The following is a 143,711-nucleotide window of genomic DNA, read 5'->3' as shown; positions in this document are numbered from 1 at the left end:
CGAGGGGACCTTCATGGCAGGCCCTTAGGTCTTTGGAGTTGTGGGACCTCAGTCTCTTCCTTTTCCTCACGACCATATGAAACATTTTCTGTGCCTTGTGCTGTTGCCATTTTGTGTAGGGCTGAAGGAGGTGGCCAGCCAGGTAATGGGCTAGAAACAGAAAACCATGAAGCACAGCCTCTAAGTCGAGTGCCTCAGGTGTATTGTTATAGTGGTGGAAAGCTAACACAGTTCCCTATCTGGTCTTTCAAAACCTCATTTGCCAGAGTGTCTATGAGCTAGCAGACCATGGAGGAGAGGCCCTGGTAGATTCCTTCACAGATGGGTTAGGAGGACATGTGAACCATCCAGCCCAGCCACCATCCCATGGCTGCTCAGAGGGTATGGCCTCCAGACCACAGTTAGAGAATATAAAAACAGGTTTCTAACTGACATCCTTCAGACAGCTCTTCTTGGAAGGAGAGGGAAACTAGCCATGGCTACCTCTGCTTGATGTTTTAACCTGAAGCTTGGGAACAGATGTGTTCTCTGACCGTTGGCTGAAAAGCTAAGCACTTTTCATGGAGCTGTCATTGTGTTTGGGGACTGGAGCCTAAGGCTTCCCTCCCTATGTCCACCATGGGTCAGTAACTGGCCCCACTGGTCATGGTTTGGGGAGGTGGGGATTGTTTGAATTGATGGAGCTCTCCCTTGACAGTTCTAGTGCTTTCTCTGCTTCCGTTGTACAAAGGCTCTGAGGCAGTCTGAGGAGCAAGGGGAAGGAGGAAGTTGGTCATCTGCTCATTGGGAACAGCAAGGAATGCAAAAAAGAGAAACCCAGCCTCTCCCTGGCTGGGGAAGAAAGCTTGGTATGGAAGTAATTCTGCCACGCCGGCCTCCTCCGAGCACTGCCCAAATGCTTTTCCGATTTCCAAACTTAATTAGGAGCCATTGCTGTAGCGTGAGTCAGCACTTAATAATGAGGGTGTTTATTAAGAAATGGGTAGAAAGAGCACAAGACAGTCGGACAATTCAAATCCCGGTTGTCTGAGTTGCTGGCTGTGTGGTCTTGGGTGAACTACTTGCCCTCTCTGAACCATTTTCTCGTCTATGAGTTAGAATGTACTTGGTAAGACCTGGGGGAGTGCTAATGGATCAAGGATATAAAATCTATCAGAAGGGCTGGGAAGGTGGATTGGTTGGATCCGGTGCTTGCTGTGCAAGCTTAAGGACCCGAGTTTGGTTTCCTCAAACCCACATCAAAAGCCAGGTCTGCAGCATACCTCTGTAAGCCTAATTTAGGAGAGGCAGAGACAAATTTGTAAGCTCTAGATGCTGTGAGAGATTCTGCCTCAAAATCTAATGTAGAGTGTGAGTGAGGAAGACAGCTGGAGTCAAGCAGGCCTCCATGGCAGGAGTTTAATAAATAGCACCTCACCCCCTCAACTATTCTCTTTCAAACGAGTAGGAGTGTTTTCACTTCCTCTGTCATAAATGCTCACCTCTCAGAAGGTCCCAGGCTTTCTAGCACTGGTGATTCAGGTCTAACCCCACGTACCTTCTACCCTCGCAGGGTCCTGAGTCTCCCAGTAGAGGCAAGCACTGTAGTAAAACATCTTGAGGTGAAGTGGGGGAGTCCAGAAGAGTGGGGTATCCTGGGTTGGGGTCTCAGAGGAAGGACCCTGAGGGAAAATGCTAGCTAGCATCTGGTGAGGTGAAGGCTAGGGAAAGAGCTAGCAAAAGCAGAGCAGGTGGATGAGTACCAGGGCCACTGAAAGTGCAGAAGGGAAGAGGGAAGAGGGAAGAGAGAAGAGGGAAGAGGGAAGAGGGAAGAGGGAAGAGGGAAGAGGGAGAGGGAAGAGGGAAGAGGGAGAGGGAAGAGGGAAGAGGGAAGAGGGAAGAGAGAAGGAAGAGGGAAGAAGAGGGAAGAGGGAAGAGGGAAGAGAGAAGGAAGAGGGAAGAAGAGGGAAGAGAGAAGGAAGAGGGAAGAAGAGGGAAGAGGGAAGAGAAGAGGGAAGAGGGAAGAGAGAAGGAAGAGGGAGAGGGAAGAGGGAAGAGAGAAGGAAGAGGGAAGAAGAGGGAAGAGGGAAGAAGAGGGAAGAGGGAAGAGGGAAGAGGGAAGGGAAGAGGGAAGAGGGAAGAGGGAAGAGGGAAGAGGGAAGAGGGAAGAGGGAAGAGGGAAGACGGGCATTTCTATTAGAGGAGGGTCAAAGCCACTGTTCTGAGCTGCATCTGGGACAAGCTTCCGAGTCCTCTGCTTCCTGGGGCAACAAACCTCTGTCACTCAGCACACTGGCCCATTACATGGCCCTTTTCTAGTTTTTAAGGAGCCCCGCCCTGACTCCCATTACTCTTCCCTACAAGGGGAGGGGCTTTCCATGTGGAGCCATTGAGGAAAGTCTCCCTCTTCAAACTGTCAGGAGTTTGCTGCTATTCATGCCTCCGCTGAAGGAAGCTGCTGTAGCAGGAGAGGAAGACACCCATGGTCAACCTCTGGTTTACACACGCGCACGCGCGCGCACACACACACACACACACACACACACATGAATACACACACGAATACACACAAGCACATGCAAATTTGATTTAAGAATATGTGTTTAAAATAGGCACAGATGAGTGAGCAAACCAAAAAGCCTTGCAGAATGTCAACACCCCATACGGAGAGGAGCACTTAGATGAAAAAGAAATATTGGTCATGTCTGGGTCCCCAGGTCCCCATCCCACTTGCCACCCTCTATGGCAGCAGTTCTCAACCTGTAGGCTGCAGCCCTTTTGGAGTTAAATGACCCTTTTATGAGGATTTCATATCATATATCATGCATATCAGATATTACCTTATAATTCATAGCAGTGGTGAAATTACAGTTATGAACCTAGCAACAAAATAGTTTTGTGGTTGGGGGTCACCACAACACGAGGAACTGCATTAAAGAAACCCAGCACTGGGAAGTTGACAATCACTGCTCTAGGGGGAGGTCATCTCTACCCTCTGATGCCCGCTGGCCTCTTAGACTAACTTCACCTGTCTTTAAGCTTGAGGAGCAGGCAAAGCAGCGGTCAGTGTGTATCTTCCTTCTTCTGCACCTTGTTTTGCCATGGCTTCTACAAAGGTGTGGGCAACTTTGTGCTAATAATTTTATACAGCACAAAGTGCATGCTCTCAACTTTTATTTGGGTGGCAGGTCTTGGACACCACTCTCATTACGTTGAGAGATTTACTCGTTCTCTTCAACAGCCCCGTGGATGCCACAGCTCAGCTGCTCCACTCCTGGATCAACTGAATTAATGGGGCCCCCTTTGATGGGCAGTTAGGTTGCTCCCTGCCTTGACCTATCTTCACGCAGAATCCATTTTCATAGATACTGTGAAAGTGTGCAGAACTGACTTTAGAGAGACGGAATCATGGGGCAGAGGGGGCATCTGCTCTGCTCTCACCAGGCAGATATGTCCAAGTGGCCTCATCCTCCAACCGTGGGACAGATGGTTGCCCTACACCTGGATTCTCAGTGCTCTGTTCTCATCTGCACCTGCATCCCGGTGCACCTGCGTCCCGGTGCACCTGCATCCCACCTGCATCCCGGTGCACCTGCATCCCAGTGCTATTCACTTCCCAAGTCATGTCCTTTGGGGAATTTCTTTTTCTTTTGCAGGGTGCCATCCAGGACCATATATCACCTTCAGTCGCTGTGTTTCTTTTGGTCTTTCTCTGCCCTTATGTCACTGAAACTTTGGTTCATGGAGTGTGTGTGTGTCCCTGAATTTGGAGTTTGTGTGTATTACCTCGAGTTTAGATTTAAGGGCTAGTGAGATGGTTCAGTGGGTAAGAGCACCACTGCATGAACATGGAGACCTGAGTTTAGATCCTCAGAAAGGGCTCGGCATGTTACCCACAAACCTGCAAACCCAGTCAGTGGGAGGAGTGGGCAAAGAAGGAAGGTTGGCTGGGGCTTGCCAGCCTCGCTTTAGATTCAGTGAGAGACTGTCGCAAAAGAGTCAGAGTGATAAGGCAGGACACTTGATGTCTTCCTGCGGTGTCTGGGCATTCATGGTGCCTTGGCATGCATGAGCATGCACAGACGCAGGTGTGCATGGTACACACACACGCGCGCGCGCGCGCACACACACACACACACACACACACGCATATGCACCACACACATTGCATACACACATACACAAAGAGAAAGACTACACTCAAGATATGCACATGTGGGACTGGAGTAGCTTGGAGAGAAGGCTGAGTAACACGAGGAGCTGTGAGGTCCCTTTGTCCCTCCTTGGAGATAACTTTGAGGATCTGGCTGAACAATGTTCACTTTTTCTCTGCTACATTGCTTCTTTCCCCCTTTGTAATTAATGAGTGACTTTCAAGGAAATGTCTTCAATTATTTCTCTATTCCTTGTTAAGGTGCTGGGACTTTTAGGAAGGTCACTTGTCATGAGCACTATCATGAGCTGCCCCAACGAAGGTCAGAGCCATGGGCTAACTGACCACTGACCGGACTGTCCACATCTAGGGGACCAGAGCAGACCCTTTCTCTTTGTAAGATGATTGGTTTTCTTGACTGATGCCATCTGGCAAGGTTACAGTTCACTCCAGTAACCCCAAGAGACCCAGGGCATCCTCTCCTGGACCCTTGAGGAGAAAGGCAGTATAGGAAATGAAGATGGCTTTAGGGAAACTTGGTAGCCAAATGACCTTGGCCACTGATGCCTCCTCCTTGGACCCAGTTCTTTCTACACGATCTGGATAACCATGTAAGTTATCATGTGAGCACCCATCGGAGGCATGAGGAATGAGTGTCAGGGAGTTCTCTATGGGGATAGAGGCCAGTCCCATGAAGGGAATGGGAATCCCACTAAGAGAAGAGTAAAATTCCCATGAGCATGTGTAGTAGCGTGAAAAGACTAGAGGGCACAGTGCCCATGACTGACATACCCTGACAGGTCACATTTTGTCTGGACTGGGGCCTCTTCTATCACTAAACTCAGTCATGCTCCCAGAGTCTCTGTAGACAGGATCTGTGTCTGCTCCTCCCAGAATCTTCAGCACTCTTCACAGAGCCTGGTGCTCTGTGGAAAGGGGAGGCTCTTGGAAACATCTTGGAGAGCTATAGCCACAGCAGCAGGCTGTAAAGGGAAAGGGGGAAGCAGGCAGACTCCCCTCTTCCCTGGGTCCTTTTCAGAATACTCTTCATCCAGGCAGATGACAGGATCTGGCCCACCCTTGACTTCAAGCAGATTATTGGCTGCCTTGGCCTACCTGAAAATGGACCACTTACAGATTCTAAAGTCCATCTTTCAGGTAGGCAGAGACAACAGCAGCAATAGCACAGACACCTATCTCCATGGCAGCCATTGTAATTCCTCACCTATCAGACAACACCCAAGGTGTAATGATCAGATCAGAGTCATTAGCCTGTCTCCTTGCTTAAACTCATAGCAATGCTGTTGATACAGAACAGCTGTACTTGGTAATGAACTATGGTGTGCTACTTCCATTCACATACACAGCGTGCATAAACAAAGCCAGGGTAATCAACATTCCCATCTTCTGATTCCCTGCTACTTCATGAAGGCCACGGTGGGCTTTTGAGAGCTATGGAAACTGCACCCTGAGTAGGGTCCTACAATCGGATTCTGCAACGTCTTTTCAGCTTTCATCATGAAAGTGGGAAGGTATTTTAACCACCTTGGTTATCATGAGATATCTGACCCAAAACACAAAATCACAGCCATGAAAGAGAAGACTGATGAATATTGTCTTTATCCATGGTCTGCAATCTACAATGGCAGTTAGGGCAGAGGGGTTGGGGGCAGCAGGAAGGAGGGCATGAAAGAGCCAAACAGCATGCACAGAAAGTTCTAGATCTTGATCTAGTCAAGAAGTACATTTGCAAACCATTCCTTGAGATGTACGCCTGAAGACCTGTGCGCTCTATGCACACAATACCAAGCTATCAACTCAGCTAAGTTCCTCTTTAGTTGTTTGTTTTCGACAGGCTGGCCTTGAACTCTCTAAGTTGTTGAGGATGTCATCAACCTTCTGAATGGTGAGATTCCAGAAGTGAGTCATCATACCTAGGTCTGCAAGGTGTTGTGGATCAAACCCAGGGCTTTATGAATACTAAGTAAGGACATGACCAACTGAACCATACCCCAGCCCTCTGTTTAGCTTTTACTTTAAATTTATTTTATTTACTAGTAGGGTGTGTGTGTGTGTGTGTGTGTGTGTGTGTGTGTGTGTGTGTGTGTGTGTGTGTGTATGTTATGAGCAGAAGGAGGTGTGCACGTCACTGCATGGATCATGCATGTAGAGGTCAGAGGACAACTTTGTGGAATTGGTTCTCTCCTCCAACTTTATTTGGGCTCCAGATACTGAACGTAGGTTGCTACTTTCACGTCATTAGTTGGCAAGTGCCTTTATCCTCATAGCCACCTCAACAGCCCCTCTATTTAGTTTTTACTAGCTACTAGTCACAAGTTTTCTGAAGAGATCCTGCATACTTCTTACATCCTCTATGGTAACACACAAAGTTAGCAATAATAGTAACTGCCTCCTCACCAGGTACTCCTTCCTTCAGCCAAGAAGAGTCTAGTGAAACATTGCTTAGCTCGCCTCGGAGGCATGGTAGGCTAACTGATTCAAAACTGATGGGAAATGACAGCAGTGGTCAAACCATTCATTGTCATGGGAACAGAGCACTTTCTACAGCGAGCAGAGCATGGCCATCTTGTCCCTTCACCTCAGCTCTCCCAGGAAACAGTTTGCTAGTTTCATGAAACAGATGAAAAAACAAGGACTTGAGCATCACACTGAGCTATCCCGAGTCTTGCAGAGAAAGAAATGAGGAAATTGATCTGCATAGTTGATTTACTCTCCTTAAAATGTCCATTTTGTGTAGGATGGAAACCTGTAAATGTTTTTACTCTGTAAATCCACAAATCCACACACACTGAAAGGCATATTCGCTGACAGTGGTGTGGCTAGGTTATGCAGTACCTTTGGTTTGGTTCTTGAGGAACCACCATATTGATTTTCATTAGTGGCTGCACTAGCCTACAACCACACCATCAGAGAAAAAGGGGGTCCACCTGACACCCTCAACAACTTTTGTTATCATTTGTCCTTTTCCATAAACACATAAACAGTATGTATGTGCGTGCATGTGAGTGTATGTGTGCATGTATGTATGTATGTATGTAATGTGTTGAGTGTGTGTACTGATTGTATGTACATGTCTGTGCACATTCTACACCTCACATGTGGAGGTCAGAGGGCAACTAGTGGGGTCTGTTCTCTCCCTCCATCATATGGGTTCTGGGAACTGAAATCAGAGCCATCAGGCTGGGAAAGAGCCTTTGCCCATGGAGACATCTCTCTGGCCTTTATTTGTTTTCTTAACGACAGAAACCTGACTGAGGTGACATGGAATCTCAACGTAGTTTTAATTTCTATCTTCCTGATAGCTAAAAATGTTGGCCATCTTTCACTTTCCTCATGGCTAAGGATGTCAGACATCCTTCACGGTCATTGGCCATTTGTACTTCTTCGAGAACCTTCCATTCGATTAACTCCCCATATATGGATTTGATTTGGTTTTCTGACTTTTAAGTTTTTGAGTCCTTTATGATATGATATGATATGTGTGTGTGTGTGTGTGTGTGTGTGTGTGTGTAGCTACAATGAGCTCCTGCTATACATTAGCTGTCTCTTCACTACGATGTTTCCTTTGCTGAATGGAAGTTTTTAAAATTTACATAAACGCCAATTAATCATTGTTGCTATTTCCTGGGTCCTTTTCCAAAAGTCCTCACCCAAGCCATGATCTTAAGGAGATTCCTAGCAACTCCAGAGTCTTGGGACTTACACTGAGGCACTTGACACAGTTTGAATTGACTTTTTTTTTTTAACAGAGTGAGATATATGGGTCTAGTCTCATCCTTCTACATGTGGGAAACCCAGCATTCTGCACAGCACTTGTTAAAGGGGTAGTCCCCTCTGCTGAAAAGCAGGTGTTGAAGCTGTGTGGGTTTCCATGTTGTTCCATGGGTCTAACGTCTGATCTTTCTCTCTTTGGGGTAGTATGTTCTTTGTTACCCAGATGCTTTTCCTTTATAAAGTCACATAGGGCAGCTTCTGTTCCTCCCCTTGCTCCAGTGTATGCCTGGAGACATTCTCATTTCAGATGCCATATGCAGGCTTCCTCTGTAATTAGGACGGGATTTTAGCTTAGTTATAGCCTCTTTCCATCTCTGGCTTCCTCAGGTGATGGACAGTGATTGTTTTCCCTGGTGCTGAGTTTTGTTAGTTTTGTCTTCAGTGTTTTGCTGTCGTGATGCTGATTCCTGCCGTGTCTACTCGATCTTAGCAATGACCCCTCTCAAACTCTCGACCTTCCCCTCCCCCCATTACAATGGCCACTTAAACATAGTTGTTTTCTTTGAGCACTTGGCACAGTCTCTATTCACCCTGAAAAGAGTCCTGTGATGTGCCTCCCTCAGTGATCTCTTCAAAGGCCAACATGTCTGATAGTTAATGAGGTTGCTATTTTCCACCAGGCTCTGGGCAGAGTGTCAAGAAATCCCTGTTTCCTATTGTGTTACACACACAGTCACCTGCATTTCAGGTTGCCCTAGAAAAGCCACGAAACAAAGATCAGGAGATTCTTGACTTCTACTCAAGCCCTAGTCTTCTACCCCAGTCATAATAGACTTTGACCAATGAGATAAGAGCAAACACGTCACAGGGGGAAGCTGGGGAACGACTTCTATCTTTGGGTCTTTGTTTCCTTCAGCTCAGGGAAGCCCAAGGCTGGCAATGAACCCAGACTGGCTTCCTGGAGGACAATGGGTGTGTGACGAGATCATTTCTATTACCTCAGCTGACGTCAGCTGAGTGGACTGTAGAGCACCAGGCATCTGAAGGAGACATTTAAGGGAGGCCAGACAGAGCCACATGAAGCTAAGCTAAACTGTGAAGCAATCCACTGTGGCTGTTTGGGTCACTAAGTTTTAAGACAATCCCCTTCCCTAGAAATGCTAAATTTTTGGAAGGGACTCTTTCCCCTCTCCCCCTTTGTCTACCTCCTTTCTTTGCTTCCTGTCCATATTATAACAGTGTAGCCATTTATAAACAGTCCCACAGTTACTTAGACAACCATCGTACTAAGAAGTGGAACTCATGACCATGAGTGAAATCTACCTTTCCTCCCTTAGATTGGTTCTGTCAGGTATTGTGGTTATGGAAACTAGGGACTTGATATGATTCTTAGTGAGTTCTTCACACAGGATAGGACAAGGTAGTCCTAACATTCTCGGCAAAGGGGCTGAGGTCCTCCTCTGTCTGGCCTGGAGCACCTCCCTTGGGGGCCTCTTTGGTCCCTCTTTCCAGTGAGTTTCCCTTGCTGGTTGGCTTTGAGCAGAGCCCTGGATGGACTGGACAAGGGCTTGGAAATCTAGGGCTCCCAAGTCCAGCCTTCCTCCTCCACAGCCTCGCTAGCACCTCTGCTGGTGTCTGGCTCCTCTAGTCCTTGCGTCTTTCTGAGAAACCATTCAGTTGTCTGCAGCCCCAGAGCATCTGCTCAGTACGTCTCCGGTCCATTGATGGATCTGCTGTAGTTCAGAGCTTCAAACATCTCGGCTCCTGAGTTTGTATTCCTGTTGTTCTTATTTGAGGGAACTAAAATTCATTTCGTTTTTATTTTGAGGCAGGGCCTCACTGTGGAGCTCTGGCTGTCCTGGAACTCATTATGTAAATCAGGCTGTCCTCAAACTCACAGAAATCACCTGCTTCTGCCTCCTAAGTGCTGGGATTGAAGATGTGCATCAGGGGCGGTTGTTTTATTTTATTTTATTTTATTTTATTTTAACAAGAAGAACAGCGATGTCTTTAGTTGGCTACTATCCCAGTCCCTTCCATCAGAGATCCAAGTGGAAAAACACTCTGGTACTGGGCAGAGCCTCAGCAAACCAGTTCATTAGTATTTTAAATGGAAAAACACTGCTTCGAGGGGCAGACGTTTACCAATAACGAGGGTTCTGAGCTCGTCACTGGACAGTCCGTGTCTCCCATGGAAGGGCTTGGCAGTCTGGTTTTACAGATGTGCTGGGCACAGCTCAAAAAGCGACAAGTGATGTGTTGAAGGAAGCGCAGATAAGCCACTGCAGGCTGGGCAGGCAGCAGGAGGGACAGCACTGGACCCTGGCCAGGAAACCTAGAAGTAGGGAAGCGGGTGGGGGTTGGGAGCTCAGTCTGATTCTTTTAAGGCTGTTAAGGTAGAAGTCACACTACCAAATACTTGCCACCTTCCCCCCTCCACCATAGGTCTCTGTTCAGAGTTATTTTTTTTTTTTTTTTTTTTTTTTTTTTTTTTTTTGGAGCTGGGGACGAACAGGGCCTTGCACTTGCTGGGCAAGTGCTCTACCACTGAGCTAAATCCCCAACCCCTCAGAGTCACTTTCTTGTAGGGTCCTCTGCCCTCCTGTGACTGACTAGCTATAATCTGCCTTACCTGTCCTTGCCTGTTGTCAGCCTGGCAAGGAATGACAGACACTCTGGTTGACACATCTAGTTGGAGTACCTGCTGACCCCTGTATCCTACTGGCTCCTGGATGGGGTGAGGATACCTGTCTTCTCACTCTCTTGCCTAGAACAGTACCTGGCACACAGCAAAACATGGTAATGTAAACAAACATGTACATGGGTTACTGTGTGTGTCCAAAGTTTTCCATGACAAACGCAGATGAGAGCTGGGGCGCTGATGGGGTCCCACTGCTCACAGAGTAAATACCCTACAGACACCTTCCATGGTGGCCCTTTCTCTTCAGGAACTATTTCAGTATCCACAATAGTAACTCCCTCCTGGGATGCCAGGGGGCTATAGCAGTGGGAGAGATACACAGTCCTCTTCAGGGGAGTGAATTGTTACCTTCAAGGCCTGCCCACGATATCCCTATGGTCTGCCCACAGGCCTAGCCTGTCCAGAAAGTGCCCTGGAAGCTAGTCTCCCCTTTAATTAATAAGGAGCAGGCTAGGGAGTGGGGTGGGGTCAGGCTCATAAAGTCCCTGAAGGATCTCAGCCTCCTGTTTATTTTCCCCAACAATGTTCCCCTTTCCCCAGAACAGGGTGGGGGCCCAGCCGGCCGCAGGCAGGGAAAAAAGCCTTAACCTCCACTGCCTGCTTCGCTCAGGACGTCGCAAATGACTTGCACTTTTCAATAATTACAAACTTAATGAAAAAATAATCTAACCCCCAAATAGGCCAGGAGCTCATGGCTGGCCCTGGCGGGAGCCCCAGACAGCTTCCAGGGTGAGATGCAAGGAACAGAGGCGCTCCTGGGAGGTGATGGGCAAGTTTTGCCTGGAGACTCCTTCCCAGAACTAGCCTTCACTCCCCACTGCCTTTTGGACTGGGCTCAAATACCCCAGTCTGTCTCTTAGAGCTGGTTTTGTTCTGCCCTCTATGAAACATCTCCTCCCAACCCCCAAAATAGAGGGAAAAGGGAATAGGTCTGTTGTATGCCGCAGCAAACCAGGAGGTGAGACTCAGGCACAGCTGGGGAAGACAGCATGGGTCCTTAGCCTCTTTCGAGTCTGTCTGAGTACAGTCAACATACCCTGCAGCCCACCCAGGAAAGCAGGAACATGTGCACCCATCCTCCTACCAGAGCTGGATCCCAGCCCCGCCTGTCTCCAACTCCCCATGGAGGACTCTAAAGGGATCTGGTGGTAGGAAAGATGGACCTCTACCTCCCTGACAGAACCGATGTGCACTGCACACATGTTGCATGCAGGCTGTATAAGGGCTCCCCATTTCCACGTCTTTTCCTCTCCACCCCAGCCCTGAGTGATAGGTGGTGGTACTGGTCCGCTTGCAAACGAGAGAAGAGTCCAACATTATGGAGGCTGTAAACTTAAGGCCTAGGACGAAGGCTGGGCAATGAGAGAGGCTTGAAATGAGCTTTGTGAGTGCCCAAGGGACACAGTCTTCCATATTTACTTTTGTGTCCTCAGAGCCCAGACGGAACTTGACAGCTGGTTAATAAAATAGTTTGGGTGTAGGTAAGAGTGCACAAAGGTGTATAGTCCTAGAAGAGTTTCCTAGGCATCATCTTGACTTCCCTTCCCTGTTCATAAGCTCTCAGCTTTAAAGTGGATGAGAGCTAACGGGTTTCAGTAGCCGGGCTGAGAGATAGGACTTGTTTGGAAAACAAGTAGGGAGCCACAGTAGGTCCTTGGTAAAAGGAGTTCCAAGCTAGGAGAGGGATGGCCTTCGTTTGTCTTCATTGATTATAAGAGTTAGCAACCGAAGGTCAGTGAAGAAGGTCAAGCCATCTCTGGATGTTTCTTAGGCTTATTGTGTTTATTTGGCTGGTGGCTGAGAGTACCAGGCTTGGGCTAGCCAGACAGGCTCCCAGCTTGCATGAGGCAAATCCACAAAGTTATGGATCAAGGATCCCAGAACACGGCGTCTCCACTAGCCGCTTACAGATTTGGAATGTCACGGAATCCCTGAACAATAGATTCTTTGAAACTTGCAACTCCAGAGTCTCGGAGAAAGTAGGAACTTTATCTTCGACTAGAGGTGAGCATGAAGCATTTATTGAGTGGTTGCTACTCTCCAGGCACTATATACAAACATCAACTCATTTACTTCCCACCCCGCCAGGACACTGAGTTAGCAGCCACTAGAATCCCCATGGATGGGAAACTGAGGCATCACAAGGGCATGCAACTACCAAGGTCTCCCCAGCCAGTGGGGTAGGGCTCACAGTGGGCAAGGAGTGCTTTCTGTTTCCTTTTTCATCATTGTCTTTGAGACAATAGCTTATGTAGTCCAAGCAGGCTTCCAGCTAGCTATGTAACCAGTGATGACTTTGAACTTCTGATCCTTCTGCCTCCACCTCCCCATTTCCAGGATTATAAGCATGATAATACCATACCACGTTTTCTGTTGTGTTGTGGATCAAACCCTGGGCCAATCGTAACACTAGGTGCTCTAGTTTGCTTCCTGTTGCTATGATTAAAAAAAAAAAGACTGAAAGTAAGTTGGAGAGGAATGGGTTTATTTGGCTTATACTTCCACAGTACAGTCTATCATTGACGGAGGGCAAGGCAAGAACTCAAGGCAGGAAGCTGGAAACAGGACCCATGGATGATTGCTGCTCACTGGCTTGTTCTTTTGGCTTGCTTACTCGCTCAGCTAGCCTTCTTATATAGCTCAGACCCACCTGCCTAGGAAGGGTGACACCCACAGTGGGCTGGACCCTCCTACATCAACCATTAATCAAGAAAATACATCTCTCTTAGACACAGCCACTGGCCAGTCTGAGAAGCAATACTTCCATCAAAATTCCCTCCTGCTAGGCAGGCATCGTGCCAATGAAGCTAACCTCCAGCTCGCCAGGGACTTGAAGCCCACGGTGTCTAGATCCTTGGACTCACCCCATAGGCAACAATCCCAAGCCCAGTCTTCTACATGGTGGATGTTGGAACTGGGGTCTGTGGAGGTGAAAGGAGATTTCCCCAAAAGACAGACCGTCAGTGTTTGGAGAGAGAAATTAGAGTAGACAAAGAAAGGGTCAGGTTGGCAGGGGTCTGTTTGTGATCTGTGGCAGAGAACATGTCCGTGGTCAGCGGTTCCACCACCTCCATCACTGTTGCTTCTTCCTTCCCCGTCTTGAACCCTCCTCTCAAGCTGTCCTCACCAGGCCGGAGGTCCTATCTATGCTGAACACAGATTTTTTAGAAGTTGGCACAGAGAGCTTGCTTTGTGTAAGCAGGCTTTCCTCAGAGATGCATATTCCATGGGGGCTCAGAGTAGCTCCTCTGCTCATCTTAGGCCAAGGAAGATGTCAGATTGGAACTGTGAAGAGATATGTTCACAGAGTTCCATGCCTGGAGATGGATGACTGATATGGGATTCTCAGTCCCTCAGCTCCATCCATCACATGGCCTATGCATGATCTCTACAGTTTTTCTTCGTGTGTGTGTATAATGATATTTTATGTATTTACATTTCAAATGTTATCCCATTACCCCCCTTTCCATTTCTCTTCCCCCTCCCCCTCCCCCTCCCCTTGCTTCTATGAGGATGTTCCCACTCCCATCTGCCCACTCCCACCTCAACACCCTAGCATTCTCCTACACTGAAGAAACGAGCCTTCACAGGACCAAGGGCTTCTCCTCCTTTTGATGCCAGACAATGCCATCCTCTGCTGCACATGCAGCTGAAACCATGAGTCCCTCCGCGTGTACTCTTTGGTTGGTGGTTTAGTCCCCTGGAGCTCTGGGGTGTCTGGTTGGTTGATATTGTTGTTCTTCCTATGAGGTTGCCATCCCCTTCAGCTCCTTCAGTCCTTTCTCTAACTTCTCCATTGGGGTCCCCATGCTCAGTCCGAGGGTTAGCTGCAAGCATCCTCATCTGTATCAGTAAGGCTCTAGCACAGCCTCTCAGGAGACATCCATATCAGGCTCCTGCCAGCAAGCACTTCCTGGCATCAGCAATAGTGACTGGGTTTGGTGGCTGCATATGGGATGGGTCCTCAGGTGGGGCAGTCTCAGGATGACCTTTCCTTCAGTCCCTGCTCCACTCTTTGTCCCTGTATTTCCTCTTGTATTTTGTTCCCCCTTCTAAGAAGGACTGAAGAATCCACATTTTAGTCTTCCTTCTTGAGCTTCATATGGTCTGTGAATTGTTCCTTTGGTATTCTAAGCTTTTGGGCTAATATCCACTTATCAGTGAAGTGAGTGCATACCATGTATGTTCTCTTGTAACTGGGTTACTTCACTCAGGATGATATTTTCTAGTTCCATTCATTTGCCTAAGAATTTCATGTAGTCATTGTTTTTAATAGCTGAGTAGTACTCCATTGTGTAGATGTACCACATTTTCTGTATCCATTCCTCTGTTGAAGGACATCTGGGTTCTTTCCAGCTTCTGGCTATTCTAAATAAGGCTGCCATGTGTCTTTGTTTTATGTTGGAGCATCTTTTGGGTATATGCCCAGGAGTGGTATAGTTAATCCCTGAGCACAACAGCCAGTGGTAGATGGAGCCCTAAGGGGCTAGCTCCAGACTGAAAGCAGAAACATGTGGAAAAGACAGCAATCTGTACAAAGTGATGGTTCTCAACAGAGCTGTGCTTTCTAGATCATTCTAGAGTGTTCCCAAGGTCTAACTCTTATGAATGCTGGAATATCATCTGTCCTGCTCACTCCAAGGGTTTCCCCAATTCCACACAGAAGGTAATGAACTGTTGCACTGAGAGGAGTACAAAATATTAATGCCAAAAACTCATTCACAAATAAAAATACCCAAATTTCAGTTAATTATGAATTCAACCCACATTATGCACTTTCCCTTTTGTCTTGGGTTTTAATGTGGATTATATTTTAAGTATTGAAATATTTATCTTAATGACTGAAAACCTTTAAAGATTTATTTTTGATTATGTCTCCACCTGTCCTGTGTGTGTGTGTGTGTGTGTGTGTGTGTGTGTGTGTTGAGTGTGAGTGTATGTGAGAGTGTGTATAAGTATGTACATGTATCTGTGTGTGTGTGTGTGTGTGTGTGTGGTGAGTGTGAGTGTATGTGAGAGTGTGTATAAGTATGTACACGTATCTGTGTGTATGTATATGTGTGTGTGTGGTGAGTGTGAGTATATGTGAGAGTGTGTATAAGTATGTACATGTATCTTTGTGTGTGTGTGTGTGTGTGTGTGTGTGTGTGTGTGTGCTGTGTCCAAGAAGGCTGGATGTGTCGGATGTCCTGGGGTTTGGGTTACAGGTGGTTATAAGCTACTTGACACTGGTGCTGGAAATTGAACTGCAGTTCTCTGCAAGATCAGTACATGCTTTTAACTGCTCAGCCATCCCTCCAGCTCATGATGGAGATTTCTGATGCACTTAAATTTTACACTCAAACAAATGCCTCGTTGTCATTAGCACTGCCTTACTCCTGTATCAGGCTATACTGCAGATAAGTAGAAGTCCCCAGGGATCCTACATGACTGAAGGGAATAAAGGGGGTTCCCAGATCAAAATGACAAGATGACTGAGGCTAACAAAGGCAGTGGAAGGGCCTAGATTCCAAGGTTACCACCCTATCTCAAGGCATGTGGATAGGTTAGAGACTGTCTTGGGGGTAGGGCTAGGCACCCAGACCTTCTGTCCCCAGCATCTAAGGCATTGTCTTATTATCCAATGGGAAATTTTCCATCATTTTTCTGCACACTCCAAGTAAAAGCCAAGCCTTCTCCATGGCTCATGCCCTGGGAGGCCTGATCTGCCTGCCATACCCTTGACCAGCTGGCATCACTCTTGCTACAATGGCCTCTTCCCATTTCCTCAAAGTGCCCATCTCTTTCCACCCCAGGGCTCTTGCACATGCTGATCCCTGCGCCTGGAACTTCTTCCATTTTGTTTTAAATCTCTCTCTCTCTCTCTCTCTCTCTCTCTCTCTCTCTCTCTCTCTCTCTCTCTCTTGGGATGGGTCTCTCTCCCCTTCCCTGGTCCTCCCTCAAAGAGTTCATGCTCCTATCCCTCCTCCCCTTTTCCTTTGAGAGGGCACTACCCCCCTCCCCGGTATCCCTCCTCCCTGGTGCATCAAGTTTCTGCAGGATTAGGCACATCCTCTCACATTCAGGCTAAACATGGCAGCCCTCTGCTACATATGAGCTGGGGTCCTCAGACAAGCCAGTGTATACCTTTGGTTGGTGACTCAGTCTCTGGGAGCTCCCAGGGGTCCAGGTTAGTTGACATTGTTGGTCTCCCTGTGGGGTTGCCATCTCCTTGAGGGCCTTCGATCCTTTCCCTAACTTCCACAGGGGTCTGGCTCAGCTGTCAAAGGCTAAGCTCACAACCTGCTCTGCACTCCATCATGCTGCCCTCCACACACAAGAGATCAACTTTTTCGTGACCTTTGAGAGGGAGGAAGGGAACCCTCTCCAGGCAGCCAGGTCAGCTTCGTTAGCCTTAGGCACCTGCAGGGTGACAGGTGTCACAGTCAGATTGCCCTCACAGTGAGAAGACCCGTACATACCCCAGTCACCAGCCACGGATCACCCTTGGGGGGTAACGCATCCTTCAACAGCCCTAGGGCAATTCCCAGGCAGGAACCACCTACAACCATAGTTCCATAGTTGGCGTGGGTTTCAGGGGAGGGGGTCCTGAAGATCCCCAGCACCCCCTTCAACTTTACCATCATTCATGCAGCAGCATCTCCTGGTGGGCACTGCCCTCTTCTTAGACATCTAACTGCATATAGTATCCAGGTTCCCTCTTGTCATTCCAATACCGAGGCTCGGTGCATTGGGGAGTATGCTGAAGAATTCTATAGCTGGGTGCTAACCTCAACATGGGATCTCAGGTTCCTACTTTGGACTCTTCTAAGAGCACTTTCCTTTAGCCCACCTTAGCTCAGAGTCCCAGAAGCCACAGTTTCTGCTGTTATGGAACCTATAGACCAGTGAGATCTAGATACCTAGAAAGATGTACAGAGAATGTGGTTCTGAGAAGTGACTTGAAGCAGGGGAAGGCCACCTGGGAAGACACAGACATTGAGTTCAGCCTCAGTGGATGACAGATAATGAGGATGTTCCAGAAGGTAGAGCAGGGGTGATTCTAAATGGTGAAAACACAGATTTAAAGACAGCCTGAAAGAGCGAGACACATTAGGAATGGGCGTGGTCTGCTAGGACAGGATGAGGTGGGGAGGATAGAAGTGCCCAGCTCCATTTCTCTCTCCCCTTAGCATTTTCTGAATGAATGAATAAATGAATGAATTTCTACAAATGAGGGCAGGTAGGGAAACCAGAGGAAGGCCAGGGTGACTGTCCAGGTGAGAAAGGATGAGCCTAACCACAGAGGAGCCATGGAGTTGGAGGAAGAGGAAGAGGAAGAGGAAGAGGAGGAAGGAGTAGGGGGGAGGAGAAAAAGAATATACCCCTAGAGAGTTCAAGACCCAGAGCTTCCCTGGTACATCTCAAAATCTAAGTTGTACCATGCATGGTACCACATCCCTTGCCCTGCAGCTCTTTTCCCTTGTCATCCCTTGTCTTGCTTAAACTGTGTCACTGGGGACTTGTCTGACCACTGCTCCTTTCCCTTTCCCACTGACAGCGGCCTCTTCCCTCTTGTCTCCTTTGAACCGGTGATTTCCCTTCAGAGTCCGTGTTCAAACCCAGCACACTACAACTCTTGAGTGTGTGTCTGGGGAAGACCCCTCCCCCCGGGCACTGGAGCCGGCTATGACAGCTGAGCACAGGGCCACATCCTCGACACAGGTAGAGGCTCTGCCCAGCTGCCCACTCCCTCGCCCTCTCAAGGCAGCATGTGGTTGGAACTGGGGCTTAAAGTCTGGGTAATTGGAAACAGAGCAGCATCACTGAGGACAGCTCCTAAATGCTCACAGAGAAGACAGCACAGTTCTTCATCGCGGGGCTTGAAAGCCCTTCGTTAAAGTTGCCATCCGAACAAAGGCTCTGATGTAAGAGTTTGGACCCCACTGGAGCAGAGGATCCAGGGAACCAAGCTGCCCCAGTGTGCGACACAGAAGTCCTCAAGCCCTTGGGGAAGAAATCTTTCAGGCCCTCAGGAGGGAATGCCCTGCAGGCAGCATTCATTAGCCTTGTAGAGCTGACTCTACTGTTTGCAGAGAGAGAGCTGGCCTTCATACAGGAGACTCACTGGATGGGAAGGCTCCTACTAGAGCTCCAGGGACACCAGGGTCCATGAGGATCCCGTGTGTTGTTGGGGTGGACTTTGTCTCTATTTCTCTGCTCAGCACCCTTCAGAATAGGCTTCATCCTGAGTCTCTGAGGAAGACAGATTGGCTTCATGAGGATGCAGCCGCCACAATGAAGCAGTATTACACCCTGAGGAACTGCCCTCAGGTTATACTGTCCACGAGCCGGGAGGGATGCCACAGTCAGAATCCAGTCTCTGAGGCGGGGCTGGATTGGAGGGCAGGACGCCATCAAGCCTCCCATGAAGGCACATCTGCTTGTCAGCCCTTGTGTTAGCCGTTACAGACAAGGCTTGAGCCCCAGAAATACAAAGCCACTCTCACCATAAGGGAGAGGTGAAGGCAAGCACCCAGCCCAAGCCTGCCTGGCATTACAGCTCAGTCTATAAGGGCTCTGCCATCCTGCCTGCCAGGCCACATCTGTTTGAACTTGGGGCATGGCACTGGGTAATTAGAAGGATGACATTGCCAAGGGGCCTTCCCTGACACCCTCTCTGACAGCCTGACACTCAGTGGCATTGGCTTGAATTAAAGACGCACTCAGAGCAGACACATTTTGGGGCTATCTGAGGAGACAGTTAACTGGGGGTTGAGGGGAGCAGCCAACTTGGTTATGGAGGACTTCCAAGCAAACAGAGCCTGGAGAAGGAAAACACTCCATCCTCCCCGGGCTTTGTACGGCTACTCTGAAACCATAAGTAATTTTCTTCATTATGCACAATGGCAGGGGCCTTTCTATGTCTTCTGTATGCTTTAACCTTTGTCTTTTCAACAACCCCAGGAAGGTGGTGCCACTATTGATCCCCATGACTGGGTTCTAGAAACTGAGGCCCACGTAGCCTCTAGTCTGTTCAGAGTTCAGTAAACTCTGTGTCAGTCAACATTCCAATGCTGTAACAAAATGCCAGAGACAATCAACTTGAAATGCGGAAATGCTTATTCTGACTTATAGTTTCAGCCCTTGTTAGTTTGTGCTTATGGTTGACAGTGTCATGTATGGATGCATAAAGAGAAGGGCAAATATTGAAGTAGAAAGATGGATGTGTAAGCGCAAGGATGGATGCATAGGCGGAAGGTGGATGAATAGGTAGGATATTTGCTGGACATAGTTTGCCTACATGGTTAACTGGCTGGTTGGATGGTAACTTGGTAGATGGTTAGGAGGAAGGATGGATATGTGGATAGGTGGGAGATAGATTTGGGAGTCGGTAGGTGAACAGCCAAGTGGATGGAAAGGCAGGAGGGCGAGTTGGTAGCAAGCTTGAGGGTGGGTAGAATGGTACTCGGAGAAACACAGATGATTGCCTTTGGCCTCTTGGCCACCTCTTCCCAGCTGCCTTCTCCAGTGGAAAAATTGAAAATCATGGGCCCTGGGAAGACATTCCCCTGTGTGGTCTGTTAATAGAGGCCCAGAAAGGCCAGCCGAGGTTGTCAGCTCACCCCATACCAAGACCCTGTCATTAGCCACATTCCCCCTACCCTGCCCTAGAGTGGAAGTATGAGCTGGTGGCCAGTGAGGGGCTGGGCCCAGCCAGGCCCCTCATTAAGCCTTATTAAGACCACAGAGGGAGAGAAGATCAGGAGGGGAGCTTTCTCCAAAGGTCAGCAGTTGGAAAAAGAAGGTTCAACCATGCTCTGGGGAGGTCACATGCCCTTGGCACTCTTTCGGGGAATGTGGATGTTGCCTGGCCCATTCTGAGCCACCCTCGCCTTGCAAGCTGGGAAACCAAAGCTGGCAGGAGAGGGAAGAGGGGTCCACACAGAAGCCAGAACAGAGACAACCCTGTCTCTAGTCCCCTTGACTCGAACATTAGTCTTATCTTTCTGAGATTTACAGCAACGGGGAGAAGGGGAGGGAAAGGAATCTACATGGGTGGGCTTCACATTCTAAAGCATTTCTGATCATGAAGCCATTGGGTCTCCTGTGTGCTATCGTAGTCTGGGTTCAGGGGGTCAGCATCATACCAGAAGATGAACTGGAATGTATTTTTCTCCTCTTCTCGTTTCTGGGTGACATCATTTAAAGAAACACCCATTAAACAGCTGTCTCTGGCAGAATCCCAATCTGGGTGCCAGGAATATGGCACAGAGTGGCCAAAGTTCCCAGCCTCACAGGGTTTACCTTTCAGAAGAGTTACAACAGATGCAGACATAAATGAGAGATGGTGAAGAAAAGAAATAATGGCAGTGACAGAGGGTCATTTTTTAAAGAGATGGCCCAAGAAAGGCATCTCTGAGAAGGCGATCACTAAATGCTCACTAAATGCTCTCCCTATTACTAAAACTTGCTCATGGCCTCTCTCCATCCATGTCTGATCCCATGACCTGTTCTTGCCATCTAGACGGGAGCAGACCTGGGTTCTGAAGACCTGGACAAGCCTCCTCCCTGGTCTCTTGCCTTCCTCTTGACTGCTGAATGCAAAGATATGGCCCCGGGATGTAATAGCCACAGCGGAGGGGAGCCTGGGTCCCTGCGTTATCAACTGGAGGAGGACCACTCCTGACCAGCTCATCTATTACACACTGAGAAATGCACTCCATGACTGCTTGAGCCTGTAAACATCTCGGGGACTTTTGTCACTTACATTGTCTTGTGTTGCTTGAAAGACATGTGACAAACTGAGTCAGGACAGAGCTGAGCTCAGCATGTTGGAGGGATGTAGAGGGTGGGATCACGGTCAACAAAGCATAGAGCAAACGACAACAAAACGCAATGGTGTAAGAGGCAGAGAAGGTGAGACGGAGGAGGTCACAGTCAACCATCTTGATTTTGGAGAAAGGTCAGTGGAGGGGGAGGGGACACAGGCAGGGTAAAAAGGGAGGAATACTATTCGATTCATACTTTACAAAGATCCTTCTCTGCTGGGGATCTGAGCTGGAGGGATGCAAGTGTGTGAAGAAGCATGGCTGACACAGCATGCAGCACCACAGTGGGGAGTAACAGGGAGAGGGAAAGAATGCATTCTGGGTCAGCATCAGGAGCTGGGCTGGTGAGCAGCTTGCAGAGGGCAAGGGGAACTACATATCTCATAGGCCATCAGACACACTAGCACCTAAGCCAGTGTATGCTAACGGAAACTTCTGAGGTATCCTTCTAGCTCCTAGCCTCTCTTCCCAAAGGCACCACCACCAAACACACTGTGGTTGTCTGGCAATGTAAGCTTATCTGAGGACCTTGCCTCGATAGCTGACTGGACCAGACTTGGGCTCTTGACTGATCAAATCATTCTAGCTGTCAGAAGACAGAGCTTGCTTCATTCCCATGGGAAGAGAGCTAAGCCTCAGAGCTCTTTCTTATCAATGAAAACCCAAGAAGGATGGGAGGAATGTGTTCTTCAGTGGATCTATTCATTTACCCCATAGGGACACACAGATGGGGTCAACCTCCTTTATCCATAGCAAGAATTCATTAAATATAAGTCTACTGCCCCACTCCCCTATCCCACTTCTGTGTCCTACAAGCTCCAGAAACCCTTCCACACTTTACAAGATCTTCTGAGTGTCTCAGCCACCCCAGCCTAAATTTCTGCTTACTGTGTCACTTTTCCTGGGGACATGTAAACACAGCTCTTCTCCCCAGATAGGACACTGACAGTGAACTGAACAAGCAATTCCCCTCAATCCTAGCTTACCAAATCATTGAGTTTATTGGGCTACTTATAGAGTGAGGATGAAAGGTATTTACAGAAGTATGGTGACTTACAGACTGCTGTCACTGAAAAGTTCACCCATGACAACTGCATTCCTGGAACCCCAACAGGCCATTCACTGGTCAGACTCTCTCCTCTCCCCAGCAACTACTGCAGTCTTTATAAACTTAGGGAAGTCTTGTGGGAATCTTGTAAATTTCAGGAGCTTCCTGAGACTTATGAGTTCATGGACTTCCTGAGACTTGTAAGTTCGCTGACTGAGTCTTAGCATCCTTTCGTGGAGGAATATTTCAACTAGAATGAATGGTTAGGCAGCACCAGAAAATCACTATGTAAGAAACCACAGCCCCTTACCCACCTCCTTCTCACTGTCCTTTCTGTGAAGCAAGGCTCACTTTGCACTGAGTGTCCATCCTGAGAAGGGCCCTGCTTCAGCTTAGAAAGAAGAACCAGTCCAGAGAAGAACCCCTACCTCTGTGCCCACCATGCCAGATGCACATTTGTCTCTAGGCTACAGAAATTTCCCAGTTGCCAGGGTCCTACTGTAGATGCCAGGAGATGCTCCCCCAACCCCAAAGGGGCCAGAGCCCACCTTCCTTCGTGATTCCAACATCTGTAACGCTTTCCCTGCATCCCAGAGCCCTCCCCTCCAAATTCCTCCTGCTTCATTACTAGTGTACACACAACATGAAAAATTCAGCTGTCTTCATCATTTTCCATATTAGCTGACAGCCGGCTTCCACATGCCTGGGGGACACCATACCTCCTGTGTACCCCCCTTCCATTCCAAAGCAACTACCTCAAATGAAGTCCAGTTGTTGAAAACCTTTGGTACTGGGGCCTCCACAGCCCTGTCCCCTGGATGTCCTGCCTGAATGGTTGGAGGTTGACTCATGTCTCAGCAGACACAGGGCTCAGGGTAGGACCCTACTAAGCCTGGATCCAATCTTAGTACTATCACTAATGAGTGGGAGGCCTCTGTGTTTTCCCTGTGCCATCCAGAAAAGGCAAGGACATCCATCCCAGAGCAGATGGATTTGGATCCACATGCCAGCTCTGCTGCTGTGACTCCCTTAACCTTTCTGGGCCTCAGTTTCTCGTTTGCAAAGTGGCAGAAACGATAAAAGCAACAGCAGCGCTGTGACCAGGAGTCAAGAACACTGTGACAATGAGAACAGTTGACTCCCATCAAGTCCTGCCGTGTGCCAAGCACTGAGCCAGGTCCCTCCCTGCAGCCCTTTAAAGATAGGGAATGAAAAAGGCCAAGAGGTCAGGGGTCTCCCCCAAGGACAAGAAAGGGGCAGTGTGGGAGCAGAACCAAATGCAAATATCCCAAGTCCAGTGCTTAGAGTGCGTCTGCTTGCCCTGGTCATTTCACTTCCTCTCTTGGTCTTGAATGCAGGTATCAGGGACTTGCAGCCTTGCAGTGCCTCAGTCCCACTGTTCAGGTGATGGACATCAGGAGGGGAGGAGGGCATCACCAGTCACAGCTAAGATGAATCCTGAATAAGAAGTCCCAGGGTGGGAGGAGATGAGCTGTCTCCCTGAGCGCCAGTCTTGAAGGCTAGTTTGTTTGGTTTTTTTTCAGTTATCTGCACCAAATTGACTTTCTGCTAAAAGGGAGAATTTTCTAAGAGAAAATTCCAATGCATCTCCTACAAATTAAATTAGCCCACATGGAGCTTGATCCAACTAGCCATATCATCTGAGAATAGTTATGTTCGTAGTGATAAAGAGCTCTAATATTTGCATCGCCCTCGATCCATTGAAGTCCTATTTCTGGGTCTTGCACCCTGAGTGGTAAAACTTTGTTCCTTTGCATGGGCATTTGCGGGAGGTATGATTTATTCCCATCTTACAGCTGAGGAGGTTGACACAAGAGGTTAAATGTTCTGTAAGAATAGAAAGTGCGGTCTGGACCCAGACCCCTGATCGTTGGGTCTGTAGATGGGCCTTCACGTGACTCCCCGGGAAGCTGCTGACCTTCAGAGGAACAGCCACGAACCTCCAGAGTGTCTTTCGTCCTAGGCTGCTGCTTGGCACAGGTCGCAGCCGAGCCACTCAGTCACCGTGACAACTCTCGGAAGTCGTTTGCCTCCTCTACGTTAAGACAGAGTACACAGTACTCTCTGGGATTCTGCCTGGGGAAGGAAGCAGTGAGGAGCCTGCAAAAGTCACATCCGCTGAGTTAGTTTACTTCTCTGACCGCGACCCCAGCGCCGTGGGAAGTGAAGCATAATGGCGGGTGCTCAACAGATTTATCACTGGTGGCAAAGGGAAGCCTAAACAAAATGGAAGGGGATGGAAAATGACTCTTACAGCACATGATGATGGATTTCTATGGGAATGGGATACTGGGTAAAATCTGTGGTGTCAGTTTCCTGACTGCACAAAGCTCTGATCTGGGAGTAGAACTACCAAAGCTTATCTGGGGGAGAGACAAGCCTGCCCACCCTGTGTTTCAGAACACGTCTTGCTTTTAGAAAGTTGAGGCGTGTATGAGCAGAGAAAGGAGGGTGCTTACAATGGAGGAGCCAGGCCCCCAGTCGCACCGTCAAGATCATGGTCTGGAAAGCTGTGACGGTGCATGAGTGTTACCCCAGCACCCAGGGGACTTTGGAGACAGAGGCAGGAGTTCAAGATCACCCTCAGCTACCTATATTAGGGTCATGACTAGCCTGGGCTACATTGGTCTCAAATAAAACAAGAGAAATAGTGAATAGGAGAATGAGAAGAAGGGAGGAACAAGGAGAAAGGGAAGGAACATCAAAAGAGAAAATGCTGGGGGATGAACCAGCAGGCAGGGCTTTGTGCATCCTGGGTAAATGCTCCACCACTGAGCCACACCACCAGCTTCCAATGGCACTTGTCGAGAGGACGAGGATATGAACACCCTTCATTGTTCTCAGAATCCTGACATCATTTGTTTGTTTGTTTGTTTTGTTTTTTCGGAGCTGAGGACCGAACCCAGGGCCTTGCACTTGCTAGGCAAGCGCTCTACCACTGAGCTAACCTGACATCATCTGAACCCTGCCTGTTCACCTGTCCCATCTGGAGGACTTTCCGTTGCAGGTCCAGGACGGTGTGTGAAGTCTGTATCTCTGGTTTGGGACGCGGTAGTCTGCTGAAGGTGACATCCTGAGAACTGGGTCCGAGGTAGCCTTCCATTCTGATCCCTGCCCCTGTACACTTCCTGGCTCTCTGTTCCTATTTTACAGATGAGAAATGTGAGGGGCCAAACGGTGAGGTAACCAGGACCTTCCTGCTTCCTGTGAGAAGCCCATCTCCTTCTCCACTCTGCAGCCTCCTTCTCAGCCCCTGCCCGCATCACCCCAGCCCTCTCCTCTCTGCCGGGGAGATTCCTTCCTATGCTTTCCCCCTAAGTTCCAAGTGCCCTCCCTGTTCCTCATTAACAAGACTTTGGGTATTTTTGTCTCTCTGAGTACTGTATTCTAGTGCCAGCAAATAACTTTAAATAGGAAAAATATGCCCAAAATTAGACTGGAAAACAGGAAATAGAAAGGGGTTGAGCTGAACGTCAGTCAGCTCCCTGTGCAGAGAGGCGATTGCAATTAACCACCTCTGAGCACCTGGCTTTCAATCAGGAGCGATGGGGAGTGGACGCACCATCCAGGGACCGTGGGATAGGCCCATGTGGCTGACAGACTAGAGGAAAGGCAGAGGAAGATGGAGTTCGGAAGGCTTCTTGGAGCCTGTCCTGGAGGGCCTTTAGCCAAGGGCATTAAGGCTGGGGAGTTGAGAAGGTCACACTTCAGCTGTGGAGATCACTGTTGTGTCTACCTCCTGGAGTACCACGCGATGCTGTGGAAATGATGTGTGCCCTGCTTAGATCATCTAAGTGTCCACTGCTGTGTGGAGTTATGAGTTCACTCATTGCTCAGACTTGGAGACACTGCGGAGAGTTAAGGGATGCTCACTCCCGATTGACCGTTCCCAATCAAGACCTACTTCAAAGCATGCCCTTAGGTGTCATTCTCCTGTAAATACAACTATAAGAGAATCTCTTTACCTTTTCCCCACTCCCAGTTCGGCTGTTCACAGCAGCGGTGTGACTTTCTGAAGGCCTAACTCAGATCACAGGATTCCCAACTCCAAAACCTTCCCTCATTCCCCAGTCTCAGCACTAGGCTAAGCCCTCTCATACAGCCTTCATGGGGGCTTCCAAATTCCATCTTCCTGTGATGTTTCTTCTTGGTTCTCAGTTTGACCAGGTCTGGAATCAACTAAGAAACGTGCCTCTGGGTGACTCTGTAAGGGTGTTTCCCAGGATGGTTAATTAACTAAGGATGAAGACCCTTTCCTGAATGGGCATCACCTTCCACCTCTAGCTCTTATATTAAAAGGTCACATGGAGAAGCTGTTGCGTTTGCCTGCCTGCTTCTGCTTCCTGCTGGCGAGTGCGTATACACTGTCACTGCCTGTGACACTGCTGTCCTTTGTTGACATCGGAATACAGTTCTGTCTGCTTTTCAGCATGATGGAAGACCAGTGGCTCTCCAAGAATCCTTCCGGCCTTTAGCACCGGATGGGGACTGCTGAGGCTTGCAGCCTTGTAGACTGAGTAGCTGCCAGGCTTTCAGCTTTTCCCATGGGGAGAACCACTGTTGGCCTTCCCAAGCTGTGTGACTGACTTTTGGATACTTTATGGGTTCTTTATTCTATCTCCACCCCTATTCTAACCTCCACCGCCCAACACTAGGTAGGGGAGAAAGATTAAAGAGGAAAGGGGGCGTCAGTATCATTAGACTGCTTCCTGCTGGTTATGGGTTTGAGCCCCTTGGGCAAGTTTGATCTTCGCAGTCAGGATTTCTTCTTCTCATCTCTTTACACACAACCACTTGACAGACTGAAACAACGGCAACCAGCAAGAGCAGCAATAGCCACAGCCCCTCTGGGGCTGTAGCATTCATATGTCCTCTCAGGAGTCCCCAGCACTCCAAATGGCATACACTTGCAGGACCTATGTGCAGCTGGCAAAATCACGATCGTGCTGGAACATGAGGCAAATCACAGGCAGCTGCTGAGGACAATCTAAAGCAGCCCACGTCCATCCCACACCTGGGACCAGAACGAAAACATATCCCTCTAACATTTATGTGTTTAAAAAAAAAAACAACAAAGTTCTCACTACAACACCACACTGTAAAAATCAACCAAACACCCCCCCCCTTAATACAGATTGCATTTTTTCCTATATAGAGGACTCGTCAACTTCTCTTCAACCTTGTTTGCATTATGTACTCCTACGTCCGTGGTCATCATCCTCTTCCAGATTCCCCTTCACTGGCAGCCAGGTGAGGGGAGGTGGTTAGTCTTATTGTTCTATAATAATTTGCCCACTTTATGTCCCTATAATCATCCCTTTCATGCCCACGGCTACCTCCTTCCTGCCCAACCCCAGCACTCCCACAACACATGGGGGCTATGTCTTGAAACATGCACAGCTTCTTGGAGAACATGCACAGGTGTTTTCTGTGTGTGTAATTTGAATTTGCAGATATGCTTGGTGGTAAAGGACCTAGACTCCACCCAGCCCTGTTCAGCTGATAAAAGGGAGCAGGTGTTTGTTTTCTGACTGAAAAATCCAAAACAAGGTTCAAGGGATTCATTTCATCCACACCAGAGAAGGCAGACTGGTGAGACTTCTGTTGAATGTGAAACAGACAATGAAATCAAATTAGTCTTGGAAAAAGACAGAGAGGAACTATGGGGCACAGATAATGTTGAAGAATTCATGTCAAACAACATTGAAATGGATTAGGTGTTGAAGCATACAGTCCAAATAGTCATGGTCAACGATCCTTTGTATAGCTTAGAGGACTCTCCTATGGATATAACCAGGAAGAAATTGTTCAGGGTTGGAAATTGTGCCAAGCAGAATAACATTGCTGGCAGACTTCCAGCAGATGAACACAGAGGACTCTTCCTGATACTTGGTTCACTGAAAGGGCTCTAAAAACACAGGGAAAGAATATGGCATTGGTATATCGAAATATTTAAGAACAGTAGAGCTGAAGTTAGAACTCACCGTTGCCACCACAAAAACATATGGCCCTGCAGCAGCCAGGTCCCTATGACAGACCTGGGGATGGCAGAGATCTAGCAACAGAATTGGCAGAGCAGAGTTGCCGGCTTTAAGAGATGAGGTGTGGTGTTTGTGGTGAGGTTACAGAGGCTATGTACATTATAGCTACCATGATAGCTATGGATTTGGTTCAGACAGATTGCGTGATGGTTTGCATATGCTTGGCCCAGGGAGTGGCACTATTAGAAGGTGTGGCCTTGTTGGAGGAAGTGTGTCACTGTGGGGGTGGGCAACTCTTCCTAGCTGCCTGAGGATGCTCAGTCTGTTCCTGGCTTCGCTCAATGGAAGACGTAGAACTTGGCTCCTCCTGCACCATGCCTGCCTGGGTGCTGCCATGCTCCCGCCTTGATGATAATGGACTGCACCTCTGAACCTGTGAGCCAGCCCCAATTAAATGCTGTCCTTTATAAGACTTGCATTGGTCATGGTGTCTGTTCACAGCAGCAAGACCCTAACTGAGACAGAAGTGAAAGAGACATCATCAATTATTGTTTTTCAGGAATGCCTGACCACAAATACAAGGATGGAGGCTCGACTTTCCAGAGCACAGCACTGCACACTATGCACACATTACCTTACAGAGCTACTGAGAAGGACATATATTTTCACCACCCAACCCTGTGACAGTACGTACATCCTGAGTTTAGACCTGATGGCAGGGTCACTGGTGGAGCTCCCGTTGAGTCTGCAAACTGAAGATGCTGTGGTGGCTATGTTAAAAGGCAGAGCAAACACACAGCACAGGTATGTAGAACTCTCCTTGAATTCTACAGCAGGAGTAAGTGGTGGTCCTTAGAGTAGCCGAATGCTAGGTGGCATGGGTTTGTCAAAGGAGTCCCATTCTGGTGGTCCAGCCAGCCAGCAGCTGGATGGAGGTTATGGAGGTTGCTAAGGGGCAAGAGGGACATCGGTAAATATGACCAAGTTTTATAGGGAGGCTCCAGCGATTTTCATTTAAACATTGCATAAGTAGCCAAGGAGCAACGGATCGCAACTACTACAGTAGGAATGGAAGGGTGCCTAGCATGGCCGCGTGAGTGATGGGTGGGGAACACATTTGATTTTGATTGTTGACTCTTGGTTAATTTTTTTAAAGAAAGGAAACCCTTCACTTACTTTTAACAGTTTTTGCAATCCAGTCCTGTGACTCATGTCTACTCTCTTGTGTGAACGTCGGCGTTGCTCGAAGGAGCAAGGTTCAGTATTTTTGAACATAGCGGTCACCTAGGATGACATTATAATGAAGTTATTGGACTGTAACTGTTAAGCAATTCCCAGAATTCCTCTAGCTACTGTAGGTTATGTGCAGGCAGTACAGTGTGCTTAGATTAAAGCACTTGAATTATATTAAGTGTTGCTCTCGTACTGCCTCACACTGGACACGCTGATGCATGTTGAAAAGAAAAGCTTAAAGAACGCCATATAGAAGATGTATCTATAATTAAAAGTGAACGATTTGGGCATGTTTGTTAGTTTTGATATCATTTGATAACCTTAAGGCACATGATTTTGAAGCCCTTTATTCTAAGCTAATAGGGAAACTTTGAGGTACAACAGCGATACCTTAGAGTTTCTTTCCTAAGTTCTAGCACATGTCCTGAGATAAATCAGCATCAGGAGGCCTAGTTGGTCCAACAACCCACCCACAAATCAACCCAGTGACTCCAATACTTTATCCACTTACGATTATAACAGAGACTTTTTCTCAGTGTTTCTCAGTGTAACCCTCAGGAAGGTCCTGCCTGAGGGTTCATGAATGCTCATGAAGCATATAAGGAATATGCTTCAAGTTGGACTTTTGACTTTGACATTTCCATGAGACATTTACCCAGAGCACAGCAGAAGCAGGTTATTCATCCTGAGCCAAAGAAGTGGGGGATTGTGAGAGATCAGATCCTGGTCCCACTGGCCACTGGTACCCTTCCCTCATTCTGCCATGCCCACCAACAGTGGCACATGCTGTTCCTGACTGTTACATACCCATCCCTTAGCCACTGTGCTCATTAAGATGCTGCTGCTGCTTCCTGCAGGTCCTCTTGTGTCTTTTGGGAAGGACACAGGCCTAGAGGTCCCGGGAGTGAGGAGTGGAGAGAGTATGTGTAGCAGACCTGTATTGGCCTGATCAACTGAGCCCTGGCTTACTGAGTCTCAGGAGGGGCTGTGGGAGAATGGATGAAGCAGATGTGTCTTGGTGACATGAGGACAGCCATGTTGAGGACTTCAATGCCTCTGACTTATGAGAATGGCAAGGCCTTGCTGTGGTCTGATGGCTTCTTCCCAGCTTATTCCATTCTGCCATCTATCAATCAATTTGCCTTTTATCTGCAAGTGTGTGCTGCTTCATGGTTACAAGATGACTGCCACAGCTCCAAACATTACAATGCATCCTCAAAGATATAAAGAAGGAGGGAGCTAATGCCAGCTTGAGAAAACGTAGGCTGGCTGGGTCTTGTCCACATGGTGTCGAGCGAAACCTGTACTGTGGCATTTTTAATAAACTCCAGAGGCTGGTCATGCTCTAGACCTGGGGGACAAATAAGTCCTGAGACATCGGCTGGCCTGTCCTAAGCAGTGTTCAGAGTCAGACTACATGTTGGGCTCATAATCCATCCTCTGGAGCCCACTGTAAGTGTTCTATTTCAGGCACCCAGGAATAAAAACCTCCTTCGTGATCTTAATGTGTTACCACAGCAAGGACTCCTGGTTAGGAGTCAGCGTACACACTGCTGGGTTTTCATTTACTTCCCTTCCTCATAGTTGCCCTCTGAGTTTAACTCAGGCTACAGTCAGTCATCCAGCATCTTCACCTGACTGATCACAACCTGACTGATCACGATGCGTGCAGGGCGTAAGTCTGGCTTTTGTTTTCGTTTTCCTTTTCGTGTGGTGTACATAGTATTCCTGTGGATATGTGCAAAACGGTATGTGCTAGAATGCGCGCACGCGCGCGTGTGTGAGTGTGTGTGTGTGTGTGTGTGTGTGTGCAGGTGTGTACAAGCGTGTTTGTATGTTTCCATGTGCATGATACATATGTGGAGGTCAAAGGCAATATCGGGTGTCCTCCTCCTTTGCTTCCCACCTTATTTTTAATCATTATTTTATGTGTATGGATATGTTGCATGTGTGTCTGTGCACCACATGTGTGCGTGTTGCTCACAGAGGCCAGAGGAGGGCACTGCGTTTCCCGGAACTGGAGGTATGGAGACTTGTGAGCTCGTGCTGGGACTCAAACCTCTAGGAGAGTAGTTAATGTTCTTAACCCTGAGCCATCTCTAGCCCCTTCTACCTTATTTTTGAGAGAGGGTCTGTCAATAAATGTGGGGCTCACTGAATGATCTCTACAGATCTGCTTGTCCCTGGGTCACAGTCACCAACATCTGTCTGGCTCTTATATAAATGCTGGGGATTAAACTTGGGTTTCATTCCCAGGCACTGAGCATTTATAGACTGTGCCACCCCCTCAGCTCCACGTCTGACTCTTTATTTCCAAACACAGCCCTTCTCTGTCTTCCTCATCTCAGAAAACAGCAGCTTGGTCCCCCGGTCTCTGGGACTCCATCCTTGCATTTAGCCTTGGCTCCTCCTCCCCTCAAGTGCTTCAGAAAATCCTTAGGTGCATTCTGTCCACACTGCCTCCAGCGTATCCTCCCTCCCGTCCCCTCTTTTTCCCATGGTCACTGCTACACCTGGGTCACACGCTATCAGCTCCTACCTGGCACTCAAAGAGTTCTGGCTTGCTCCTTCCCTGACTCCCTGTCTCTTACGAGGCAGCCTTCACACAGCAGCCAGAACCAGACCTCAGGACACCTGTATAAAGTCTCGAGAACTCTTCTCCATATCCAGGATGCAGGGCCCAGCTGGGACCCACAACCGGACCCCTTCTCAGCCATCTCTAGTTCCCTCTTCCCCTGCCTCGGGTGCTCCATCATGCTGCCTTGCCCTCTCCCTACACAACGCTGGCTACTTCCCCTGCCAGCTGTCCCAACCACCTGGTTCTTGTTTTCCAGGCTCTGCTTGGCAAGTGCCACTTCCAGCAAACACGTCGACGGGCCACCTGTTCCTCCATGACGTGTGTTTGTGCCCTTTTAGTCCCCCCCAGGGCCTGCCATCTTCTGCCTTTCTCTCTAGACTGGGAGCTTCATGTGTCAAGGTAGATGCTCCTAAAATACTAAAGTAAGGAGTGGGGGAGAAGGAAGAGGTCAGAAGGGAGTGCAAGAGGGAAAGAACCAAATGAGGGAGGAGGGGAGGGAAGGAGGGAGGGAGGAAGAAGGAGGATAAGGGAAGAAGAAGAGAAAGAGGAAGAGAAGGAGAGAGGGAGGGAGGAGAGAAATCCAACAAGGCTCAGAGGCATCCTTGACACAGGACCCTGATTCTTCTCTATCCAAGTTATAAGTTGATTTTCAAGGGTCCAGACTGGGTGCTCTGAACTGCTGATTAGCGACAGAGCATTTGGGCAATAATGCTCCAACGGGAACGGCCTCTAAGTCCCCTGAGCTTAGCAGTCACAGTTCTTTGACTCTTTAGCCTGGGCATTTGCACAACTCCTGGCTTCAAGCGAGGGTTCAGCCTGCGTTTCATGAGTTATTTAAACAGCCCGAAATTCAAACGACAATTCCTTTTGCCTTAAGGACATCTAAGAAAACCTTGCTTCAGTTTCTGCGTAAAGGGGGTGAGAAGTTCTGGTCTCCCTTTCCACACATCTATCATCGTCCTGGGAGAAGGGCTGGCACCCAAGCACCCCTGCAGAGAGTCTCCTGGAAGCCCCGTCCTCAGCACATCAGAGCCCTGACCTCCCCAGGACCCCAGCGTCCCAGCCTACCCCTCTTTGCTCTGCAGGAGGATGTCTAGTCACCCTGGCCAGCTCACAGCTAGCGGCACAGGGGGCTTCCTCTAATCAAAAGCCAAACTGCAATTATAGCTGGGCTGAGGCTAGGCACACGGTGCCACTTAAAGGGGCAGATTTATAGGACATTAACAACTCAAGAGGCAGAGCACCAGGTGCTACAAATCATCAAAATTAGAACCAAACGGGTCCCTGAGGCTCCAGATACAATATCCAGCAGGGCCTGACTCTTACAAGGATCACCCGAAAGTCGCCAGCAGTGCTTCTGTCTCGGGGCCTTGGCGTACTGCAGGCACCGCTCGATGGTTCTACATGGGCTCCGATTCAGTGGAAAGTAGAATCGTCATGCAATCTTTGCTTTCTTTACATATGGCTTCCTGGACCAGCTGGTCAGCACCCTGGTTTATTTCTTATCATAGCATTTATTGTTTTTTATTGAGACAGGGTCTCCTGTATCCCACGGTACCCTCGGGCTCACTATGTAGCCGTTGATGTCATAGACATCCTGGCCCTCCTGCTTCTGTCCACTGAAGGCTGGGGTTACAGACACACATCACTGAGCCCAGTTTATGTGTTATTGGACATCAAACCCAAAACTTCCTGAATGGTCAGCAAACTCTCTATGAACTGAGCTACATCCACAGCCCCAAGCGTTTATCTCCATCTGATAGTGTGTGCTCGTATTGAGATTGACATCCCTACTTGCACAAAAGTAAAACACATATCCAAACTTAGAAGAATAATACTGTTCAGATACATTTCCCCATGCTGCGTGCTTTTTTTTCCAGCCCCGGGCCACCTGTGACGTTGTCTTGTTCTCAGGGTCAAGCTGCACTTCAACGCACTTGGCAACCAGCTCACCCCTGCTGTAGCTTCCTGGAAGCTCTCATCTCTTTCCTCTCAATGTTCCTCTGAGCAGACGAAAGTCAATGTGATAACAGATGTCCCACCCCCATTCTCCCATCGATACTTTGCCTCCCTCTCCCTCTCTCCCATCCTCATGTGCCCTGGGCCCTGCCATCTTGCACCCTTACAATCAACCCCAGGCATTGTTATAACTGTCTGGTTAATCGTTCCCCTTGGGAAGTAAATACACCACTAAATGCCATCTTAAAACAGAAAGCAAACTCTCTTCATTCAACGTTCTCCGTCTTCATGTCCTTTCCTTCAACACCAGTCAAGTCTTCTTCCTCTGGTCCACCAAAGCCACTCCCATCATGGTCCCCAACAGCTTCGCTGTTGCCACATCTGGGGTCACTTTGCAGTCCTTGTCCTGCTGGCTCCTGAGCATTGGATAAGATTCTCTTTGTAATTCCTTCCCTTCCTGACTTCCAGGTGTTGGTGGCCTAAGAGTTCAGCCCTAAGAGCCTTTCACTTCTTTCTCTCTACTTCCTCTTGATGACTTTGTCTAGACCAGTGGTCCTCAACCTTCCTAATGGTGCAACCCTTTAATAGTTCCTCACGTTGTGATGACCCACAACCATAAAATTATTTCTGTTGCTACTCCGTAACTGTGATTTTGCTTCTGTTTTGAATCTGTATTTTCCAATGGTCTGAGGCAGCCCCTGTGAAAGGGTCGCTCCACACCCTGTCACCCTGTGGTCATGCCCCACAGGTTGAGAACATCTGGCCTAACCCATGACTCTAAGTAACATGTCTATGTTGGTAACTCTAATCCGTCTAGCTAGAAGCTCTCGGGAACTCCGGCTTTCCTTGGAAACCCCATTGCTCTTGCTCTCTGCTTCCAGTCACCATACCACAGTCACCACACTGCAAATGAAAATGACCATGAACATGCATTTGATTAGCTTCACCCAGCAAAGGGAAATGATTCATTCTGGAGATACAGGCTCCAAAACCTCAGCCAAGATGGTGTGAGGAGTACGCAGTGGGCTCCAGAGAGAAGCCTGCCCTTCCTTTCAGCAAGGAAGGTGCCTTACTTCCAGGATGCTGGGATCTCCCAAATTCCTCTCCAACCTCTTAGAATTGCTTGAAAATTCTGTCGTTGCCGGGCCATGGCGGATGCACCCTTCATTTGCCTACGCTAAGCCAAACTGTTTCCATTTACGGCTCCTCCTCTCCGCACTCCTAGTCAGGGGCTCTTGCTGTCTTGTCTCCAGCATTACCAGCCACCTAATGTTTGTCAGATTAATAGACGGAAAGCAGTGACTCACTGGGGACTTATTTACTCAGGTGTTAATGAACTTGAGCATCTCCCATCCGTTCCCTTGCTTCTTCCTTCACAAATCATTAACTATTCGTCTTTGCCGTGTGTGTGTGTGTGTGTGTGTGTGTGTGTGTGTGCATACAAGCGTGCATATTTGAGTGTGCAGGTCCCACAGAGGCCAGAAGAGGGTGCAGGATTCTCTGGAGCTGGAATTCCAGGCAGTTGTGAGCTGTCCAATGTGGCTACTGGGACCCCTACTCTGGTCCTCTGGAAGAGCAGGTACACATTCAACTGCCCAGCCATCTCTCCAGCCCCATGATTATGCATCTCCAATGCCAATTAAAGAACTCTTTTGAAGGACTCGTCTTTTGTGATTTCAAAATTACAAACCCTTCCCCTAACCTGCTGACACCCAATTATCTTTGTTTGTATATCATTTAAGAAAAACCCTCAATTTGTAAGTTTTTAAATCTTTATCGGAAGGTGAAGCATGGAGGGAAATCACACATATTAGTAACAGGTCAGCATGTATAACTTTAAAAAAAATGAATGTTTTAGATTAGCATATATTTGTTCTCCCCCCGCAATTGCCTGCCCCCACACCCCCAATCAGTCCCGCCCTTCCCTCTGTCACCCCACTGCTTCCTTATCCTGTGTATTACATCACTCTCTCAATTTCCCAGCTTCCTCTGCTTTCATGATGTACACATAACTTTTAGTCTAGGTTCTTCATAAGGAAGAAGACCTGGAGAATTTGTATTTCAAATCTGGCCATTTTCCTCGATACAGTGATTTCCTGTTTTATCCAGTTTCCTGGAAATGTGATTCTGTTTTATTTAAGGCTACATAGAATCCCATTGCATATATGTTCCAATGGATTAATCCCTTCATCAGTCGACAGGCCTCCAGGTTGCCTCCATTTCCTATTTTCGAGTAATCTGCAATGTGCATGAATTTGTGAGCGCCTCCATGGTAAGACAAGTGTATGTATACAGGGCTGATATAGATGGGTCTTATGACAGCTCTACTCTTAATTTTTAAAGAAACCTCTGCGGTGATCTTCACAGCAATTGTATATGTTTGCATTCTCACCAACAGCAAATAAAGACTTTTCTTTTCCCACATCCAAAACATGGTGTTGGCTACCATTTCTCTTGGGCCATTTATTCTGACTTGAGGTGATTTGTCAATACCCTTTGTTTGCATTTCCCTGATGACTCGGGATGATATGACTAGAACAATTTTCTAAGAAACTGTATGCTTTCTTTTGGGAACTGTCTGCCCAGTTTGCTTGCCTAGTTAGTGACTGGAAGACTTCTTTTCCTTTTTTTGGTATTTAATTTTTGCAGTTCTTTATATATTCTCTGTCTTAGCCCCTGTCTGAGGTATGGCTGGCAAGGATTTTCTCCCATTCGGTAGCCTGACTGTTAACTCTGCAGATAGTTTCCCTCAGCAGGCAGAAGTGTTTTACTGTCATGTAATCCCAGTCGTTCACTCTTGGGGTGATTTCCCACGCCATTGGAGCCCTTTCAGAAAGCCTTTGCCTATGCCTACATCTCCAAGGGTCTTACCTATGTTTCCCTCTCCCCTTTCCAAAGCTTCAGGTCTTACATTAAGGTCTTTGATCCATTTAGAACTGTGCAGGGGGAGAGACATGGATCTTCCAGTCCTCCACACATGGAAATACAGTTTGCCCAGCACCATTTGCTTAACGTGTTAAGGGTGTTCTGAGAGAGCCTGTGTGGTCTGTTAAGTTAGCAATAATTTGACGTCTTCCTTTCCTAATCACAGCCCTTTAATTAATTTCCTTTGTTTTATTGTCTGGCAAAGATTTGCATACAATATTGGATAAGAATAAAGAAAGTGGGCACCCCTGTCTCATTTCAGAATTTATCAAAATGCTCTTGGCTTTCCCCCATTGAGGCGAATGTTGGCTATAGGTCTGTTATACGTAGGCCTGCCATACGTAGGTCTTCCATATGTAGCCTTTATTTTCCCGCCATATGGCCCTTCTATTACTCGTTTCTTTGGAGGATTTTATCATGGAGGAATGTTGAATTTTTTCAAAGGCCCTTTTCTGCATTGCTTAAGATGACCATGTGATTCTATTGTGCCTACTTATATGCTGTTTTGCGCTCATCGATTTTCATATCCTACACCAGCTGCACACTCCTAGAATAAAGTCAACTTGGTAATGGTTTGTCATCTTCTTCATGTGGTTTTGTTTTTTGCATCTGTCTGTATGACTTTTTTTTTCTTTTCTTTTTTTTCGGAGTTGGGGACTGAACCCAGGGCCTTGCGCTTGCTAGGCAAGCTCTCTACCACTGAGCTAAATCCCCAACCCCTGTCTGTATGACTTTTATTGAAAAATTTTACATTTATGCCCATCAGGGAAATTACTCCAGAGTTTTCTTATCTTCTTTTGGTATCAGGACAATGCTGGCTTCATAGAATGAGTTTGATAACGTTCCTTCTGTTCTATTTTATGGAGCAGTTTGAGAAGCATTGGTGGTAGCATTTCCTTAAAGGACTGACAGAATCCATGACTAAGTTCATCTAGTCCTGGGCTTTTCTGTGTTAGGAGACTTTTTATAACTGCCTCAGCCTTGTTGATTGTTCTAAATTTAAATTTTATAATTTTATATATGTATCTAGGAAGTTATTATTTTACAGACTTCTCCATTTTTAGAGTATAGAGTTTCAAAATACCTTAGATTTATTAGACTCTGGTAATCTCCTGTTTACCGCCCTGATAGGTAGCATGAACCTGAGAGAGTGGAGCCTAAAAATGAGGCTGACCAAAGTCTCATCCAATAGCTAACTTTAGTCAGAGCATCAGACAATTTATACTCTGAGGGTTAAGAAGAATCACATGAGTAAGATGTTCAATCACAAGGACCAGTCACACGTGGAAACAAACAGATATGTTTTTCCACAGAGGCACATGAATAACAGCAGCTGAAGCAAACTCAATCCACTCCAGTTGTGAGGAGCACAAGAACAGATTGCAAGAACCAGTCTGGGTTTTGAGGAAAACTGGGGTCACAAGCCTCTTGTGTTCTCATAAGCACTCAGAGTTCTCACATGACTCCATTCTTAGACTGTGTTTTGACAACCTCCCCCCTTTTGCTCTCTACCTTCATTAAGACCTTCTTTCTCATTCTTTCGGTTTACATAGCTAGGAGTTTGTCAATCATGTTTACTTTGTCAAAGAATCAACTCCTTGGCTGATGTAGGCGTTGTTCTTTTCAAACTCCAGTTTGTCAGTTTCTGCCCTGATCCTCATGATTCCTCCTGCCTTCCGCTTTGGAGTACTCCTGTCATTTTCTTGGAGTTGCAGGTGCATCATTGGGTTATTCCTCTGAGGTCCTTTTGTCTTTTTACCATTAGCACCCAGAGTAAATTGTATTTGCATTTGCATCCGATTCTAGGAACCTTACACTTGAACCCTGCTTTTTCAGTGTCCTACTAGGCATTCAAGAGTGTGTTGTTCGGTCTCTGTGTGTTTGTATACTGTTTGTGTCTCGTTCATTCTACTGTGTTCCGATAAGATGTGAGAGATCAATTTAATTCTTTTGTACTTGAAAGTCTTGATCTGTGACTTAGGAAATGGTCTATGTTAAAGGAAGTTCCACGGGCTGCTGAGAATATATATATATATTCCACAGGAGAGAGGTTTAGTGTGGGAGAAAAGGGCAAAGGGGGAAAGAAAAAGGGGTGAATGTCAGGATGTAACCACGCACAAGTAAGGATGGTCATCGCTGGATTCAGAGGTCACCTAAAGTCGGTTCCTGATGCCAACAACATGTATCTGCTGGGTGGAAGATTATATGTGTGTGTGTGTGTGTGTGTGTGTGTGTATACACATATAATATATAATATATATAGTGTATATATATTCATTCTACAGTGTGGCAAACACTGAAGCTTCTCTCTTTTTTTCAGAATCATTTTTCTTTTTAACTCTCCACGTATGTGCACGCAAGTGTAGTTGCTCACAGAGGCCAGGAGCATCTGATGCCCCTGAAGCCTGAGTTACCTGACATAGGTGCTGAGAACCAAATCCAGGTCCTTTTCAAGAGCAGTACATGTTCTCAAGCACTGAACCATCTTTCCAGCCCCAACGCTGATGTCTTTGTTGGAATTTCCAGCTTAGATGACATATTTAGAGATGAGAGTGAGGGCATCGGGACTATTTAACCTTTTGTGTCTATCACCTTTTTTTTTTTTTTAAATGAAGTTTGTAGTCACAGCATTTGGCGCCCCCCCCCCGCGCGCACACACACACACACACACACACACACACACACACACACACACTCATTACTTGTGCTCATAAGTTTCTCAGTGTTCTGCTTTGTTTTTGGTCAGCTTGTCACAAGCTAGGGTCATTTGGGAAGAGGGAACATCAACTGAGAAAATTCTTCTATCAGACCAGCCTGTAGACAAGTCTGTGAAGCTTCGACTTGAATGTTTAATGTGGGAGGACCCAGTGAACCAGGAGGAGCAAGCTAGTAAACAGTACTCTCCCATGGCCTCTGCTTCAGTTCCTGCCTGCATTACCGGAAGTCCTAACCTGTCTTCCCTCAGGGATAGACTACAATTTGGGACACGAAGCCAAACAAACCCTCCCCAACCCAAGTTGGCTTTTGGTCACACATTTTTCACAACAGTAAAGGGGCAATGAGGACACAATTATTAAATCTACTTGGATACTTTGTCAGATATTGAAACAGCTACACCAGCTTAATTTTTGTTACTCTTTACTTGATAGACTGTTTCCTATCAGTCTATATGTTTCTTGAAGATGGAAAATAGTTGTATCTAGTTTTTCAAGCCATTCAACTAGTCTGCATCTCTTTATTAGTGAATTTAAGTCATTTATAACGAAAACTATCACTTAAGATGTTTATTAGTAACTATAGTTTCATTGGTTGTTTTTCGGAATGGTTAGCTTATAGTTTGTTCTTGATTTTTTTCTCTGTATTAAACCTTTAGGAGATTTTTTTTTCCCTAGGAGAATAGAACCGATGGAACCTGATTGAATTTATCTACTTGTTAATATCCTCTTTCAGGCCTTTGATCATTTTTACCAGAAATGTTTTGAAATCTTCTCCTGGCATTTCATCTGTTTCAAAGCATAACATTGACAGCTGGGGAGTCAGCCTCCTTTGGGGGACTTGTGTTGCTCTGCCTTGTCTTGTCTGTTGCATTTCTGCCTGGTGATTTGCATAGTATCTCTTTAGATTGTTTTGTGGGGATTTTGTTACTGACCATCCTACCCTTAAATGCTCAGTAATGGAAAGAGATTCAGGAAGAAAAGGAAAAATGAAGATTTCTCAGTAATTAAAAACAAAATTAGGTAAATATAAGAAGGAATAAAAAGCAAAAACATGAGGATTTGAAAACCCTAAAATAAAATCAAAATACTACTAAATATGTGCTGGGAAGCAAAAACACAAAGGATAACAAAAAAAACACAAGAGAAACTAGGGAAGAAAAAATATCCTATAAAGATAACAATGCATAAATGATGTAAATATATAAAGGAGAAGAATAGCAAATCTAGTTTTTATGCATAGCTTTCATGGTCCACTGTGTTCTCAATTGCTATATATATACATATGTGTGTGTGTGTGTGTGTGTGTGTGTGTGTGTGTGTGTGTCTTTATCCCCTCGCGTCTTCCCTCCAATTCTCCCATATCCCCTTGAACAGTCCCCTCTTCCAATTTCATGTCTAAAAAAGGAAGCTATTGCTAGGTTATGTGGTGCGACCTCTACTCCCAGCACTTGAGAGGCAGAGACAGGTGGATCTCAAAGTTCAAGGCCAACCTGGTCTACAGAATGAGTTCAGAAGATCCAGAAACGCTGGATTGAAAAACTAAAATGATGGTGGTGGTGGTGGTGGTGGTGATGGTGATGGTGGTGGTGGTGGTGGTGGTGGTGGTGGTGGTGGTGATGGTAGTGATGGTGATGGTGATAGTGGTGGTGGGTGGTGGTGGTGATGGTGATAGGCCGTTAAGTCTAAGTGGTGCTGCCTATATGTGCATGAGTGTGGGGCCTTCCAGTAGAACATAAGAATCCTAGCAATGGCCGCATCCTCAATAAGGGATGAAACTATCAACTGCCAAGATCCCCTCAGTAAGGGGCAGGGCCAGAATGTTATCTGTCCCACCTTTGCAAGAACTGTTTCCAGCTTGATCGTGTGCCGATCCACCAGTGCTATGAGTTTATGGTGTCATGCTCAGATATTTGGTGGGGATTAAACCTCTGTTCTCACGCTTTCCTGGCAAGCATTTTACAGCATTCTTCTCCATCCTCAGGCCCTCGCATCCATGATAATGTCCCTCTTGGATCTCAGAGCAGGGAGTTGGTGTAGGTGTCCCATTTGATACAGTGAGGTAAAAATCCTGCTGAAGATGTGGCAAGAGAAGAGCAGGGCTCACAAGAAGATAAACATGATAAAAGGAACATGATAAAAGGGGGGACAAAACACTCACAGGAGGTAGAGGGTGGGAGGGGCTCGAGAGGAAGAGAGGAGGGGGAGGGGAAAAGGGGGCAGAATCAGGTATGGGAGGAGGGGCATGATATACAGAGGGCCAGGAAATTGAACTGAGGTGGGTAGCAATGGGGGATGGGGAACTGGGGATAGCCACCAGCAAGTCCCAGATGCCAGAAAAGCAATGGGGATGACATTAGTTGAAATATCCAACAAAGGGAGGGAGAACCTGTAGAGACCATATCCAGAGGTTAGGCAAGGCCCCCAGTTGAGGGATGGGGCCAAATTTTTAACCCAGAATTGCTCCTGTTTAAAGGAAATGAGGGCAAACTGTGAAGCAGAGACTGAAGGAAAGGCCATCCAGAGCCTGCCCTACCTGGGGATCCATCCCATATGCAGCCACCAAACCCTGTCACTATTGCTGATGCCAAGAAGTGCTTGCTGGCAGGAGCCTGATGTAGCTGTCTCCTGAGAGAATCTGCCAGAGTCTGACAAATACAGAAGCAGATGCTCGCAGTAACCATTGGACTGAGCACAGGGACCCCAATGGAGGAGTTAGGGAAAGGACTGAAGGAGCTGAAGGGGTTTGCAACAGCATAGGAAGAACAACAACAATATCAACCAACCAGACACCCCCCACCCCAAGCCCAGAGCTCCCAGGGACTAAACCACCAACCAAAGAGACCCATGGCTCCAGCTGCACATGTAGCAGAGGACGGCCTTATCTGGCATCAATGGGAGGGAAGTCCTGTGAAGGCCTGATCCCCTAGAAATGCCAGAGCAGTGTGGTGGGAATGAGTGGGTGAATGGGGGAGCACCCTCATAGAATCAGGAGGAGGGAGGATGAGATAGGGGGTTTGCAGAGGGGAAACCGGGAAAGGGGATAGCACTTGAAATATAAATAAATAAAATATCCAATAAAAAATGAAGTTGAAAAGTAGCTTTTTTCTGGGTCCTCAAAATTGGAGACTGCCAGTCATGCACAGAGAGTGGGTGGGACCAGCTGAGTTTGTGGGGTCTTGTGTTTCCCATGGTTTATGCTGCTGCTCCATAAGGATCCGGTGTGCACCGGAGCTCCCTTCACCATGGTTGCTTTCCTTTTTTTTTTTTTTTAACAAAGCTGGGGCCTCTGCTGGTCACACTGAGTTCTTCAGAAACTCCCTGAGGTGGCTAAGGTATTTTATCCTAGGGTGTCTCTGCAGTGTTGGGGTGGGAAGTAGCCACAGCACTAAGGTCAGTCCAGGAAGAGGACGCTCCTGTCTCTGCCTTCTCAGAGCTGAATTACTGGTGCATAGTGTTGCTGCATGGGCTGCTGTAGTGGAGATTAAACCGAGGTCCTCACACTTTCATGGGAAGTACTGAGGCCTGTCTTCAGCGTGAACACTCCACTCTTACGGCATAACATGTGCTCGGCCTTCTCTCTTTGAGAACCCACTAATGCTCAATACTCACAGGAACGAGTTCATCGGAAACTGGAAAATGAAGATGTTCGGTCTTTTCTTTTTCACTTCTTTACTAGAATAATCTGTGAAGAGATTTTTTCCCCCATTGTCTTTCGTTACTCCTACTGTTTGAATGTAAAATGTCCCTACAGGCTCATGTGTCAAACACTTGATCACAAATGACACTATCATCTGGAGAGGTGGTAGAAACTTAAGAAGGGGGAGGGCAGATGCATGAAGTGTTATGGGGACATGCCTTGCAGAATATCTCCTTGTCCTCTCCTTTCTTTTTGACTCCTTTCTTCCATGAGGTGGACCGCCTTCTCCTCCTCCTGAAACTGCCTCACCATGGACCCAGACCAACAGAACCAAGGACCGTGGACTGAATTCTCTGAAACCCTGAATTAAAATGAAGCCTTATTTTCCTAGGCTGCTTTTGTCGGGTACTTTGTTGAAGTAACTAAGGCTGTTACTGTTGCAATCTGAATTATGCCCCCTCTTTAACTCTACAGACTGTGAATGGTTGTTTTGGGCAACAGGGAGACAATTAAGATAAAATGAAGCCAAACGGGCTGATCCAATAGCAATGGATGCCTTATCAAGTGAAGATGCTCCAGGAAATTTCTTTCTGTCCACATCCACGCAGAGGCCAAGTTAGAAGGTAGAGAGGAGGTGGCCTAAAGCCCATGAGAGATTTCACAGACAACTAATTCTGGACACCATGGCCTGTATTTCCAGGATCCTAAGTTATAAGGAATATATTTCTGTCATTTAAGCCACCAGCCTGTGGTATTTTGTTATGGCAGCCGGAGCAAACTAAGTCACCAGCGGTAGACTTCGTGCACATAGGGATGAAGTTGCTGTTTGATCTTTTCTCTTTATTTACCAGATTCCGAGACAATTAATTTGTTTCTATCGTCCTCCAAGGGTCACCCCATGATGTAGATGCTTTTGTCATTACTGAATCACGGATTTAAGGATAGTTTATAAATTTCAATCCATCACATTCCTACTCTAACACTCAAACTGTTTCATCTTTAGCCAATAAGGAGCCATTTCATATTGGCACCAGAGTTCTTTGGCCAGATCTGTCTTTGAAGCTTCTGTATGGGATATGGCTGAACATTCCAGGTTTTCTGGTCCTCATGTCTTGCCTCAGACTGAAGATAATCTACATCTGCAAGAAGCGTGGGTTCCTGGTAATGAGGATGGGTATTTCAGGGAAACAAGCCAAAGTCTAGAAACATTGTTGCTTACTCCTGGGATGTCTGCTGTTTCTAGACCAGGGCCCAAGAACACTTGCCTAGCAAGTATAAGACCCTGGGTTCAATCCCTAGTCCTGGAAAAACAAAAACTCTAGATACTTCCATCTCTATTGATGTGTGTGTGTGTGTGTGTGTGTGTGTGTGTGTGTGTGTGTGTGTATGTTTATGTGTGTTACATTGACAATTTTGGATTCTGATGTCATAGAGATGAGAGAACTAAAATAGACCATAATTAGGCATCTGCTTTATCGTTATGGGACAAAGCAATCTCATAATATTATTAATATTCCCAGTTTTATCCATAATCACTAAGAATCATTCTTGCATGAGTATACTGTAGCTATCTTCAGACACACCAGAAGAGGGCATCAGATCCCATGACAGATGGTTGTGAGCCACCATGTGGTTGCTGGGATTTGAACTCAGGACCTCTGGGAGAGCAGTCAGTGCTCTTAACCACTGAGCCATCTCTCCAGCTACTAAGAATCATTCTTAAGGCTTATACATGGGCTCAGGAGATGATTCCGAGGATAAGAGTGCATGTTGTGAAAGCATGAGAATTTGAGTTTGAATCTCTAGAATGTTCATTAAAAGGACAGGTAATACACACACACACACACACACACACACACACACACACACACACACACAAACATCCATATACCTCCATACATCCATACCCACACATCTACCTACATACACCCATACATGCACAACCACACAAACATACACCTAAACACACACACATACACACACAGGTTTGCATGTGCAAGTCCATTCCTGGTCCCAGTCAATATTGTACTATTTCTTCCTCCCCTTGTTGTGTGGCATTTTTCCAAAGGAGATGGGACACAAATATTTCACCCCAAATAAAGAAGCAATGAGAGGCCAAAGAAATAATACCATCGAAGTCCAACTTGGAGAACCAGTGAGTTTTCAGGGCTTACTCACAAGAGTATAAGTGAAAGATTATCTACAGAGGAATCACTCAAAGACAGTTGGATCAATGAAAGCTCACCCAGTGTGGCGGTCAGCCCAGGAAAGCTGGAAGGCTAAAAGGTCACCAAACCCCTGGAGGCACCCAGTCAGAGGTCAGAGGGTCTTTTAGCTACCTGGCCTTTTTTTTCCTCAGGTCCTTACTGCTTATAGAACTTCAGGGAGAGAGGGGCCTTGTGCATCTAGTTCATTTTAGAACCTTCCTGAGACTTCTGAGTTGTTTACTTCCTGAGTCTTAAGTGACTTCCCTCCCTGATGGAATGTTTTTAACTCAGGGAAAGTTGCTGTACAAACCCCTCAGCCAGTCTTGCTCTATATTAGTGCTCACTTTCAATCCCATTCTAGATGGAGAGAAACTAAAGTATTTCTACTTAACTTCAGGACAGAACAAGGGTGTTCATTCCCTCCATTCCTGTTCCATACAGAACTTGACATCTTAGCTAGAGTACCAGGAAGGAGATGAAGAGATCCAGTCAGGAAAGGAAAAAGTCAATGGATCCTTATGTGCAGACAGCATGATTTTTATTTGAGTGAACATCTTTCTATGTAGCCTCGGCTACTTGAAACTCATTATGTAGACTGTGTTCGGCCTCAAACCTATAGTGATCTACCTGCTTCTGCCTCCGTAGCGCTGGAATTAAAGGTGCATGCCACCACCCCCAGGCATGTGATATGACTTTATACATATAAGACCCTAACGACTCCACCAGAGTACTTTCTACAGCTGATACATACTTTCAGCAAAGTAGCAGGATATAACATTAATAGACTTTATCTCTTAAATTGCATTCCTTTGTTTCTAAACAGGATTTGTATTCATACAGTGAAAGGCATTCTTCAGATTTTGGAATCTGTTTTAGGCCAGCAACATGCTCTCCCCCTCATGCTACCATTCCTGGTAGGATGTTCAGAGCCCTGAACTCAAATGATGGGACTTCAGAACTAGAGCTGAGATAGCTGCTGGTTCAGCCTGACACGGGGGTGGGGGTGGGGGGGAAATGATAGCCTTCAGCCTCGGTCACCTCTGGCCCAGCACTCTCAGCCCTGCATGCTTTCAGATTCGGGTGGTGACCTCGATCTGACAAAACCCACCAGCAACACCACTCATCAATGGCCAGCCATCCTGGCTGAAACCCAAGATGAGGATACCAGGCACGATGGGTGACTCCTCAGACCACATGCTTCCTCCCATGCTAGCATTAAGTAAGCCCCTGGGGAATCCAACACCACCTGGCAGAAAAGAAGCTTCTAAAAGGGACTGAGATTCCAACCCCAATCTTCCTCTCCCACTGCTCTCTCCTCCCTCCAGCCATGTGGGTCCTCCCACTGTTCTCCCAAGAGGCCAGGCTTGCTCCAACTCCTGGGAGTTGTACCTTTGCCTCTCACTCAGCTAAACCCTTTGTCCCTAGGGCTTTCTGAGCCTCATGCTCTTACACTGCAGGTATCTGTGTAAGTGCTACCCCGCTGGTCCATTTCCTCACCAACCTGTATCAGCCTCTACTAAGTGATAGGACTCATTTATCAGCATCCGTCCTAACCCTTGCTTTCTCTTTCCTTTTTATTCCTTCCATCGACAATTTCACACATGTACACAGCTTATCTTGGTCATCTTCACCCCCTTACACAACTCTGACATTCTCTGCCCACTTCTGCTGAACCTCCTCTTTCCCCCATCAAGGCCTCCTCTACCCCTCCTAGTTTCATGTCTTTGTCATGTGACCCACTGACTTTAAACAGAGTTAATCACACCACTGGGGGGTGGAAATGAGCCCTCCCCTTCCATGCTTGAATGGCGACTGTCTGGATCTTGTCAGGTGACTGTAGCTGCGGTGTGTACATTAGTGTGCCTGCTATGTGGAGTCCAGAAGACAGTTTTTTACTCTTCACCATCCTCATGAGCCTCTCATGCTTCCTGGCCTCTTTTCGACAATGTCCCCTGAGCCTTGGGGAGTGATGTAGACGCCCATTTAGGGCTGAACACCAAGCAGTCATTTATTCTCAGCTTTTGGCCGGTTATAAGTCTCTGCCCCTGCAAACAAAAATGTCTCTGACCAAGGTTGATGCAAACACTAACCTATGAAGGCATTTTAACACGTCCAATTTATACAACAGTGGTGGTAGTTCCCCAGTTCTCTGTTTCCGTGACCTCCCCAGCCAAGGGCTTTTGAGCAGGTTTTCAGAACCAAACCTCTCGCTTGGTGTTTCCTCAGAATATTCATCCTGTTTAAGCAGTCTATCATAATTCATCTGTTTGCTTCTCCTCTGCCTACTCCATTGAATTATAAGTCAAACTCCAGAGTGGTGGAGATGTCATCTAAGGTGTCTGTGATTATATTCTTATTCCCTCCCCAGCCAAAGAACTTGGGACATAGAAATCCTGGAGAAACATCTGTTGAATTAAGTCTCTGCTACCTGTATTAAAAAAAATAGAACCCCCTCCTCAGATAATGCTTTTGTGTATGAGGAATAGGGAAAACCATATCTATCAGAATGTGTACCTGACTCATCTATGCTTGGAGTCCGGATGGATTCGTTTGGATTTGTTTAGGTCTGCCCTGTACGGGGCTCGAATCCAGGGCCTTGCTCATGTTAGTCAGGCATTCCACCACCGAGCTACATCCCACCCCTCTTCTTACAGATTATTTTGAGGCTCACTCTACAGGGCAGCTCCAGCTTTGAGGGATAACAGAAAGGTGAGCCTGGAAATCGTTTGCAGGGCAAGCATGACGTAGACACAGCCGTCACTGTCTCCAGCTCCTGCCTGCTCTTATGTCTCCTGAACAATTATTTACACAGAGAAAGGTGGGCCCAGCCTTGTGTGATAGGTTTATGTATGACTATAGTGCAAAGGGAGCACCACAGAAGCAGGTACAGTGAGAAGAGTACATGGTCCTGAGAACATGGTGCCCGATGAGGAAATTAGACGGCTACGTCCAATGGTCACATAGCCATATACTCAAGACGACCAGGCAAGTGACTTAACAACTAGTTGGGGGCTGGGCAGACAGTTTTGTAAAACCCCAACCCCACCTCCGTCTTTAAGGAGATATCTCTGACCAAATCTTGCCAAAAAGGGATGCAGGCCCAGTATGGCCAGGTTTTCTGATTTCTCACTGAAAACCAGAAATCCAAATGTGTCTATGAAGCCTCCCAGTTTTAAATGTTGCCAGCAGAATGAAGACTTTTAGAAGCACTGTTTTCTAACTAACATTTCGTGTAACAAACCACCCTGGGCTTAGTGACGTGAAACAACTGTTCTGTCATGCCCACAAACTCTCTGTGACAGAAATTTGGACAGGATGAGTGGCGATGGTCTGACTCAGTTCCACGGCGTCTGGGGCTTCAGCTGGGAAGACTCAAGAACTGGCGCTCGAACCATCTGGAGGCTTCTCTACTCACATAGCTGGTGCCTGGGCTGGAATGACTCAGGCCGTGACTCGGCTGGGATAGTCCACTAAAGCCCCTACACATGGCTTTCCTTGTGGCCTGAGCCTGTCATGCATGGCTCTGGGTTCTGAGGCTGCGTGTCCCGGACGGGAGTGGGCTCTGCAGGAGAACCAAGCGGAAGTCGCCTGGCCTTTTACCATCTGGCCTCCAGTCTCACAAAATCGCTTCCACTGTATTCTACTAGCCAGGGCAGCCACCCCTAACACCCCCTGAATTCAAGAGAAGAGGAACCCAGCTGCCATCTCTGCAGGGAAGGACATCAACGGATTCGCAGGCTCCGCATTCTGGGTGGGCCATGCCTGTAGGGTGTGCAGGCCAGACTGGCAAGAACATCGCCAGCAGTATGCCTGCAAGGCATAAAGGGACAAGAACCCAACTGAGCCACTGAAGACCTGCAGCCAGCAGTTCTGAAGCACAGATTTGGAAGTGGGGCCACAGCAGAGGAGCTTCCCCCAGCGAGCTTCCTTGGACCGGTGGTTCAGATCCTGTGCCAGGCTCTAATACTGCCTGTCTATAGTCATACACTGGGACCACACACTCAGGTCAGTCCCCAGCCTCAGCGCTACCCCAGAACACACCTTCAAGTCTTATGGTTTGGACTGGAAATATCCCCCAAAGGCCATGTGACTAAAAGCGACTTCTTTACAAACCAGGGGTATTTGGGGAACTAGTGGGATTTGTAGAAGGTGGAGGCAGGTTCGGAAAGTGAGTCACTGGAGTCCCCTCCTTGAAGAGTAGATATGTTCCCAGCTCCTGCCCCTTTCCCAGTATGTCTCCCCTCCCTTGCTCTCCCCTGCTTCCTGGCTGTTATAGTGGGGACCACTTTGCTCTTGCGCATGCGTCTTTCCACGGTGCCTCACCACAGGCTCAGAAACAATGGCGCCAAATGACTAGAGTCTGAAGCTGAGTAAAATCAACGCTTTCCCCTGCAGGTTCATTTCCTCATGTATTTTGTCACAGTGATAGATGACTAACGCATTACCTACTACTAAGGCATCCTCTATATGGAAATATAGACCCAGAGCCGCGGCCATGTCCCTTCATCTTCTTTTCTAGGGAGATTTTTTTTTTTTCTGTTAATCCTCAGACCAAAAAGGCCAACCCATACGTACTCCAGATGTCACAGACTGAATGTGACCCCTGCAAATCAGTATGTTGAAATCTGCCTTGAGCGATGGCGTTTGCTGGCTTGGGAAGGGGACTGGTGTCCATACACAATGGGCCCGGCAGCTCTCCCTTGCTCTTTGCACCGCGTGGGGACATATTAGACGCCATTTTGACCAGGCAGAGGCCTCACCAGGACCAGCATGGGAACTTTTAGTACAGTGTGCAGTCTAGGCCACAGAGTTGCCTGAACATAAGCAGTCTCCCTTCTACCCACAAACCTGGCCTCACGCCTACCCCGCACCCATTAGGTTTACCCTTGAAGTGTTCCCTACCGGTTTAAGAGACCGGTTTTTTTTGGTCAGCACCTTGATCTCAGGCTCCCAGCCTCCGGAATGGTAAGAAAAGACTTCTTTATTTTGCAGCCACTTAGTTTATGGCTGTGTTCAAACAGGCCAAGACACAAGACCATCCGACACAAGTGGTTCTGGAGGGCCCGAATTGTTCTCTTGTGGCAGACACCTTTCCTTGCCAATTTTCAAGGAAGTGTGAAAGAAAAGGCATAGGGGGAGACAGCCATGGCCTTGGAAAGAGTCCGGAAGCTGGGCCGGGCCATGTGCCGTCTTGCTTATGTTTTTTCACGAACTACAGTGGCCCTGTGGAGCAATTTTTTTCCATTCAAGAGATGAACAAATTAAGTTTCTCGGTAAGCACAGCAAGTGTGTGAGCTCATGCTAGGTGGACTCATAAACTCACCTATAGGGGAAGAGTGGGCGGGGAGGAGCTGAGATTGACAGGTGAGGCCAACTGTGAAGAGGCTTGCAAGCTCATCAATTTGAGAAGTGAGGTAGGAGGGAGCCATCCAAGGTTCTGCAGCTGAGGGCAACTCTACTAATTAAGGCCGGTGAAGATAAAGCGATTCCTTCCAGTGTTTTGTTTTACAGATCCTTTTTTCCGTGGGCTTCTCATTTACAGTTGCCATGTAAGCGAAGAGTCTGGGAGTCACAGAGTCCAAAGTCCCAGCAGCAAAGCGAAGACAGTGTGTGAGCCTCTTGAGTCCTCTCCATGGTCAGCGAGGGGAAGTGGAGCCCTTCATGGCATACTGTACATCTGCCCTTCATTGAAGCCACCTAACATACTTTCTGTCACCTCATCTCTTGCTCCTGGTGATTCTAACAGGGCTGTCAATCATTGGCTCTGTGTGGGCAGCATGAGGTCCAGCCGATCAGTCTGAGTGACTGTCTAGGACAACATGGATGCTGGAGGAGAGCCAGCCTCAGGCTTTCTCAGGCCAATGGTCCCCAATCCCTGGCCACCACCTCTACTGTCATGTAGAGAATATCTTCCTGAGGGTGAGTCCCAGTGATGATACTTCAGGCTTCTCCAGAAGCCAATCAAGAGCTCCAGATTCCTTCTGGCCTGGACTGCGTTTGTAGGTTACTCTATTCTTGTCTCTTGTTCCAGACGCAGCCCTTACCTCTGTGCCTTGATTGGCATAAACAGGTTTACTCCACACCTCAATAGCTGCATTCGTGTAAGGCAATGAGTCAAAACAGCAACTGTAGGGAGTTTGTACAGAATTAAAGGCTTGTCAGACTGTGAGGTAGCAAGACCGAGAGGAAGGTATCAATGGAATGAATAAATATTGCATGCGATTATGTACAATTACTTATAATGTAAATTTATGACGTGTCTATATTTATATTTGTATGCACACAACACAATCATTTTCATAGAAATTTCAAATTTTGGGCTGTCCAAGTTTGTTTTCTATTGCTGTGATAGACAGCATGGCCAAAAGCAATGGGCGGGAAACAGGGTTTATTTCGTCCTACAGCTTAACACGAAGTGAAGTCAGGGCAGGAATCTGAAGGCAGGAACTGAAGGGAAGATCATGGGAGGATGCTGCTTGCTGGCTTGCACCCCTTGGCTTGCTCAGCTTGCTTTTTTATATAACCCAAGACCACTTGCCAGGGGATGGCACCACCCACAGTGGGCTAGGCCCTTCCATATCAATCATTGGTCATTTTAAATGCCTCATAGTCTTGCCTACAGGCCAACAATTCCTCCCCCACTAGTCCCTCTTCTCAGACTCTAGTTTAAGTCAGTACAGCTGACAAAAAACTAACCAGCACATAGACATACTGTTAGAACTCTCGAGAGTTCAGCAAAGTAACTGGACAGGTAATTGATAATTAAATATCAATAATATTTCTATAGACTAGCAATGATGAATCAAAAAAAATTCTTTGAAAAAACAAAACAAAACCAGAGCCTTGAGCTGGGGCTGTGGCGGCAGACTCACACCTTTAAGCCCAGAACTAGGGAGGCAGAGACAGGGGATCTCTGAGTTCAAGGCAGCCTAGTCTGCAGGATGAGTTCCAGGACAGTCAGGACTACACAGAAAACTCAGAAAAAAAAAACAACAACAACAACAGAGGAAGAGAAAGAGAGGAGAGGAGAGGGAGAGAGAGAGAGAGAGGGAGAGAGAGAGAGAGAGAGAGAGAGAGAGAGAGAGAGAGAGAGAAACTTCATTCACTATAGACACAAAAAATCTCTAGAGTACTAGAAACAACCTGTATGTGTATGCGTGGATATATGAGGGTGTGTGTGTGTGTGTGTGTGTGTGTGTGTGTGTGTGTGTGTAGGATGGATTATTTCAGGGCGTGAGGCTTACACAGAAAGCTTTTTTTTTTATTATTATTAACTTGAGTATTTCTTTACATGACCTTTCCCAGTTTCGGGCAAACATCCCCCCCTCCCCTTCCTTATGGGTGTTCCTCCCCCCTCCCCCATTGCCCCCTCCCCCAACAGTCTGGTTCACTGGGGGTTCAGTCTTCAAGGACCCAGGGCTTCCCCTTCCATGGTGCTACTAGGATATTCATTGTACCTATGAGGTTTCAGTCCATAGTCTTTAGGTAGTGGCTTAGTCCCTGGGACCTGGCATTGTTGTACATATGGGGTCCCCTCCAAGCTCTTCCAGTTCTTTTCTGATTCCCAACGGGGGTCCTATTCTCAGTTCAGTGGTTTGCTGCTGGCATTTACTCTGTATTTGCTGTATTCTGGGTCATCTACATCTGGCTCCTGTCGGGTCTGCACTTTTTGCTTCATCCATCTTGTCTAATTGGGCGGCTGTACACAGAAAGCTTTTTGACCTGCTGAGTACCTGTTAGAACTCAAACCCAAATGGCTGAGGTACCTATTTAGCATATCAAAGTGGACCTGACCTCCAGATTCTCCCAGCATCCCTCAGTCCTTACCTATTACAGGGTCATCCTAGCTGGCATAGGGCCTTCTACCCTAACCTCCAGCCCAGGAACTGAGCTAGGCTGCCCTTCCTACAGCAGCTCTTCTTCATATAACCCAGCCCTTTTTACTCCTCTTGCCCTCTTGCCTCTGCCCCTGGATCCCCACTCTACCTCTCCTCACATGGCCAGGCTCAGTTGACCAGCAGTGTCCACTCTTTCTCTCCCAGATACTTCTGCCTCTGCTTGTGCTCTCCCTCATGTCTACAAAAAATCCCTCAAACTGCAGAAGCAGTTTTCTTCTTTCTTTCTTTTTCTTCCTTCCTTCCTTCCTTCCTTTCTTATTCACCATCTTCTTTCTTTTTCACCATCTTTACCGCCCATTACTTTAATTTTATTATTATTCTTTTTGGTGGGTTTGTTACAGGGTTTCGAGATGTGGCCCTGGCTCTCCTGGAACTCTGTAGACCAGGCTGGCAATAAACTCAGAGGTCTGCCTGCCTCTGCCTCCCGAGCACTGAGATGGGCATGGGCCACCGCTTTTAGCTTAATAAGAGAATGGAAGGTAATTTATTGTGGTTTTCTTTAAAGACTTTTAAAATCATATTTAAGTATGTGTATGTATGTGTGTCTGTGTATGGGTATGTTTGTATGTCTGTGTATGTATATATGTATGTGTATGTATGTATATGCGTATAATGTATATTTATGTGTGTGCATGTATGTGTATGTATATGATGTATATGTATATATGTGATGTATATGTGTGTGTCTATGTATGGGTATGTATGTATGTCTGTGTATGTATATATGTATGTGTGTATGTATATGTACATGTGTATGATGTATATGTATGTCTGTGCATGTATGTGTATGTATATGATGTATATGTATATATATGTGTGTGTGTGTGTAATGTATATATGTATGTATATGTATGGCTCTGTGCACATGAGTGCAGGAGCTTGTGAAGGCCCTAGGCACTGGATCCCCTGGAGCTGCAGTTACAGGCAGTTGCTATTGGGTGGGGGCAGTGTAGGCACGGAGAACTGAACTCAGGTCCTCTGGAGGAGCAGTGTGTGCTCTTAACTATTGAGCCATCACTCCAGTCTAAAGGCAGTGTTTCCAAGCCCTCTCTCTTTGTACTTCCTGTGCCATGGACATCAAGCCTGGCTATGTGACTGACTTTGGTGAGTGATCGCATGGATGTGAGTGATGTTACAGTGCTTGGAGAAGAGCCTTCGGCAGCACCATGCTCCCACCTTCTTCCACCTCCCACCAGAGAATCACGTTCCAAATCAGGCTACCCCTCACCTGTGCCCAGGAGGTTAGGTCAGCACCCCAACCAATTGGGAGTGTAGGGTGAACAAGAGGATACATATGTGGCATAGCCAGGGAGACGTGCTGATTCAGATTGCCATGTTGTTATAACTCGGGGAGTCTGACTGATAGAAACACCACCCACTGAGCTGATTAAACGCTGCCATTTTAATTCATTGAGGCCACTGGTTCTCAACCTTAGAGGGTTGCAGAGCGGGTATCCTGCATATCAGATATTTACATTACAACTCATAACAGTAGCGAAATTAAAGTTATGAAGTAGCAATGAAATGATTTTATGGCTGGGGGTCACTATAACATGAGGAACTGTATGTATTAAAGGGTCACAGTAATAGAGAGACCAAGAACCACTGATTTGGGCAAACAACGGCACTTTATAAGCGGGACATTGATGTCTCCAGCCGGTTCCCCACTGTTCAGCTAAGCACGAGCATGCCCCAAAGTATTTACAGTGATTTTGTTTGTGTGTTTGTTGTGACAGCATGTCACTCTGTTTCCCATCCTGGGCTTGAACTTGCAGCAATCCTCCTGCCACAGTCTCCAAAGTGTTGGGATTGCAGGCATGCACCAATACACACAAGGTTTTTATTTATATAGAAAAAAACTTGCAAGAGATGACTTTGGGGGAATGCAGCAGGCTGCTTGCAGGCAATCCACCCTTCACATTAGCACTGTAGGGAGTGCCAAGTCCTACAGTGAAGGATTTTATTAGATCAGTATTTCCTGACACCACTTGAGGACAGGCCCCTTAGCCTGCTTAAGAACATCTAATGAAAGTTTGCTTCACGGGTTTCTCTCAAATAAATTTTTTTTCGAGAGTTGACAGACCATGGAGAATTAGCGGGTTGGTTTCAAAAGCAAAATCAAATTCTCTCATTAGCACATCAGTTGTTTCTGTATCCACAAGTGTTGTCCTCAGTCTGAAAGCAGAGCCTGGGAGAGCAGAACTCTTTCCAGTTTCCTTATCAGGAGATTAAGGCCACTGCAGGTAGGTAGGGAGGCCAGTGACTGACCTCCACTCCAGGACGGAGGTGGTCAGCACTCCTAGCTTCCTGACATTTGTGCTTTAATCAAGCCCCACTCATCCCTCCCAGTTTCAAAGCCCAGTGAGGAACCACAAACTCCCACAGCCTCTGGCGGGAAAGCTGAGGGGAACCCTTTGAAAGGTAATTAGCGGCCTTTGAATCCTAGGCCCTTTGATTTTGCTTCCTGGCCTTAAACAGTCACAGGAGATTTTGCAAAATGGGAGAAAAACAAGGCAGCAAGTGGGGGCCCTTCCACTGATGCTTTCCAAGTTGAACAGAGCCTGAGAGGACATTTGTCCCTGGAGGGGTAGAAGGGTGTTGTAGTGATGTCCCCCAATTCATCCATCCATCCATCCATCATCCATCCATCCATCCATCCATCCATTCACTCACTCACTCATTCAGTCATTTGTCATCCAGTTAGTTAATGGGTCAGGCACAATAACATGTATCGAGTACATACTTTTAGTTATACTTCATTCATCCATCCATTCATCCATCCATCTACTCATTCAGTCAACTGTCAGCCAGGTAGTTAATGGGTGCCATGTATTGGGCACATACTTTTAGTTATCATTCATTCATTCATTCATTAGTTCATCATGATGTGACATCTCTGTGTAGACTCAGAGCTGGGGTCCAGGTCTGTAAGTTTAAAGTTAGTGAGAAAGACAAACGGGTGAACTAATAAAAATTGTCACTGTTGAGAATAAAGTGCCAGGGGTTGGAGAACTTCTCAGCCAGTAAAGCACTTGTCACAAAAGCCTGAGGAACTGAGCTCAGATCCCCATAGACTTGTCAAAGACTTAGGGGTGGCCATCCGATCCGTAACCTGTGTAATCTGTGCTGGGGATCCCTGGAGCTCACTGGCTGGCCTATCTAATCAATCTATTAGCTCTAGGTTCAGTGAGGGACACTGAATCAAAAGATGAGGCAGGGCATGGCATGATGTCAAATGTCTTTATTCCCAGTACTCAGGAGGTAGAGACAGATGAGTTCTAGGCCAGCCTGGTCTACAAAGTAAGTCCCAGCCAAAGCTACGTACTGAAACCCTGTCTCAAATAAAATAAAATAGTGAAAAACTGTCATGGAAGACCCTGACATCAGCCCCGCCCCAACACACCCACACACACACACACACACACACACACACACACACACACACACACACACACACACACACGGTTCACAATATTCATCCAGAGAAGAGCAGGGAGTTGTCCTTAGGGGAGATATTATGGTTTGGATATCAAGTGTTCCCCAAAGGCTGCTGCTCTGGCTGCTCTTGCTGTAGAGGAGTGGTGGTGATGACTGGTGATGACTGTTTAATGAGCACGAGCTATCAGGAGGCAGGACCCAACTGGAAGAGGAAACAGGATCCATGGGGACAGTCACAGGAAGATTGTCCCAATCTTGTGTTGTTGTTGTTGTTGTTGTTGTTCTTCTTCTTCTCCTCCTTCCTTCTCCTTTTCTCCTTCTCCTCCTTCTTCCTTATTTTTCTTCCCCCTCCTGCCATCTGCTTATTGACTGCCATGAGGAAAGCAGCCTTGTCCCACCACGTTTCCACTGTAGTATTCTCCCACTTAGTAGAGAAACAACAGAGACACGTGACCACAGATGAGAGCTTCTCTCCTTTGACTCATGTTCCCGAGTATTTTACCATAGCAATGAAGATTGTTGGTGCTGTATCAGTGTGCTCCAATCAGTTCTGCAGCAGTACCCAAGTAACTCAGCGAATGAATTTGTAAAGTGGTCTCAATGATTTTGGACAAGGACACTGTTGCAGTTCTGAAGTACAGATTAGTTGGAAGGTAAGACTTGTTAAGCAATGGTTCCAAGCAGAGATACTAGGACAAGACTGAAGAATAGCGATACTGGAGTCCAGGTGATGATCAAGAGGTTTCTTATGCTTCCTGTCAGTTAACACAGGATGATACCCAGGCCATAATGGAGAGTATTTATTGAAACTTCCCCCTTGGACTATGTGTAGCTGCCCTCCAACAGTTCTAGTAATGAGCAGATGGGTGGGGAAACAGGAAAGAAGCCCTTTCCCGTGCCAGTGCTGCAAACTGCACAGAGAACTGACATTGGCCAGCTCCTAAGGTGCTGACAAGCCATTGGTGCCAACTAAGCCATGAGCTCAGATAGCACAATGGCCTTGTGGAGGATTCTGGGAGCACTGCCTACTACCTGGGCCCTCTGCTTCTTTGAACACACCCTTGACTTCCTGTTCTTCCTGCTCCTGTCAGGCCAGTGCACAGCCTGGGAAAGAGCTGAGTTAGCGACACAGTCCACCCATAGATGAGTACACATAGCTCATCGGCTGACAGGAGTTAGGAGTGTGAGGGAAAGGAAGGGAGAGGGGGAAGAGAGCAGCACAATGACATCCTTCTCACTCCTCAGTCTGGACCCAATTTCCAGCAACCTAGCCCTACTTCTTCTGAATCCCAAAGTCACAGCAATCAGGGAAAATCTTCCAGAAATCTCAGCATCAGTTTTGGAGATTCCCCAATCGGCTTTCGGTTCCTATGCCCAGAGAATGGTAGTCCAGAGAATCCGTAATTCTGATTGCCTTATGTCCTGTGTTCTCCCTTGTCCTAGAGTGAAAGATAGAGGGTGAGATCTGGACTCCCTGGTCCTAGAAGGTGAGGGCTGGACTGTGGCTCAATAGTTAAGGGCACTGGCTGATCTTCCAGCGGACCTGGGTTCAATTCCCAGCTCCCTCATGGCAGCTTACAACTGTGTGTCACTGTAGTCCCAGAAAATCCAATCCACTCTTCTGATTTTCTTGGGCACCAGTCACACACATGGCGCAAAGACTTACATATAAGCCATACTCATAAAATAAAAAACAAGTAAGTCTTTTTTAAAAAAGAAAGAAGGAAGGGACGTGAACACTCTTTTTAAACCCAGAGCTAGAGGGAAAGAAAACATATGCCCAACAAAGAGACATTACAAGCCATAAATAACCCTTTAAGAGTTTCCTTGCCTGGACAATCCCTGAATAGGTTGTCCAATTCCCAATGGTCAGTCCTAAACACATACACATAGGTGCAACATTGAATGTGCTCAGTGGTTTTGCCCGTGTGTGTGTGTGTGTGTGTGTGTGTGTGTGTGTGTGTGTGTGTGTGTGTGTAACAATAGTAATTATAGAAGAAAAGGTCATGGATTTGAGAAGAAGTGGTAGGGACATGGGAGGATCTGGGGGAGAGGGAGAGGTGGAAATGATGTAGATACAGTCATCATGTATGAAATTCTCAAAACGTAATTTTTTAAAAACCACCCTCTGGGGAACTGATTGGCAAGCATCTTCTGTGTTACTCAAGCACTAGAGGCTGCAAGTGATTACTTGACACCCACAGTGAGAGCTGAGAAGGCCTGTTGAAATGGTTGAAAATTCCCTCTCCTGTCCCTTCCTCCCAACCATCCAAGGAGGGCTAAACCCACACACATCTAACATTCTAAGCTTCTAAGCCTGATGCTCTCTGGCAATGTCTCCAGGGCAAGTCAATAGGAACCAGCCCCCAAAAGGGAGTCAACGAGGGGCTCTGAAATCCCAGGGAATATTTCTAGAGAGTACGGAAGGAGGAAGAGGAGCTGATCTTTGAGCAAGAGCCTGAGGGTGGCTGTATGTCTGTCTGGAGGAAGACAGACTTCCTCTGCACTGGCTATTTGTCAGTCAGCAAGAGAATGAGGCAGAGGGGCTGAGAGTGACCTGGAATTGCAGAGAAAAATAAGTCTAGTACACAGACTCAGCACTGTAGCACCCTGGAGACTGCCTGGTAGTAGTGATGTTTGAATGTGAACTTAAAGCACAAATACCACTAGAAATATGATGGAGACAAGGCATGTACAAGCTCCAGATAATCTGTTAGAACAGCACAACATCCCGCGCGAGTGGATGTGCCAATGGGGATGGGCGAATGCTATGTTGAATGTTCCCACCAAAACTCACATTAAAGTTCAATCTTTGGAGCTGGGAAGAAAGCTATTAGTAAAGTGCTTGCCTTGCAGACATGTGGACCAAGTTTGATCCTGTGAAACCATGTTAAAAAGAAAAAGAAAGAAAGAAAAACCCAAGCATGGTGGGACGTTCCTGTAACCCAACACTAGACAGGCGCCTGACTGGCCTACTTGGCTATTTCTAGGTCAATGGAAAAGTCTGTCTTTAAAAAAGAAAAAAAAAGTGGTTGTTCCTGAGGAATGACACCTAGGGTTATGTCCTGGCCTCTACACATGTGCTCACAAACATGCACTTACATGCACATACACAAAAGAAATTTTATATGATTTGTGATATATTAAGAGGTGGAGCCCTATAGGATCTTGAAGTGTAATCGTGTGATGAGGTCTCTGTCTTCTTTAATGGACTATTCTATATACGAGCTAAGGAATTGATGGTTTCTCTTAGAATTGGGTTTCTTTGAAAAGGCAGCTTGGTTCTGGCTTTGTCACACACCCTTTTCTGCACACTTCCTTTTCTAAGCATGGAAGCATGATAACTTGTGCCACTGGCAGAAGAGTCTTTATCAGATATAACTTTTCAGTTTTGGGTCTTCTGTACTCTGGAACAATGAGTTGAACCAACCTTTATTGCTTATAAGCTCTTCAGTCTCTGGTATTTGGTTACAGCAACAGAACCTGGATTAATACAACCATGAAGCTGTGGTTGTAAGTTTGCTTGTGACACTGTCCTATTTAGAGCTCTGAGTGACTCTGTTCTCCTAGCACTGAGGATTTCAGGATGGGTGATACCATGTGTAAATCTGCTGTGGCTCTGGTCTTGGCATAGCCGGAGAGGATGCTAGGTGTATGGATCAGCACTCCTGTTGGGAAGGGACAAAAGGTAACCAACTCTAGCCTTTCTTGGCCCAAAGCACAGTCTAGACAGGATCTTGGAGTAACACAAGTCATTGCTTCAAGTTGTGTGCAACATCTGGAAAGAGATGACCATGTGACTTGGTATTTTCTTTCTGGAAGGTAAATAGGCAGGATGAGTAAATGTGTAAATAACCTTCTACCTGGAAAGTTCTCTTCGAGGAATTTACCCAAAGGAAATCATTAAAGATGTGGAAAAAGAACTTTACCTCAGTGAATCTTCCCGCAGCCTACTTAGGAAATAACAGGAAACAGTGTGAACTCCCCCTACCCCCGGTCTCATAATGACTAGCAGCCTGCTGATGGGTTTCTCTAGCTACTTCGTCAGCTGCTAGAGTGAAAATGAAAAATTTCCACAGAATTTGGTGAGGTGGCTGTTTGGAAGTTTTCGCTGGCTCATGGCACACTCAGAGAAATGACAATAGAAGATGTTCACTACCTCTCTGCTCTCTTTTGGCTTCACGGTAATGATGGATGGTTATTATTTCTTCTAAAAAGGAAAGGACACGGTTTAATTGTGGCATAAACATAAAACAAAGTCTGGAGACAGCAAGTGCTAGTGGAATGCTGGCCTGTGGTGTTCTGTGAGTCTCTCATTATTTCATCTCTAAGGGGTGGCGCTGCTCATGACATAATTTCCTAATTTAAGGTAGGAAGACAGGCATGAGAAGACACCAGTGACATTTCCCTTCTACAAGAAAGCAATAGCCATCTCCCAAAATCTCCAGAGACTACTTACATTCCACAGCCTCCATGAATACACAGGGATATAGCAGCAAGAGAGTCAATCAAGAAATCAAGACTCTGCAGAGGGAATGGGATTAGCACATCAGGCTTTCTGATGACAACGGATTTCTCAGGACAAGGTATACCAGCCCTTCAAACAAAATCAAGAAAGGAATGGACAGAGAAATAGAAAATGACTATTGAGGAGCCAGCCAAGCCTGCCACACCTTAGGGAAAGAAAGGGGACAACCCTAGGTTGGTGCCCCCTGGTGTTTTGAAAAGTAGAATGTACTGGCCCATGAAGGACTGGAGACTAGAAGCTATTAGAATAGATAAGTGATTTCAAACCAGGTTTTTGTGTCACTGTGTTATTTAGGGGCTGCTGCTGGAGTGAGGAAGTGAAGGAAGAAAGGGTGCTGGTACTGGCTCTCAGTCTTCAACACAACTGCCTCCCTTTTCTGAATATTATATTGACTGTACATATAAAAGTCTACTGTATTGTGTGTGTATTTATCTGTATAAATGTGTACATACATGTGTATTTATTTACTTTCAAATATATGTACAAAAATATATGTATCTAGAAAGCTATTTTATAGGGATTTCAAAATGGAGGTGTTGTAGTAAAAATATAAAAAATAAAAAAAGTATGGTTGTCTTTTATCTCCCATTTAGGTCCAGCACCTCAGGGCCCCAAGATATCTGCTGGATATCTTAATTCTCAGTCAGCAAAGTGTCTCACCCGCTCTGCTCCATCCCATATCACTGCCAAAGGCCTCTCTCCAAGCCTGGCAGCAATCTCTCTTCCTACCTTGTTTTAAGACAGGTTTCCATGCCAGAAACACATATCCCAACTCGGTGGCAGCCCAGACCAGCCGCCCCACACTTTCTTACACTTAAATCTACACATGAAAGAACACACAACACAATAACCTTTGGCCCAATTGATAAGATATAATTGCCCACCTAAACATACAAAGCCCAATTCACATCCATCCCTTAAAAATATTTGTAACAACCTGTAAAGGTACAGCATGGAATCTTAACATCACCCGCCATATTGTCCTGCCACGGCTTCTCTCCCTGTCCCTCCTGTCTCTTCCCCATTTCCGTTCCAGTCTCCTCCTCTTCCTTCAAACTCTTCTCCCACCCATCCTTCCTTCTCGTCCAATGACAGGCCTCCTTCTATCTTGTACCTGCCTCACCTGTGATATCATCCCACATGGAGGTTTCCAAAACTTAAGTCTGTATTCAAAATATTTTTAAGGGGCTGGGCATGATAGCAAATGTCTTTAATCCCAGCACTCAGGAGGCAGATGCAGGTGAATCTCTTGAGAATTTCAAGGCAGCATGATCTACACAGAAAGTTCATGCCAGCCAGGGCTTATATGCATTAGATTTTTTTCTCAAAAGAAAAATCACACACCTTCAGTTCTAGCACTCAGGAAGCAGAGGCAAAGGCAGGAGATTCTCTCTGAATTTGAGGCCAAATTAGTCTATATAGCAAGTTCCAGGCTTGCCAGGGTTGCATAGTAAGACCCTATTTAACAAAATAACAACAAAACAACAAAACAACAACAACAACAACAACCACCACCACCACCACCTCTTGGACTTGTGACCGGCATTACAGTGCCTATATAATTTATACTGTATGCTATCCTAGTAACTGACAGTAGTTGAGAGTGGACTCACAGCACATTATTAGCATGACATTATATATCTGTCAACAGCCCTGGTCAGAACGAATACATGTGATGGTTCTAATATCACGATTCACTCATTTACAATAATTTTCACATCAACCAATTCACCTTATGTACGTATACATGTTAATATGTGTGAAAGCGTGTGTGGTACCTGCTCATCTGGGTGCACATATGCATGTCAGTATGTGTGCATGCATGGCTATGGAGCCTAAGAAGACAGCCTCATTTTTTTTCCCCTTTGGTACCATCTACTCTTTTGAGGCAGACTCTCTCACTGGCCCGGAGATCACCAATTGTGCTAGACTGACTGGCCAGTGAGCCCAGGGATTTACCTATCTGTGAGCCCCCAGTGCTGGGATTACAAGCCTGCTGCCACCATGTTGGTCTTTTTTTACACGGGTCCTAGGGCTTGAACTCAGTCCCTCGTGCTTGCCCGCTGCTGTCACTTTTAATACCCATTTCATAGCTAGGCTCAGTCTGGCCCCACAGGCAATCGGCCCCTGACTCCCGGATATACGTGGGTGCTACAACAGCTCTCTGTGGGTCATGGGTCATTCTTAATTTTTCTTTTTCCTGGTCTGTCTTTTCTAATTTTGATAAAATAAACAGACATGGCTTTTGTAATAAGGGGGAAAGACGCCATTTTAATTAAAAAGTAATAACCGTGTGGCCTGTGACCTTGTGGGCTGTTTGGACCATGCTTCCACAGCCCCTGCTGAGCCTGGCTTTCCTGGGCCTCTGCTTTCCCTGCCTCCCTGGCTTGCCTCAAATGTGCAGCCAAGTGAGAAGCAGGGTCCCTGCCCTGCCCCGTCCTGTCCTGTGAGTGGAGCCAGGGCTAGACACTTTCTGAGGAGCCGTCCTGGAAGGGTTCTGAAGCCCAGCTGGGGTCTGAGGGCTTTCAAATGCCAAGATCAAATGTGGGGAAGCTGTGCAGACCAATGCCAATGGCTGTGCTCTGTCCGAGCTGTTGATAGATATATGGCTTCATGCTAATGTGCTGTTATCACAGCGATTCCACCCTTGGCTACTGCAAGTCACCACCACATCTGGCTTGAATCTTTCCCTTATTATGACCTAAAAGAATGAAAAATAAAATAAAACCTGAAATCCCAACCACCCCTTTAATGCCCTGTCTTCCTTCCTCCTTTCTTCTCCTCCCTGCCGCAACCCTTTCTTTTCTCTGGTGCTCCAGAGACTTCAAGCAAGTTTGAAGGCGGACTTTAGAAAGTATCCCAGCTGGGGTTGGGGATTTAGCTCAGCAAAGTGGTAGAGCACTTGCCTAGCAAGAAGGCCCTGGGTTCGGGTCCCCAGTCCGAAAAAAAAAAAAAAAAAGAAAGAAAGAAAGAAAGAAAGAAGAAAGAAAGAAAGAAAGTATCCCAGCCAAGTGCTCTTGTTCCCATTTGACAGATGGTGACACTGAGGTCCAGGAAGAGCCCTCGCTTTCCATATCACCGTTCTTACTGAGCTGCCAGTTACTATGTGGCAAGCAGCCCAGACCCCTTAGGTTCCTGATCTATAGGAGAGAATGGTGCTGCCTTTCTGCACTAGTTACCTTTCTATCACTGTGATAAAATACCATGAACAAGCCAACTTACAGAAAGAAGGGTTTATTTGGGGCTTACAGCTGTAGATGGATAGGAATCTATCACCATTATGATGGGGCTGAGATAGACAGGTAGACAGCAGCAGGCAAACAGGCATGATGGAGTAACAGCTGAGGGTTCGATCTCAGTCCACAAACAGGGAGCAGAGATACACTGGGGATAATGACAGAATCTGAAGCCTCAAAGTCTCCCCAAGACACACCTCCTTCAACAGGCCACACTTGATCCTTCCCAAACAGTTCCACCATGGGTAGATTAAGTGTTCGTACACAGGAGCCTGGTGGGACATTCACACCACGTGTGCCTTGGATGGCTCCCCCCCTACAAGTTCCTGTGTTGAAGACTTGGTCCTCAAAACGGTGGGCCTAGTGAGGGGTCATTAGGTCACTGGGGCGTGCCCTGCTCTCTTGCTCTCTTCTGCCTCCTGGCTCAAGGCATATACAGTTTGCTTTGACATTGCTGCCCACATAATGTGCTGCCTTGGCCAGAGGCCCCAAGAAACAGGACCCTAAAACTAGACTGTAATCGCAGAAAACATGAGCAGAAGTATACCTTTCTTTTTAGAAGTTCATTAGGCCCAGGTACTTCATTTTAGCAAAAGAAGTTGACAAACACAGGTCCCTTACAACCAGGGAACCATGTTGTCTACGATGGCTAAGAAAAACAGAAGGCAGGAGAGGGACCAGGGAGGCAAACACTGGACTTAACATTATTGCTCAAGGGTTCCTAGTTTCCTGGGAGATCCGTTAGAGCTTCCCAGAATACAAGCCGTCTAATTTCTAACCGTAGTTTATTATGCACTTGGGAGGAAGATGGGAGAGACCATGGTAACTTCTGTCATCCTTTGTGTGCATTAAACGCTTCCTGAGTACGTTGTGAGGCTTTCCCCTAGGGGACGTCCCCCAGTTCTGCACTCTCCAACATCCTGGGGCCTCCACTGCCATTTAGGCTCCACCTTCACAGCTTCATACTATGGTCTCTTCTCAGGGACTCCTGGCACACACTGCCTAGCCACACGGTGACAATCTGAAGCCATGGAGGGAGACTCAATACGCTCTCCACCTTGTATCTTTCATGCCTGTGGAACCACGGGGACAGAGCTGCCAAGTTCTGTTGTCCGCTTGGGAAGAGCGTGACCCCAGTTGGACCACAGTGGCTGCAGCCTCTGTGCTGACTCAAGGGAAACACTCTCCCAAGCAGTTGCTTTCCAAGAGCAGGGAACCCTTTAGGCATTGTGAGCTTAGACTCCATCCTCTCCAATTAGTTTGGATTTTCACAAGTTGGAGCCTTTGATGGGCAGGGTCTTGCCCTGGGCTCCTTTCTTGCTGTCCCAGTGAAGAACACTTTAACAATTACATCCTCTTTATTGTGTGTCTTAGCCATAGTTAAACTTGTTTGAGTTCTTTTTATGGACAGACTGCATTTTAAAAAACATATTTCTGCCCTGCTTGTCTGCTCTTCTTCACTCTAGGCCTGGATAAATGCAGTCATAGCAGCCGTGTCTCGGCCTGAATCTTCTGTTATCCAGAAATTACCTCCACCATGTTGCCATTTAATTCAGGCTCACGCAAACCCTTACGACATGGGTAGAATGCAGCCAGGTTCTTTGTCAAATCTGACATAATTATAAATTGGATATATAAAATGGATTATAAATTGGATAGTCTCCAGTCCTGTCTGTGAGACAACCGTAGTTGTCCTCTGAAACCTCGTGAACTGAATCACTCACTTGTTTTCAACCACTCCCCGCCACCAGAATGGCCAATTAAACTCTGCTTACACGGTGGTAGGCAGTGGTTCTTTTTTTTTTTTTTTTTTTAATTCTTTTTTTTTTCGGAGCTGGGGACCGAACCCAGGGCCTTGTGCTTCCTAGGCAAGCACTCTACCACTGAGCCAAATCCCCAACCCCTAGGCAGTGGTTCTTAACCTGTGGTTCTCAACCCCTCCGGGGGTCACAGAGCAGATATCCTGCATATCAGATATTTATATTACAACTTAAAAAGGTAGCAAAGTTACAGGTATGAGGTAGCAACAAAACAATTCAGGGTCGGAGTCACCACAACACATGAGGAATGACATCAAAGGGTCACAGCATTGGGAAGGTTGAAAACCACCGGCTTATAATAATCAAAGAATCTTTCTTTCTAGTCGAGAATTCCAAACTCTTCCACATTCCTCTTGCAAAGCATATTTAAAGGCCAAGAACCACATGGTCAGTGTTACCATAGCAACAACGGCGCGTACCAATTTTCTTTATTAATTGCTCTTTTATATTGTAATAAAATACGCTGACAAAAGCAACTTCAGGGAGAAAGGGTTTATTCTGGCCAAGTCTGAAAGGATCATTCGGTCAGTGTGGGGAAGACATCTGTCTCTCTTCTTTCTCGCTTTCTACTATGCCCATCCTAGTATGTGTGAAGTGATACCTGATTGTGGCTTAGATTAATATTACCCTAGTTATTGATGATGAGCATTTTTTCATGTGTATATTAGATATTTCTGTATTTTCTTTGGGAAAATGTCTACTAAAACTCTGCTCCCATTTTGAATTGGTTTACTTAATGTTTTTATTGTGTTGCTGTAAAAGTCCTGTATACATCTTAGGCATTGTACCTTTATCAAAGATACGATGGTAAAATATTTTCTCTTGTGTATTATCTGTTCATTCTTTTGGTGGCATTCTTTGCATTTAAAAAAAATGTCACAGATTCTTCCTTTGGCTGTATGTGCTTGGTGTTTTATCTACTGCATGGTGACAAGATGAACTCTTTGGCATTCTGGGAGTTCTGTTGAGGACTGTCCTTCCTCCCTGAATTACTTTGATACCTTTATCGGAGCTTAATTGCTCACAGATGTCTGAACTCCAGTAATCTCTCTGTCTATCCTTAGCCTAGTTCCACAGTCTCCCGAAAGCTTTGTAATAGATTTTGAAATAAAGTCTTAAGAGTCTTATGAATTACCCCCTTGAAGATTATTTGACCATTCTAGATCTTTTGCGATTCCATAAGAATTTTAGAACTGGCTTATCAGCCTGTGAAATTTTTCAGCTGGGATTTTGACAGAAATTGTATTGAAGCTGTAGTTCAAGAATACAAATGTCCTGTGAGTACTCGGATGGTTTAGATATGTTCCTTTAGATGACGTTTTGTACTTTTCAGTGAACGTGTCCTCTTTAAATTTCTTCCTAAGCCTTTCACTCTAAGTGTGTTCCTTTTAAACTTTTGGATTGCTCACAGCTTACACACAGAAATAGAGCTGATTTAATACTTATCTTGTACCTTATACCTTGACGAACTCTTAATTATTTTTTAATTTTTTATGTGCATGAGTGTTTTGCCTGTATATCTGTATGTGCACCATGCACATATCTGGTGTCTGTGGAGGCCAGAAAAGGGCATCAGATCCCCTAAAACTAGAATTACAGGTCATTGTGAGCTACCATGTAGGTGCTGGGAACTGAACCGGGTCCTCTGCAACAGCAACAAAGTGCTCTTGACCACTGAGCTGTTAGTGCTCTCTCTTGCTCTCTCACTCTCTCGCTCTCTCTCTCTCTCTCTCTCTCTCTCCCTTCCCCTCCCCCTCCCCCTCCCTTTCCCCCTTCCCCCCTCTCCCTCTCCCTTTCTCCCTCCTTTTCTCTTTCTTTTTCTCCATATCTCTGTCTCTGTCTCTGTCTCTGTCTCTCTCTGTTGTGTGTGTGTAATCCTTGGAATTTTCTATAAGATTATGGTCATGTTATCTGCAAATTGAAGTATTTTTGTTTATCCCCTTTTCAATCTGGATGTCTTTTATTTCTTTATGATGTTACTGTTATACAGTATATAAATTATATCTCTATAGGTTGTAGGCTGCCAGGACAGACTTATAATCAGTTATTTAAATAGTAATCTAAGTTATATGTATGCATACTGTGTACCTTTAATGACTACTTTATCTTTTAATATGGAGTTGAGTTAATCTTGTGTTCTTGACTTCATCCTGAAAGACTGAAAGATTCTCTTTGGAGTATTTTCTTGGTTTGGTCCACTTGTTTGTTTTGGCACTAGGGAGTCAATCCCATAGTCTTCCACATGCTATACAAGTTCTCCACCACTAAGTCATACCCCAGCCCTTGTTTGGTTGGTTAATTTGGTTCGTTTGGTTTGTGACATGGTCTCACCATGTAGCTCAGTCTGGCCTTGAACTTGTGATCGTCCTGTTACAGTAGCTGAAGTGTTGGGATTGTAGCCATAAACTAACACACCAAAAACATGAAACAGGTGTTGGTTTCTTTTGGTGCTTGGCATTGCCCATGGCTAGGGATTAAACCTGGGTAAGCACTCTATTAATGAGGTGTGTCTCCAGCTCTTCACTTAGTTTTCTTGAAGGGTTGTCTGCCAACATCACCTTGTTTTTGTTTACCTAAAAATGTCTTCATTATTCATATTTCCAAAAGACACCATGGTTTTTACATTTTATACATTTATTCTGTGTCCATGTATAGAAGACATTATGTGCATGCCATGATGTAGAGGTCAGAGGCTGGAGCTGGCTTTTTCATCCATCAAGTGAGCTCCAGGGACGGGACTTGGGTCACCAACCTTGGTGACAAGTGCCTGTACCAGCTGAGCCATCTTTCTGGAATCGGATACAGAATCCTGATTAACAGTCTTCGTCTTTCGGTGCTTTAAGAATGTCATCTGCTGCCTGCTAGCCTTCGAGAGTTCTTGAGGGAGCTCAGCTATTGTGCTTATTGGACTCCTAATACCAGACAAACCACATCTTCCCTTTTGTTTTCAAGGTTTGAGCCCTCTCTCTGACATTCAACAGTTTGAGAGTGACGTGTCCAGATACGAGCCTTTGAACATGTGCTATTTACATCCGTTGGCTGTGAGGATGTGTAGGTTAAAGTATTTTCAACAGATGTTTTCTTCGAATATCCTTTCTTTTCTAGGAATGACGTTATGTTTAATTATGTCCCACAGACCTCCCCAGTCCTGTTTGTTTTTCATTGTTGTCTTCTCGCTGATGCTCAGACATGGAAATCTCATTTGGCCTACTTCAAGTTTCCCAACTTTCCCTTTTGTTTGCTCCAGTTTGCTGATGTATCCTCCCAGTGAACTTCCTATTTTAATTACACTTTTCAACTCCTAAATGTCCACCTACTTCTTTTTAAAGAAACTTCTATCCCTTTGTTATTATTGCCTATTCAATGAGACATCACCCCACTTTCCCTTGGCTCTTTAAAAGTGATTTCCGTGGCTCTTCAAGTATATTTTAAATAGACTACTTAAACTATCTGGGTAAGCTCGACATCTAGGCTTCCCAACAGAAACTTTCTATTGCTTGCTTCCCCCCACCTTGTGTTTCTATAGTTTCTTGTATCTGCGTGGCTCATCATGCAGGAGACTTCATACAACATAATGCAGATGCCCTAGACACGAGCTGTTCTTCCCTCCCCGGATGTGTTCCTTGCTTTACTGACTTCTCTGAACATACTCTGTAAGGTCTGCATGCTTTTGTGTGCCTGGTAGTGAATTTCTGTTCAGTTACTTTAGTCAATGACTGGGCAGAGGTTTCCTTAAAGACTTGGAACAAGTTACTCTGTCTCTGCAAAAACACACCCTATCTTTGTGTGCGCTCTCAAAACTCAGCCAGGCAATTGGTTACCTGCTGGGCTTTCATTTCATGCTTATGTGGAGAGAAAGTGTAGGACCCTTTTCTGGACCAGTGCCTGAGTGTGGTGGGCACTTCCCAGTCCTGCAAGCGTACAGTTTCACAGATTCCCAGTAACTGGTCAGAGCTTTCTGGGGCTCCTATGAAGCTTCACCCTCTAGTTATTCAATTCATTATTTTTTCTTTAGCCTATTGTTCTCCCCAAATTTTATCTGCCACCTAAGTAGTCCCAAAGTTTCCCAACTGCTTGTAAATGCCTTGGCAAACATTCCCCAGAGAAAAAGACTCAGCAAAGGGCCTTCTGTACAGGGTAAGTTGGGAGTCAGGTAATAAAACAGCCTTGCAAGTGGGGTCTTCCAGAGGCTCAGCAGATAAGAAGAAAAATGTCAAGTCTTAGGCCTTGAAGGACATTTCACCCCATCTGCGCCTTCAGGCTGTCAGGATGATTTTTCATCATGGATGTGGGCTGTTGGTTTCCAAAGCTATCACAACCTTCTAATAAGGAACATGGAAGTGAGGCAAGACCCCCACAAGGCCCTTGCTTCAGTTCACACTTAACTTTCTTCCTTTGTGTACGTGTATATATGTATGTATGCATGTATATATGTATGTGTGCATGTATATATGTATGTATGCATGCATATGTGTATGTATGAATATGCATATGTGTGTGCACATGTAGGCCACAGGTCAATGCCAACTGTCTTTTTTCCATCACTCATGTCTCTCACTGAACCTAGAGCTCACTGGTCTGCTATAGACTAGCTGGCCACGAAGCCAAGGGATCATCCTCTTTTCCTCACAAGCTCTGAGATTAGAGACGTAAGCGCTGTGCCCGACTTTTCACAAGGGTGCTGGAGATCCAAACTCAGATGTTCATGCTTGTAAAACAAACCTATTTTTAAAACCAATTGAGCCATTGTCCTAGTCCCTTAACCTTGAATAAATGATCTCTCTATTACTATGAGACTTTGATCAATTACAAAGGTTCTGAAAAGTTTGTTTCTGACCATGCTTTCCAGTTTTCTGGTTGCTTTTTTGATGGATAAGGGTTCACTCTTTGCTCCTGTTTCTGCCCTCTACATACCACCTTATTAAATCAGTACCACAGCTCCCCCACAAACCCCAGGCCCCAGCACTGTCAGATAAGGGCTCAGGGCACTGGGCCAAACTGCACCACAGCTTCCTTCCCAGCCCCTGCACTAGCAGCAGGTAAGGAGTCCCTGAACCCTCAGCTCCACAGTCCAAACTTCTACAGTTCCCTTAGTTCCCGGATTGACTTGTAAAACAGTTCCCAGACCTTCACCCAGCCAGATCACCTCCATTCCACTCAACCAATTCTGGACACACCAGTCTCAGCGTAGAAACTAAACATGAGAACTCATGCCAACATGTCTCCCTAACTGCTGCCACAGTCCTAGAGAAGGTGGTCTTGCCATCACGATCTCCATTTGCAGATGAAGGACTATGAGACCCAGAGAGGTGATGTGCAAAGCCCCCATCCAGCTGAGGGTGGGGCTGGGGTGCAAAGTAGAGCCCATCTGTGGGGCTGGTGTGGTGTAACAGTCTCCTCCCAGACCTAAACATTCCTCTCTGCTCCTTAAAGGAAGTAAACAACAACACAGCTTCAAGAACTCCCTGGAACTGAGCAGATTCACTAGGCCCCTCCCTACCAGAGGATTCAAAGCCCTGCTGAGATGCAAAGATTCTGAGAGGAGAAAAGCTACAGAGATGATTCAGACCAGAAGAGCCACCTGGAAGAGGTTCAGAAACACTGAGGCTCCTGGAAAGGACCCTCTCCAGGCTGTAGAGCTGCCTGCAGGCTGTGCAGTGTGCTCCGGCTTGTGTGAGCATCTCCTATCCTGGGGTGGGCCTTGGCGATGCACCCGTCTTTGAGTCATTTCTGCTCCTGTGAGTAACCTCTCCTGCTTATTCCTATAAGTAACTCTAGTAAAACTCATTGGTTTACCAAGTTGGAGTACTTTAGGGGTATCTGTACGTTGGACTGTCATGGGTTCCCTGTCTGGGGTGACTAGGTGAGTGTGTTTTGTCTCCTCAGGAAAAGTTTTGTCACACAACATATATACACCAGGATTTTTGTCTCAGAATTGAGCAAGGGACACAGGTTTTGGGGAACCAGGAAGTAAAGTCACCACTTTGCTTCTGTCCAGTTAAGGCATCTCTGAGCCTTAGTGTCCCACTTCCTATCACTCTGCCTCAGCTTCCCGATCTGTAAAATGAAGCCATTGGCTTTTCCTATGTCTTCTCTAGATTTTGTTTATTCATGGAGCTTGGAGCATCCACTGTCCCCTTGCTCCAGTGAAGCTACATTGAGGCCAAGCCTGGGCACTGCTGCCACAGGGAAGCCCTGCCACTCCAAGGCTGGTGGATGGTGGCAGGCAGCAACCCGATGTGGCATAGGGCACTCACATGGGGGTTTTAGGTGACTCAGAGAGGTGGCCCAGCAGTTATCAACAGCAAGGTCCCTGATGAACACTGCTCCATAACCAGGCACCAGTCTGCCCTCTGGCTCCCCATCTGGACACCCTGAAACGGAGAGCCAGGCTGCTTGCCAGGGGTGGTCCTTGTTTCAGCTGTAGGCCCCTCCGCTTCTCTCTCTTTCCTCAACCCCCCTTATCAGCGAAGCCGGCAGGAATCTAACAGTTTTCAGCACATGAAATAAAAGATTTTTCTTTTAAAAAATTCCTATTCCTGGGTTGAGAGATGGCTCAGTGGTTAAGAGCACTGACTGCTCTTCCAGAGGTCATGAGGTCAAACCTCAGCAAGCACATGGTGGCTCATGACCATTTGTAATGAGATCTGATACCCTCTTCTGGTGTGTCTGAAGACAGCTACAATGTATTTATATATAATAAATAAATCTTTAAAAAAAAAGGTCCCATTCCTTTCCTTGACCCTACAAGACTCAGATAATATTGTTACCTTTGACTCCAAGTCTCATCCCTTGTTTCCCTCTCTACTCCGGCCACACATGTCAGGCATCTTTGGTCCTTGGGAACCTTTGCACCCGCTAGTCCCCCTGCCTCCGTCATCACCTGACTCCATTCATCGCTGGCTCTCTACTCTGATATCCCTTGTCAGTGTGGTCTTCTAGGCTAAAGCACATCCCCTCACCCCTTATCCTCCTCTGGTGTGCTTTCTCCTTAGGACAGTTTTGGTACGGAAGCCACTAGATCCATTTTTTTAAAACACCAGTTTGAATTGCCATTCTTTTCGAACTAAGTCTCTATAAAGACAAGGGCTCTATCTGTCCTGCCAATCAATGGCCCGGATCTGGGTCACTCAAGACCCTAAGTGATGCAGGAGCCTGACCTTGCTGCCATTGTCAGAACAGGAGCGACAGGGAGGTCACTCAGGAGAACTAGAACACGGCTGCAGAGGAGGCTAGCCTCTGCCCATCCTGCTTCCCTTCACCGTCCACGTAGGTTTGACCTAGAGGGTGAGCTGGGCCTTTTTCTTTCTTTCCGTTAGAGTCCAGCCAGGCTGGCCCTATCTGCCAGGCCATGTGAGCGAGGTGGAAACTATGGCACTGCTGGATGGTCTGGAGTTCATGTGCTGCCAGCCAGTTGCCGTGACTCACCACAGCCACGCCACCTGCCAGGCCTTTCCCAGGCTGCTCTGGTCTGGAAGCTTGTCAGCCCTGCAACGGGGAAGAAGTGGAGCGGGCAGCATTCAGGAGGTGAGTTCTCCAACTCTCTGGGGGGCGACGGGCAGAGGAAGGGATTCCATCAGGGAAGGAGACCTTCGTGGGTCACACAGACATTCAACAGAATCAGTCCTTCCTTTCCTTGCCCTACAAGGCACTGGTAACATTGGGGTTCTCTGTTATTTCTTCTCTGATCTCATGGCCCACCCCTTATCTCCCTCTGCACTCTGGCTACACACATCAGGCTTACCGTAACCTCAGGGTACCCTTGCAGTTCCAAACCATGCCTGGGGCATCACTTGACTCAATTGCCAGCATTAGGTCTCCATGTGTGGTGGGATACAGAGAGCATCCTTGAAGTGCCACCGCCTTTGTAAGTTTGGTCTGCTCCTCAGAGTCTCTCTCATCATGGGAAGTGCAGAGGATGGAATGAGGGAATCCAAAACAAGGTACCCGACCCAGGGATGGAGGGTCCCGGAGAGGATGTTAAGGAACAAGAAAAGGGAGTAAAAGCTTGCTTATACCTCATGAGCAAAAGCAGCTAGAGGCTCATTCCATCTCCTCAGCAGTCAGGAAGGGAAACCAGTTAGTAGCCCCATTTTATAGAGGAGGAAACCAAGACCCAGAGAAGCTGAGAAGTGCTCCATTTGACCGGCATAAGAAGCTGGAATCTCCGAGCCTGTCCGACTGTCCCTTAAGCTTGATGCACACCCCACCGCCACCACCTGTAGATTAAAGATAGCCTTAGCTGTGCAAACTCTGTTATGTGGTAGCATCTTTTTATTTCCCTTTGAGGAAACACAGAGTTGGCCTTTATAATCCAATCCCTTTAGACCGTTATAACATCTGTATCATCTGTATCGTTCCCTCGCAATTTTAACAAGTGAAGTAAAATCTTACAATGTAATCGTTTTCATAGCTCTGTAAGGGTCGTGATCTTAGTTCGTTCCCTTGACAACTGACATTTAACAGGGCCGTAGACACCAATAGCTGATTCTTACAACAGCAGCCAAAGAAACCATCACCTCTTTCTCTCCCCTTCACCTTCATTGATGGGGCGGGGAAAGCAAAGCAACGGCATCCCATAAGGCCTCCCTCTCCTGAAATCAAATGATGTGCAGAGCTGAAGGTCGCGATGTAAACAGCCTCCTGGGGTCTTATGGACCTCCCGGGGTATTGTGAACCTTCAAGGATTCAGTGAAAACCACCTGAAAGAACAAAGCAGTAAAAAGGTGCAGGCCCCGCCCCTTTCCTGAGCTTTTTGTATGGATACGGGCGCCCTCTAGTGGCTTCCCTCGCCTCTACATGGGCCTTCCAAAGTCCCTGCAGTTGGAAGGGACTTTTCATGCTTATACTTATCTCTCTGTTCTTGGCGTGGGCTCTTCCCTTTTCCCAGCCCTTCCTTCCCTCACCTGATACCTTCAGAATAGCTCACAGTATGTGAATGGTCCCTGCGTTGACTTCAGATTTCAGGGGTGGGTTCCTGCAGACTGGGAGAAATGCTGTCAGAGGGATGGACTTAGAATGTGTATTAGTTATTATTAATACTATTCTTTTTGCCAGGAGATACTAACTGGACAGGAAGCTGCTTGAGGAAAGAGGGTTTATTTTGTCTCATTCTTTTCCTTGGGAAGGCATGGAGGTGAGATTAACTTCTGTCCCTAGCCACAGGAGCTTGGAGCACAACATGGTGGAGAAGGAGGCAGAGAAAATGATTATAACTGGGTTGGGCCTCCTAAACTCCTCTTTCTCCAATGAAATCTACCCTTCCAAAGGTTCCACAGGCTCCCTCAGAAAGCACCACCAGCTGGGGACCAATTTAAACAGATGAGCCTCAGGGCAAGGTAGAGAAGGGGAGATATTTAGAGGAACTAATTGTTCAGGCTTCGAAGGGTGACAACGGGAATCTGTGCTCCTGTACCATACCACACACTTCTGAAATCTCAACTTAGGGCATTGGCATTTGAACTGAAATGGAGTTATCAATCGCCCAAGATTCCAGCTCCCCACTTCACACACCCATACCACCTCCTCTCTCACATTCACTCATACTCTCCACTCACATACCCTACTTCCCCACACGCACATTTATTCCCACTTCAGCGGGGTACATGGTCTCAGAAGATGCTATGATATGCAGGAGCTGGGAGGCTAACTAACGGGAGACTTCATTTATACAGCTTTTGGGAAGTCAGCATCCAAGATGGGACTTTTTCGTAAAACACTTCGGTTTGCTCCTGTAAAATTCAACTCATTGATTCCCCCCAACATGGACTTGGGTAGAATCCTGTCTTTGGTATGTTGTTGGTACCCTATCAGGGATGAATAGAAAGGGATTCCTCAGGGGAAGTGTTACACTATCCAACTGTTTTGTAAGCACATTCCATAGTAAATCCCTTCCTGCTGGATGTGGAACACTAGGATTCTCATTCATTGATGGGGTGAGGGGGTGGAGTGACATAACCATTTAGTAACTCCATTTGTCAGTGTCTGATAAATATGAGCCAGTTTAATACCATGCAATTCCACTCAAAGGAATTTACTCAAGACAAATGCAAGCATATGTTCGTGCCAAGACTGGTACAAGAAATGGATAAAATGGGTTATATCTATACAACAACATAAATAAAATAAAAACAGAGAAAAGATTGACACCTCCATCAGGATGGGCAGATCTCAGACATGTCAAAGACAGACAGACTCAAAAGAATTACATATTTCTAATTCCATCCATAGAATGGATACTTCAAGAAAGATGCTCTTCAAGCAGCAATGAGTACAGTATGCTAACAGTCTCCAGATGTGGCTCCACTGTACTCCCAGAGCAGCCTCTCTCTTCAGAAGCAGCCTGCTGAGCACGGACCTCAAGGACACTTAAGATGTTTGTAGAAAGATGCTATCAACAGGTGCTCGGGAGACAGCTCGGCCTGCTGCACCGGCATGAGGATGCGGGTTTGATTCCCAGCATCTGCATAAAGACATCAGGCAGAGTGGGATACAGTTACAATCACAGCACTGGGGAGGCAAAGACTGGAAAATACCTCAATCACAGATCTGTCAGCCTACTGAATCAGCAAGCCCCAGCTCCCAGTGAGAAGCCCTGCCTCAAAAACAAACAAAGAAACAAAAAACCAAGGTGGACATTTGTTAAGAAATGGCACTAGAAGGGTTGGGGATTTAGCTCAGTGGTAGAGCGCTTGCCTAGCAAGCCAAGGCCCTGGGTTCAGTCCCCAGCTCCGAAAAAAAAAAAGAAAAAAAAAAAAAAAGAAAGAAATGGCACTAGAGGCTGTCCTCTGGTCTCCAACACACACAAATGCACACACATACACAAATGCACACACACACACGAATGCACAAACTCACGAATGCACACAAGTATGCAATGCATACAGAGAAAGAAAAAGAAAGAACATGAGATACTATCAAATAAAGTTTAAAATAAAAAAGCAACCTACAGAAAGAGAGGGAATATTTGTAAATCAATGCAGCCAATATAGAAATAACACTTAAAACATATGGGGAAAAAAATCCCGAAAATTAGAAAACAAGTTGATGCTTTAAACGGACATTTCTCCAAATAAAAGCCACACCAGAGGATGTTCAGCACCACAAAGCATGAAGGAAATGCAAACCAAAAGGACAGTGGATGCCATAATGACACCTAACACAGCGTAACAAGAAAATATCACTTCACACTCATTAGAGTGACTCCTGTCAAAAAATGCTGGCCAGATTGAAACCTGTATGCACTGTATATGGGAATAAAAAGCAGTATAGACCCCAGGTAAATAGTATGTGTGTAGGTCCAGGTCCTCAAAAACTTAAAAATAGAGGGTTGGGGCTGTATCTTACTCAGAATTCTTGGTAGAATGCACCAAGCCCTGGACTCCTACGTCCAGCATCACATAAACTAGGAGTGGTGGTACACACCTGTAATGCCAGCATTCGGGAGGCGAAGGCAGCAGGATCATATATAATGAGTTTGAGGCCAGCCTTGGATACATAAAACCCTGCCTTAAAGTAATCAAAAATAAAAATGTTGTATGATCCAGCAATTCTCTCTCTAGGTTTAAACCCCTAAAGGCACAGAAGCAGAGTCATATATGTACGCCATGTCCACAGAGTCAAATCCACACAGATAGAAAGTCGAATAGTGGCCGGGCAGTGACGCACACTTTTAGTCCCAGCACTCAGAAGGCAGAGGATCGAATCACTATGAGTTTGAGGCCAGGCTAGTCTACACACAGAGTTAGTGTCAGGACAGCCAGGGCTACACAGCCAAACCCTGTCTCAACAACAACAAAACAAGCAAACAAAACCAACCACGCAGAAAGAAAGTGAAGAATTGTTGCTGCCACCCACTGAAAGAGGAGGATGTGGGAACTTGCTGTTTAATGAGCAGAGTCTCAGCCTGGCAAAATGAAATAAATGCCTGGAGCCGAGGGGTGGTGAAGCTTACACAATACACATGCCCTTGGTGTCACTAAATTAAGTGATTACGAATGATTAAGATGACAAATAAACTCTGTTCTGTGTGTTTGGCCACAATATAAAAAAAACAATGTTTGAAAAACTAATAGTGTTATATTAAAATTATATTTCAAAAGAAAGCTGTTTGCTTTTAGTGGCAATTGCACTGTACACCCAGTGGGGAGTAGAGGGGAAGTCTTACACTCTAGTCAGCCATTTGGTGGATGTAAAGAAAAATACCTCTCGTAGACATCTCTCTGGAGGTCAGCAGCTGAGCTGAAGCGAAAAGAAAAGGATGCTAGTTGGGCTCTTCCTCATTGGTCCCATGGCCTGACCTGTAGATCCTATCTTAACAGTTTCCAAGGGAGCACAGAGCTTGGAATGTACACATTGCTGTCACTTGGCAACCAGGAACTGGTGGCTGCAGCCACCTACTAGTTTTTCCTTTCACCCTATCCCCTAATCAGGCATGGGCCCCTTTCCACCTAGGTAGACTGGGTCTACCGGGGGGCCAGGGAGGCATCTCCCATCTGCTCCCTGTCTCAGCTCCTCCCAGGACTCCCAGGGCAGACCCGGACCCTTGCTGATGTAGGTAAGTCTACAGAAACACCTGGATAGACCAAGGGAGGCAGAGAATCTTCTTACTTTTTCTCATGGGTGGAAGATGCTGGGGACAGGATGGATGGAACCCAGGCCCTCAGGGGACTTATAGGCTGGTGCAGAAGACAGCTTAGCTCTGTTCTTTCAATGCACTAATGCCTTTTCCAAACGGACTACTGGGACACAGACTTTCTGAGGCACAAATCACCCTTAGCTGAGGTAGGAGGACCCCAGCAAATGTCATGTCCTGCTTGTCCCAGAGGTCACCAGTAAGCACCAGAATCACTTCCTCTGAATTCTGTAACTCTCTACCTGAGGGCTTTCCATAATTCTAGAAGAAGCTCTTACCCGAGTGAAATACTATCCTAGTTTCCCAGTCCTGAGTTGGGACATCTCTGAGATCTTTTATACTCTCTCCTCACTGTTTGCCAGCAAGTGTGAGTTCCAACTGCTCTCAGAGGCTTATCAGGTACCTCCTTTAGCCCACCCTCCTGCTAGCAGCTCTCAAATAAAGCCACTCAGGCTCCCAACAGGATCTCCTGTAGACTAGGATGGCCTTGAACTCATCACCAATCTGAGATGGGCCTTAAGCTCCTTACACCCTGCCTCTTCCTCCCAAGTCCTGGGATTACAGACACAAGCCACCATACATACCTTCAGTATTGACTTTTGGGGGAAGCCACGCTAAGAAAGGGAATAGTGTATAAAAGAAAAGGAAGTATGAGAGCTGCAAGCCATAATCAATGGTATGCAAAGCCATGTGGAACCAAGGGTAGGGGTGGGAGAACTGGTGGTTTAGGCCTCATTACCAAAAGACAAAACAACAGCAGGAAAAAGAAAGAAAGAATAAAAGAAAACCTTAAAAGCACTAATAAAGATGACCAAAAGTCCAGCCTGAGTTTTGCTATCATCATGAACCAGCAAGTCTAACCTACTTCAGTGATAAAATTCTCCACCCTACTGGAGCTGATTGCGCTCTCTGTTGCATGCCTGCCCCCTTGGCATACCACCAGACTCCTCCAGCACAGTGTGGAGCAGTGGCTCTCAACCTTCCAATGCTGCGATCCTTTAATACAGTGTTATGGTAACCCCCCAACCTAAAATTACTTCATTGCTACTTCCTAACTGTAACTGTGCTACTGTTATGAATCATAATATCTAATATGCAGGATGCCTGATATGCAACCCCCAAGGGGCCATGACCTCCAGGTTGAGAACCACGGGTGTGGGGAGTAATTAAAGATGAGGAAGAGATGAGAGAGGCAATGTTGATTCTCCAGTTACACAGGGAGAGCCCCATTTCCCACCTTGGTGCCTGCACATGCTATATTCTTTTACAGGAACATTTTTTCTTTATCCTTCCATGAGAGTTCTGTGCAACTGCCATTTCTTTATCCAAGAAACACTTCCTGATCTTCATTTGACACATATGCTTCCTGTGGGCTTTGCGTAGGCCTCTAAGCACCTCCAAACGACAGATTTCATACTGGCTTGCTTTTTGTCTATTGAAAAAAAAAAAACACTACAAAGTTCCATCACGGCAAGACCTATGGCTTGTTCGCCTAGGCATGAGGGCTGAGAGAAGTCAAGGCCATTGGAGCCAGGCTATCAGAGAATGAAAGGACACTTGGAGGTGATATCAGAAAGGCACAGGGCCTGTGAGTAAGAGAGTGGCAGACCTAGAGTGACCTTCTCCTTTGTGGTGGGAACTCTGGGTGACTTGGGCCTAAGGAACATGGTCTTCCCTGTGTTTTAACAGAATCTCTCTGGTTGTAGGCTGCAAATAGGGCAGCCAAGCAAGGCTGATGCCAGGCAACCAAATGAAAAATGACAATGGTTTGGGTCATGGTCCCAACCAACATGAGAAAATTTATTTGACTACAAAAAAAAAAAAAAAAAATTGGACTTCAAGAAACTTGGAGAAACATCTGGTGGTAAAAAAAAAAAAAAAGTCTTGATGGAGATCGAGGAACAAGTGGCTGACATTTGGCAATTAGCAGGTGTGGTCAAAAGCTGTGTTTTCTTGGGTGAAATCATTTCAACTCTCTCTCTCTCTCTGATCTTTTTGTCACTTGCAAGATGAGGGTGAGTAATAAGATATACCCCATGAATTTGTTGAGAGGGGCGTGAAGGTTTTGGCACAGGAGTTAGCATGCAATCAACATACATATAAATGCTCTCCTAGAAACGCAACGACCAGTTCCGAGGAGCATCTCTACTGCTCATTGGCTGATTGTGACACGATTTCCAAATCTACGTAGTGGTATAGCACTGTCATCAACACCAATTGTATAAGATTGGATCTGGAGAGTTCAATAAATTCATTAAAGTTTAGCATGCAGAATAAAGTGCTACCAGGCAAGCACTGAAGGCATGCTAATAAATTACTATGAAAACATCTAAGACAGACTGCCTAAATTCTTCCCTGGCCTAGTACACACTCCACTTCGCAGATGAGAAGTCTACTGTAGATGGCAGCAGGCGGCCTCTCCCCAGGAACTCAGCAATCCATCCACTGTAAACAGAAAGGCTTTGAGAAGCTACGTCTTACCCCCGCGCTTCCTAGCGGAACCCTCTAGTTCGGTGGAGGTGTTTCCAGCCCGGAGAGTCCACAAATCAGCAGCTATTTCCGGTGCGAGTTTCTGCGTTTCCGCGTTTCCGCGCAGGTGCAGACAGAGCCGAAAGCGAAGGCAACATTCAGAGGCGTCACCGCTGTTCGCAGTCCCGCTTCTCTTAGGCGGAACGGCTTGCTGCACAGTCCCCTCCTCTTCTTCCTTTCCCACAGAAGCCGCAAACATCCATGGCGGGCTTGGAGGTTCTCTTCGCGTCGGCCGCGCCGGCCATGACCTGCCCACAGGACGCACTCGTCTGCTTCTTGCACTGGGAAGTGGTGACAAACGGCTACTATGTCTTGGGCACCGGCGACCAGGTACGCTGCGGAGCCAGCCTGGGTAGAGGGGAATCTGAAACCAGAGTCTAAAGCCAGGGCCCGAGGCTTCTGACGCCGCACTTTTGCGCCCATGACGCTGGTGCCAACAACTGGCACAGCGTGTGTGTAAACTTGAGAACGGAAAGGCGTCCAGACACAGCTAAGCAGTCGCTTAGGCCCTGTTGTGTGGATTTGACCGAGACAGGCTAGTAGCTTCCTCAAGGTCCTCATCCACCCGATTTCTCCAAATCATCTTTATCACACGCTCATGCCATGGAATACTCAGTGCTACACACCCAACTCTAGTCATCTGGATCCAAGCACCAGTGTGGCAGTGAACTTTGACCCACTCAGCCATATCCTAGGACCCCTTCCTCACCACTCAGCATGATGGATCAGCCACAGCCCACTCACTGCCCATTCAGTCTACAGGCCTAGAAACAGAACCTAGGTAGCACTTACCTAGTAACTACACACGTAAACCTTGACTGTGAGCGTCTTCCCCTAGCTGTCGTCACCAGAATCCCGTCTATTCTCTCATCTCCAGATTCGGCCTCTTGGCCAATGATGCTTTGCTGACACCTCCTTAGTATCACTATTTCTCTGCCCTAGCACTCTCCATTTCTCTGCTCCTTCCTCACAACCCTCACCCTCCATGTGTGCCTGTAGGTTTTGGGGTGAACTGGCCTTGGTTCCCTTTCTGCCCTTTCATTTACTGTCTGCTCCATCAGAGGAAATATCCTCCTAGCCACAATCCCCACATACAAACATTTGGGGACTCAGGACTCTGAGCCTGCCCCACTGTCACTGTCTTGGCACTCATAACTCAGACCAATTCTGAAAAGAAGGCTCCCTCACCCCTTGGATTTTGTGGTGAGATTTTAATCTTCCTCTCATTTCTAGCTGCATCAATTCCCAAACCCCTAAATATTTTTAGCTTCTTAGATATCTGTCTGTCTTAGGACATTGTCTCTCCTTACACAGCTTTATGGACACACGTTGAACACCCTGAGCATTTAACCGGGCATGGCCCTGCTGGGTTCCATTCATGTCTGTCCTATATAACTAGGAACTCAGACCACTCAGCCCCCTTTCACCCTTTACCCCCGTCAAAAGGAATCAATACATAAACATTTTTACTGATTTCTCTCCTCTCCCCTTCCCCATCTTCTCTTCTTCCGTACCTCAAGTAGCTCCTCAGGATGCAGGATCCAGACATCTTTGGGAAGGCCTAGGAGCCTGGGGAATGGGACTTTTAGAAAGCACTGTCTGCTGACCAGCTGTCTACCTCAGTGCTAACTCCAGCTTGCCCCTAGAGAGGACAGTGTTTGGGTTTCATACTAGAATGTTTGTTTGTTTCTTATTGCCCATTCTCCCAAAGTCCTTTCAGGGCTCAAGTTGCCTTTACCCTCCACTCTCTGCTGACGGGTATGCCTTTTCAGGGTAGAAGAAAAAAAAATTAATCAATTAAAAATTGAGAGGCTATTAACTGTTAACTTATCTTTAGAGAATTTTATTTTCCAGAGGGTATTTGTGTTGTCTTTAGCTGCCTCCTGCCACCCACCTTCTGTGGGTGGTAAGAGAGAAACAAAGCATGCACTTGACTCTGTAATACCAACTCAGCAGTTAGAGAGCTGTGCTGCCCACTTTTTCTTTGCTTTTGTCTCTAGTGCTACAGAGCTGGGCTTGTAATATTTGATTTCAAGAACAAGTTTGTTGACTCGAACAAAGATCAGGCATTGATTGGTCTCCTTGTGGAGAAGGCCATAGGTACAAGTTAGAAAATTTGACTTTGTGTTGTGGGAGTCTGAAGATTATAAAGAGAAAATGAGCCGTTTTTGAGTGCAGTTTTGGTTGGTTGGTTGGTTGTTTGCGTTCTAGCCCAGAGGCACTGGAGTGAGCTCAGTGGTCATTAAAAAGTGTTTCTAGCCTCAGGATTTGCCTAAGAATTACCTTTACCTTCTTAGGGCCAGTCTGTCTGGGAAGGATCTCCAGCCTGACCTGCTCTGTCCTCTCAGGCCTTCGAGTTTTCATCTGAGGGAGTTAAATGATGCTTTGGTTACCTGCCAAGCATAGCCTTCTGGGACACTTGATATTTTATATCAAGGTGCAGAGGGCAGCCACATGATGTGTTGGGCCTGTCTGGATGAAGCATCGTCTTACCATAGTGAGGCACCAGCTTTATCTGTTGTTACCTGACCCCAGTGGTTCTCTCTTGCTCTGTCGAGAAGGTGTTGATGTGGGGAGCAGAAGAGGTTGTCTGTAAGCCAAGAGAGCCTGCTAGTAGGGTCAATGCTGTCCATATAGGACAGGAGAAAGTAAAGTCAAAGGTCTTGACAGAACATGGGTAAGGTCTGCCAGCCTTGGCTTAAACACCCCAAAGTAACCCTTGAAGTCCACACCACAGTAGCACATTACCCAGTAAGGCAAGAGGGTTTCTCAGGGCTGTGGCTAGTTTCAGTTTTGTTTTCTCCTTACTCTCCTGACTCTGCTTGAAGCCCAGTTTCCTTGTCACCTAGCCAAGTTTGATGGGACTCCTCTGCCAAAGGATTTCCAAGTACCAGGGGTGGCCTTCCCTTGCATTTGCTGTGTAAAGTCCTTCCTGTGTGGACCTTTGTCAGTGTTCTCCATCTCTAGCCTCACTCCTTCCCATCCCACCATGTTCTCATGAGCACAGCTTCTGGTCATGCTATTCTGTGTTGACAATGTAACGTGTGCTTTTTCATCAACGGTATTGGTCCATAAACTTTTCCCAACTCCTCCCTCTCCCCCTGTAAATTCCCACTTCATGGATTCTCCCTTTGTATCCCACTCATAACCCACAGAGTCCAGTTGGTGCTTCCTGACAGAATATTGTTTATCTTGGTGACTTGCTCTTAGGAAGGTGGTGTTCATGAGTGCTATGTGCATGGTGTGCCCAGAGGAGAGTGTTTCATAGAGTTCCTCCTCTTCTCCTGGCCCTTGATTGCCAGTGGACACTCAGGCACACACGCGCGCGCGCGCGCGCACACACACACACACACACACACACACACACACACGAATACTTTAATTAGATCTAGTGTGTTCCTTCTGACTGCAGTGTAATAAGCCAGTGTCAACTTAGTATGCATTTTTACCTCTGCTTCGACTGTTTAAGCCCAGGCTGGGATGAAGGTGGACACTGCTTCTCAGGCTCCCATGTATCTCCACAGCTTCCTTCTAGGCGGACATTTGAGTCCTGGCTTATATGGTCACCTAAAAGTACTAAGTACTGCTAGATGGTATCCCAAAGGGACTGTGTAAGTTCAAATTCCCGGAAGTACTGTCTGAAGGTTCACACATGCCCAGTCAGACTCACAGTCCTAGGCTGGTGTAGCCTTCATCTCACTATTTCAGCTGCCCTTGGTAGCTGGTACATTTGGAAGGCCAAACAAAGTTTATATGGTTAGCTGCGCTTTCTGTTGCTTGTTTTCCAAGCCTTCCCTATGTCTGGTTATTAATTCTTATCATTTGTGGTTCCTTTTCGCTGAAGTGTCATGGCTGAACAGAAGCTCTAAGTTATGGGTAGCCTCACAAGTGGCCTTGTGTTTCTTTTAGTGGTCCTGCTTAAGAACTTTATTCCCTACCTGAAAGTCACTGCTTGTTTTTACTGTGAATTGGGAACTACTCTCATACTTTAATGTTTGAAAGGGAATGTCTTTGTTGCTTGGGTTTTGTTTTTTTTTGGGGGGGGGGACTTTGAACACAAGCTAGAGTTACATGGGAAGAGGAGTCTCACTTGAGAAAATGCCTCCATAAGATTGACCATGAGATAGGTAAATCTGTAAGCCATTTTCTTGACGAATGATTGCTGAGGGAGAGATGGCCCAGCTCACTGGTTGGTTGGTCCTGGGTGGGGTGAGTATGACAGCAGCCTGAGCAAGCCAGCAAGCAGTTCCTCCAGAGCTTCTGCTTCAGTCCCTGCCCCAGGTTCCTGCCTTGACTTCCTTCTATGATACATGATGGTATAGAAAAATCAATAATGAAGTAAATAAAAATAAACCCTTTCCTCCCCAAGTTGCTTTTAGTTATGGTGTTTTAATCACAGCAATAGAAGTTATAACTAAGACAAGGAAATCTTAGAATTATGAAATAGGAAAAGAAAGGAGACACAGATATATTTTACAGCCCACCGGCTTGGCAGAGACAAACGAGAAGGTAATAGCAATCCTACAGGCTGCGTGTAGTACCAGAAGATTGCATATTGCAAGGTGAGAGTGCCCATCAGTATCTGGTACACAGTTTGCTTTTATCTTATGAAAGTTCTTCCTCTGGGCATACCACATGTGTGCCAGATGTGTACAACAATGTGGTCATAGCAGCATTGTTTATAATGGGAAAAAACCAACCTCTAATGAACTTCTAAGTGAAATTGTAAATCCTAGCATATTCTGTTGTGCAGCACAGTATAGTTGTGCCTGTGGATCAGATACAGACGACTGATCACCTTCCCAAAACAACACTGGATAAAAAGGGCAAGGGTTGGGCCAAGAAGATGGCTGAGTCAGTGAAGGTGCCTACCCTGAAAGCATGAGTACCTGAGTTTTCGTTCCTAGTGCCTATATCAAAGCCAGGTGTGTGTTGAGTAGAGGAAGAGGCACTTCCCTGGAGCTCACTGGCCAGCCTTCTGAGTCACTTAGTTCCAGGTTCATTGAGAGACCGTGTTTCAGACAATAAGGTGGAAAGCAACTGAATTCAAAAGCATTAGAATAGATGGGTGGGTGGGTGGATGGATAGTTTATATTATATTTGTATATATATTTAGTTTATTTAATGTGTATCAGTGTTTTGTCTGCATGTATGTCTGTGTGTCTTATGCCTGTCTGGTACCCACTAAGGCCAGAAGAGGGCACCAGATCCCGTAGGACGAGTTACAGATGGTTGAAAGCCTCCATGTGGGTACTGGGCGTCAAAATGGTTACTCTGGAATAGAGTATCCAGGCTGAGCTTTGTGTACAGTGATGTAATGTGAAGGAAACGAAAACATGATACAAATACAAAAGTCACACATACACACACACACACACACACACACACACACACACACACACAATGCAGAATATTGGTTGTGCATAGGCTTTAGTGGTAATGCTTTTGACTGATGACACTGAACTTCTATGCTGATGAAGACCACATAAGGACCTATTTTACAACTTGTAAATCTTGTTTGTGTGCTCCATTTGGGGTTTACGATCACGATTTTTATCAAACCGCCTCAATTGTTGGAGTCTTTTAGGATCTGTGCTTTTAGTCATTTGTGATGCCATTACAGATAGCCCAAGGTGTGAATTGTGGGAAATACTGCTTTTAATTCCACACTGGTCTTATTCTTGTTAGGATGACAGAGTAGAGAGAGTAGTAAAGCCAGGGCTGTTAGTTATTTTAGCTTTTGGTGGTTCTGGGACCTAGGTCCTCTTACACGGTAGGACACTCTACTACTTAGCTCTAGTCCCAGCCCAAGGCCTTAGCTTCTCGGCAGGTTCTTCCTGTGTTGTCCTCAAGGCAACCACACAGCTGAGTAGACTGGTCGTTCCCAGACCTCTAACTAGCTGTGTATCCTTGGACACGTCTGTGGTGTGAGGGACGGGATGAGGTCTGGGCAATATGGTCCTTTGTAGTTTTGGGTTCTGAGGCCAAGCTCTTCCTATTCTTAAGCCTGGTGTCTTCTCAGCCAGACCCCAATGATAAGAAGTCAGAACTACTGCCGGCTGAGTGGAACAGCAATAAAGAACTGTATGCCCTCCGGTATGAGTCTAAGGACGGTGCCAGAAAACTCCTTCTGAAAGCTGTGTCTGTGGAGAATGGCATGATCATCAACGTGCTGGTGAGTCTGAACCCGGGTTCTGCTCATTGTGTGGGGTTGAGATGCCTGTTTAGAAACTCATTTTAACAGTGAATTCAGAAATGTCCCCAAAGTTTTTACCTAGCAATCCCACCTTGGGCATTTTCTCCTGAGGTGAGAAACCATAGTGTATGTATGTAGGAGAGCTTTGTGCTCAAAGGTGTTCATTGCCTCTGCTATACTGAAAAGGAACTTCCTGTTCACAGCAGCACTCACTGGCAGCACAGGAGGTAAAGGCTACTGTAGTTAGCCCCAGCATCTCTTTTATCTTCGTAAGTAAGGAGTTGTACTGCCTGGGCCCTTTACAGTCCATGAATCCTGCTCTGGAGCGGACACCTCCAATACATTGTACACGTGTATATACCTTCTGCCGTCGTTCCTTTAGCCTGCCCCTCCTCTTGCGCACGCGTACGTGTGTGTGTGTGTGTGTGTGTGTGTGTGTGTGTGTGTGTGTGTGTGTGCGTATGCTCTTGCATGAGCGTTCAGCCCTGACTATCCACCTTACCTTCCAGAAAAGTCTAAATGATAGCTTTCTTTCTATTTCCCATTTGGTACCTACCATGTCTTGTGTTTGTGTACTTACCTGTGCTCTGCTCTAATGCTCGTATTCTCCCCTGAACTGTGAACATGGAAGTAAATGACTTTCTTTCTGTTCCATTTTGTCTTGGTTGCATGTGCTTACAAAAGTGTCTGACTGCATTATTTGTACTTGACTTTTCCATTCAACATGTGTGAAGGTTACTTCACTGGCCTTTTCTTTATTGGTGAACATATAATTCTTTTCTAAGAACTGGGTTCTTAGTCACAAACAATTCCTTTAGGTTAATTTAAGCGGATTAAAAGAATGGAAATAGCTCATTAAGGTAGATTCAAAGTTACACATCTCCCCAGGGCTGGAGAGATGGCTCAGTGGTTAAGAGCACTGACTGCTCTTCCAGAGGTCCTGAGTTCAATTCCCAGCAACCACATGGTGACTCACAACCACCTCTAATGGGATCCGATGTCCTCTTCTAGTGTGTCTGAAGACAATGATATACTCACATAAAAATAAATAAATCTTTAAAAACAAAAACAAAAGCAGTACCCCAAACCCTAGAAACCACTGTTGCTTGCCCTCTTGAGGTTGGGTGTTGATTAGTACTCAGTCTGCAGTGCTCCATGTTCCCTTCCTGAGCAAGATGCCTGCCCTTAGTTGGGCCTGTTTCTGTGCTGCTCCAGATTATGGTTGTGTATGCACTGGGTACCACAGTTCGTTGCCCAGCTTCCCTTGTTACCAATAAACTGGGAAATAAATATACCCGTCTCTCATTTTCTGTTTTCACTCTTCTAGGAGCATGGCACACAGCAGGTGGCAGACTTGACTCTGAACTTAGATGACTATATTGATGCAGAAGACCTGAGTGATTTCCACAGGTACTTCTAAAGGGCGTCTTTCCACGAGAAAAGGCAGAGGGACTCAGTAGCAAAAATAAGGAATGGTATCAAAGTGCCCGCACAACCAAGTATGGGCAAGAGAAGTACTTGCCGTAGACACAGCCAGTTCTCAGTTCTCTTTTTCTTTACTATCTGCTGTTTGAAGACTGTACTCATGGAAAATGTCTCAGGAAGTAAAATCTTGCATTTAAGAGTCCACAGATGCGGGGTTGGGGATTTAGCTCAGTGGTAGAGTGCTTGCCTAGCAAGCGCAAGGCCCTGGGTTCAGTCCCCAGCTCCGAAAAAAAGAAAAAGAGTCCACAGATGCTACAGTGGCTACAGACTTAGGGCTAGGCTAACTGCTTCAGTCAAGAATAAGGTCCGTAGGGGCCAGCACGTGGCTCAGTGGGCAAAGCTGCTGATAGAGGTGCCTGTGCACAGGCATGACAACCTGAGTTCTGTCCCAAAGTCCCCAGACAGCAGGAGAGACCATGACTGCAGATTTGTTTTCTGATCTCCACACCCTGCACATGTATGTGTGACACTTTAAATGAAAGTTTGCTTACATCAAGTACATCTTCATTCCACTCCCAACTTTTTTTTTCAGAACCGAAATTTAGTTTCCACCTGCTCACTGTTCCCACTGTTGTGTGGCACCAGGGAGGTACCTGCGTTACAAGCCATGTACCTACACATATCACCTCCATGTTGGGGTTACTCTTAGTGTTTGTACAGTGCGCGAGTTTGGGCATACATACAGTGGCATATGCAGCGCGTCAGTGTCTTAGGGCAAAGATTTACACTGTAAGCATCCTTGTGTTCTGTTTGTCCCCTCCCCCACTGTCCCCAGAATGCCTCGGCTGGAACAGGAGTCCATGCAGACTGTCTTCCGAAGTGGCTGTGCAGCTCTGCCCTCCTGCTGTCAGCAAAAAGGAGAGCTTCTGCGGCCCACACCCGTGTCAGCATTTGGCACTGTGATAGTGGCTTCACATTGTTTTAAGTGTAGCCCTCTAGAGGCGGGTGTGGTCATCTTTCTTGGGCTTATTCTCTGTGTAGTTCAGGTCCTTTGCTCAGGTTTAACTTAGGTTGTCCCCTGCTCACTCAGTGTCATGAGTTCATTGTGTACTTTGGGTAGCAGTCCTTGACTGGTCACTTCTCCGTGTGTTCTCTCCCTATTTGTGGAGACATTCTTCTGACTTCTGCTTATAAAGTTTGAAATTTGTAACCTATAGAAGAGAGACAGTTTGCAAAAATACACAATGGATACCCATTTAGCCATTACCCAGATTAGCGAATTTTTAACACTTTGTTTCTTTTGCTCAATTTTCTTAAATTGTTTTATATTCTTGAACTATCTGAGGATTACTTACAGACTATTTGCTTTGTTTTCTAAATTCTGCAGCATGGAACAACTGTGTGTGTTGGGGTGGATGGGAGGGAGAGAAGGAGGGAGGGAAGGAGGGAGGGAGGGAGGGAGGGAGGGAGGAACTCTGGCATAAATCCTCACTTATGACGGGTCTCTACTGTTTCATGGCTGTGTACACCGAGCTGGCTGGTCTACAAGCTTCAAGGATTCCTCTTTTGTTTCCTGTTTGGCTGTAGGATCACTAGGATTGCAGGTGCATGCTACTGTGCCTGGCTTTATAGGTTCTAGGGTCCTCACACTTGAGTAGCGAGTGCTTTTTCCTTTTTCTAATACCTTCGCCTAAGCTGTCTCCTTAGACTAACAATTTCATAAGAATATCATCTTTCTTAACTTTAAAACACTTGGGAATGTAGCGTCAGTGTACATATAATAAGCAGTCCACATTCTGATTTCCACACCTATCCAACAGTGGTCTTCAGACCTGAGCTTTTATTTTAGTTTTTTTTTTTTCCCATTGCATTAATTTTTATGTCTTTTTAATTAGCGTGGTTCCTAGACATTTTTTCATTTTCTTATTTTTTAAAACTTGAAGAGTGTGTGTGTCTGTCTGTCTGTCTGTCTATCTATCTATCTTGCTAAGTACGGCAGGATCCCTCAACCTCCCTGGCAATTTGTTCTTCATTTCTAGAATTTTTTTCACTTTAAACATTTTATATAAACAGAATATGTACTCTTGGGCTTGGCATTTAAATTGTAGGGCACTCTAACTTTTTGTTCCTCTCATTTACTCTATGTTGTGTGCTTTTTATTTCTCTGTGGGAAACCCCGAGTGCTGTGGTAAATTCCTGTTTGGTTTAGTTTGGATGTTACTTACATCCACTATAGTTAGGCGTGCACCCACTTCTCTGCATCTTGGCTTAGTGCTTTATTTTATATCATTTGTTGACTGTGCAGTGATCTCACTGGGATCATTAATTTGCATTTCCCTACTAGTGAATGAAGTTTTGAGGTGTTTTGTCTTGTTGATGCAGGATTTCCTTGGAAATTCGTCATAGGCAAAAAGTTTCATTCCTCACCTTTTAATCACTATGATTTTCTTCTTTTCCCTTTTTACAGTGCCTGTAGCTTCTGGCATTGTGTTAAATAAGAATTGCAGAGAGCTTCCTTGCCATGTTCCCACAGTTAGTGGTAGAAGATTCAGTTTCCACCATTGGCGTATAGCAGGCGTATAGCTATGGGCGTATAGCAGGCGCTCCTTAGTAAGCTGAGGACATGTTCCTATATTCTTAGTTATTAGTGCTGTTTTTATCATAAGTGCATTTATCATATTGTTTTGTGCTTTATCCATTGGTATAATTTTCTGATGTTTATTTCTTATTTCTTAGAACAGTGGGAGACATTGATTTGTGAATATTAAACTAGCCTTGCTTACCTAGAGTAAATTCTATTTGGTTATACTGTATGATTTGAAAATATTTTAAGGTCAATTTTAATATTTTTGAGAGGTTTTTGTTTTGAGTTGGTAAAATTCTGGTCTGTAATTTTTTGTTAAGTTTGTCTAATTTGATATCAGACTAGCACTGGCTTCCTGAGACAATTTGAAAGTGCTCCCACCTGTGCTTCTGAAAGTAACTATTTTTTTCACAGTGAAAGTAAAGTTTTGTATCTAGGCTTTACTATATTTATGTCTTGAGATGTGTCTTTGGAGGCAGGCCATATATTAGTTACTTTTTAAAATGCCATGACCAAGGCAACTTACAGAGTTGTTTTTTGGGCTCATGGTTCCAGAGGGCTAAGGGTCTGTCCCGGAGAGGAAGCATGACTTACACGTGCAGGCTGGAGCAGGATGCCGAGGGCTTACATACTGAACCACAAGCAGGAATCCAAGAGAATAAACTGAGAATGATGCATGCTTTTGAAATCCACCCAAGTGACACACTTCCTCCTGCAGGGCCACATCTCCTAAACCCACCCTAACACTGCTACCATGGGAACCAAATATTCAAAGGCAGAGACCATGGGGGACATCTCATTCAGACCAGTACAGTGTGGGTTCAGCCTTTTCCTCTTTGATCCCTGCATTCTCTGGAAATGCTTGAGTTCCACAAGTTCAGAGACTTTTGTTTTGAGCTCTGATGTGGTTTCATATGATCAGGGAGCACATTCTAGGACTTCAGGTATGGAGTTTGCTCTCTGGACTAGGACTTGGTTCATTTTAAAACTGCCAGGTTTTGGAGCCCCAGAGTTCTGCCCACTTGCTGCTGCCTAATCTGGCCACCGCACCTCAGCTGTAGCTCATGATGCTTATCTCTCTTGGCGAGAAGGGATGCCTGGTAGGGGCATCCTTCCCAGGATCTGGCCGAACTGAGCCTCAGACCCTACCTCCAGCGCAGGACCAGGAACTTGGCTCATCCTCCCACAGAGCCTTTTCTTCCATGACCCTTCCCGTGACATGTGATGAACACATAATGACGCTGAGGGAGGAGTGGCATGGAGACAGAGGAGCAGCCAGTCCAGGCTGTTCCCCTACCCTCACCTCTTTCTGATGGAGTGGTAAATGAGGAGGGGCAACTCAGATGCCTAAGAAACTTAGGCCCAAATCTCGGAGACAGCGTCAGGCTGTTGCCCCCCTCACCCAGGTCCGCCGGACGGCCCGTTCCCACCATAGTAATCAGGCCAATCGCAGGGCCAAGACTTCTCAGGGCCGTCGTCGCCGCCCATGCCATCATCAGAATACTGTATGTGAGATTCCTAGCCAACTGCAGGAAGCTGAATTCTTGTCTGAATTCTGCAGGACCTATAAGAATAGTGAGGAGCTTCGGTCTCGGATCAGATCTGGAATTATCACACCTATCCATGAGCAGTGGGAGAAGGTTCGTTTAAGCAGTCCCCCTCGGGAGTTCCCACCTGCCACTGCCAGAGAGGTGGACCCACTCCGGATTTCCTCACACCATCCTCATACTAGCCGGCAGCCTACTTGGTAAGTATGGAGCCCCCATTGGTCAGCCCATGAGTTCATGGTAGGATCTCACTGTCCATCCCATCCTACTGTTGACCCTTCCCTGGTCTCCAAGTGTCTTCAGCAGACTTGTTGAAAGTGTTAGTGTGTAGAGGTAAAAAAATAGAAATGTGAAAAGATCAGTGAGTTCTGGTGTTACTAAGTTACTCTGACTACCAGCATCCTAAGCTGCCTGACCTTTCTCCATCTCACATAGCCCTTCTGTGTGCAGGGATTAGAGGCTGCTGCCCAGGGGAATCAGAGTTACTCTGTGTGGAGCTGTGAGCCAGACTTTTGGGGGAATGCATAGGGACAGAACGCCATCCGGGAGAAGACGCAGTCCCAGTGTCTTCTCCGTTTCACTGCATTTTGTTGTATGCCATCACCTCTGACAGCTTTAGAAGATGGCCAGAGAGCTGCTGAATGAATGAATGATGTCTGAGGTCTTTGCAGATTAGGGTTAGCAGCAGCAGTCCTGGAGAATTCTACTCCGATGAAGGAGACAAAGACCAAGGAACTGGTCCAGCGCGTCCTAGTCTGGACAACAATATAGTTAAGACTGGGGTCGGCACTGTACTAGGGAAGCGTCCACTGTGTGAATACAGTATAATATAATACAATACAATAGAAGCTACCATTGGCTTGTTATGTTGGCTAGGAGTTGTATAGTTTTGGTTAGTTGACATAGGTAATCAATTAAATTCTTTAATAATTGGCAAGTCAGTTTAGTAAAATCTTTTAAAATATTGGCTCCTATAGAGCAAATGAAGAACAACCAAAAGTACTTTAGGAACTGCTTGTGCTGTAAAGCCTACTTATTCATGGAAGGGGACAGGCAGTGTGGCCTGCCTAAGGTCACTAGCCACTAATAAAGAAGCAGAGTCAAGGTTGGGGTCCAGGTGTCTTCATTCCCACCAAGTGCTCTAGCCATGGTCTCAGTATGCTTGCAAGATTTAAGACTAATGGCTGGACAGTTACCAAAGTGGGTGATTTTTAGACCCGAAGCAGATGACTCCCATCATAGTTGTAAACAGTGCTAGGAGTCTCTGCCCCTTCACACATGGCACAGACATGTGTCTCACCTCTCACCTCCCACACCTTCATTTACTGCCTGGAAACCACCCCTCTGTCCTCACACATGGGTCTGTTTTCTGAAGTGTGGAGTGGCCTGTCTGGAGCTTGTCAGGGATGTTGGATCTATTCAGCTAAGAGTATCAAGCTGGAGAGGTCAGGCTGCTGTAATGGAGAATGCCAGGTGGAAGGGACTTCCGTCTCCTGAATACTCTGGATTACTAAAAGCTGTCCCTACTTAATTCTGTACCTGTACGTGTGCACACGCATCTAAGAAGAAGAAATTATGAAGACTACAACTACATTCCTTTCCCCTCCTTCCTCCCTCTTTGTTTGTTGGTCTTTTCATTCTAACCCACTTATGTTAGCTCCATCTGTCTGCAAATAGTCAGGAAATTGTCTGCCTCACATTAGGTCCATTGTTTTGAAAACAAATTTTCCTATGCTTATCCAGCTTCCCGAAAAGTAAAGCTTTAGTATAAAGCCCTTATTTAGGTCATTCTAAATTTATTTTTGATCCTTAACAATCTGTCTTTACATGGGATTTTTACAGTTTGTGTTCTGCATCTTCTTAATAGTCGTTTATTAAAATGTTACATGTCTCTTAGTACTTGCTGGTTTCTTTCTCCAGTGCTCTCTGACGTTCCTGACCTGTGCGTGCAGTATCTCAGGCATGGCAGGCCTTGAGTGACAGTGCCCATAAATACTCCTCATCCAATTCTGTACCTACCTGTGCACACACACACTCAAAAGAAATTAACACATTCATAAGAAGGTACCTTGATATCCTTTCCTCTCTGTGTATTTGCTCCCCCCCCCCTTTTTCTCTTTCTAGTGCCAAAGATGGGACCAAAGACCTTAAACATGCTAATATGTGCTGTACTGCTGAGCTGCACTCAGTGGACTCTTATTTCTGCTTGTGTATTCCATCATTAAGTGATGTGGATTTTGTTGAAGATGGCACAGATTTTGGGGAAAAAGAGTCATAGTGTTGAAGCTCTAGTTGGCAGTGGGGCCTAAGAATGAGGTAGATTAAAGTCTCATGCAATAGCCAACTTTATTTAGAGCATCATACGATTTATACTCAGGCTTAAGAAGAATCACGTTAGGTGTTCAGTCACAAGGATAGGTCACATGGCAAAAAAGATGTTTTTCCATAGAGGCTTATGAATAACAACAGCTGAGGTAAATTATCTGCTACACCTACACCTGGGAGGAACACACAACACATTCCAAAACCAATTCTGTGTTTCAGAGAAACCGAGGTCACAAGACTCATGTTCTCTTAGACTTTTCTCACAAGCTCTCAGAATTCTCACACGGCTCCACTTCTGGGCTGCGTTCTGACAGAGCAGGAACCTGTCCGCTGTCCTCTGTAGTTATTCTCTGCTGTTGGAATAAGCACTGACTGCAAGTAGTCATTGTCTTTGTGAGATCATTGCAGTATTGAATCTTCAGCTGCCAGTGAATTTCGTGTGTCTATGTAAACTGTCAGGCCTCTGAATGGATCTTTTCATCCATTATATTGAAAGATTATTTGAACATTTAGAAAACACTAATTCTGAGATGCATAGATCTGCTAAAAGCTCATAAGTTTTATTTAAAAATATCAAAAATCTCATTCAAAACTTACTAATATCAAAAAAGTAACTTGGATTTTTGTCACATAAATGGCGAATACAAATTTCCAATTTGCTAGTTTTTACTTAAAATTTCATTTTTTGCTGGGCATGGTGGCACATGTCTTTAAACCCAGTAGTTGGGAGGCAAAAGCAGGTGGATCTCTGAGATTGAGGCCAGCCTGGTCTACAAAGCAAGTTCCAGGACAGCTAGGGTAGTTATGTAGAGAAATCCTGTCTTGAACAAAAACCACCCCCCAAATATTACAATAATAATAATAATAATAATAATAATAATAATAATAATAATAATAAAACTTTTTCATTTTCTGATTGGTAACATATACTGCCTATTGTTTTCCCTGAGTTAATGTGTTTCTTTTGAAAAAGTGTCAAGTATATAGTCCCATCTGAATGACAACAGTTTGTTATTCTTTCAGGAAAAGATGGTTTTCATTAGAATATCTCTATTCTATTTATAGCTAAAAACAGTCGACACTCTTTCTAGAAGGGCATTGGTACATGTTATCTTCCCCAGTGAATCACATTTGCATATAAAAAGACATGCTCAAAGGTAGATATTAGAAAACATCCGTGATTATAGTTAATATACCCAGTAAGTCTCCATTGGAACACACTAATTTTTCCTTTGTGAGAGGATGTTAGTTGAAGATAGCGTCTTGGTTAGGGTTAGGGGATTGTTTCTGTTTTGCCCTTGCTGTGCTGAGAAGACCCTATCAAACGTGAACATGTATGTATGCCCTGCATGCGCTGCCACAGTCTGAATTCACTTGTACCCATGTTGGGAAGACACTGTTTCCGTGGTGTCAGCCATGCCCTCTGGCTCTTAAGGTCTTTCTGCTTCGTCTTCTGGATAGCTCCCTGAGTCCCGAGGTCAGCTATTTAGTGAAGATGCCCACTTAGCACTGAGTATCCCAACACCTCTCGCTCTGAGCACTGTCCAGTGCTGCCTCTGCTTAGTTCCCATCGATGACTGCAAGAAGCGGCTTCCCTGAGCAAGGCACTAGTCCAGAGATGGAGCCAGATGTCCTTGTAGGTCATGTTATTGCTTTGTTCCTTTAACGAAACAATCATTTATTTGGGTTTCTCTGGGCCCTTGGCCTATTAGTCTCAGGTTCTTGGCCACCCAACGGTGTCAGGCATGGGTCCTGTCTTGCAGAGTGGGCCTGAAGTCCAGTCAGAAAATGGTTGGTTACTCCCACATTTGTGCCACCATTGCACTGGTAAATCCTATTAATTTTGGGGGTTTTATTTTGTTTTGTTTTATTTTTTGTTGTTCATTTTTTGTTTTTGTTTTTCTTAGAACCAGAGAATCTTGAATACTTTGATTTTTTTTTTTAAATCCAGGGATAGAAAATTTAGTTCAATAATATTCTTATATCTACTATTGGCTCATTCTACATATTCTGTACAACATACTCCATGTGTTTACCCTCTCAGATCTGTCATTTTACAGATAAGGAAATAGATTAATATACAGTTCTTCGTAACCAAGAAGAAACAGAACGTTTGTGTTATAGTAAAGTAGGATATTGAATGCCGCTTATTGAACTCTATGTAACAGGTAGTAAACACTATCCTTTAATCTGTATAGCAACCCTCAGAAATAGATACTCTTGTCTATATTTTGTGGAAGAAAATCCTGGGCTTAGGGATTTCATGGCTTACCCTAGGTCATACAGATGTTAAATGGTGAAACTACGGTTTGAACTCGAGTCTCACTGAAAAGGCTTTGCTTTTTCTATCCTTAAGTTACTCTCTGACATCATATGTCAGGCACTGGACTAGGGCTCTGGCAATGTTTGATGAGATATGCCCCAGTCGTTAAGCAGTTTCCAGCTGATGAAGACTAATTGTACCTTTCACTCTTACCATGTGTCTTTAAAACAATGACAGAAGTCTGCCTGAGGTACACTGAGCAAAGAGAGCAGAAGGTGGTTCTTTGGCTATCATTTAAAAGTGTATGAACTGGAGAGGTGGCTCAGTGGTTAAGAGCACTTAGTGCCCTTATACAGGACTTGGGTTTAATTCCTGGCATCTACATAGTGGCTCACAGCCATCCATAACTTCAGCTCCAGGGGATCCAGTGTTCTCTTCTGACTTTCGTGGGCACTAGGCACATATATGCACCTATATATATGCAATTCATACACATTAGCTATTAAATTAACCTATATACTTTTTTAAAAGATGAGTGCAAACTTGATGCTATTCAAAGTGATTAGTTTTTATGGTCAAGGAAAAAGTAGAGCTAATGAAACTATGAATCCTCTTGGGTGAGAGTGGCCTCTGCTAGTGCTAGCTGGTGTAGGAAGAAGAGGTATGTGTGAAGCACACAGCAGTGGACAGTGTGTGCCTCAGCTGGATTTGATTCTGAGATCATGGGGGTCATCTAAAGGTCGTAATCCCTTTAACTACTGATTTTTTTCACCCTTAATTATCAAATAAGAGAAAAGGGGGTAGGCACTATTATTTCCTGGTAGAAAAGTAGGGCACAAAGGTGACCCAGAGTGGAACAGCTCATGCGTGTTGGGGTGTGGTTCAGCCCTTTTGTATTCTTCTTTTCGACATGTGTATCAGCAACTGTTTCAGAAGGGATGACAATGGTCTGGATTGCTCCAGGAACAAAGCGTGGTTACTACAGGAGCATGGGTTGTACACATCTACTACACTGAAGAAACCTTCTGCCTGTCTCCTACTTCAGTAACTGCTAACTTCTATCCCCTCAGGAAGGGAGGGGTCCTATGTTCATGCTTTGAACATGAGCATGTGGTTCTCAACCTTTGGGTTGCTACCTCTTTGATCCTTTCACAGGGTCACATATCAGATATCCTGCATATTGGACATTTACATTACAATTCATAACTGTAGCAATATTAGTTAGGAAGTTGCAATGAAATAGTTTTATGGTTAGGGTCCCTACAACATGAGGAACTGTATTAAAGGACCATAGCATTAGGAAGGTTGAAAACCACTCCTCTTGAGCCCCGCCTCCTCTGTGAAGGAATGTTGGTGACTTCGAGCTTATGGGAATCTTTGAGTAACAGTAGCTTCTGAGAGTTCAAATGGGCCACAGCCATATCACGCCAAAGGACAGTAAGAGACGGACATGGGCATCTAAGCAGGAAATCCGGGAGGGGTGACGGTTTCTGGTGGAGTGTGTGGAGCTGAGATGCTCATTCGGAAGCGGGCTTAACTGGGAATAGAACCCAAGGACGATGCCAGGGATGATACACGTGTGTTTCTGGTTTAATCACTACTGTCTACTGTTGAAGCCATTCCTGTCAGCAAGTCCTTTCTTGTCCTGAAGCATGGTTTACCATCATTGTGCCTTCTTGGCTGTTGCTGGTAGACTTAAGAGCTTAAAAGTTGGAGATGCCCAGGCAGTGGTGGCACATGCCTTTAATCCCAGCACTCAAGCAAGCAGATCTCTGTATATTTAATGCAAGCCTGGTCTACAGAGCAAGTTCCAGGACGGCCAGGACTACACAGAGAAACCCTGTCTTGAAAACCAATCAATCAATGAAAGATGTGGATGCAGAGAATTTATGACAGGTCCCTGCCAGTCTGCTATAAAATCTTTTACTCCAAGTCCAGAACACAGATACAACTCTGACGGCTGGCCCTGAGCTGTACAAAGTGATTGTGTGTGTGTGTGTGTGTGTGTGTGTGTGTGTGTGTGTGTGTGTGTGTGTGTGTGTGTGTACCCTAAAATTTAGCCATAGGGAGCAGTGAGCAGTATGATGGCCCCTGTGATGCATTTTAAAGGTGTTCCCAGGTCTCGCAGAGTGAGTTCTTAAAAGTGTGTTTGCCTTGTAGTAAGGCTGTGGAGTACCTACCAGATAGCCCGACGGCCTGAATATACGTTATTGGGATGGGCCTCGAACTCTCCCTCCTCCTGGCAGTTTTGAGTGTACGAGTTGTTTAGCAGGCCCCTCCTTTGTTCTGTTTTTGTTTTTCCTCCTCCCCCACTGGTTGGGAGAGAAGAATGGAAATTTTGGTTCCTTGGGAACTTTTATTTATTCCTTACTCATTCTCATTTTGGCTCTGGAGCTTTGGCATTCTCAAAGAACTCAATCTTTTGGAGGGAAAGGGGAAATACTAGAGACTGCAGAGGTTTATGGCCAATGGCCGTCCAGCAGGCTGTGCTGCAAAGAGACACAGTAGACAGTGGGATTGAAAGTCTGCCAGAGCTGTGATAAATAGGTCGAGGAGCACGTGCCGCACTGGGGTTCTCACGCTTCTATCTTGTTCACCTGAGGAACTCTTACACTTTAGCTGCCAGATTTTGGTTTCGAAGTAATATTTCACGTATCCAAGTTCTTGAATCTTACATAAAATATAAGAATTTTAGTAAAGTATGAATACAATAGAATATATCTGGAGATTATTTAATAATGTATCTTTATTCAGACTCTGCCCTTTATTGTTTTAACTTTTTAAAGATTAATTTCTTTGTTTTTGGTGCCTGTGTGATTGTGTATGTACCTCATGCGTGCAGGCAGCCATAGAAGCCAGAAGAAGATGTCAAATCCCCTGGAATTGGAGTTACAGGTGGTTGTGAGCCATCTGATTTGGTCCTAGAAACCAAATATATGTCTTCTACAACAGCAATAGCTCTTGTAACCGCTGAGCCATCTCTGTTGCCTCAGTTTTAACTTTTAATTCTTCATTTTATGTATATATGGGTATTTGGGCTGCATGTATGTATACCATGTATGACATGCCCATGGAGGCCAGACAAGGACACCATATATTCTGGAACTGGAGTTATGGGTCGTTGTGAACCCTGATGCAATGCTGGGAATTGAACCCAGGTCTTTTGGGAAAGTAGTCAGTGCTCTTAACCACTGAGCCGTCCCTCAAGCCCTCACATCCACCCAGTTTTACCTTCCGCTCAGCTCTCATGTTATTTGCAGTTTAATGTGATCAGTGTTAATCTCTGCTAAGGACACTGTCAGGTATTCTGTATATTGTGATCTTTTGATCAAGTGTCTTCCTTGTCTGGGGTTCGGTGTGTCTCTGCTGCATCAGCTTCAAGCCCCTGGGAGCATAGGTGCCTGGCTGCTCTGGGAATTGTGGTAATTGTCCTTGTTTGTTTCAGGCGTGATCCCCTGAGCCCATTTGCTGTCGGGGGAGAAGACCTAGACCCCTTTGGGTGAGTATTTCTGGGGAGGCAGCAGCAGTATGCCTTGCTCCGTGGCTTGCAGCCCAGCTCATCCCATTTTAGAACTTTCGTCAGCCTCCCTTTGGAGTGAAGGAGGCAGTTGCTGAGGAATCATTGCTGCTTTCTATGCTCTGCCATACCTAGAGCAGCTCAGAGACAGAACCTGGGACCCTCCTCTCTCCAAAGGAGGCTCTCAGCCTTCCTGGATGAGAGTCACAGGATGCAGAAGGAAAAACCACACAGTAGGCAGGCCACAGGCTGTAGAGTGGTGGCTCAGGCTATGTGGTGCTGACCTCACTCCACAGAGGGAGTAGTCTCTGACTCTCATCCTGTGCCCAGCAAAGGTTCTGTTCTCTGAGTGAGTCAGAGGAGGTTTAGCTCCCGCTGAAGAGTAACCCCGCTTTTAGCCTCTCAGTTTTAGATCATAGGACTCACTTAACTCTACAGAGCGGCTCAGACAGTGACCTCAGCATGTAAGGAACATTAGCCTATTCATCCCAGCTTGAGTGCATGAAGTCAGGTCCCTGGAACTCAGTGAGGGACAGAGAATGTCAGGAGCCAGGCTTGGGCAAACCACAGGCAGTCAGCAGCTGTGCTGAGGTCCTTAAGGAAAGAGCAAACCCTCATTGTGGTCATGATGCTATTACTCCTAGACTAAGGATAATACTCTACAGAGCTGGAGAGTTCTATATTGATTCTGACCAATTCTAGCTCCAATACTTGACCGCTTGATCTTACTATGTGTAAGACATGGCAGAGATCTCTGTCCTGTGGACTCATGAAATCCTTACAGAGCTTTCTGTGCTGCTACAGGCCCTTTGGCTTCAGCTGTATCCTTGCTCACTTCTGACTTGATCTCATGTGTCTTTCCAGACCTTCTAGAGTAGTCATCCTGGTCAGTTTTAATTCACTGTACACTTGTCTCTCTTCTTCAAGGGCAGTGAGTCCCTGTAACATCTGCTTACCCAGCTTCCTTCCTGTCTCAGGTGTCAGAGAGGTGGCATGATTGTGGATCCCCTGAGATCCGGCTTCCCAAGAGCACTTATTGACCCATCCTCAGGCCTCCCAAACCGGCTTCCTCCTGGTGCTGTGCCTCCAGGAGCTCGCTTTGACCCCTTTGGACCCATTGGGACCAGCCCATCTGGGTAGGTATTCATTCAGGTTTGCTGAGAGGTGGGACTTGACGGCCGCTCAGCTTAGCTCTGTTCAGCATTGCAGCCTCAGATATCTGACTCCAGGCACTGAGTTCCCACTGCTGCCTCCCTGGAGGCCTTCTAGGAGTCCTCCTCACCTTCTTCCCTTGGTCTCTTAGTTGCAGTTATTAATGCTTTGATGGAACTCCATGAACAAAAAGGATCTTGGGAGGAAAGAATGTATTTGTCTTATACTTCCACATGATAGTTTATCATTAAAACCAGGCCTGGAACTCAAAGAGAGCAAGAACTTGAAGACAGGAGCTGGTGCAGAGGCCATGGAGGAGGGCTGTTTGCTAGCTTGTTTTCCATGGCTTGCTCAGCCTGCTTTCTTACAGAACCCACCAGCCCCGGGGTTGGCCCTACTCACACTGGGCCTGGCTCTCCCCATGAATCACTAAGTAAGGAATACTCTACAGGCTTGCCTACAGTCTGATCTGTAGAGGCATTTTCTCTCAATCAGCGTTCCCCCCTCTCAGATGACTACAATTTGTATCAACTTATCCAGCACACTGGTAACCCTGCAAGGAGGATGCAGGGGAAGAGATGCTTACGTCAATCGTCCTTTTATAGAGGAGAAGGACAAGGCCAGGAGACTGGGTGTTGAGCCGTAGTAAGCTTTAGTTCCAGGCCCTTAAGCTCCATGTCACTCTGTGGGCATGTTTCCTGTGGAGTCAGCCTCATCCTCCAATTCACTAGCCCCTCTTTACATTGCAGACCTAATCCTGACCATCTTCCCCCACCGGGCTACGATGACATGTACCTGTGAAGGCCTCAAGAATGTAACATCTCAGCCTCCCTTTCACTCTCCAGGAGCTACCACCATTGGCCCCATCAGCGTCTGTGTTCTTGTGGGCTTGGGGCAGAGGTCTCTGCCCATGTGTTTGCAGACCTGCTGGGGTTGTATCCCCAGCCCTTACCAGAGCCGAGGTGCCTGCTGCAGCACCCCACCAAGCTGCATATAGGTCCCAAGGAGAAACTAGTGTATCTCAGTCACCAGCTCCTCCCACTTCCAAGGAAGACTCCGGCAACATAAACCCTCCACCCGATGCAGTCGCGGTCACAGCGCTATAAGAACAGAATGCATTTTGGATGTTATTATTAAGAACCAAATGTCAATACAGAATTCATGTTGCCGATCTTCCACTCTCTTTTTTATGATAACGCACACACTCTTTTAAGAGTTTGATACTTCATATGACTACAGGATTCCTACCAGGCCCATTCTTCTCAAGCAACCCCCTTTCACAAGTTACTCTTGCTCCTAACATCACTAAGATGAGCCCCAGCCAGGCTCTCTGAGTGGAAGTGTGACTAGAGCCCTATGAGCCATGAGGAGGATTTCACCAAAGCAGGCACACTAGGAAAACTGCCGTCTCCTCCCAAGGGTGTTCTCACCAGTTGCTCCTGTCTGCACAGCCCGTTGACTCTCCATGGGCTGCTGTGGCCTGTAAGTAGAGGAATAAACAGAACAGACCTGTAGGCTAACCTCATTCTCTTCCCAATAGTGCCCCTAAAGGAGTCCTTTGTCTTAGGAGCCTGGTAGCTACCTGTGAAGTCAGGTGCCTTCACTGGAGCTTTGTATATGTCTATATGGAATGGCTCTGGGGACTAGAGAAGAGAAAAAGAAGGAAAGTTGTGTCTATAACTGTTCCTTTCCTCCTGGGGCTGACAAGAGCATAGGAACATGGGTCCAGTCAAGTGGGGTATTAAACTTCATGAGGAAGGGGAGCCTGTCCCTGGAAGCCTGCGCCCAAGTTCTCTCTATCTAGAATTATCTAGATCCTTTGAAGCCCCAGCTGACAGACATTGGCAGTGCTCTAACCCTGTGCTATGGAGCTGGAAGGAGCACAATGAACTACTGTGCCAGGAGACACCAAGTCAAAGGACTAAGTAATTCCTCCCATAGCCAGAGCCCAACCCTGTGTGGCTCCAGGACAGAGGGGTAGATAGACTGAACTGATAGGGAGGCTGGGCCTAGGGGTCAAACTAGCATGAGCAGGCTCCCTAACTGTTGAGGATCCCAAGGGTCAGGCACTGACCACCTTGAAGCTCTAGAACATCTTGTGCTCTGAGGCCACAGACTAGGCAGAGACAAAGACAAGGCACTGTGCATCAACTTTAGCCTCGAGGGCTGGCAGATGGGATTTTGTTGGGAATTGGGTACCTGCAAAACAGCTTAGGGCACTTCGCTCATTAAAGCATCCATTTTTTATGCAAGGAAACGTTTAAAGGAACAGTGGCTAGAATTCTCCAGATAGTTTGGGAAGGTAGATAACTTGAACCCTGATCTAAGGAAAAGGTAAAAATTGAAACATTTTCCTATGGGGCATTTGGGTAGCAAAAGTCAAAAAGATAGCCATACATTAGTTCTGTTTTCTACAGACAAAAGGCACAGTGTTTCTGGAAAAAGGACTGGTTTAGTTTGGTTTTGTTCCAATAAGTCTCCTTACATAATAATCTCTAAGAAACATAGTATCAGATGTGGGAAGCCTCGAATGGTGCCTCCAAGAACTTCTGGTCAAGCTGCTAGAACCTGTCTGGGTCTCTCGTCACGTCCTCCTTCCCAGTTGTGTATAGCCACCAGCAAGAGGGAATGTTTCGGGCATATGTTCTATAGTACCTCTAAATTGGAGTCTAAGCAGTAAACAAATGGCACTTTATAACCTGTTTTTTAAAATAGCTTTATTAAGAGAATTTACATAACAATGAAATTTGCTCTTTTAATGTACAGTGGGTGGTGGGGTATTCACAATGTTGTCCATCCAACCCCAGATTCCTCCAAAAGAAATCTCCCCACTGGCAAGCAATCACTCCCATTTTCCCTCCCGAGCCCAGGCAGCCCCCAGTCTGTTTGCCTATTCTAGACATTTCCATAAATGACATCACTCACTATGTGGCCTTTGTGTCCAGCGTTTCCCATTCTCCGTCCTCACTGTTCATGTGATTGTAGCATCAACATTCGCTGTGGCTGTACAATCATCGTGTGGCTGAATCGTATTTGTTAATTTATCAGTTCATGGACACTTGGACTGTTTCTCCTGTTTGCTTGTTATGCCGAATGTTGTTAGCATTCAAGTACAGGGTGGGCTTTGTTGCTTTGTGTAGGCAGATGTTTTCAAGTCACTGAATTTTTCTGGAATGGATTTTCAGGGTCCCATGAGGTGACACTTTAAATTTTCCAAAACAGCCACACTATTTTCATACCAGCAGTAGTGCCCCAGTTTCTCCATATCCTCACCAACTCTTGTACCCAAACCAGTGGTGTCAAGCCATATCTTGTTTGTATTCTTGTCCTGTTTGTTTTTGTTTAAGTGGAAAATTGACCAAGACCATGCGGAGCAGAGACCACAGCAGCTTGCCTTTGGGGAGGACTTGTGGCTTTGATAACAGCCGCCTGGCAGTGGCTGTGACTACGTGGAGTTGGGTTTGACTTTGGGGGTGTTCTAGTCTGGCTGTGATACATGAAGGCCTTTTCTCTGGGGGAAATTCCTGAGACCTTTGGACATCTAGTAAGATTCACAGCATCATTTTCACTTGGTTTGAAATTTCATCGCTCACCCAGTGGCTTACAAATAGAATCAAGGTCTACTTCTAGATCATTGTCTTATGGTGCTAAATAAGACCACTCATACTATTTCTAGGATGCACCGGCCCACATCCCACCCTCTCTTCTTGGCTTGCTGTCTTTTCTATTCTTAGAGCTGGCTGCGCTCTGCATTGCATTTATCTCCTCAGTCATGAGCTTCAGCCAACCTCCAGTCTAAACCATGAGCCTCCTAAGACCTCAACCCCAGGAATGTGTCAAGTATTAAATGGAGCTACCTACATCCCTGTGCTAGTTAGTACCTGTTCACACATAGCTCAGGAACAGGTAACACATCTGTACACATCCCTCCGGAGCCCAGCTTCCTCATGACTTGTCACCAATGACATTTTGTCATTGATCTACAGCTGTCTTCACAGGAGGAAAAACCCATGGACCACTTCATATTCTGTCACCTGATTTTGTACATACACTTTGGTACAGTTCCAGTGAAGAAAGGTCCCACCACCAATAACAATCCCCCAGGCACATCCCCACTTTGACCTGTCAGTAATACTTGTTTGCTTGCTGACCACTGTTCATCTCTAGCACAGATGCTCAAAGGCTAGCAGCCTAGGCCTTGTTTGCCCCTTGGGATGCCACACCCTAATAAATCACTTCACTGGACTTGACCAGGAATCAGAACAGGTCAACAGGCAAGCATGGCAGAGTGAGGGTATAGGCAGTGAGGACTGGCAAGGCTCTGGTAACTGTCCAGGTCTTAGAATGCATCAGAGAGTCTAAGCACCTCACTAAGGCAGTTCTTGTGGAAGTGGAAGGCCCGTCCTCTACTCAAAACAGAGGATCCTGGGTAACCACACGCACAGTGTCATTCCAAATGAGCTACATGAAGCAAGTGCTGGGAAAGTCACAGTGTAATGGTTCAGAGCAACTGAGTAGGAGGACCAGCCTGGGAGTTCAGGACATACGTACTCATTTAACTTCGGGGCAGGATCACCATAGTCTGAGAAGTAGGGACTGGACAACAGCAGCTGTCCAGGTCTGCATCAGAAAGTGACTGTCTTCCCTTGTCACCTCGTGTCCACTCAACTCGGATTCAGGTTCAATGGACTGGCTCCACCTGGTTGTCAGACCCTATCACCCCTCAGACTCCAGCAGCAAGAGATCCTGGGGAAGCTCTTGTACTCTTTCCCCATCTCTGCCATTGGGAAGGTGCAGTGGAACAGGTCTGCTGAGCCTCCTGTGGTCATGTGTTAACAATGCAGATGGCTATCACACCCTTGCTCGCCACAGTCTCATTGTCTCCTGAGACTCGTGTATGTAGACAGTACATCCTGAGCCCCAACCCACAGCTCTAAGCAAAGACATGCAAGGTCTTGTTTGTGAAGTCCAGTTGTAATTCACAGATCACAAGGTTGGAGAGCAGTGAAGAAGTCTTTCTATTCAGTACCACCGACAGCAAAGTCTTGTTAGGAATGAATACTCTGAGGGCCTACTCCAGACCTACCACTTCATTTATGTCTGAGTGTCTTACCTGCATGTATGTATGTGTACTAGATGCATGCCTGGTGCACACAGAGCCAGAAAGGGCATTAGAGCCCCTGGAATAGGAGTTACTGCTAATTGTGAGCTGTGCCAGGGCATTGAACCCGGGTCCTCTGAAGAACAGCAGCTGCTCTTTTCTTTTTCTTCCATCTTTATTAAATTGGGTATCTCTCAGCAGCTGCTCTTAACTATCGAACTGTGTCTCCAGCCCCAGTGAACCTGCCTTTTGACAAGTTTCCCACCTTCCATGTGCACACTGAATTTGTGATGTTCAAGGGTTGAGATAGCCCTTTAACTTCACCTGGATATCAGGAACAAAGAACTGAGTCCGTCAGCTTTAGTTGATGGTATACATGATTAATGAATTCATATTTTCATTGTTCCCTGGTTGTACCCCTAATATATACTCCATTCCCTTAACTCTATGGATCATTCAAGCATATTTATTTCATAAGTGTCTTTAAACATTTGGGTGCCCTTGTGAGATAACATACTCTTTAGGTCATTAGTCATTCAGCCTCACTTCTAAACCTAAGAGGGTTAGGAAGGTCTCGTAGCTTGATAGAAATCAAGTGTGGCAATGGCTCCAGCATGTTATTGGTACAGCCTTCCTCGTCTGTGAAATGGTGCTACCCCTGCCTGTGTGACTGCTGGAGAGTCTCACTCAACGTGCCTTACCAAAGGTAGTGGGAGCTCAGTGGGTGTCAGCAGCTGTCATGGAAGTCGTAAAGAATGGAGCTCAAGGACAAAGGAGAGGAACTCAGGCCAAACCAGTGCAGGAGACAAGTGTTTATCTGGTGCATGCTGTATGCACAGATGCTTAGGTCAGATTGTGCTAACTACAACCTGAGGTGAAGATTAGGGGCAGTAGGCATGGACACACTCCTGAGGGGGTGGCTGAACTAAACCAGCCTGGCTCTAAAACTTTTCAGTAGAACTGCACCCAAACTTCACGTGAGCATGGTCACCAGGCAAAAGCTGTCGCAGAATCTGGAAAAAGTCAGGACCTGTCTGAGAAATTCTACCTAATGCCATGGATGGGCATAGACTAAAACATACTGTTTTCTGGGTGTTCCTCATGTTCCTTCATACTTAACAGCTACTACACCAGCAGAACCCATGTTAGAGGGGGCATCTGATGCCACGGAGCACAGCCTCCACGCTGCAGGAGACATGCCCAGTAAGCTCCTTTGAGGGTGAGCTAAGGAGTTCTTCTGGGCCTCTGGATTTGGGATCAGCTGGGCCTTGCCACATAGCCCCAGCTGCTGCTCACCTTGGTCCTCTGGGGTTGGCAGTATAGAAGCTACTCTGCAGTAAACAAATGAAAGAGCTAGTCCATACCAGATGCATGAGGAAGATTTCCCCAGGATCACAGAGCACAGAAACTCTTGTCTTCACATCCAAGGCTTCCCTGTGTAGTGTGAACCAAAACTATCATGGGGTCCTTAGTCACAAGAACAGGCCAGTTCTTCCTCCTAGCTAGCCTGTTAGGAAGCGCCATGTCAATTCAGCACCCTGGTCAGCGCCCTCTGTGGTGCTGAGGAGACCTCTAACTTCATAAGCTAGACTGTTTTCTAAGCCAGGATAACCAGAGTGCAGAAAGGACCCGGCCCTCTCTCCGATCCTTCACACCACTATCTCCTCAAGTCAGCACTGTACATCTTGGAAATTCTCCAGATAAAAATAGACCTGAACTTCGGAAGACAGTCGGTATTCCTTGGGCTTTCATTTCTCGAATGCTAAATAACGCTCTAGAACTGCCCATGGCAGCTATTCAAACCTGCTGAATGGATGAGCAAGGATTCCTGGGCGGGAAGCATGGGACTCATGTATCCCTGGCCTGCAGTCAGGAAGTGCCCACCCTCTTGAAGGTACCCATCTCTGTGAATGACTTAATAAGGCCCAGGAAAGGGAGTTGGCATTCCTGGCCCCAGCAAATGACATCTCATTGACTATTCCCTTGACCTCAGCCACAGTGCTCACCTTGCCACATCTGTGCACCCACAAAGTCCAGCTGTCCAGTAGCAATTAAAAAATTTGAGATTCTGGTGACCACAAAGCAACAGCCGGTCGGGGCCACAGCAGACACTCCCCTTTATTACCACCACTGTCATGGCCATCTACTGTAGTCATTGATGTTACCTGCAAAAGTCTGCAGACATTTGTGCTTGGGCTCCTTCCTGCTTTAATCTCTGGTGTGAAAGAATAGGAACTACTGGGAGAGTGTCAGCAATAGTGACAGCTCACCTCTGGACACCCAGCCCCCCACAAGTAACTTCAATAAAAGAAGATGTGGACACAGAGAAATCAAGAGAAGGAGGCTGGAAGGAAGGAAAGGAGATAGATTTTGCTGAATGTCATTGGTCCTGGAGTCAGTACTGACCCAGATGCCACACCCCGGGAAGATGTTGGCATGGTAGCCACCTTCTTTTCCTGTCCCTTTGTTCCCCCGGGCCAGAAGAATGGGTGGGTCTCTCTTCACTTTCTGCTTTTCCTTAAGCCCAGGAGACCAGTAGCTGCCACCTCAACCCTGGAGACTCAGAAATCAAGTGGGAAAGAGCTGCCAAGTTTAGGCATGGAGTCAAAGCCATGTCCCTTGGCTGGAGTACGAAGGGACTTAGAGGAGGGCTAGGGTGTGATGCAGTGTTGCCTCCACAGTGCATCTGACGTGGAAGATCCAGACAAACCTACGAGTATAGGGGGACAGACCCTGTCACCACATTACCACCCTCACGCCTCTACAGCCTTCTCATAGTAGCCCACATCTGTCCCTCTTAGATGATGAAGCCCAAGCACCCACTGTGGGTCCCACTGCACTCTCCTCAGTCACCTGTGCTACACCACCTGCCTACTTCATCTCCCACCTGCTGCTGGTGCTGGAGCCTCTTGGCCTCTCCCTCCCCTCCCTCCCTCCTCCCTCCCCTCCCCTCCCTCCTTCCCTCCTCTCTCTCTCTCTCTCTCTCTCTCTCTCTCTCTCTCTCTCTCTGTGTCTCTCTGTGCGTGTGTGTGCCCGGAGTGTCCCGTCCACCAATCTTCCCATCAGTACTTCCTGTTTGTTTAAGATTCCCGTTAAGCATCCCCTTTCTAAAAGAACCTTCCTGACCCCCACACCTCACAGGTCTCAGGTCTTCCTCAATCCACCTACACACACACACACACACACACACACACACACACACACACACACACACACACACACACGCTCACACCATCCTGCAAAGACAGCCAGGGCTGTGTACATGTGTTGTACCATGGAAGGATACTGTGAACAAATGAGATAACAGCTGATATTTACTGAGCAATTGGGAAATGCAGGACACTGTGCTTTAAAGACATAATTTGCTGCTCACCAGACTTACAGGGAAGGTACTGTGACTAGCACAGCCCCTTTGCAGAAGAAGAAATGGGCCAGGAAGCACTAAGCCAGTGCCAAGCACCTGAGCGGTCAGCCCTTACACCAATGAATCAATCAGCCCCCGTGGACCTTCAGGGTTTTGACTCTTGTTCCTATGAGATTCGTGTAGGGGCAGTGCTGAACCATGAAGGTGTCATACACTGTCCATCTACTTGGGACAAACCAGTTTAGGAAGAGGAATGATGTAGGTAAGAGAATGCACAGGGCTCAAGGGCAAGAAGCTAGAACAGGACAAAAGGCCAGGCTCTGCCAATAAGACCTTGGTTCTTGTCAAATGAGCAGTTTGGAAACTTGGGCGAGCCTCGACTAAATCTAGTAACTCCCATTATGCTCCATCTCTAAAGATACCTAACTCCTGGCAAGTAAATGCTAACACACCTCCACTGATGGGCGCTCCCTACCACTCCAATTCAGTCAGCACCCCAGGAAGCTCCTGTCTCCCAGATGAATCTAATCCTGAGAAAGCCAACACGCCAAATGGGAGATGTCTCCCCACCAGTATCAGACCCACTGACACCCCATGTCCCCTCCTACAGAACCTCACCTCTGGCTTCTTGAAGCCTCCCATCTTTTGCCCTGCCCTTTGTCACCCACGGAAGTGGTAACTAGCATGATGTGGCTCTCCCAGCTCAGTCCCCTTTCCAAGTACCAGGGTTCTGGAATCCTCCAAGAAAGGAAGCAGGAAGGGAACTATAGAGAGGATGGATTCTGGCTGTTGCTTAAGACCACAGGGTCTGTGGCTGAGACGGGAAGAAACCATAATCGGTTTTCCAGAGGATGCCCTGGCTTAGAGCTCTGCAGCCAGAGGCATCGGCCTTGGCTCCTGAGCAAGGTTAAAGGAGAAAGCTGCAGAGGTGTACATGGGTACATTGGGAGAGAGAGAGAGACAGAGAGACAGAGAGAGAGAGAGAGAGAGAGAGAGAGAGAGAGAGAGACAGAGACAGAGAGAGAGACAGAGAGAGAGACAGAGAGAGAGACAGAGAGAGAGAGAGAGAGAGAGAGAGAGAGAGAGAGAGAGACTGCAGAGTGTACAGAGGGTGCATCGCTCAGGAGTGTGTTGTGTACACACAAACACACACACACACACATTTGAATGTGCACAGAAGTGTGTATGTAGGGAGGAAAATATTTGAAAGAAAATCCCTAAGAAGGTGATGCTCTTCCCAAGAAAAGGGCCAATGTTGGTGGAATCAGCCATCAATCCCCATTGGCTGGGAAGCCCACATAGTACAAGCAAGGAAGCAGAGGCAGTGACAGTCATCAGCCCAAAAGTCTGGACCCAGAAACCCCAGGGCCTCGGATGAGCGAGTGTCTCCCGGGTTCTGTCATCACTGGGCTATGTCATGGCAGGGCCGGGAAGAGGCACCTTTCTCTATCCAGAAATCCCCCGAAACCAAGCTGAATGAAGGACCGAAAGGAGGCTCCAGCTACAGAGCCCACTGGCAAACCACACCCATACTCCTAGTCATGGACTCTTCTGTGTCACTTATACTGACCCCAAGGCAAGGGCTCTGGGAAACTGGGCAGGGACTGTGGGGCTCCAGGACCTTGCATAGGCTGCCCTGACAGGAATAGGAATTTTTTGTTTCATCCTTTCCTTCAAACACGAATGCCCATTATATACGCCAACCATGTTTCTTACCCTAGGAATGTGGTGTGACCCAGTTAGCCCATGCAAACAGCCAGGTAGGGTAACTTGCCCACACAGCCAGTAAGTGGCAGGACTCATATTCAAGCCCAGATCTTATCAGTTCTGAGGTCACTATCTGTGGATACAATGAGAAAAGCAAGATTTGGGGGCCTGGTGACCTAGGAGATGGGAGAGGGAGTTCTTCGAAGTGAGACAGGCATGTTCCAGCAATCACAGGGACAACTAAATCTGACCCCAAAGAAACCCACAGGGAAGTTCTCAGCACTCCTCATTCTTCCCCAACTCCTCCCTAACCCTCGGTCCACCGGCCGGAAGAGCTCAGCTACAATCCTGGGAAAATGCTTTCAGCATCTCTCAAATCTTCTTAATTCACGGACAAGGTAATGACTGCCTTGATCCAGCTACAAGTGGCTTCTAAGTAAGTTTTCCTACAGGAATGCAAAGCAGAATCCTCCGGCTTGAAAGAAAGAACGAAAGGAAGGAAGGAGGAAGGGAGGGATGGAAGGAAGGAAGGAAGGAAGGAAGGAAGGAAGGAAGGAAGGAAGGAAGGAAGGAAGGAAGAAGCTGCTATGCCTTATCTTCTAGCAGTTTAGCCCCTAAATACGTTTCATCGTGTTTAAACTCATCTGAATGGACGGTTCCAGGCATATACTCTCAGTAAGCACCATGGCCTAACATTCCCCCTTTACTGCCACAGGACTCCATATAGCATTTATCATCATCCTACAGATATGGGGAGCTGAGGCTGTCACTGGCAATGGCTGATTTTACTGTAATTCCTCTAGATTGATTCCTGCCACTTGGTCCAGCATTTCCCCTGCTACAGCTGGGAGAAACCCTGACCTATCTAAAGGAGCCCTGGGCTTGGGACCTTTGGCTCCCTCGAGCTTTGTTCTTTTTAAGCCACACCCTCTCCGCACCATAGCAGAACCTCCAAGGCCAGGCTGCATAATGTGGTCCCCTTCAGCCCTCCCCCAGCCCCGTGCTCCAGGCAAAAACTGCCAGCGTGAGCAGACACTTGATCTGTCTGAAGCTGTGATATTCTACCACCCAGATGTTCAAGCTGCCTGGGCTGAAGGTTTGTGTTCCACATAGTCAGGAACTCTCCAGCCTAGGGATCCTGTGCCTCCCCATGTCTAACCCTCCCCGCAAACAACTAGGATGTCAGCTTATACAGCCAGCTATGAAGGAGGTCAAGGACTCATGAACATGATCCCTTTAGAGTCTTCCCGTAGCCCAGACAGTATGTGCTCTGGAAGTCCTCAGGAGCCTTTTGGACTGGACAGTGCCTCCCCCTAATGTCTGCCACTATCTCCCTGCCCCCCTAATGCCTACTTCCATTGTCAGAAGTTTAAATACAGTTTGGAGGGGCGCTGGAACTTTTTCGCCTATGAAAGAACACAAACAGAAACCCATGTGGCTGGAGTCTCCAGGCCACTTGAGTGTACCCTAGTTCTTCCCCGGTGACGGACAAGTGCATTTCACCAAGAAGGGCAGCTGGACATCGCAAATTCAGCCTTAGAGAAAATTGTCTCCTGCTACCAGAATGAGATCAGTTCCAAGTTACAGCCCACCAAGGAGGGAAGGTGATAAGGTCCCAGCTTACAGAACTACAACTGAGTCCTCAGATCCTGATGCCCAGGGGAAACTGTGCTTAGTAAATGTGCCATTGCGGAGAATCAGTCACTGTAGGAAATCAGACTCCCCCACCCCAAGACCAGTTCACACGGCGTCAAACTTTGGATTTAACCAAGCCTACTCGCCTGGGGTCTGTCATGAGACCACTGTCTCCTGGCAATGGTAGTCACCAATGCTAGGCCAGAAAGTAGCATTGACAATGGCCAGTCCCTACTAAACACCCTCGTCCCCTGAAGGATGGCCAGAGGCAGACTGGCTTCCTATTCCCAGGGCAGAGGTGGCCCATCCTGTGGCACCAGCTCCTCTCTGATGTGACTGAGCGACTGAGGTCTGGAGAGGGAGACGTTATGTTTTGACCAGTGGGGTGCTACAAGGGGTTCACCTCAGAACCAACTTTTCCCATCATCATGAAGCTACACTCTACCCTAGAAGGTCAGGTCTGAAAGGTGCCTGTACATAGTCAGTCACCCAGCACTCTCACTTGGCTAATGAAGACAGCAGATGTCTCAGAATTCCCCAAGGCATGAAGAACCGAGGCGACCTTTCACATGACTCCCAACCCTGAGAAATGCCAAGCAACCTCATCTTCTAAGAGCAGTGGTTTCCAAAATGTATTTTTAGCAGCAGAAGCCATCTTCAAACAAAGCCTTATGCAAAAAACTTCAAGCTGCAAACGCATCAGCTGTGTTTGCCTGAGTGATGCCTAAGCCAGGCCCCAGGCTGCCCCCACCCCAGCACCAAAACTCCCTCCACAGCACCCTCTGTGGATCTCACTTTGAGGCCCCAGGTTTAGGAAGCCTCCAAGCTTTGCAGCTTAAAGCAGCAAAACAGGGTGGACTCTTACTTAAGAGCCCTGGGTGGTATAGCTGGTCTCTGAGACTTGGACAACCTCGTTCTCTACTAGGACCTGGCCTCCGTCCCCAGTGAGCTGCCTCATACGCAGGTTGATGGAGCCGTAGGTCTTTCTGGATCCCCTGCCAGGGACAAAGGACTGCCTGCGGTACAGCTCACCCTTGCACAGAGAGACCATGAGCAGCACAGACAGGAGCATGCCACCCACCGTGAGCAGCCCGAGGCCTGCAATGATGCATTTGTCCAGATGTGAGCCCAGGCGGGCATAGTACATCTCTAGGCGCTCCATCTCCCTTGCTGTCACTGTGTCAGGGTTGACTCTGGCCTCTCGGGGGATGGCGTATGCTGTCACCACCAGGAGGATTCCGCTCACCAAGAAAACCAGAGCTGAAACAAAGCCATAGTCCACTGGGCGGCTCACAGGTTCCAGGCCCGGTCCCTCCTCTGAATGCAAAGAAAGGTCATCGCGATGGGACCGGGACAGTGAGGGGACGCCTCCAGGGGACCTGGGGGAGTCACCCAGTCTGGTATCCCCAGGGTTCTGGAAATGGGCCTCCTGCTCCTCAGAGAAGAAGCAGGCGTTCTCCACACCCATCCTGGGTGGCGCCACTGGGCCCTGTGGGGCTGGTCTCCTTGGGACCTGGGGACCATTGCTCAATGTCTTCAGTTCCAGACCAGGGGGAGATGCCATTGGGAAGAATGACCCAGCTCATCCCTCGGCCCCTTGGCAGCTAGAAGAGAAAACAGAATGTCAGTTGAATGTGCCTGCTGGAGCTTAACTTCACACTTGTCCCCTAGCACAGTTTTGGGGAGCCATGGACAGTAGAGCAATGTGACCCATGCGACATCCCCACCTCACAGTGACTGGTGTACTTTGGCTCTCCTGGCCTCAGTTTCCCCACTGACCAAAATCCCCAGTGACATTACTAATACCACTCTCTACTCCACAGTACTAAGGAGGGGTTGAGGTGATGATGGAGGAATTTAGAGGGGCTATGGGGTCCGTATTACAGCCTCCTTGCTGAGCTTAAGCAAATGATTGAGTTCCTCTGCAGAAGCAATGTTCCCATCTGTAGCCTGGGAAGCCTCTCTCATACACTGTGGTAAGGATTTCATCTAGTGACACTCGTCAGGCTGTGGCCAGTTCAGCTAACAGGCAATGTTGTATGAACATGTACGTGTAAGGTAGGGTGATGGTGTAGGTGTGGCAGACCTAGTCAAAATGGTACCCGTACTAGTGGGTGGAAGCCTGGTGTGGGGGTGATGCACAAGTGGGAAACTCCCTAGCAGCCAGACGATGGGAAGGGGGACCCCAGAGCCCAGCGGGGCCAGTTCACAGAGGATTGTGAAAGCCAGGCCAAGAAGCAATGGGCAGGCAAATTGTTGGAGCCAGGAAGGCTGGGATTTGTGTGGATTTTAGAAGGTGGCAGATCAGATGCATGGAGGACAGGGTCCAGGGTGGTAACAGGACAGAAAGGAAGGTAGAGAACGGAGAGCCTTCGTGTAAATATGTAGGGGTTGAGAAGTGGGGACAGATACCTGGACACATGCCACACAAACTCACTGCACATGTGCACTTGGATCAAAAGGCCACCTACAGACTGAGCTCACGAGAGTGCTGCTTGTTTCATTTCCAAATCTATTCATTGAGTTTTGGTGAATTAGTTGTGCGTGTGTATGCAACTAATTCATCAAAACTTATATATGTGTATACATGTGTGTGTACACATAGGTGCCATACAGATACACATACACATACAGCATATAATAAATACACTGATCTAGGATTGCTGTGGATTCTCCATCAGAGAGCCCAGACCACCTGAATCCCAGCTTTCCCGCATGTCCATGTGTCTGTCTTTTCTTCCTTCCCTTGGTACCTGAGTCAGGTCAATCCCCAGAGCCATGTCTATGCAGCAGACACTCATTCCTAACTTCTCTTGCAAATCTGGCTGCCATGTTCCACCATCCCCTCACAACACAGACCTGGCTGGCATTGATTGGGCTTTTCCCTTCTGTGGCTCTCAACTCTTCATAGGTACACCTTCTTGGCACCTGTCACTTATGATCCCACAGCAGAAGCACAATGTTCCATACATACTCTGACGTCCCGAGGGTACATACATTCGCAGCCCTGGCACACAACTGCGCAGGCAGCAGAGACCCTAGGTGTGGAGTGGCTCTCCTGCTCTGACTCTCTGAACTCTCTGGTCACTCTCCGGTGTTCTGTGGGCAACACGAGCGAATAACTGAAGCGATGGCAAATGGATGGATGGATGAATGAATGAATGAATGAATGAGTGAATGAATGAAACTCGGAGGGGCAGAAGTGAGAAGTCTCTGGCCTTCCCATGTGGATGTGTTTGTTCTCTTAGCAAACATGCGGCCTTTCATCCCAGTTCAAAGACTGCTACTTCTCACAAGTCCTTTCTATCCCGGTGTTCCTCCACACCATCTCTGTTTAATATACGCTGAGCATTGACTACCTGTTAGACTTTCCGGTTAGCACCTTACTCAGGAATAGCTCAGCTCTGTCACCGTGTTTTAGAAAACACACTCAAGAGCCCATGGTATATGTATGGGGACCAGGGGCCAAGAGTTGAATATGTGTTCCCCACATACTCTCTGATCCCTACATACTTGTAAATCCCACACACTCCACCATCCTTCCCTGACTCTTGGAGCCCTCACTTGAGACAGCAGGCACGGGCATCCTGATCTCTCAGAATCCCCTGTTTTCCTGGTCTGCTCTCAGTTCCCAGAGAAGGAAGGGTTAGTTGGCTTTTTTACTTTTTGTACCAAAAGCCACTTAGAGCCTGAAAGTAGGTGCCACTTAATGGCTCCCACCTGTCAGGCCCTCGGCAAGCTCGAAGAACATGGGAATGGTCCACAACACCTTCCCTAGATGGGTACATTAGTGCCTCGGATCCCAGAGGATATCTAGGGTACTCAAATTCTTAGAACAGGAGTCTCTTGTACCCAAAACTTTTTCCTTAGGCTGCCTGGGTGAAGGAGCAAACACACGGAGGCTTCCTCCCTCTAATAGCTTCAGAATGTCTTTCTCTCATAAGATGCTTAGTAAGTTACTAAAGGGCATTCCTACCAGTTACCCAGACAACACACACACTTGCATACACTTACACACACATACACACACACTGGTGCTCACAGATCACACTCCAAACACAAAACCACACCAGTTATTGTAATTGTATCTGCAGCCCTATGGTTCCTGAAAGACAAGCGCCCCCTACCCCAACCCCACCCCCCCGTTCCATACTCACTGTCCCCTGGACTATTCCCACAGCAATGCCCACAGACCCGGGAAGTAAGTGTGACTCACAGATCCACGGGTCACTCTGGTGGTACCCACGAGAGGGTAAAATTGGGAGAGAGAGGGCGGGATGAGAGAGGGAGGGAGGGAGGGAGAAAGAGACTACCTCTAGCACTGCTGAGATCTAAGCAGGATCCACCCAGACCTGCCCAAGTCCAGCACTCTCACCCATGGCGCATGCTGACACCCCGGAGCCAGACACACTGCGAGGCTGGGTGAGGCTTCGCAAACCCAATCGATAGACACATGCACTCGATAGTACACAAAGCCTCGGGCGCGCAGATGCAGACACGCAGGTCCACGCGGTTATACCCAAAGTTCTGCGCGGAAAGCCCCACTAACCCGGCCCCCCGCCTCCCGGGCGCCCGCCGGCCCGCAGTTCACACCCCCTGCTCCTGCCCTTGACCGCCAACGCCACGGGCCGGAGCAGGCCAGACCCGGCGGGTCAGCGCTCGCAGAGGGGCGGCCCTGGCAGGCTGGGGCTCGGTGGGGCCGGCGTGCTCTAGGGTGCCCCGGACGCGTGTCCTTCGTTGGGCCGCGAGGTCAGGCGAGCTGTCCTTCGCAGCCACTCCCCGCCTCAGGCCCTGCGCCGGCGGCTTGCGGTCGGCGTGCGGAGCCGTGTCCGGCCTCCCCAGTCACCGCACGCCGGAGCACAGGGCTCCGGGCTGCCGAGGGTGTGCGCAGATCCCTGCTCGGCCGCTGCCTCGCCCTCCCCGGCTCCCGCCCCCTTCCCGGCCCGCCCGCAGCGACTGCCCGGGCGCACGTACCTGCTCGCGCCGCGCCGCGCCGCGCCGGGCTGCACCGCGTCGGCCGCTGGGGGGCTCGGAGAAGGGACAGGGCAGGGAGGGAGCGGCGGATCCTGGAGCGCCGCTGATCGAGCTCCGCCCGCGGCGGGCGAGAGCGCCGGGAGAGTTAGCGTGGGGAGGGAGACGGAGGCGGCTGCGGGTGCCCGGCCCCCACCGCCCCTAGAGCCACCTCTGTCTCGCCCGCGCGCGCTGCCCGGGGAAACCCGAGGCTAGGAGCCCGCGGCGCTGGGTGCAGGGGCGGGGCGAGGGAGGGGCGGGGGAGAAGACCCCTCCCCTGCCTCTGGGGGAGACCCTGCTACACCCGGGGATGCTTTTTCCACCCCAGGTAGGATCCAGGGTCCTCTTCAAGGTCTGAAGACCCGGAGCCTCATTGCTGCGTGGGGCTCGATGGCTCACGGGCGCCACGTGAAGGCAGAAACGAAGCCTCTACCCACCTCTGTTTCTGATGGGTGTCCTTCTGGGGCATTGTCCACAGCCACGCACACTCTTAAGCCCCAAAAGTCACCTGCAAGGCCCCTTCTGCTGGACAGCCTGTCTGGCTTCCTCGAGGACACACTGAGGTCCCTCTAGTCATTCCTCTGACCTGTACCGAAGTGGGGCCGGGGCAAGTGCACAGGTTTCTGTTTTAAGGGGAACTCCTCCCTCTTGGAGGGCCTAGGCCAAGCCCAAAGGGAAGTCTGGTGAGATAGGAAAGGTTATGGTTTCTGAGAAAACTTCATGGCCAGCTTCAGGAAGGTCTTATTATCTCTCTGAACTTCATTGTCCACCGTTGTCCAAGGGAATCATAACTGCTGACTCAGGACTCTGCTAGTGTGAGAGGAGGCCATTCTGATATCCAGGAAGACAGCTAAGGTGAGAGAGCCCTACCGTGGCCCTGCTGGCAAAGACTCATAGGTCCTATTCCAAAGGCATTCAGTCCTCACCCACTAGGAGAGCAAAGACTGTCTTGGAAGCCTTGCGGGCCAACATAACCAGGCCCTGTGCTACACCTCCAGAGCTAACCAGGTCTGCCTCCCTCTATCCTTCCAGGCCTGAGCCGATTGCATCTGCACAGGGAAGCTGGCAGCGGTCACCGATCCTGTGCAGTTCCTCTCCACCCCTCACGGAGTATGACCTTGTGCAAAAGTCCCTCTTTAAGCTCATTTCCCATCTGTAAATGGACTCAGGACTTACAGGAATTCCATGAGATCCCAACCATTAGCGTGTCCTTAGTTCCTTCCCTGTCCTACATAGTCCTGCCTCACAGCACATCCCCAGGGGTCACCCCATTCTCTCACTTCCCTCAAGTCTTTGCTCACATGTCACCTTCTCAGAACCACCTGCCCAGGCCATCTTCTTAAAGAGTAGCGCCCTGGCACCGTTCATGCCTTGGCGCCCTGCATGCCTTCACTCAGAATTTCTCTCTAAGGCGTTCATCGGCTCCTGAGAGTGTATTTCCTTGCTCAGTGTCACTTCTGCTTAAAAATAAGTAACATGCTGGGTGGCAGTGATACAGCCCTGCACTGGGGAGGCAGAAGTAGGTGGAACTCTGAGTTCGAGGCCAGCAGGGTGTACAGAGTGAGTTCCAGGACACCCAGTGCTGCACAGAGAAACCCTGCCTTGAAAACCAAAATTAAAACCAAACCAATCCAAAAAAGAGCCAAGTAAACAGTACGGGCCTTGTCTGTTTCCCTCCCTGGTGTATCCCCAGAGACTTAAAAAGGAGCCAACAGGTAGGAGGCCCTTGATCTATATTCTTTGAATAAAGAATTGAGAGATGCACAGCTATTCTTTGAGCTCCTACTGTATACTTGCAACTAAGCAGAGGACATCCCTACCCTCAAGAAACTCCAGTGATATTCCAGAAGGAAAAGGGATACACACAGGTAGTGCTGTAGCTGCAGTAAAGTCTAACAAAGGTTCCTGTGCCGTATGCATTGGCCTCTCAGGCAGGGTGCTTGAGTCTTGGGGATGGGATAGCTTTTTAGCAGAAGAGGGGACTGGACCAAGACGGGCACTTACATAGATGGCAAGGCAGATGGATCCAGCAGAGGACTCGCATGGGGCAGAAGGGAGCACGCGGAGCATGGGCACGGAGGGGTATGGTCACAGTGGGTGCCAAGGTAGGAGCATGGCAGATGAGGCTGTGCTGGACAGGAGTCAGGTTTCTGCCTTGAAGGCCAAGAAGGGCGTTCTCAGAACAGCAGGGTCCTACGTGGAAGAGTCTCGGTCGAAAGTTAGCCAACCTCCTATCCTTTCCCGTGTGAGTTTGACTTTTGGTTGAAAAGCTCAGGGTTTTTGGTTTTACAAGGCCAGAGATATATTCCAAGTTATTGGGCAACACCATTTAGATACATGACTCCTGTAAAGAAAGCCAGAATGACCCACACAGCAACGGACGAGAATTGAAGCAGTCAATATGAACTCATGTTCATCTTAATATATATGTGGGTGATCATGCATAGAAATACTTACAGAGCAGTCCTATGTGCTTCTGACGCCATGGGTTACCATGCAGACATGGCCAAGTCCGAGAACCACACCATGTATAACCAATCCTGATAATGGCACAGAAATGTCATCAGGAAATCCTGGTCACAAAGATATGAATCTCTTAAGAGGGTTGACCCAAGTTCCTGAGGAACGTGTACTTTGCCAAGAAGCACAAGAAAGACCTACAGATGATGCAGGCCAACAATGTGAAGGCAATGAGGGCGTGTGCAGAGGTCATCAAGGTCCTTGTGAAGCCTGAAGCAGTTAAGACCAAGATGCCAAAGGGCCCCTGCCACAAACACAGTCATTTGGCTTTCATGGCTCACTCCAAGCCTAGGAGGCAGATTCTATTCTGCATGGCCAGGGGTAGCAGGCTACGCCAAGCAAACCCCAAGCTCAAACCGAGGCCGCGGCCATAGTCCTAGCTCTGGCCCAAGCTTCTGCTCCAGTACAGGTTCTCAAAGGTGCCCAGGCCCCTGTGAAGGCCCCATAGAAAAGGCGTCTGTCTGCCAATGTGAAGGCAGATGGAATTGTGGGACGCTCCCACACATTATTTGCAGGTAGTCAGTGCCCTACGGGTTTGTTTGTTTCGCAAATAATCGTGAGGCAAGATCTATTTAAAAATATTTACAGAAACGTGCATATACATGGGTTCACACACATGCATTTCTTTGCTAGGAGCAATTGTACTTCATAGCAAAGAGCACACATGCCTAACACAGAGATCTTGGTTTCTTTTACGTGTGTGTGTGCACGCGTGCACGAGTGTGTGTGTGTGTGTATGTGCGTGCGTGCGTGCGTGCGTGCGTGCGTGTGTGTGTGTGCCTATGGGAGTCAGTTCTCTCCTTCCACCATATGGATCCTTGGAATCAAACTCAGGTTATCAAGCTTGGAGACAAGTGCTTTTCTGGCTGAGCCTGAGATCTTCGATACCATTCTTCAATAAAAGGAACCAGGACTCCTTGGAGCAATGAGGCAGAAAGCATATAAGATGAATCAGAGTAAATTCTACAGCCAGGGCTGGAGAGATGGCTCTGCAGTTAAGAGCAATGGTTGCTTTTCCAGAGGACCCAGGTTTGATTCACAGCACCTTCATGGCAGCCAACAACCATCCATCTGTAACTCCAGTTCCCAGGGATCCAGTACCCTCTTCTGGCTTCCATAAGAACTAGGTATGCATATTGTACATGGATTACATGCAGGTAAAATACCCATGTGCATAAAGTAAGACAAATAAATTCTTTAAAAGATGTTTAATCAAAAAGAAGTCAAAAAGACAGAGTACAGCTGGATGTGGTGGTACATGCCTTTAATCCCAGCATTTACGAGGAAGAAACAGGTGGATCTCTGAGTTTGAGGCCAGCCAGGTCTACACAGCAAGTTCCAGGACAGCCAGGCTACACAGAGAAACCCTGTCTTAACCACACACACACACACACACACACACACACACACTCACACACACACTCACCACACACACACACACTCACACACACACACTCACACACACACACACACACACACGCACACAACACACCCACACACACACACACACACCCACACACACACACACCTACACACACACACACACCACACACACACCCACACACACACACACACACACACACACATACACACACACACACACACACACACACACACACACTCACACACACTCCACACACACACACACACCACACACACACTCACCACCACCCACACACACACCACATACATACACACATACACACTCAACACACACACCCCACACATACCACACATCTCATACACACACAGATACATAACACACATACACACACTTACACACACATATACTCACACACACACATACACTCACACACACACACACACACACACACACACTGATGTGATCATATCAAAAGGCACAGGTCAACTTAAAAGTGCTGCCAGCCAAATCTGGGGGAAAAAAGTTGAGCAACAAAATGGAAACTGGTCTAGTGACTCTGGGTTGTCACTGAAAGCATAGAAGAATATTCCTGACTCCATCCTGATATAAATAGCAGAATGGATCAATGAAAGGACAAACTACTGGACCGTATTTTATCTGTGTGGCCCTGTGGTCCTCAAAGCATGGGAACATAATGCCCTACCTCAGACATTGACTGTACCTAGTAGCGGCCTTTCCAAGGGTGTGTGTGTATGGTGAAGGGAGTTCATAGGAACCTGAGAAACCTGGTGCACTTCCCTGGGCCAACACTTAGTCCAGGTCCATTCTAGTGGTCAGATTATGGTGCGAGTGTGCATCCTTGTTATGAGGCAAAGGAAAAGATGCTTTAGTTGAGTGAGGTGGTGCACCACTGTAGTCCTACTATTCAGAATGTTGAGTCAGAGGATTGCTGTAAGTTTTAAGTTTTGTCCTGTCTCTTAAAAAGGAAGGGGGAAGGGTAGTTCGATGTTTAAGAGCATTTTCTGAGGGGTTGGGGATTTAGCTTAGTGGTAGCTAGGCAAAAGCGCAAGGCCCTGGGTTCGGGTCCCCAGCTCTGGGGGAAAAAAAAAAAAAAAAAAGAGCATTTTCTGCTCTTGAGAAGGACCCAGGTTGGGTTCCCATCTCACAGACATGGTGATTCACAATTGTTTATAATTCCAGTTCCAGGGGATGGGATGCCCTCTTCTGGTCTCCTCAGGCGCCAGGCACTGCACATACACAGTACACGCACATACATACATGCAGGCAAAACATACAAAAATCTTAAAAAATGACTCCATCACAATTAATTTTTTTCTTTTGTTAATCTTTATTAACTTGAGTATTTCTTATTTACATTTCGATTGTTATTCCCTTTTCCGGTTTCCGGGTCAACATCCCCCTAATCCCTCCCCCTCCCCTTCTATATTGGTGTTCCCCTCCCCATCCTCCCCCCATTACCACCCTCCCTCCAACAAATCACGTTCACTGGGGGTTCAGTCTTGGCAGGACCAAGGGCTTCCCCTTCCACTGGTGCTCTTACTAGGATATTCATTGCTACCTATGAGGTTATAGTCCAGGGTCAGTCCATGTATAGTCTTTTGGTCACAATTAATATTTTAATTGTCCCTTTAACCTTTACAACTCACAACCTCAATCTAATCACGTGATCACACAGATTCTGAGCCCAAACTATGGGACAGGCTATGAAATACTTGAGCAGTTCCCTTCAAAACTGAGAAACTACCACAGGCCAGAGGAGCTTAAAGGAGAAAGTAGTAACTACATACATGTATCCTGGGTAGGAAAGGGTTAACATTGGCACTGTAGCGTCAGAGGAAATCATGGGCTTTATCATGCTAATATCATGTTGGTTTTTACACTGAAACAGACACACAGTCCTAATTTAAGGACATTTGGAGTGAAATATATGAGAATGCTGTACTATCTAACCTCTCCCCCTTTAATAAACCAAAACCAAAAAGTTATTACCAGGCAGAGTAGCACACAGCCACAATCCCAGCAATTGGGAGGCTGTGGCAGCAGGGGAAAGGAACCTTGGCTAATAACTGAGTTAGTTGGTTAATTACCATTCTCTAACAACAGTCGGTAAAGCTGTAACTACCCAATGGGAAATTATACTTCAGGCTTCCTGAACGTGAGGACTTATATACCTGGAAACAGGTCCCAAGGGGCATGAAGCCTTTAAGCCAGGAGGGGACCCACACCCACTCAAGAAGTACTGTTCTGCTGGGCACAAGGATTTCCACTCACAGCAAAGCGTGATGACACAGGAGTCCCTGTCCTACATCCTCCTGAGCAGGTCAATGCCAAGTGTGACCTAATGTCATCTGTAGATGTGGGTACCCAGTTGAAGTAACAGCAACCCCGGGAATGATATGGTCAGCCTTACGTTGTGAATATCTCCTGCCAGCTACTTCCATGCACAGGGAGGAGATCAAGAAGGACAGGTCATGTGTGCAGTTTTTATGGCCTTATTGACAAATGGTCGGTTCTCAATCAATTAGCTGTGATTGTGTGAGAAGATGTGACTTGTGAAACAGAATGCAGCTCTTCTGGAGAACATTAGAACATCACTTTGTGGTCTAGAACTTTCCAGAGTAGTGGGAATGTGATAAATGGGGATACATGGGTGTTTTGGTTGTCTCCTGCTGTATTACAAGTTACCTTCAAACTTCCTGGCTCATGTTTTCCAAGTGTGGGACAGCTCCATTGTCTTCCATGGGGTGTCAGCAGGTGGCATAGAGATCTGGGAGCTTTCTTGTGCAGCTCAGACTTCACCATGTATCTGCGATTTGGTTCTCAATGTCATCGGGAGTTTCCCTTCTTCACACAGTTCCTCCATGGGACCAGCTTGGGCTTCCTTACCTGACAGTGATCTTCGGGTAGTCAGAAACCTTATACAGCCCTCAGCCTTCCCAAAAGAAGATGCTTTAGGACATTTTAGAGTCAAAGCCTGGCATTATTTCTACTGCATTGTGTTGCTCACTACAGCTCAGAGCCAAGAGGAAGGATCTATACATGGGCGTGAATCCAGGGATCACTGGATGCAACTGAAGTAACCTCTCCAATCCTTCATACTGTGTCTATATGCATACATCTATCACCTTACACACACACACACACACACACACACACACACACACACACACACACACACACACACACACACGTCATATTGCTTAGAGTAATGGCAAAAACAAAAAACTTATCTGAAGCTGAAGCTGAAGCTGATGCTATCAAGACTGCTCTTCACTCCTTTCTCCCACTGGTATGGAGTCCTTGATGGTGTATGGCACCCTGAAAGGATTCTATTTTCCAGCTTCTCTTGCAGCTACGTATGGCCAAGTAGATGGTAACTGAGAAACATGTAAGTTCCCCAATGGGAGATAGATATGTTTTCCTTGTCTCCTTTTGTGTTTCTTGCTGTCGGGATGTATATATGTATGCTTAGTGGCTGGTGTTTAACTAGGCAACCATCTTGAGATATTTGAGTAGGACAACAACAAGCCTGAAGGAACCTGGATCCCAGATGAATCGAAGGAAACGATGACCTGGAGTAATTTCCCACATTTCTATGTATGAGCGAAATCAGCTTCCAGCAGCCATCACTGTTATTCGAGGTTTTCCCTTACTCAGAAGAACTGTTCCTGTGTAACAGAGTCAATTTCAAGGCAGTATAAGTAAATCAAACTGAAAGTGGATGGAAAGAAAAGGCATAGGACGGGCTGAAGTTTGAGAAATGCAGATTTGCTCCACCTTGCAAATGTTCCTGGTGAGAGAACAAGTCTGCAGGACACAGAGGCCGGCAGCTGACACGAACAGTGGTCACCCAGTGAGCCTAGGTGGAGGGAGCTAGAAAGATGCTCCTGAAAACAGAAGCATCCTAGAGGCCTGGAGATGGCTTCGTGGTAGAGCCTTGCAAATGTGAGGATGTGGGCCTGGTTAGATAGGAGGCAAAAAGGATAATCTCCACTAGTCAGCTAGCCTGGCCTCCACAGCAGTTCACACTTGAAAAGGTGGAAGAACCCACACCCAAAGTTGTCTTCTGACCTCCTCACGTGAGCAACACACGCCACCCCCATGTCAGTGAAGTGGAGTCACAGAATGACCAGTAAACGTGTCCAAGTCCTCAGAGCTGGCCTCAAAATCAGACCTCAAAGCTGAGTACGGTAACTAATAACCCATTCCCTTGGGCCAGTCTGAGACGATGACCTGAATGCTATCCCCAACCCTACTTGGTTCATACTCCGAAATCTAGAAGTGTTGGTGACTGTTGATTCATGTCCCACACCGGCCTGCCTCCTGCTTTTCCTGGGGCACTAATGCTCTGCTGGAAAAACCCAGTGTCACATCCATGGGATATGGCATAGGGATGGAGGACAGGAGTTGGAGGCACATTCAAGACCCTAGAAGAGCCCCCTTCACACACACCTCCAGCTATACCTTCTGTGGAAAGAGAACGGAGGAAGACAAGGAAAGGAGAGAAGCTGACACCCACATCCCCAGCCTCTGTAAGAGCAAGTGCCTCCATCCAACAGTTCCTTGAAGCTAAAGACCTTGCCATGTCTCATCCACTGATGGACACTGCCCAGGACATCAGATTAACAAGACTGGAGCCATGCCCTTGGATTCAGATCACTCAGCATGCTGGCCTGCTGAAGCCGAGACCATGCTTGCTCACGCGTCTCCTCCACTCATACAGGGTATGTAACACACGTGCATGCAGAGTGCACATAGAGTGGTTGGCTAGGACATTCCTGCATATACAGGATACGCATGTACAGCAGTGTATTCAGAAAGTGTTCATGGGGGGAAGATGAGTGGACATATCTGTAGAGGTCAGAGGTCAACCTTAGGATTTTCACAAGCAGTCCACCTTGTATTTTGAGATGGGTCCTCTTTCTGGACTTGCCAACTAGGCTAGACTGGTGGCTAGTGAGCTCAAAGGATCTCCCCGTCTCCACTTTCCTAGTGCTGCAGTGCTGCAGTTGAGTCCTGAAACTTGAATTCTGATGCTCACACGTACACAGTGAATACTTTTACTGTCTTTGCAGTCCTTCATCTGCCACTCTTGTGTCTTAGCTTTCCTGTCTGCTTAGTAACAGTCACAGAAGTCCTCTTTCACGGATGTCACAAAGCTATTGTAAGGACAGATTTGGTCATGAACATGCAAACGTATGGTAGAAAATAAACCATCAAATTCATAGGTAAAAGGACTTGAATTGGGGAAACCAAGGGACTTGACTTCTGCTCCAGCCATCTGTCAGGTTGTGAGGACCCTGTCTGGACTCCTGTACTTAAGAGAGTCAAATAATCATATCTTCAATAAAACAGTGTATTTCTCTTGCAAAAACATTTCTTTGGCAGTCTATTTGGCTAACATGGTGGCTTCCACCTAAAGTAGGCCTGAACTTTATCTTTTAAACCCACATGGCTGATTCATCTCCAGCCATAGCAATGTCTGGAAGTTGGCAGAAGGTAGCACTGGGATCAGGGAGGAGCTCCTCTCCATCTCTTAAGAGCATAAGACAGAAATTGAACATATAACTGCCACTCATATTTCATTGGTCAGTATTTAATCATGTGACACCCATACCTGCAAGGAAGCATGGGAGATGTAGTTTTGGCCATGAGAAAAGAAAGGAACAGATATTAAACCATAACCTGTGTGTATTTAAAATAACATTCTTATTTATCCTTTGCCATTTTTATACATGTATACAATGCATACTGACTCACAACCTCTCTTCAGCCTCCTCCAAGATAGCTCCACATCTCCCTCCCAACGTCATGTCCTCTATTTTGGTCCACCAAGTCCGGTTAGTACTATCCACATGTGTATTTGTGTGGGGTCATCCCCATGTGGGCACATAGACAACCTCCCAGCATCAAATGCCAAGAGCTGCTCACCAAGGGTGGTGATTCAGTCGCCCCTCCCATGTACATGCTAGGACCTTTAACTGGCTTGACCATGTGCAGGTAGCCACAGCTGCCGAGTTCATGTGTGAAACAGCCACCTCATACCCAGAAGGCAGCATTCACAGCTCCTCCCCAGCTCGTTCATTCTCTCCACACCTCCTTAGCTATGTTCTCCAAACCCCGGGGAGATGGTCAAGGCAAACGAGCCGTCTACAGCTGACCTACGGTCGCTTATTCTCAGCACTTTGAATAGTACTGCCTCTCTGCTAACCCTTGCCTACTATGCTTACATTATGTTTACATTTGTATATGTAAACACAAATATTAGACATTTAGCAAAACAACAGCAGTAGTCCCCACCCACTCCAGGGCCTATGACCTCTCTAGCCATGGGCTTCGACTGTGTTTACAATGTCTGTAGAGCACAGACTACAATTTTTGTCAATGGTGTTTTATTTTCTTGGGCAGCCAGTACTCCATATAAGCTATATATTTTTCATTTGAAAATTGTTTTATGCCCAAACATTGATGTGTGCATATATATATGCATATATATACATATATATATATATAGAGAGAGAGAAATATAGATATATATATGTGTGTGCGTATATATATATTATAAGGTTTGTGTTATAAAGGGGTGGGGTTGGTTAGTTTGACACAGCATCTCAGGTATCCAGGCCGGTCTTGCCTTTATGTAGCAGAGGATGACACTGATTTTCTGGTCCTTTTATCTCTACCTCCCCAGTGCTGAAATTGCAAGTTAGTACCATACCATGCATACAGTGCTGGAGATCCAACTCATGGCTTTTTGCATGCTAGGCAGGCATTCTGCCAGCTGAGCTACTTACAAACACTGAGGCCCTGAAGAGGATGGGAACCCTACAGGAGGACCAACAGAGTCAACTAACCTGGACCCCTGGGAGCTCTCAGAGACTGAACCACCAACCAAAGAGCATACACAGGCTGAAATGAGGGCCCCTCACACATATGTAGTAGATGTGCAGCTTGGTCCCTGTGTGGGTCCCCCAATAACTAGAGCAGAGGCTCACCCCAAAGCTGTAGCCTGACTGTGGCATGTGTTCCCCAACAGGGCTGCCTTGTCTGGCCTCAGTGGGAGAGGATGAGACTAATCTGTCAGAGATGTGATGTGGAGGGATGCCAAAGAGGGGAACTACCCTCACAGAGGAGAAGGGGAGGGGTGTGAGGGAAGGCTGTCTGTGAGAACTGGGTGGGGGACAGCATTGGGTATAGGAAGGAAGGAAGGAAGGAAGGAAGGAAGGAAGGAAGGAAGGAAGGAAAGAAACTTTTAAAAATAAAAATAATAAAAAATAAAATAAAATTTGAGACACTCACGTATTCCAGCCTGACCTTGAACTTCTATATGCATATAGCCAGAGACGGCCTTGACTTCTGATTCTCCTGCCTCTACCTTCCTAGTACTGGGGTTACAGGTCTGTACCGACACACCCAGTCGTACGTCTTCAGAGTGGTAGAACTGGAACTCGTGCTTCCTTCATGCTAGGCCAGTGCTCTGTCAGCTGAGCTGAATCCTGAGATAACGTGAGATTTTGAGTCTGTTGGTTGTTAATAGACTCTCCTATCTGATGGATCAAGGGCCCACGAGTAAAGTGTGAGGACTTGCCCAGTCAGTACTTAATCCCCAGAATGCACTGTGGGGTCCGGCACACAAACCCACCCTGATGTCAGGGATGACGAGTGGGTGACCGTTCTGGCTTTAATGGTTTCCTCTTTCAGAAATGTCAGTTCTTTGCCGGTCCAGGCGTTCTGGCTCCGTGTCTCCTCAGGTCTACATGCCAAGCCATTTCGAGCCTATAAAGTGAAATGTTCTCAGGGCCAGGAATCCTCAGCGGGATTAACAAAAGAAGTGAAACACAAGGAACGACTTTGTGGGGGAGTTAGTCATCCGCTGTGGAGGCCAAGGGCAGGCACCACTCTCCTGCCTCGCACTCCAGCTTTTCATGCCCGCCTTGCAGGGCGAGCACACTGGGTGGAGCCTCTCCCGACCCTCCACCAACTTAAACAGACCAAAACCTACCAAGCACTCACTGGTCAGGGAAAATTATTCTAATTCCAGCTGTCACCACTTGCTTGAGCGAGCCTCTCAAAGCCTCAATTTCTGTGTTGAAAGCGGTCAATGACCAATATATCTGTAATAGATTGCAAAGCGACTACACTATATTAAAATATAATAGATTATATGTACATTTTATATTAATATATACATTATTGTTATTGGGGCTGGAGAGATGGCTCGGTGATTAAAAGCACTAGCTGCTCTTCCAAAGGACACGAGTTCGGTTCCCAGCAGCTACACTTTGCCTCACAACCATCTACAACTCTAGTTCCAAATGCTCTCACGCCATCTTCAGGCCTCAGTGGGTACTTCTTTCACATGGTTCATAGACTCACACAGACACACACACATCCCATACATACGGAATAAAATAATAAACTTAAAAAGTATAAACAGGAATGAGGCCCAGCACACAGGTCGAGGTTCCCATACCTTCTTCGTTTCCACAGTCTTGTCATGTTGGAGACCGACTCACTGAGTCAAGCCCATTGGCGTGCCCAACAGTGATTTGTTACACAGTTAGATTCCAGTGCTTTAATAATGGCTGTCTGCAGAGTACCTGACAGCTGACATTGCATCTCTCCCAAGCTTTTAACTCTTCTGTACTATCTCTGAGTTTTCTGCGGTTGTTGGGGGGTGGGGTACCTTGGCGCAATGTTTGGGCCTTGCCATCTGTAAAGGTTTCAAAGATGGAGCAAAGCCGTCGATGCTTGTCAAGGGCCCAGTGTAGAACATTGATCAATGGCTGTCTCTCATCCTGAGATCACCTTCTGTGTCCTCTGCCACCACCACACCATGTGCCCTCTCTCCAGGTCCTCCCACTGCTTGGTTTCATTTGGTCTCCTTTTGGGCCCTTCCAAGATGGTGGCCCTACTCCTGTCTACGCTACAGCACAGCGCATTGCCAAGATCTCTTTGTAAATGGATGTACATTTTTGCTTTCAGCACAGACTTGGTTGTATAGCTTGCCTTGCCCAAAGGTGTGTGAGGAGAGGCCATGCGCCAGCTTCGAACCTGGGCCATAAAGGGACTTCCTGTGGTCCTGCTGTTCCTTTACTTTGCTTGTTTTTTGGGGGGGGAGGTTGTTTTTGTTGTTGTTGTTGTTGTTGTTGGTTTGTTTGGTTTTTTTTTCATTTTCAGACACAATTTCAAGTAGCCTAAACTGGCCTCAAACTCACTAAGTAGCCAAGAATGACCTTAAATTTCTGTTCTTCCTGTCTCTACCTCCCACCTGCTGGATTTCCAGACGTGTGCTACCGTGTCTAGGTGTCTAGTTATTTGCAATGCTGGGAGATCGAACCCAGGACTTTGTTTCTGCTAAGCAAGCATTCTATCCGCTGAGCCGAATCCCCAGATCGTTCTTAAAATCTTACCGTTTGCACTGCCAAGAGAACATGTCCAGAAAGCCAGGAGGATGGCAGGAGACCTGTGGAGCAGCCTCAGACCTTCAGGTGTGTGGCTGGCAGCAAATCGTCATCGCACCAACCCGCTAACTTCTGTAGGGAAGCAGGCAATTGCTGTGCTGTGGATATGTGTCCTCGAAAGATCGACAGGTAAAGACCTGTGAGGAGGCAAGGGAACCTTGAGCATTTGAAGCCCAGAAGAAAGCTTTCCAGTCATGTGAAGGCAGCATTAGGACCCTGGTGCTCTTTTGTATGCCTTCCCCTACGTGGCTATCACAAGATGAACAGCCCATTCACCCCCCGACACACACCCTGCCATGGTGTGCTGCCTCGCCAGCTCCAGGTAACAGGCTCAACTGACCACAAACCCAAACTTTCACAACTGAGCTAAAATAAACCATTTTAAGTCCATTATCTCCGGTTTGGGTTATAGCAACAAAAACAGACAAAAACCCACCAAAACAAAACAAAAACAAACAAAAAATCCCAGAAAAGTGATAAGTGAAAGTATGGTGTTTTAGAGATGTTTGTTACCAGTGCTCTTGTGACGTGCCTAAGTTAAAATGAGATCAGACCTAATGGGCTCACATGGTCACCACCCACAAACAGCTCTATGAACATCAGCCACCATGAGTCCAAGATCTCCTGTCTGCTCTGAGGTGGCAACGGTAAACTAAAGCATCCATGTTCCAGAAAGTCATCCATTTCAGGATATGTGGCACAAAGTCTGTAAAGAGTCATTTCTGGTCCCCATGTTTAAAAGCCTCGCATATGTGGCCAGCAGCTATTTTTTTTTCAGAGCACTTTGGTTCAAACACGTGACAGCCAAGCCTGAATAGAATTTGCACACAAATTTTGTCTGTGTGCTGCCATCCAAATGCATCTTGGGATGTAAACCCCAGAGTGAAGGAAACATGATTCTTCTACCAACCCACTTTAGAAATTTCCTCTCACACTGAGCAGTTTCCTTGTGTGTGTTGTCATTGTGGGTCCTGGGAGGAGCGAGAGGAGCGTATATATGAGGGTGGCTGTAGGGGCCTGAGCTGAGAACATGGCAGGAATTCACTTTGCCACTTCCCTTTGATCTGTACCTAGGTTCTGTATCTAGAATGGCTGTGTTGGCTCCTGGCTTGGAATTTCTCATTCATGTGGCCAGAGTGCATTTTTGAAAACCCTACATGAGAATACATCATGTTTATTCCCACTCTAACACGAGTTTGGGTTTTATTTGTTTCTGTTTGGTAGAATATCAACTCCGGCAAAACAAGGGCGTTCTCTCTCTGGTTTGGCGCTTCTGCTGTGCCTGGGGCAGAACTTGGTACACAGTAGACAATCAATAAATGTTTATTGGAAGGGATAATGAAGGAATATCCTCTCACAGTGTGCTGTGAGAGATAAACGAGGGATCGGACAGGACCGGATCTGCTTGCAAGCTGCAGAGTCCAGTGCAAATGGCGCCTACTGTCTCGCTGAGGAACAGCTGGTGTTGCTAGCTTGGTGACGCTGTGATTTCCAACCTCTCCTTTTGGCTGTCATTTTACTATTGCTAGATGGCCACTGAAGCTCCAGGCATCAAATCCACATTCCGGGCAGACGGAGATGACAAAAAGCAAAAGGAAAGAGGAAACAGCAGTAACATTCCCCAGTTTTTAGGACAATAAAATTTTTCTTAATGTGTAGGAGCACATTTCTGCTTTGATTTCCCTGTGGGGAGCTGTTCACCCGAGCATCCAGAAGCTAAGGGTTATGGAGAGTCAGCATCTCCTTCACTGATACTCCACAGGTGAGGAAGGGAGTGGTAGGAGACGGGATCACAGAAGGAGTATCGGCCCCAGAGAATATGTGGGCTGTCCACTCTATACAGGAAGCGTAAAGAAACCCCAAGAGGGGTAACTGTGCCTCTCCACTGTCACTGGCCTCGCTCAGCCTCACAACCCTGCATGCCTGTTGTCATCAGATTCTCTGATCTTCCGGAACATGCATGCAGATAGCCACAGCCCTGGTTTCTTCCCTTCCTTCTTGTTTCTTCAAAGCACTGAAGCTTTAAAAAAAAAAAAAAAAACCTACGTCTTTCAACGTGAACCACGTCCTGCTCTCATTAATTCCATCCTTAGGGACTTAGCTGCCAGCCGAAAGGAAGCTGGTGACGATGCAAGCCAAAGGTCCCCCGGGTCTGTAACCAAGTCATTGCTAAGGACTCTATCAAGGACACTGAGATGGAAATGCCGGGAGAGCCAGCTGCAGATCTTGGGCAAACCCTGGAGTGGCTGAGGGAGGAGCTGGTAAGCTTTTTCTTTTGCCTTGTCGTGTCTCCAAAATATGTATTTTGAGGCTTCTGACCACACCACACACACACACACACACACACACACACACACACACACACACACACACACACACACCCTTCCTAGGGCTTCACTGGCTGAGATAGGGGGCTTCAGGCTGAAGTTTGGGCTCTGCAGACACCTTACCCAATCAGCCACCCAGATGGAATTCTGGAATGGAATGGAATTCTTAGGTACCGGAAAAGTGGGTCATGGCCTATATTGGAGACACTGGGTGCTGGCCAGACTGGTTTTAGCATTGTACTGGGTGATGGGACTGCACCCAGCTCTGTTGCTGTGTGGCCTCTAGTTAGTGCCTTTACCTCTCTGAGCATCGGTTTCTTTAATCGCAAGATGAAGGGTATCAATAAAGCCAACCTAAAGGTTGTTGTTTACAGGCTTCCGTGAGAGATGCCTATGATTTATCTTACAAATTCTTGGCACTTACAATTAAACCTGACTCCTGGGAGACACAGAAGATACCCAGCACATTAGCTGGAAGCGGAGGAACCAACCAAAGTGAGAGTGAGGGAAAGGAAGGCCAGGTAGGGCAAAACCGATGCTGGGCTGGGCCCAGCCATGAGTATTGAAACCAGCACCCACTGCAGAGGGGCCAGAAAGAGCCAGCTGGCCTGCGGGACTTCCTCTCAAGTATTGAAACCAACTATGCCTCAGAGGAGCATGCAGGAGGACATCTATCTGTACAGTGTGTTCCTGTCCCCTGTTTCCAGCTGGTAAAGGCTTATCCACGGGTCACTAATTCTCCTGTGTATCTATGCCACGTTACCTGGGAAGCCAGGCACCATGCCTTTCACTGTGGTATTTTCTCCAGGTCCCAAAATAAAAGAGGCACCCCAAAATATGTGTGCACAGTAGCCAAGAGGGAGGAGACCGTGTAGGAACATCTGAAGAGAGAGGGAAAGACAGGATCATCCCAGTAGACCTTGGTGGTTTGCTAGGCAACAGGCCAGCTGGGAGGCAACCCTGACAGGGTTCCTCCTGGGGCTGGGGTCGCAGCTGCTGCTGAAGCTGCAGCCACGGCCTCCCAGCAGCACAGCTGGCTTTTCCAGCACACAGACTTGGGCTCTTCTGTAAAGTTGTTCAGTTTGGGACACACAAAAATAAAAATCACTTTTCTTTTCTGAACCCCAGGTCAACTCCTCCTCCTCTTGGTTGCTGTGCACATATTTTGGGATGCCTTTTTTATTTTGGGACCTGGAGAAAACAACACAGTGAAAGGCATGATGGTGCCTGGCTTCCCAGGTAACATGGCATAGATATTCAGGAGAATTAGTGACCCATGGGCAAGCCTTTACCAACTGGAAACCCCAGGACCTTGCATGTGAAATGTTACTCCATTGAGTCACATCCCAGCCCTCTTAAACACTATTTTTAGTGGAAGAATAATTTTAATAATTGTCACTTGTAAAGAGAGGCAAAGCTTGAAAGTCTCGTGCCTCACACTATAGTGGTGCTAGAGGTCGTTCCTAGGATTCTGTTGTGCCTGAGTTCCTGCCTCATCCCTTGAACATCTGCATCTCTGAACCTGGGCTAGTGCTCCTGGGTTCTATAAATAAAGAAGCAGGCTGGAAAAGTCATGATGAGCAAGCCCATGAGCAGCACTCCTCCATGGCCTCTGCATCAATCCTGCCTCCAGGACCCTGCCTAGTTTGAGCTCCTGCCTTGACTTCCCTCCCTGGAGTGTGACTCAGGATGTGTGACCCAAATAAACCTTTGCTTTACTGAGACAATCGATGCTGGTCAGCCGGAGCTGAGAAATTAGAGGTGATTAGGAAGAGAACGGCATCGCTGAGGCGAAGTGAACTGGGGTGTGTTTCCTCAGGCAGAGCACACAGAAGCTGTGCTCCAGGGACAGCTGAACTTGGGTAGTGTAAGAGACACCCAGGTGGCACTGGCCTTGAAGCCATGAACAGCTGAGGCTTTGCACTGCTGAGTGGCCAGGAAGTGTCATTGGTGAAGGTACAGCTTCAACAGCAGTTGACGATGCAGGATTGAAAGGGTCATGCTGAGAAGTTGAGGCTTGGCAGTGTGCAGAGTGCCCAGGAGAGGCTATTGGTGTAAGAGCAGTCCAGTTGCAGCAAAAGACGCCGGCATTTTGGAGATGCCTGTCCCATGGGATGACCACCAAGAACGGAGCCAGCTAGATCCGGGAAGACAAGCCGTGTGTGCTGCAGGCTGAACTAGGCTCTCGGCCTGGAGATCCAGAACTGAGCCCAGATACAAGCCCACCTCTCTGCAGGACACCTTCTTTGTTGCCAGGGGGCGGGAGTGTTACAGCTCCAAGTGTTACAGCTCCAAGTGTTACAGCTCTCAGATTAATCTCTACACTACAGCATGCTAATATCCCAGAGTCACCCACTGCCATCATCCTGGATCTTGAAGTTATTCACACTGTTGTTAGAGTTTGATACTGGATCTTGTTATTCTGATTGTTCTGATCTGATTGTGCTGTCATTCTTCCCTCTGGAAGAAAGTATTTAACTTTTTAAAAAAATAGAGCCCATAGTTGAGAGACTTTGAACTTTTAGAAGAGATTTTGGATTTAAGAGACTTTGGATTTTTAAAGGGACTGAATGTTTAAGTGTTTAAATTTTTAAAAACTGTGAGACTGTTTAAGTCTGTAAAATGTTTTTTATTGTGATGTTAGTATCAACATGTGATCTTAGGGATGGACAAGAAAGGAGAGGTTGTGGCTCAAGACTGTGGCAAGTTGACAAGAGGGCAGTTGCGCTGGCTAGTTTTCTGTCAACTTGACACAAGCTAGAGTCATCTGTGAGAAGGGAAAGTCAATTGAGAAAGTGCCTCCATCAGAGCTGGCTGCAGGCAAGCCTGTAAGAGATTAGTAATTGATGTGGGAGGCCCAAGTCCATTGTGGATGGGATCAACCCTGGGCTGTTTTTCCTGGCTTACATAAAAACAAACAAACAAACACCTAGACTGAGCAAGCTAGAGGGAGCAAGCTAGAAGGCAGCATTCCTCCGTGGCCTCTACATCAGTTCTTGCTTCTAGGTTACTGCCCTCACTTCTCTTAATGATGAACTATGATGTGGGAGCAAATACCAAATAAGGCTTTTCCTTCTGGGCTTCTTTAGTCATGGTGTTTCATCGCAGCAGTAGTAACGCTGACCATGACCGAAACAACTTACAGTAGGAAGGGTGTATTTGACTTACAGTTCTAGAGAGTGTCATAGTTTGGAAGCATGGCAACAAGCAGTAGACATGGCAGTTGGAGCAAGAGGCTGAGGCTCACTTCCTGAACCACTACAAGCAGGGAGCAGAGAACGAACTGGGAATGACACGTGGCTTTCAAACCCTCGAATCTCATCCCCCAGTGGCATACTTCCTTCAGCAAAGGCCACAACTCCTAAACCAACCCAAACAGTACCACCAATTTGCAAGCAAACATCCAAACCTCTGAACTTATAGAGGACATTCAGACCACCACATCAAACTTGGCGGCAAGTGCCTCTACGTGCAGTGCCATCCTGTCAGCCCTACGGTTGTGCTTGGCATACACATGAGTACAGGGGCCAATGGAGGCCAGAAGAGGGCATCGCATCCCTGAAGCTGGAGCTATGGCTTCACAGCAAGAGAAACCTAACAAAGAAACAGGTTATCTAGCAATGATACACAGGAGGCTCACACAGGCCTTAAACAAAAATGTTGCCATTTTCTGTAAGGCTCTTGGATGCCCTTAGATCTTGGTATAGCCATCCTCCTTGAATACGGAGAGACAGTTGCCCTTCTGTGGCTTTTCAATGAACGCTGCAAAAAAATAATAATAATAAAATGTCAGCACAAAATAAAGTTTAATGCTTTAAAATAGAGAGCGAAGCAGTCAAAAGTCAACATGCCTTTGAACAAATAAACTCACAGCATGTTAATGAAATATTTAAATAATTGTTTTTTGAAGCAAATAGAAGAATTGAGCCTGCTTTACATTGTTACAGTTCACTTTACACAACTGGGCTCTCTTTTCTAGTTCTGTCTTCAGTCTACTGAGTTACTGCATGTCACTGGAAAACTCCACTGTATACTAAGAAGAAGAAAAAGTGTGTGTGGGGGGACACTTACCTTAATCATTGTAGGACAAGTTGTTTTGAAATTACTAATGCTTTGAAAAGGTTTGGGGGACCCAGATGTTCCCAGGATGTTTCACAAGTGCTCTAGCCGCTGGGATGGCTTCACTTCGTTGCTAATGACAGAAGTCACTAGCATGCTAATCCCAGTCTGACTGCGGTGGCCATTCTTGGTTGTCACTTGACTCCGTCTGGAGTTAACTAAAACCCAGGTGGCTGGGTACACCTGGGAGGGATGTTTTTTCTTAATTAAATTATTTCAAATCAGAAGGCCCACTTTTAATCCAGATCTTTTGAGGTGGGAAGATGCACCTTTAATATAGGCTACACCTCCGGTAGCTTATATAAAGGAAGCTCGCTCTCTTTGCCTGCTTGTTTTCACCCTCACTGGCAAGTCCACTTCTTCACTGGTATTAGAGCTTCTTCAGGAGTTTGGCATAGTCTGAAGACAGGCTGAGATGTCCAGCCTTGTGAATTGAACAACAACTGGATTCTTGGAACTTCCTTTGGTAGACAGCCGTGACTGGGCTAGCTGGACCACAGCCTGTAAGCCATTCAATTAAATCCCCTTTCTCTATATAGATCCATTCTATAAGTTCTGTTCCTCCTGGGAATCTAATATCCTGACTAATATTTGCTTCTTACCATAAAATTTAAAGGACATGGTGGTGGTATCTCTGTCATCTTCAGAGCATATCTTTCATTCATCCCATAAAGGTGAGTAATTTACTCTCGGTCTCCTAGATTCAAAACTGAGGAATAAGGCATCTGTGGCTTGGGTGAGGAGGTAGGGGCTTGTTTCCGCTGAGACAGGAAGGAGACTGATGGGCACAGACAGTGCTGTCACACACTCATGCCTCCTCTCTCCTAGGCTGAGATGCAGATCCAAGACCAGCAACTGCTGTTCACACTGAGGCATCTGCACAGCCTCCTGGAGGAGCTTCGAGCTGAAAGCACCCACTGGGTGGACACAAGGCCCAGCAGAAGCACATCACCTTTCCGAGTGAGGCTGGGATCAGAGGGCAGGGCCTGCCAGCCTGTGCCAAGGCAACTGCCCCAGCTGCTCCAAGAGGAAAAGAACAGGCGAAGCTCCCTTCCTTAACCAGCCAGAGGATGTTCATTAAATTCTCCTACCGCTAGTAGAAATTGTGTCTGCTATGTGTCCTTGAATCTCTCACTTCTTAACTGTCTCTGTCATTTGCCAGAGGGTGTGTGTGTGTGTGTGTGTGTGTGTGTGTGTGATAAATTATATGTTTTATAAGGGTTTATATAGCTTTAACCGAGGGTGATAATTCTAGCTGTAGTAATTTTTCACAAGGCAATTGTTAAAGAAAGATTATAATGTGCAAAGATGGTTGGTTACCTACTGTTACCTTGGTGAAAAATCAGAACATCTATAGAGACTTCCTGACTATTCTCTGTGCTCCTGTTAGGCCCTCTTGTCCCCCTTTATCTGATAATGAAAGGTCCTGTTGCACCACAGATCACAGAGACGAGCATGTCAAACATATAATTCATGTTGGCTCTAACATTGTGATTCATGATTGGCTTAATTCATGGGCATGTGACTCAACAAAGCCAACCACAACCCTTCCCTGGGATTGCTATCTGGACACTACCAACCACACCTCCACAGGTAGTTCGACTTCTTTTAGGCTGTGTTGACCTTTGCCAATAAGCAGTGTAGGGTTAGACTCCAGAGCAAGAGGTGAAAGGAGGGACTGGTTCCTTTGTCCCCTACAGTATCTTAGAGGTCTCTTGCAACACTCGATGTCACCCACCAGAGCTGCTTCACTTCAGTAGGTGGCACCAGCTCTGAGTCTAAGACCCAGCCTGGAGGTCCCATCTAAGCTCAGATGCTCCCCCTTCCCCCTTCAGATGTCTGCAGGCCAGCTCTTCAGGCTCCTGTCTGTGTGGTTTAAATTTTAATCCCTCAGCTTCATTGCTCCCCAGCACTGGGGGTGGCAGATTCTTCCTGTAATTGTTAGCTTGGAGTTCTTTTTATAACCTCTCGTCTACTCAGTTAACTTTATACTTAGTTAATAATTCTTTGTATTAAATTCTGTGTTTCAAAAACAAAAAAAGAAGTGTTGGGAACAAGCAAAAGAAACTCATTCCAAGTATGACCACTTTGTTTTCAGACTCCATTTAATCATAAGGAGAAACTAAACTCACGGTCCTAGGCCCTAGGGGAACTGAGGGCTTTCCAATAGCTGAACAGCTTCTATTATAAGGAAACGACTGTCTAAGTCCAGACATCTCAGGGACAACTTGTAAGTGAAGAGTTGTCTGAGTCCAGACATGTCAAGGACGACTTCTCCATGTTGCTGGCAGGGTCAAACTGAGTTCATGTTCCCAGGCCCAGGAACTTACTCCTATCCTGCTTGATGAAAACTCTCTTGCTCCAACCCCTTATGTCAAGATATGATTGGACCGTGCTACAGCCTACCCTGCTTCCCCCTGCCTTCTGGTCTCATCCTTTACATATGCTGTGCAATTTCTCCTCACGGCTGTAGTTCATCTCTTCCACGGCATTGATTGATCAGTAGTGGCCTGATTACAATAAAATTTTGTCATCTGCATCGACCTGCTCTTTGAGTTATGTTGGATTTAAACAGACCCTATAACAGACGGTAAAAAAGATGTGACCTGTTTCTTACCTATTCTCACTAACACTATTTTTGCTAGTCTTGCCAACACAGCCCTAACTTGAGTATTCTAAGGTTTTCCAATGCATAAGACTAGGAGGCATAAATCAAAGAGGAGATCCAGAAGGAGGGGAACGCTGTTGTTTATGAGAAGCTATAGAGAAGATGCTCACAGCCCCACCCCTAACTGAGGCTGCGAGGAGACAGACAATCTGTTTTCTTTAAGTCTGTGACCTCTAGTAAGTCAACCCAGTGCCGGTGGATGGCCCCATGCCCATGAGAATATGGGCAGTATAAATTGGATTCTGTCAGTAATAAAATAAAATTAAAATTAAATACATGAAATTGGAATGGGGGTGGGTTTTTGGAGTAGTTGGGAGGAAGAGTGGGGCTGAAAATAATTAAAATATATTGAATGAATATATGAAATTTTCTTATAACTAATAAAATATTTTTTCAAAAGAAAGAAACCTTAGCTCAAGATGGGAGTCTCTCTTCACCCTGCAAGCACATCACATGTGACGCTTGGTGTTTTGAATCTAGCCAGAACTCAATGTCACCAATTGAAAGTTTTACCAGTACAGCCAGTAGTGGCTGTGATCCCAACACTTGTAGAGACTGGGGCAGGGGGATTGAATGAGATCTAGGCTAACTCTGAGCTCCACAGTAAGGACTGAGGAGATGTGACTCAGTGGCCTAGCACATGTCTCGATTTTGTGGGGCTGGATTTGATCCTTAGCATCACAAAAGGAAAACAAATATTTTCACATGCTTGACCCCAACTACAGAGATGGTTGTTGTCTTAGGGTTTTATTGCTGTGAAGAGACACCATGACCATGGCAACTCTTATACAGCAAAACATTTCATTGGAGCTGGTTTACAGTTTCAGAAATTTAATCCATCATCAACATGGCAGGAAACATAGCAGTGTGCAGAAAGACAAGGAGCTGGAGAAAGAGCTGAAAGTTCTACATCTTGATCTGTAGATAGCAGGGAAGAGACTCTGAGCCATACTGGGCATAGCTTGAGCACGTAAGACCTCAAAACCTGCCCCCACTGTGACACACTTCCTCCAACAAGGCGACACCTCCTAATAGTTCCACTCCCTATGGGCCAGGCATTCAAACACATGAGTCTATGGGGGTCGTTCCTACTCAAACACCATAGTTGTTACGCTTATTTTTAAATTTAATTCCAACACTACCATTTCTTGTGTGTCTGTGTGTATGTATATGTGTGATACCTATGCACAAGCGTGCACATTCGGGTGGAGGCCAGAGATCATAGGGCATCTCCCCAATAGCTTTTCACCTTAGTTTTTGAGACAGTATCTCTCAGTGAGCTTGGAGCTTCCAGCCGATTGGCAAGTGATCTCCAGGGATCCTCCTGTCTCTGCTCCCTTCACAGGGATTACAGGTGTATACCACATTGTCTAGCTTAAAATAACAACAACAACAACAACAACAACAACAACAACAGTGTGTTCCTGTGCTTGTGTCTATTGGCCACAGAAATATGGAAGTGGTGTTCAGGTGACCACAGAGGGATTTGGATCTCTGTTGTGTGACAAAACGTTTCCTGGGGAGACACAACACAAATGTCTATTCACCCCAGATAGGGAACTCACAATAGACCAAAGTACTGATGCCACCAGGGTCCAATTTGGTAAACTAATG

General features: G+C 46.8%; 4 protein-coding genes and 1 pseudogene across 5 annotated transcripts; 4 read left to right on the top strand and 1 right to left on the bottom strand.

The window, feature by feature from the left end:
• Positions 1-27,639: 27,639 nt before the first annotated feature.
• Positions 27,640-29,458, top strand: LOC116901040 (annotated as a pseudogene).
• Positions 29,459-81,811: 52,353 nt separating this feature from the next.
• Positions 81,812-103,950, top strand: Psmf1 (proteasome inhibitor subunit 1). Of its 2 annotated transcripts, none has more exons than XM_032904418.1 (7): positions 81,812-82,098; positions 87,795-87,943; positions 89,292-89,374; positions 93,535-93,720; positions 101,554-101,607; positions 102,603-102,761; positions 103,527-103,950. In XM_032904418.1, the coding sequence occupies exons 2-7, from the start codon at positions 87,926-87,928 to the stop codon at positions 103,576-103,578; spliced, it is 552 nt and encodes a 183-aa protein (XP_032760309.1). In that variant the 5' UTR covers positions 81,812-82,098; positions 87,795-87,925; the 3' UTR covers positions 103,579-103,950. The 2 variants fall into 2 exon arrangements, with proteins under 2 accessions (XP_032760309.1, XP_032760308.1); XM_032904417.1 differs by having other exon boundaries at positions 81,823-82,098; positions 87,791-87,943.
• Positions 103,951-115,194: 11,244 nt separating this feature from the next.
• Positions 115,195-117,750, bottom strand: Tmem74b (transmembrane protein 74B). The gene has a single exon (XM_032904419.1). The coding sequence runs from the start codon at positions 116,146-116,148 to the stop codon at positions 115,450-115,452; it is 699 nt and encodes a 232-aa protein (XP_032760310.1). The 5' UTR covers positions 116,149-117,750; the 3' UTR covers positions 115,195-115,449.
• Positions 117,751-118,961: 1,211 nt separating this feature from the next.
• LOC116901039 (bcl-2-binding component 3, isoforms 3/4-like) lies at positions 118,962-119,810 on the top strand. The gene is made up of 2 exons (XM_032902621.1): positions 118,962-119,006; positions 119,298-119,810. Exons 1-2 carry the CDS (start codon positions 118,962-118,964, stop codon positions 119,808-119,810), a joined length of 558 nt encoding a protein of 185 aa, XP_032758512.1.
• A 15,282-nt stretch (positions 119,811-135,092) lies between these two features.
• On the top strand, positions 135,093-140,519 carry C5H20orf202 (chromosome 5 C20orf202 homolog). Its single transcript, XM_032904420.1, has 2 exons — positions 135,093-135,244; positions 140,258-140,519. Exons 1-2 carry the CDS (start codon positions 135,179-135,181, stop codon positions 140,486-140,488), a joined length of 297 nt encoding a protein of 98 aa, XP_032760311.1. The 5' UTR covers positions 135,093-135,178; the 3' UTR covers positions 140,489-140,519.
• Positions 140,520-143,711: the final 3,192 nt, after the last annotated feature.

This window comes from Rattus rattus, chromosome 5, assembly GCF_011064425.1.
Source record: "Rattus rattus isolate New Zealand chromosome 5, Rrattus_CSIRO_v1, whole genome shotgun sequence".
Classification (NCBI taxonomy): domain Eukaryota; kingdom Metazoa; phylum Chordata; class Mammalia; order Rodentia; family Muridae; genus Rattus; species Rattus rattus.
The sequence above is the reverse complement of the archived record's forward strand: the minus strand, read 5'-3'. Positions and strand labels throughout refer to the sequence as shown.

Coding starts and splice junctions, on each gene's coding strand:
- Tmem74b (XM_032904419.1), bottom strand. CDS start 116,148: ATGGCATCTCCCCCTGGTCTGGAACTGAAGACATTGAGCAATGGTCCC.
- C5H20orf202 (XM_032904420.1), top strand. CDS start 135,179: ATGGAAATGCCGGGAGAGCCAGCTGCAGATCTTGGGCAAACCCTGGAG. Junction 135,245..140,257: donor AGTGGCTGAGGGAGGAGCTG/GTAAGCTTTTTC, acceptor CCTCTCTCCTAG/GCTGAGATGCAGATCCAAGA.
- LOC116901039 (XM_032902621.1), top strand. CDS start 118,962: ATGGCGCATGCTGACACCCCGGAGCCAGACACACTGCGAGGCTGG. Junction 119,007..119,297: donor CAGACACACTGCGAGGCTGG/GTGAGGCTTCGC, acceptor GGCGTGCTCTAG/GGTGCCCCGGACGCGTGTCC.
- Psmf1 (XM_032904417.1), top strand. CDS start 81,970: ATGGCGGGCTTGGAGGTTCTCTTCGCGTCGGCCGCGCCGGCCATGACC. Junction 93,721..101,553: donor ACTAGCCGGCAGCCTACTTG/GTAAGTATGGAG, acceptor TGTTTGTTTCAG/GCGTGATCCCCTGAGCCCAT. Junction 102,762..103,526: donor ATTGGGACCAGCCCATCTGG/GTAGGTATTCAT, acceptor TTTACATTGCAG/ACCTAATCCTGACCATCTTC.